Consider the following 144179-nt stretch of genomic DNA (forward strand, 5'->3'; position numbering starts at 1 on the left):
GAAGACCCACCCGCCCACCCAGCACTTTGTATTCCAGTCCAGTTACAGGCTTATTTTATCCCATCAGAGGACAGGCCACCTGTTAAGTAGCCATGTCATATACCAGCTCTGCTGCAATCATTGCACAGCTTTTTATATTGGTTCAACTACAAAAGAATGAAAGAGGTGATAGAAGCCGACCTTGGGGAAAGTCAGTTAAGATTTTGGAGAAATGTAGGAACAAGCAAGGCAATACTGACCCTAGGACCTATATTAGAAGATAGGAAAGCAAACCTACATTTCTAGTATTTGTAGACTTAAAGAAAGCTTTTGACAGTGTTGACTGGAATACTCTCTTTGAAATTCTGAAGATGACAGGGGTAAATACAGGGACACACACACACACACACACACACACACACACACACACACACACACACACGCACACCATACAGTGTGGTTTCAGTTGCCTGTGACTGCATTTGTGTGTGTGTGTGTGTGTGTGTGTGTGTGTAGTGTTGACGAAGGCCTTAAAGGCTGTAAGCTTTAATTGTGAAAGTCTTATCTGCGACTCAGCATTTCCACTGTATGGTGAGTAGCAACTTTCCTTCACATAATAAAATCTAATGAAACATATTTGGTGGCCTGAACGTAACTTATAGGTATGTATTTCAGAAAAATAAAAGAAAAAACTTGCCAAGGATACCACAACTGTGGTGAAACATGTTTGGGTGTGAAAACAATATTTTTTGGACTTGCTAAAATGTGGGCCCATCCATAGCTCGTTATTGATTTTAATCTGTTTCCAAAACTGAAAGAACACCACCTTGGACGACTTCACTTTGATAGTGATGAAGCGGTGCAAGTAGAGGTGAGTTTGCAGCACCGTCAACACAGTCAAACATTTTACAGTGACGATATCAACAAACTGGGTGTCTCATTGCTAGAAATGTGTTTGTCGCTGAGGTGATGAGATGATGTTGAGGAATAAGTGCACAGACATAAAGAATAAAATGTTACTAAAGTTTGTTTTATTTAAAAAGCTGCAAGAATTTTCACATAAAAGTTCGGAGACATTAGTTTTCAGCATGCCCTCGTATCTTGCACATTGAATGGAACAATTTTGTCATGGCTGACTCTCCCAATGATGTCAATAACTGAAAAGGAAAGATGTTTTCGACTTATGATCTTTCAGTGCTGTGTCAAGTTTTTTTTTTTTTTCTGGCGGTATCATGTTTGCCATCTCATCCTCATTTACAATAATGGAAATTCCAGGATGAAGAAACACACAAAAATAAGGGAAAGGCAACTGCATAGTGGACTGATGAATAAAGCAGAGAAACACATAACAGGAAGTAGCATTCATCCTAGCTTTTGAGCTCTTGCTCTTTTTCTAGGAAAAATACACACATTCACCCACGTACCACAGAAAACATTAACTATTTCACTAGTGGTTCCATACATAATCATGGAACACGAGATAGTTTGAATGTTCATTTATCAAGGAAAAAAACAAAAAACCTCAAAACTATTTTCTGTTATTTTACAACAGTCACTTAGCGTAAAGGAACTGAGCACCTTCAAAAGAAAACTGCAGGAACATCTCATCCCTGGATATTGCTATAAAGTGCAGCAGTACTTGCAGGCGAAGCTATAGAACAAATGTAAATGCAAATTTGGAAATGGAGTAAAATGCTCCCTTTTTCATGTAGGAACATATATCATGAAAGAAGGAAACAAAAAAAACAGTGTATTGCTGGAAATACAGATGAGAGCGTAGATGAAATAAAAAAGTTAATTTTCAATTTGTACAATTATATTAGAATTTTCTGCAGTATGGCAAAAAAACAACTGCCTTTTGTAGACTTTGCTTGTGTATGCAAGATTCTTGTGTAAATTAATGCAGGCTGTCAACCTGTGTACTACTATTGATTACTTGTAAACATTATTATTACAAAAATTGTTTTTATGTACCTGTGACAAACTTGTAAGAAATTTGTTTATTCTGTATAAAACTCGCGTGAGTAATGAATACCACACAACTACAGATTACTTAAGACTCAAGAGTAGGAATTACTAACGAAAGGAGACAACAACAACACCTTGTTATACACCAAAGCGTGAAAGAAACTGGTATAGGCATGCATATTGAAATACAGAGATATGTAAACAGAGAGACTGTGGCACTGCAGTCGGCAATGCCTATATAAGACAACAAGTGTCTGGTGCAGTTGTTAGATCAGTTACTGCTGCTACAATGGCAAATTATCAAGATTTAAGTGAGTTTGAAAGTGGTGCTATAGTCGGTGCACGAGCGATGGGACACAGCATCTACGACATAGCGATGAAGTGACAATTTCCCGTAGTACCACCATTTCACAAGTGTACCGTGAATGTCAGGACTTTAGTGAAATATCAAATCTCTATACAGGGGCGATGTTCTTGAGGACAATATTATGGAAATGGAAAAGAAGGTAGACGAAGATGAAATGGGAGATACGATACTGCGTGAAGAGTTTGACAGAGCACTGAAAGACCTAAGTCTAAACAAGGCCTCGGGAATAGACAACATTCCATTAGAACTACTGACAGCCTTGGGAGAGCCAATCCTGACAAAACTCTACCATCTGGTGAGCAAGATGTATGAGACAGCCGAAATTCCCTCAGACTTCAAGAAAAATATAATAATTCCAATCCCAAAGAAAGCAGATGTTGACAGGTGTGAAAATCACTGAACTATCAGTTTAATAAGTCACAGCTGCAAAATACTAACGCGAATTCTTTACAGACGAATGGAAAAACTAGTAGAAGCCGACCTCGGGGAAGATCAGTTTGCATTCCGTAGAAATGTTGGAACACGTGAGGCAATACTGACCCTACGACTTATCTTAGAAGAAAGATTAAGGAAAGGCAAACCTACATTTCTAGCATTTGCAGACTTTGAGAAAGCTTTTGACAATGTTGACTGGAACACTCTCCTTCAAATTCTGAAGGTGGCAGGGGTAAAATATAGGGAGCGAAAGGCTATTTACAATTTGTACAGAAACCAGATGGCAGTTATAAGAGTCGAGGGGCATGAAAGGGAAGCAATGGTTGGGAAGAGAGTGAGACAGGGTTGTAGCTTCTCACTGATGTTATTCAATCTGTATATTGAGCAAGCAGTAAAGGAAACAAAAGAAAAATTCGGAGCAAGTATTAAAATCCAAGGAGAAGAAATAAAACCTTTGAGGTTCGCCAATGACATTGTAATTCTGTCAGAGACATCAAAGGACTTGGAAGAGCAATTGAACAGAATGGACAGTGTCTTGAAAGGAGGGTATAAGATGAACATCAACAAAAGCAAAATGAGGATAATGGAATGTAGTCGAATTAAGCCAGGTGATGCTGAGGGAATTAGAGTAGGAAATGAGACACTTAAAGTAGTAAAGGAGTTTTGCTATTTGGGGAGCAAAATAACTGATGATGGTCGAAGTAGAGAGGATATACAATGTAGATTGGCAATGGCAAGGAAAGCGTTTCTGAAGAAGAGTAACATCGAGTATAGATTTAAGTGTCAGGAAGTCATTTCTGAAAGTATTTGTATGGAGTGTAGCCATGTATGGAAGTGAAACATGGACGATAAATAGTTTAGACAAGAAGAGAATAGAAGCTTTCGAAAATGTGGTGCTACAGAAGAATGCTGAAGATTAGATGGGTAGAGCACATAGCTAATGAGGAGGTATTGAATAGAATTGGGGAGAAGAGGAGTTTGTGGCACAACTTGACCAGAAGAAGGGACCGGTTGGTAGGGCATGTTCTGAGGCATCAAGGGATCACCAATTTAGTACTGGAGGGCAGCCTGGAGGGTAAAAATCGTAGAGGGAGACCAAGAGATGAATACACTAAGCAGATTCAGAAGGATGTAGGTTGCAGTAGGTACTGGGAGATGAAGGAGCTTGGACAAGATAGAGTAGCATGGAGAGCTGCATCAAACCAGTCTCAGGACTGAAGACCACAACAACAACAACAACATCAAATCTCTGGCATCAGTGCGGCCAGAAAAGGATCCTGCAAGAACGGGACCAACAATGACTGAAGAGAATCTTTCAACATGGCAGAAATGCAACCCTCTCGCAAATTGTCGCAGATTTCAATGCTGGGCCATCAATAAGTGTCAGTGTGCGAAACATTCACCAAAACGTCATCGATATGGGTTTTTGGAGCCAAAGACCCACTTATGTATCCTTGATGACTGCACGATACAAAGCTTTACACCTCACTTGGGCCCGTCAGCACCGACATTGGAGTGTTGATGACTGGAAACATGTTGTCTGGTCGGATGAGACTCGTTTCAAATTGTATCGTGTGGAGGATGAATCCATGGACCCTGCATGTCAGCAGGGGACTTTTCAAGCAGGTGGAGACTCTGTAATGGTGTGGGACGTGTGCAGTTGGAGTGACAACTTCCGCTGGCTACCAAACTCTGCATATCTGGAATGCCTTGCGACATGCTGTTCAGAAGAGATCTCCACACCCTTGTACTCTTACAGATTTTTGGATAGACCTGCAGTGTCAATTTCCTCCAGCACTACTTCAGACATTAGCAGAGTCCATGCCACGACATGTTGCGGGACTTCTGCATGCTTGGGGGGACCCTACACAGTATTTGGGAGGTGTACCAGTTTCTTTGGCTTTTGAGGTTATTATGATACATGATCCAAATGTAACACTTTCAAATGAAAACTACGAACCAAAATCTATATTGCCATGATAGTAATGTTTGGTCATCCCTTGACATTCGACATTTCACTCATGGTGGGGAACGCCTGTGTCATAAATAAGAGAGAAGAAAGTCAAATACAAGCATGTGAAATGAAGTTCCTTAGGTCAGCTCTACAAAAAACTAGGAGAGACCTGGAGGTGACATTGACTACAGAGGAGAGAATGATTGCTTTGAGATCGAGTCAGGTGCATTCGCTTCACATGACCGAACCACTTCAAACTCCACGCCATTATTTGGAGATGAAGGTACCAGGAAGAAGACCAATTGAGTGGCCTAGAAAGAGATGGACAGACTAGGTTAAGGAAGATCTCAAGAGGAGAGGAGTAACATAGGATGTGGTGGAGAGGGAAAAGCTATACCAGGATAGAAACCAATGGAGGGATATCGTTCACAAAGTTCCTACCAGGCTCACTGGAAGGAAATCCTAATGATGATGATGATGATGATGATGATGACGGGCAATTCTGACTCAGATTTGCTGGCAGACTGAGGGAATGACATGAAGATGTGTATGGGGCATAGCTATATGACTACGGACCTGAAATCAGTTTTCTGAACGGATTAGAGTTAGTGCAAGAGGCATAGCAGCAAGTTTAGGGCCCAGGAGTCACTAGTGGTTGTGTTCAGTTTGCACAGCAGTTACGAGAAAAACTATGTTTTATGCTGCATGTTGCAAACATACTGTTAGTTCTAACAGCAACCAACACAGTCAGAAAAAAAAGTCTTTGTCTGTAGTCACATTTTTTTAATTTTGAGAAATAAAAAAATTGCAACGACAAACTTAAACTATGCTTTTCCTGTTTCATAAGTTATCTACAGTAAATTCTGTGAAACAAAGAACATTGTACAATAGGGATCAACCAAATAAAGCAATGCAGTGGTTAAAACACTGACTTCTTGCTTGGGAAGGTGTTGTTTTCCTAAACCGTTTCAGTCAAATCCTGGGATGGTTCATTCATCAAGGCCATGGCCAGCGACGTGTTCTGCTCTCATGAAAACATACTTATATACACTACCTGTGCATGTATATTTTGAACTATTAACTTTCATTGTATTGTGAGATGATACCTGGAGGGGGTAAATAAATAATAATTAAATTGCAATTTATTAGATGTTAAACTAAAGATGTGTACTAAGTACTGATTGATTGATATATTTATTCATCCATATAACAATACAAATTGTATGGATGTCATTAATTGTCGGCAAAAGGTTTCTTATTTGACAAACATAAGTGTATTTTTACAATTTTTTTTCAGTTCTTGTAATTACACTTACAATATTTATAATTATGCCATATAGTGTTGGTCAATGTATGGGGTATCAATGATTACTATGCAGCTATTTATAATTATTCTAAATATTCATTTACAATTTGACAGCTTTTACTTAAAAATATGTTTTTAGCTTTTGGCTGAAGGTATGAAGCTCATTTACACCTTTAGTTTCTTGTGACAGTCTGTTGTACAGTTTTAGGCCATTGTATAGCATACACATCTGTGTTTTTGACTTGCTTTTCCTGTCTAGGTGTAAGTCATGAGTGGATCTAGTTTCATTCTCGTGTATTGAGCTTTTTGTAGTATACAGATAAATATAGTTCCTTAAGTAAATTACAGTTTTGAAAGCGTATTCAGTTGGGCCAATTAGAATTTCTAGCTTTTAAAATAAATCTACATAACAGTCCCTATTGCTGCTCTTTGTTATTTTCTGTGCGTACCTTTTTTGCACCTTGAAGACAATCTGAATGTTCGCGACACTTGTTCCCCTAAACATGATTCTGCGACCGAGGATTGAATGTATATATCCAATAGATTACTTTGAGACATGAACTACTACAAACTGGTGCAAGTATTCGTAAAGGATAACATGCTGGGGGCAGTCTCTTTGCCACAGTTTTTATATGTTATGTCCATTTCTACTGACAATCTACATTCAATCCTGACCCCAAGAATTTAGTGTCCATTACACATCCTAATACATAACAATTCGTTTTTTTTTACTGGTAGCATATACAATTAATTGTCATTACGTTAGTTACTAAAGTAATTTTTGTGTTCATTGAATAGTAATTGTGATGTTTTGTGTGTTGTATATTTATAGTAGGTCGGCTGTGTTTTAATTGATGTGATTATGGGATTTGGGATTATGGAATTTGGGTTTTTGAGTTGTTGTGGTTTTGGTTCCACATTTCGGAGTTGTAGGTGCTGGTTTTTTTATATCAATAGCTGCGGTTGAGCTATATAGTTCAAGGGCAATGTCCGTTTCCTGTGGTCTTGTTGGTGCAGCGAAATGTGGTAATTTAAATTTTTTTGTATTGTTTTGGGATGGTGCGGTGTTTTTTTATTGATGAATATTTAGGTTGCCTCCGCCCCAAACCCCTAATTTTCCGCGGTTGTCATAGTTTCATTTTATTTTTGGAGTGGGACATGAATATGTAATTTCTTTGTTGTCATTTCTGCCATATTGATGACGTCCTGGGTAACAGCAGGCGGGTGGAATCTGATACTTCGGCGGCAATGATGCTCGCCTGCCACAAATATCTGGCTGTTTATTTTCTTAATATTTCGCGATTTCCGATGTTTTTGTTAGGCAGGAACCTAACAGAACAACGTAAATTGTTGCGAATAAACGAGCAGCAATCATATTTATAGCCTTCCTTGTAAAAAAAAAATATTTAATTGCAATAGTATCCGTAACAACGCTATCGTAAATTTGTCAATTAAAACAAAGATGTATGTCAATAACTCGTATGTTGTTTTATGTTATACATGTAGATTAAATATTGTAAGGTATTAGGTTAAGTTGACCTTTCCTATATAACAGGTACACTGTCCGTAGCTCGATCAATAGCGACTACATAAACATCAATCAATCGCACCGCAGACAAGAAACGTCACGTGACCCGGCGACCACTTTCCGATTTCAGCCGAGTGACAGACGCACTACCGATTTGTAGCCCCTCGTCGATATGACACACAGTTTCACCAAACATGCAACACCAAAATTCGAAATTACACATCGCATTTCTTACTACTTGAATACATTCTGTAACACATTTCAACTGTACACTTATTAATCCAGTTGTTCTGAATCCAAACACTATCCATCAAGAGCGTTTTACGAATTAGGATAGTTACAATGCTTATGTGTTCTTTTATGTTGGCTGTCTTAGTGCGATACTCACTTGTTTTGTCACTGCGCGGTGACAGCATAAACTCCGCCGGTCAAATAGTGCTGTATGCGTTGAGTGCCGGTACGAGATTTTGTAGGGTTAGTACGCACTAGTCAATTTTGACGTTAGTTGACCAGAAATTTCTATCCCGAGACCAACCTTCCTGATACTGGAGGGTGCTTATCTCATGGCGTAAATATACATTCCATTACTTGGTAGAAAATCTCAGTGGGAGTGGTCACTATGGTTAAGTTCTTGATCTTTCATCTTGGAATTGTACAAAAAATGTAGTTTGGTCAATCGACTTCGCAGAAAAAGTGTGGTTATACTTGAATAAACTGGCACGAATGTCACTATTCGTAAAGTTGCGCAGCCTAGAGTTGTGGGGTAATCGATGAATATAAGGAAAGGCACCTCTACAATCTGTTGATTCCTGCGTTTACCAGCGGCAGTGAGATGGGCGTAACAACATGTAATGTACTAGCATTGTATTTGCACAGTTCCGGCATTACATAGGCATGTAACACTTTCCGTTGATCATTATTATTTTTTTCTGAAGTTACGTTTTACTTAAAAGCCGTTCAGGGACCTACGCTGAAGTGGGTGTAATTGCGGAGGCAACAAGATTGCAGTTCCCTTATGAAACAGCATTTGTATTTGACAAGGAAATAATAATCTGAATGACATTAGAAATTATTTTACCATTTTGTTCTGGTGGTTTGGCTTACAAATATTTTGTGTTAGTGTAGCCGTTGCTACATTATTACCGTTTACTTTATATTATGAGTGTTATGTTAGTTCGGCAAGTGTTTGGGAGTACATAGTCAACGAAATTCAAGTAGCAAGCAGTCTCCTTGCCTATCTGTAGTTAAGAGCTTAATTATTTACTAGCTGAGCGGCCACTGCTTCGCTGGCGTAGACTGTATCGTCAGCACGGATTTTTTTTGCATCTTTCGTTAATCGAATTTTTATGTTTACAAATTGCAGCACATTCTAAACTTTTCACGCTAATTAAAGCCATAGAAGCGTGGTCTTTTTCGAATGTATTTCTGACCAAAAGTCAAAGGTTTTTGTTAACCATGCCTTTTGCTTTTTGTTATATTTCCATACTAATTTTCATCCCTTAGCACATTTACACACATCTCTTTATATCCAACCGAGAAGTGAAATACGAATTTTCGTAGATTTAGCTTCCAATTTTTTAATGTAACGAAATATTTTTTAAAAAAATTTCATCCCCTATTTCATCCACTTTAGAGGTTGAATTTCCAAAAACAGTGAGAGGCATATTTTTTTTTAATTTCTAATCGAGAAGCAAGGTATCACTTTTCTAAGATTTAGCTTTAAAATTTTTTTCACAATGTAATATTTCATAAAACACTTCACCCTCACTTTCCACGGTGAAATTCAAATTTTATGTGTTTGTGTCAGAGATGCCAAATACAAATTTTCATAGATTTAGCTTCAAAAATCCTTGCATAATGAAATATTTCCATAAAAACTTTCGTCTCCTATTTCACCCCCATAGGGCTTGAATTTCCAAAAGCAAAGTCCCATAGTGCTCAGAGCCATTTTCCAAAATCAGTGAAACACACATTTTTTTAAATTTCTAATCAAGAAGACAAATTCAATTTTTCGTGGATGTAGCAGTAACAAGCCTTGCACAATGAAATATTTTCATAAAACATTTCATCCGCTATTCCACCCCTCAGGGGGTTGAATTTCTAAGAACACTGAAACACACCTTTTTTATTTGTTACGGAAATGTTAAATACCAATTTTTATAGATGGCACTTTAAAAATACTTGAGTAGTTCTTTAATAACAATTTATTTTTTAAAAAAATCATTTCATCCACTATTTCACCCCATAGGGGAAAAATTTGGGAAAATACTGGAACGTGTCTGTTTTTATTTCTGATAGAGAAAGCAAATACCAATCTTCGTAGGTCTACACTCAAAATTGCCTTAATAGCAACATATTTTCAAAAAACTTGTCATCCCATGTTTCAGACACTTAGGGCTGCGATTTCAGAAAATCGCTTCATAAACGATGCGTACAATACAAGATCAACACACTGCAAATTTCAAGTTTCCATCTGTAGTGGTTTGGACTGGGCAATGATGAGTTCAGTCAGTCAGTCAGTCAGTCAGTCAGTCAGTGAGTGAGTGAGTGAGTGAGTGAATCAATCAATTGGGACATTACCTTTCATATATATAGAGATTATTTTATTTATTCATCCTTATACAATAAATATTTTAAGGATGTTGTCCAAATGTACATGTAAATTTGTGGAAACCGTTTTAAGGAAATGGAAACATACAAATATGTGCACAAAAAAGTAAGATCAAAACAATATAAGTTCATACAATACATAGTGCAACTTTATATAGCTACATGTGTGCTCATGGTGTTACAAAGACATAGTCTGTTAGTCATCTAGGGCTTTACTTTTACCCTCATTAAACATTTTGTTCCTATATACACTAGGCTACAATAATGCAGTAAAGGTTTTACATCACACAACAGCTGTTCATTAGACATGCAAATATAATAAGAGTTTAGTAGCATAAGAAAGTATTTTCAATTTTGCCCTAATATAAATACTATCTCAAAATGTTAGTTGTACATAGTCATTTCCTGAGTAAAAACATTGTTAGAGTAGAATTTCGAAATTCTGCTCTAAAGTTGTTAAGAAAATGCAGTCAACAGGCTTTCGTTGTAGTCCTTCAGTATTGTACATATTGAAATGCTTGTATCATTCCCTGTGTGCCAAATTCGACATCCTTCTCCAGTGGCAAAGCCAGGTAGTAAATCACTTGTAACCCATAGCTACCTGCTCTGCAGGAATTAGTCTCAGTAAATGTTGCACAATTTTGCATTGTAAGTAGCTACTCAAAGAGACTTGGGCCTCTTTTGGTGCATCTGTACCAATGGCTAAGAGACTGGACTGTTGTGAACGCTGTGTGTCAAATGTTTCACGGTGCATGAAATGTGGAACATAGAAACATCCCAATCACTGTGAAATGTTTGTTGAGCAGATCCAAATGAAGACCTCTATATTTTTCTTCATTACTCAGCTATGAGAAGTGGGCTATTACCCAAGGGTGTGGTAGTGTTTATATTTTGGGGAAAAATCTGTATTTGGTGTAGTAGCCTAAAAGAGTGCAAACTGTAGTGATGTTGGATGAAACAGGTGTTTTGTAGTGAAAATTATTTTTCAGTATTTGGAAAGAGGAGGCAAGGGCAAGGTGTGATACAGTGTGTCATTGTATTGGACAGTTCCTTTGTCCTTCCTCAGATACTTTTGTTATCTTTTGTCACCTGGGGCTAGAACTTAATGTATTGCAAGGTACAATGACGTTTGGTACATTTTCAAGACTGTTGTACTGTGCAAGGTGGTAAATAGGCTGAAATATTTAAGTACATTTGGCTTTGTATGAAAATTTTCAGTGGCATGTTATCTGTGGTGTTTAATTTTATTAGTGTAGTGCATTTTTGTAATGGATAGTATTGCTAACAGAGTTTTGGTGAAAGTTCTGGGAAAATACTGATGCAACATTTTTGTGGTAATCATTTCCCTCTGAAAGTTTCCAAATTGACCAAAAAGTAAATATGTAAAATATTGGTACATCATAATGGACATTCAACAACTGTTAAACATTCTGAATGAACAAAATGCCCAAGCTTTTAGATCAACAGAAACCGCTAACAGGTGCCAGCCATTATTTCCCAAAGCTCCTACAGTTTTTGAGTCCTTCAAAGGTATGTTGTCCTCACCACATTAGCCTCATATTTTCAGTCATTATCTTCCAAAGTTTCGTTGTACTTGGTTGTTTGCACTGACAAAGAAAGAAATTGTGGGTATTCAGTGTATTAGTCTAATATCTTGGTTTGCTCTCAGCAGGAGAGTTTCATTTACTGTAATAGCTGTCAGGATGTTTCAAACTAGTTTAAACATAAAAGGACTGTCAGCTTGCCTTGTGGCACAAGTGTATTGTTATGAATGTCACAACACTGGGAAATTTTGATGTATTTGTACTAGCTAATGAATTGATGTTACACTTTAAAGGCCCTGGCCGTGTCATTATGCACAAGGAATGATGTATCAGAGTGTGAAACTCATTATGGTGTTTTGCTGGGATCAGGAGTAGTGTAACATAAAAGTTGCTGGTTTTGAAGAGTGATTTATCTGAACTCTTTCAGAGCTTGAATTTTTTCTGGAGGAAGGTATATTTTTCTGTATGCTGTAATGCTCTAAGGTGATTTCTTAATAATTCTATATGTAATATTTATACAATAATATGTGCCCATTTTCAAAATATACTTTGAACACTTGGCTTCTTTTTAGGGACTAAAATAACTAATTTTGAGATATTCACTGTTCATCCGGGATGTGGAGGAGGCCCTGTTGGCGGCGATAGAGAGCATTTGACTACAAATTGTTGCTCTCATGTCGGCACCAATGACTCCTGCCGTCTGGGTTCAGAGGTCATCCTCAGCTCATACAGGCAGTTGGTGAAGGCAAAAAGCCTTACTCGTGAGGTGGAATCTGAGCTAACTATTTGTAGTGTCATTCCCAGAACTGATCGTGGTCCTCTGGTTTGAAGCCAAGTGGAAGGCTTAAACCAGAGGCTCAGACGATTCTGCGGAGATATGGGGTGCAAATTTCTCTACCTCCACTATTGGGTGGAGAAATGTAGAGTCCCCCTGAATAGGTCAGACGTGCACTACACACAAGAAGCGGCTACAAGGGTAGTGGAGTACGTGTGGAGTGCACATGTGGGTTTTTTAAGTTAGAGAATTCCCTCCCTAGACCCGACAAGACGCCTCCTGAGATGCGACAAGGTAGCTGTAGGCAAAATGCAACAGGGAATGACAGTATTAATGTGGTAATAATAAACTGCAAGAGCGTCTATAGAAAGGTCCCAGAACTGTTCTCATTAATAAACGGTCACAATGCCCACATAGTACTAGGGATGGAAAGATGTAAACAGTAATGAAATTCTAAACCCAGATTGGAATGTATACTGCAGAGATCCGAAATGTGAAATAATTTGGGTGAAGGTTCTGGTTAAATCAGGCTCAAACATGGTAATTGGATGTCTCTATAGGCCCCCTCAGCCTTGCAGATGAACAAAAATTACATGAAGTGAAATGTAGTGTGAGGAGGGCTATGCGAGAGGAGTTCAATTTATTCAAAAGTAAAGTTCTATGTACTGACTTGGCAGAAAATCCTAAGAAATTTTGGTCTTATGTCAAAGTGGTAGGTGGATCAGAACAAAAAGTCCAGAACTCTGTGACCAAAATGGTACTGAAACAGAGGATGACAGACTAATGGCCGAAATACTAAATGTCTTTTTCCAAAGCTGTTTCACAGAGAAAGACTGCACTTAGTTCCTTCTCTAGTTGTTGCACAGATGACAAAATGGTAGATATCGAAATAGATGACAGAGGGATAGAAAAACAATTAAAATCACTCAGAAGAGGAAAGGCCACTGGACCTGATGGAATACCAGTTCAATTTTACACAGAATATGCGAAGGAACTTGCCTCCTTCTTGCAGCGGTGTACCGTAGGTTTCTAGAAGAGCACAGTGTTCCAAAAGACTGGAAAAGGTCGCAGGTCATCCTCATTTTCAAGAAGGGACATCGAACAGGTGTGCAGAACTGTAGACCTATATCTCTAATGTCGATCAGTTGTAGAATTTTGGAACACGTATTATGTTACTGTATAATGACTTTTCTGGAGACTAGAAATCTACTCTGTAGGAATCAGCATGGGTTTCAAAAAAGATGATCGTGTGAAACCCAGCTCGCGCTAGTCGTCCACGAGACTTGGAGGGCCATAGACACAGGTTTCTAGGTAGATGCTGTGATTCTTGGCTTCCGCAAGGCATTTGATACAACTCCCCATAGTCATTTAATGAACAAAGTGAGAGCATATGGACTATCAGACCAATTGTATGATTGAATTGAAGAGTTCCTAGATAACAGAACGCAGCATGTCATTCTCAATGGAGAGAAATCTTCCAAAGTAAGAGTGATTTTAGGGTGTGCCGCAGGGGAGTATCGTAGGACCGTTGCTATTCACAATGTATATAAATGACCTTGTGGATAACATTGGAAGTTCACTGAGGCTTTTTGCGGATGATGCTGTAGTATATCGAGAGGTTGTAACAGTGGAAAATTGTGCTGAAATGCAGGAGGACCTGCAACGAATTGAAGCATGGTGCAGGACAACTGAATCTCAATGTAGGCAAGTGTAATGTGCTGCGAATACACAGAAAGAAAGATCCTTTATCATTTAGCTACAATATAGGAGGTCAACAACTGGAAGCAGTTAATTCCATAAATTATCTGGGAGTACGCATTAGGAGTGATTTAAAATGGAATGACCATATAAAATTAATCAAGTCGGTAGAGCAGATGCCAGACTGAGATTCATTGGAAGAATCCTAAGGAAATGCAGTCCGAAAACAAAGGAAGTGGGTTACAGTACACTTGTTCGCCCACTGCTTGAATACTGCTCACTGGTGTGGGATCCGTACCAGATAGGGTGATAGAAGAGAGAGAGAAGATCCAATGGAGAGCAGCACGCTTTGTTACAGGATAATTTAGTGATCACAAAAGCATTATGGAGATGACAGATAAACTCCAGTGGAAGACTCTGCAAGAGAGACGCTCAGTAGCTCCGTACGGGCTTTTGTCGAAGTTTCGAGAACATACCTTCACCGAGGAGTCAAGCAGTATATTGCTCCCTCCTACGTATATCTCGCGAAGAGACCATGAGAGTAAAATCAGAGAGATTAGAGCCCATACAGAGGCATACCAACAATCCTTCTTTCCACGAAGAATACGAGACTGGAATAGAAGGGAGAACCCATAGAGGTACTCAAGGTACCCTCCGCCACTCACCATCAGGTGGCTTGCGGAGTGTGGATGTAGATGTAGATGTAGATGTAGATGTGATCATGATACTGATCATTCAAGAATCACTGTGCAAAATAATACTAAATTGTGCTGTGGAATATAACTAATCAAACATTTCTGTGTATTCTGGTGGTCATAAGCTGCTGTGCACTGCCACACTGACTTCGACACTTTAATTGTGTAAGCCCGGCAGTTGGCAGCACTTGTATACGATAAAAAAATTGGTCTTTTGCAAATGAGCACATGTTTCCACTGGAGAAAAATGTTTCTGTTGAAACTAAGAGACATTATATTTTAATGTACCCTGCTGCAGCCAGTGGGTGTGAAAGGGTTAGTGGCTGCTGTGGTATCACATTTTGGTGCATATGATCACAGTTCTGTTGTTAGTTGCTGAAGCTGAGGAAGGACAATGTTTTTTTTGTCTCTTTTTGTAATCTTTATTTAAATGCACCATTTTTATGTGAACAAACTTAATGCAAGGACCCTATAAAAATTGCTATTTCATGCAACTAAACAAGCACAACAAATGAATGGTTGGTGTACTAGAAGAGCTGCACTATTAGTATTTGCTGATATCCTCTGGAAATGGAAACCACGATTTACTCGAATATGTTTGTGGAAAGTTGTGTGCAGGAAGTAAGGAGTTGAACAGTGTTTCACAATTGCCATGTGAATATGAGACAGGAAGGGGACAGATACACACAAAGCTCCTTATTGAATGATGCATAAACGTCAGGTGAAGAACCCAAGCCATCGGTACGTGCTTTGAAATATGTCGTCATACGGACAGATGTGAAAATCACAGCTGCAAAATACTAATGGGAATTCTTTACAGACGAATGGAAAAAGTGGTAGAAGCCGACCTCGGGGAGGATCAGTTTGGATTCCGTAGAAATGTTGGAACATGTGAGGCAATACTGACCCTACGACTTATCTTAGAAGAAAGATAAGGAAAGGCAAACCTACGTTTCTAGCATTTGTAGACTTAGAGAAAGCTTTTGACAATGTTGACTGGAATACTCTCTTTCAAATTCTGAAGGTGGCAGGGGTAAAATACAGGGAGCGAAGGGCCATTTACAATTTGTACAGAAATCAGATGGCAGTTATAAGAGTCGAGGGACATGAAAGGGAAGCAGTGTTTGGGAAGGGAGTGAGACAGGGTTGTAGTCTCTCCCCGATGTTATTCAATCTGTATATTGAGCAAGCAGTAAAGGAAACAAAACAAAAGTTCGGAGTAGCAAAGGACTTGGAAGAGCAGTTGAATGGAATGGAGTGTCTTGAAAGGAGGGTATAAGATGAACATCAACAAAAGCAAAACGAGGATAATGGAATGTAGTCGAATTAAGTCGGGTGATGCTGAGGGAATTAGATTAGGAAATGAGACACTTAAAGTAGTAAAGGAGTTTTATTATTTGGGGAGCAAAATAACTGATGATGGTCGAAGTAGAGAGGATATAAAATGTAGACTGGCAATAGCAAGGAATGCGTTTCTGAAGAAGAGAAATTTGTTAACATCGAGTATGGATTTAAGTGTCAGGAAGTCTTTTCTGAAAGTATTTGTATGGAGTGTAGCCACGTATGGAAGTGAAACATGGACGATAAATGGTTTGGACAAGAAGGGAATAGAAGCTTTCGAAATGTGGTGCTACAGAAGAATGCTGAAAATTAGATGGGTATATCACGTAACTAATTAGGAGGTATTGAATACGATTGGGGAGAAGAGGAGTTTGTGGTACAACTTGACAAGAAGAAGGGATCGCTTGGTAGGACATGTTCTGAGGCATCAAGGGATCACAAATGTAGCTTTGGAGGGCAGCATGGAGGGTAAAAATCGTAGAGGGAGACCAAGAGACGAATACACTAAGCAGATTCGGAAGGATGTAGTTTGCAGTAGGTACTGGGAGATGAAGCAGCTTGTACAGGATAGAGTAGCATGGAGAGCTGGATCAAACCAGTATCAGGACTGAAGACCACAACAACAACACCATTTGTTAATTGAGCTGCCATACAAAAGTAACAATAATTCACAGGGTTTGATGGTTCTCGCCAGATCATGGATAGAGAGCCAATGGAAAATCTTTTACATTTCAACCACGAGTGAAGACTCGAGACACAAGGTATCGACGTACATGAGAAGCCCAGAGCTTGTCCCGGCCCTGATTTCACAGCCAAAATACAGCCATTCGTAATATGCAGCATTATTGGCCACCTTTGCAATTTCAATGTTGCCTGTCTGCAAATGTAGCAAAAATTGTCGACACTGTTTACACATCTTGTGATGTAACAAAATAAAAGTGATGTTGTTATTCAATGGAAAAGTTGGAATTTGAGATTTCACTTACTGTTTTATCAATCACAATTGGCGTAAGAATCGTTGATTGACCATTGTCATAAAATATTGCATTATGAAATGTGAACAGTCTTTAATTGCAGTTTCGCGTGGCTTGAAGCAGTCACAGCTTGCGTGCTATTGATTAAGAAATTGCATTATCGTCTTTCTAATTACTTCATGATCGTAGATACGATCATACCCGGTCGTGAAGTTATTCTTATTACAAAACAATTTCCTAAGGGACCAGAAAGTTCTTAAGGACGTGAAAGCAACTGTAACATCACACAAAAGGGAAATTCAATATTAAAGCTGATGCAAGAAGACGATAAAACAGTTTTCTTTTTGTCAGTGTAACACACACATTGGACTGCTGATCTTGGTGTCTGTAATCTTAGTAAAACGCATAATTAAAATGAAAATAATACTTAGGATATGATAGGAATGAGCACTGCTAAATGATCCAATATTTCCAGAACAAATATTTATTATAACTAAAACATACATCGTACCTTAATCTTAGTACTACAATGACGGTAGATTTTTATGTCCGTTTCATGTCCATTGAGTGCTCTTTTATATAGTCATTGTTCTCTTGAGTCGCTCATGCGTCGTCATGATAAGTTATAACAGTGCTTCTTTTCACACTCCACTCAAACTTAGAGGTAACACGTTTTTATTTATTTAGTAAAAAATTAGATCAGACCGCCACAAATCTGCGTCCGTCTTACTTAAGAAAAACAGGAAAAGTGTTTAGCACTCAAGGCTTCATTTGTTCTCCAGCGAACAAAATAATGAAGGATCACATATCTATCCGTATTCTTCTGTTTATGTTGCCGCCCAAAGATGACGAATTACTTTATTTAGGAAATTCCACCGTCGCTATGCGATGTCTTATTATACATTAATCATTCTTTATAAACAAGTATTTGCCTTCTGGCTGAAAGTATTAACTATTTGCTGTTTTAATGAAGCCAAAAATAGCGAATATCACAATCTGTGAGGGATATTGAATCACATGAATTACGATCACTATATGCACTAACAACACTTCCATAACACATTGTTCCAGCACACACACACAGAACACAGCTTGTAACAGACTGAAACTATGCTTAACTGAAACATGCTCCACTTCTCCCTTTCTCTTTCCTTTCACCTTGTTGCTATGAGCCTGGGTGAAAAATAACAACAAATTAGGCACAGCTATTGTTGCCTGAAACTTCATTGCTCTGCCTGTCATCAGCGGAATTTTGAAACATTTATGGGAAGGTATTGACAATGAATGGTAATAAAATATAATACAGTAGAGCGTCGATTATCCGAAGTAATTGGGGTCATGGGTGTTCAGAAAACTGGTTTGTTCAGATAATCGAACTGTACATGTTTATTTGCCAAAAAGAAGTACTGTACAGTAAATTTATTCATAAAAACAGGCATCTCTGTTAGTATTACAAAGTAACATACAAAGGCAACTTCAGTAGGAATATATAGTATGTGGCACAGTTTATTAAACAAAAATATATACATATTACATACACATTTTGCATGAACAATACACACAGTATATAAAATTAACATTTAAAAAAATCCTTTATTTTGGTCTGTCTAAGCAAGCCTACATGCTTACGAGCAGCTAAGTCACGTACTTCTTTCATTACAGATATCTGAAACTGCTCACTTTCATCTTGGGCTTCAAACCATCGCAAGGCAGTATTTAAACAAGTGAATGCTTCAGAAGCTGTTGGTATACTTTCATCTTTATCAGTGATGACGGTTACAATCTCACTGTCCTGCATGATTTGGTGTCCTGGATCTGCACATCGATATTCATCCATTCATGAACGCCTTCTTCATCACATTCGTGGCAATCTATTTCTTTTAGCATACCGAGAATTTCGGACATATCATTCTGTTCGTCATTTTCAATCATACCTTGTGAATTTTCATCTGTGTCCAAAATTTTATTCCAGGCTTTCTTCAAATTCTCTTCCTTTACACTATTCCATGCTGCGCTGATCATGTAGGACGCGTCTTTCAAGTCAATATTTTTATGATTTCTTAAGAGACGTTCTTCTCCATCCTCTTCTCTTTCTAACAATAACTTACGCAACAATTATTTCCTGTAATATCGTTTGAAAGTCTCTAATACGCCTTGATCCATGGGCTGTAATAATGAAGTTACGTTAGGTGGAAGAAATATTACCTTTATGAACTCGTCTTTTTCGTTTAAAATATCACATGACGGATGAGTTGGTGCATTGTCAAGGAGAAATAGTGTTTTCTCCCTCTTCCCATTCTTTAGATGATGAGCTTTTACAGAGGGTACGAAAACGTCCAGAAACCACTTCATAAAAATCGTACTATCCATCTAGGCACAACAGGCAAGGCTGACATATTAACGCGCCTGAAACAACGCGGTTTTTTACTTTTACCAATGACGAACATAGGCAGTCGGTGACTTCCAGTAGCATTAGCACGAGCCAAAGCTGTAATACAGTCCTTGCTTGTTTTAGGACCAGGTGCTGCTAATTCATGACGTGAAACAAGAGTTTTTCTCGGTAAAGCTTTCCAGTTTTGTCAGCATGGTAAAAGTTTTCGAGAGCATAATCTTCTTCCCTTAGTTTGACTTTGAAAGAATCAGCTGCCCCATTAGAAGCAATGTTCCGCCAGCGGTGGCCCAGTGCGGTGACTACTGTGGGAAACTTGGTTTGGGAGTGAGGGGGATGGTGGACGGTAGGGTGCGAGAGTAACAGGTGCGAGTGAGTACACAGCTCGGTTAAGCGGTCGTTCGGTTGACCGACGTTCGGATGATCGACGCTCTACTGTAATAATTAAATGCAACCTGTTTAACTCGTAAATGAGAGTTAATTCAAGTTTTTCATTGTTGTTTTCATTATAAGTGGTGGTGTTATAGTTAACAAACATTTATTTGATCCCAGGTTTTTTTTAAACTGATGGCTACAGTAATTAATGGAAGAAATGAACACAAATGGAATCTATGTAAAGCATCATAAGTTACATTGTATTGCTAGGTGGGAAACTCAATATTAGCCGTCCCATATAGCAGTTGTAGCAGTCTTCCGGGAAAGGCCACTTCCCCCACCATGGAAACTGCTAGCTTTTTAGTTTACTGACATACTTTAATGACACCAGTTTCTGTTAACATGGTATCACAGTGTTAACAAATGCTTACATATTTTTGCTCATAAGAATTAAGTAGGGTGATGCTGAGGGAATTAGATTAGGAAATGAGACACTTAAAGTAGTAAAGGAGTTTTGCTATTTGGGGAGCAAAATAACTGATGATGGTCGAAGTAGAGAGGATATAAAATGTAGACTGGCAATGGCAAGGAAAGTGTTTCTGAAGAAGAGAAATTTGTTAACATCAAGTATAGATTTAAGTGTCAGGAAGTCATTATTGAAAGTATTTGTATGGAGTGTAGCCATGTTTGGAAGTGAAACGTGGACGGTAAATAGTTTAGACAAGAAGAGAATAGAAGCTTTCGAAATGTGGTGCTACAGAAGAATGCTGAAGATTAGATGGGTAGATCACATAACTAATGAGGAGGTATTGAATAGGGTTGGGGAGAAGAGGAGTTTGTGGCACAACTTGACTAGAAGAAGGGATCGGTTGGTAGGACATCGAGGGATCGCGAATTTAGTATTGGAGGACAGCGTGGAGGGTAAAAATCGTAGAGGGAGACCAAGAGATGAATACACTAAGCAGATTCAGAAGGATGTAGGTTGCAGGAGGTACTGGGAGATGAAGAGGCTTGCACGGGATAGAGTAGCATGGAGAGCTGCATCAAACCAGTCTCAGGACTGGAGACCACAACAAGAACAACAAGAACTTATTTCAAAGATGGTTCTCTAGTCCTGTAATTTGTGTGTGTGTGTGTGTGTGTGTGTGTGTGTGTGTGTGTGTGTGTGTGTTATATTATGTTATGTTAACATTATGGGCATTTGTGAGAAACTCAATCTACATATTTATATAACTGGTAGGTTTATAATACACATTTGGGCATTCATTTTTTTTTCTATGTTTCTTTCAGTTCCTGCAAGTGTACACACAGACATCTGCGTGACAACCCCTTGCTCAGCACCTTCTAACACCCAAAGGTCTGAAGGCACTCTTGGCAGCGAAATGGCTTCGGGATATGATCACAGTATTGGATTCCGCATGGTTGATGAATACCTTGCATTATATTGGAGCGGTGCTTCACCTGCAATTCCTCCATACTTTCTCCCGTCTGCTCAAAAAAATGCCAGCAACACGTATTCCGAGTCAAATGCGTCTGCAAATAATTTGAACTCGCAGCAGTCAAAAGCTGCAGTTTCTGGCGTGGCTGACAGCAAACCACCCTCCACAGGCTCCTGGCAAATGAGCATTGATGACTTTCCTGATGAGATACTGATAAAGATCTTCTCTCACATGTCTTTCAATGAGCTGGTACGTGTGGTACGGAAAGTGTGTCCTCGTTGGAAAAGGCTGTCGCAGGATTCGGAGTTGTGGGCTGACAAAGAATATCATATCGGGTAAGAAATCCACTAGTATATAAAATCTGTGCAGTTTTTCTGCATGAAAGAAATATGATAAGGTGATATCTTTATTTCTTATTTTCATTTTAGATCATTGCAGCATTCTGGTTTTATATTCTAAGGCATTCTACTTTTAAAATTATGTAATGAAACTAATATTTATTTTGAATTCAGTATATTTTGTATTTTTTATGTGTTGTGTAAATGTGACAGTGATACCTGGGTTGCAGATGCTATTAGTGAAAAATTATCTACTGTATCATTAATCTTGTTCTCTGTCACTTCTGAACGAGAGCCTGTAGCAGGCATTTTCCTCCCCCCACCCCTAATCTGTATTTGAGCATTATCCATTTATTTTTCTTGCCCTCTTTTTATGACAACAGAAATCTAGAAAATTGTGAAAAGATCAGGGACTGAGTGTGCAGTTGGAATTTCTTTCTGCCTAGCTCCATTTGCTACACTTTTCTGAATTGGAGCAAAACATACCACTTCAGAAGAAAAAAGAAAAAGAACTGCAAAGTTTCCTATCGGAGTTTTGTTCTAGAGCAACTGAGGAGTGTTATCTTCTAAATATATGTAAAAAATCAGGAAGTGTTGAAGAACATGATACAATCCATCAGTTTTGCCCAATGACACTGCCAACAAGTATGGTAGTTGTGATATATGATCACGCACATTTGTCACAGTGGCAGGATGTTTGCATGCATATGGAGATTTTGAATACTTCTGGACCTATAGTATACATAAAAACAAAGAAGCTGTAACTTACCAAACGAAAGTGTTGGTATGTTGATAGAGACAATAAAAACAATAAAAAACACACACATAAATTTCTAGCTTTCGCAACCCAAGGTTGCTTCGTCGGGAAAGAGGGAAGGAGAGGGAAAGACGAAAGGATGTGGGTTTTAAGGGACAGGGTAAGGAGTCATTCCAATCCCGGGAGTGGAAAGACTTACCTTAGGGGGGAAAAAGGACAGGTATACACTCGCGCGCACACACACACATATCCATCCGCACATACACAGACACAAGCATACATTTGTAAAGGCAAAGAGTTTGGGCAGAGATGTCAGTCGAGGCAGAAGTAAAGAGGCAAAGATGTTGTTGAAAGACAGGTGAGGTATGAGCGGCGGCAACTTGAAATTAGCGGAGGTTGAGGCCTGGCGGATAACGAGAAGAGAGGATATATTGAAGGGCAAGTTCCCATCTCCGGAGTTCTGACAGGTTGGTATGTCAGTGTTTAGATTGATTTTTGAAACTAAAGGAAAATACTAAGTGCATGATCCAGTTATTTCACCAAACGTGTAATGATTTTCTGACTACAAACAAGTGTTGTTTGACAACAGATGTTCCCTCACTTAGGAGCAATGCTGTTTTTCTAAAAAAAGAGTTTGAGGGTACTCCGACATTGGATATAATGCATCGAAAATTACTTATAACTGAAGCATGGGATACCACCCGTCTGCTTTAGCCATGACGTCATCAACATGTCGAACTACAAAAAAAAAAAAAAAAATGGTATCGGACTCTTCACTTGACTTTACGCAAAGAAACCATTTCTTCTTTTCTGGAACCACCTGAAGATGACACAGATACTGTACCCCAACACTGTGCAATGTTCATGCCTTGTTTATTTCTTTCTACACCCAAACTTCCTACTTCTTTGCAAATTCTGCAGCCAAGTTTTTTGTTTGAAACGATCAACCAGTCATTTTTCTCACAAAATGCAATTTCTTGTTCCAAAGTCTAACATTCTGGATGATCATTTAGTTTTCTATCACACACACATTCATTCACTGCATTTTCACACGTAAGTTCAGTGCTCAGGTTTACACTTTCACTTTTGTCATCCACTGATGTTGAACTTCCTGGCTTTTCACTCGCAGACGAGTTATTGACAGTTTTTGGTATTTTAGATGCAGGAGAACAAGTAAAATAGTTTGTTAGTTTTCTGCTCATCTCTCACCTCCAACTTAACTTACAAGTTGCAACGAAACACAGGGCACACTGTAAAACTTTGCACAACCAACAAGAACGGAACAGCAAATGCAAACGAATAAAGAACAACAAAACAAAGATGGCAGTGAATCGCGAAGGATCGTGGTAGCGGGACCGTAGAGACATCTGTCAGTATCTCAGCGTTTGAGCGTACGCATATCCGTTTAGCACTGCCATCGCTCACTATTAGCGGTCGAGGGCACTACACGCTTGCCGAACTGGCTGCCAGCGATTCAGTTGTCGAGAACGGTTGCCGTAGCTTAGAAATGCTTGAAACAGTCAATGACATCGCTTTTCCCACCAAAAACTGCACTGGTAGCGTTCGTATTGCAATTACCAACACTAAAAATGAAGTAAAAAATTTACGTCCGTGAAATAAATCTTTGGCACTCTTCCAAGTTCTCAACATCATAAAAAAATTACTTTGTCAACAAAAAAGTTTAGGGGTACGCATCCCCCAGCGTTCCCCCAGAAAAACAGCACTGCTTAGGAGAACATCTGCATACTGTCTGTCATACACTGCTATAGCTTTGTGATGGTTATGCAACCACCTTCATACACCTCCATAGAATGAGACTTCTTAAAGAAAAAACATAGTGATTTTAAAGTAATTATCCTTTTGTAATTTCAGTTCCAACTTCTATAACGTTTTTCATCACTCTAGTTCATTTTATAGCTCACTTTACATACAGTGGCTTAAGTCTCCTGGCCCTCTCTATAATTACAATATTGTTAAATAGCTGTCGTAGTAAAAGAATAATAAATTCTGTCTGTGCACACAAGACATAAAATGGATTAAAGCAATTGTCAGGGCACAAGCGCTAGATCTATTTCATTAAGACTGCACATAATGAAAATCAGTAGTTGAAAATATCACTATCTTAATTTTGTAGTAGTAGTACCCAGTAGCAGCAGCAGCAGCAGTTATTGCTGCTCCTGTTGTTGTTATTGTTGCTTGTTGTCCTGAAATAAAATGTGCTATGATTTTGCCGAGGGGGTTCCTGCTTCTTGGAAATTTTAAACAACAATATGGTAATCTTCTTACTCTTAATATTTGGTTGTAATTCTTTCATCCAACAGAATCATCAGTAATGCAGTTCTGTTGTGTTCTCAAAATAATGTAATCAAGTAAAAATGAAATCACTTCAAAATGAAACACTCTTTGAAATTACCATAGTATGTATTCTCTCTCTCTCTCTCTCTCTCTCTCTCTCTCTCTCTCTCTCTCTCGAATAAGCACATAATTATTTTCACATTTCTTCATACATTGACAGTATGTTGCACATGGATGCAATGGAGACAAGTTGAAGATTTGCCTCTTTATACATTTTGCTCTGGTATTTGAGCAAATAGAAAAATATGTGAAAATGAAGTTTCAAATGACTTTAAATTCTCTCTTATTGAGCAGTGGAGCAACAGTCATTGTTGATGATGGTGTGCATCCTTCCCACTGCATCTGATACGGATATACAAAGGATGCAGTGATTTCAGAATATAATTGGCTCCTGAAGTTTTTACCATTTACGAGCTGTAGTAATTTAACATCACCATCACTTCTGTACAGATTTTATCTGACAGAAGCAAGAGTAGCAGATTCACAGTTCGGAGACAATGGCCATATCATACATAATTTACACTTGCTGAACATGGTCACAAGTCACAGTTAAATGATCCACAGATAACATCAGAGATGCTCTTTGCTTATAGCAAAATGAAATCAGTGGCAGAACAGGAATTGCGTTTGGCACATTGTCTGTCTGTACCATGATCTGCTGAGCTCATGGTTGCAGTTAGCTTTTCTGAAATAAATATTACAAAAACCATAAGTCACATACAATTTAATAATTGTGGAGAGAACATTTATCTATAAGTGGAAACAAGAATGTAAACCTTTAACATATTTAATTATAAATCAAAGCTATATCTACTATGGAGAGACCTACACAGACTGTCTGCTCAGTTAGACAGAGACAAGAAAAGAAGTGAGTTTAAATTTCCTGAGAGAAGCTTCGCGCTTCAGTTGTTTCAAACTCATATGAAAATACAGTTCCATCAAATCATTTCATCCACAGTGTGATTTTTCTGATTTTGTTGGTGTGAATTTACAGTTTATACATGTTTAATTACACTTTTCTTAGAAAATTTGAAACATTTCTTTAATAAAAGAGTGCACATTCATGCAAGAAAATTATTTTGAAATACTTTTATACTAAAAAGGGTATGACAATCTTCAAGTAATGCTTCGTTTCCCATGTCAGGTCAATAACACAGTTAAAAAAAAAAAACTTGTCCCCTCCACAGCTCACTACCAACCTCTCAGAGAGAGAAACATAAACCAGTGACATAAAAATCTTACTTAGACAGACCGTAGAGTATCATTTGTATCGAAATTTGTCACAGATGAAATATTTGTAGAATAGTTAACATTGAACAAAAAATTACAGTGAGTTTTTAACAACTTTTTATGTTAACATCAAAATTCTCTTCTGATAACTGGCAAATGGAAACATTTAGTTACGTATGATAGTCAGTGTTTCTCCTTGGTAACTCGAAAATGCAAAGACTTCCGCTTTCAGAAATAAAAGGAGACAAACAAACGTGACATAAGAAATATGAGTCCCCAAACATAGAAATAAATTGATAAACTGTCATTGACAAAATTGATTTACCAATGTTACAAAATATTATAAGAGCAAAATATGTATTGGGTTGTACGTTAGTTATAGCCGTACTGCCATGCACTATACTCCAGATACCCTCCCCTCTCCCACAATACCATGCCCAAATTTGCACAAGACTGTAGGATCCTATGAATTATAGTTTCTCCTTTACATTAATTTCTATCTTCAGTTAATTAACCAGATTTTAAATGTGAAAAAATATAACTTGCTTATATCAGATAATTTCATATTCTCTAAGTTGATAACAGCATAGGAACATATTTATAAAAGTAGTACAAAAATATTTTACTGGCGTTCCTAATCTTTATGATATCAAAGTTCCTAAGAATTGAGAAGCTTAAGTAATAATTCTGTTGGGTGGTCTTTTGAAGAAACCATAAAAAAATGTGACACTGGTTTAAATCTCGTTATATTTTCTTTCAGTGTAAATTTCTTATTGACTCACATAGTTGTCGAAGTACAAAGCAAATGGTACTTGGAATTTTATCCAGTCAGTAAGAAAAAATTATTTATGTTCCTCAAGAACAGCGATGATTCTCTAGTAACTTCACACCTGGCAAATTCCTTTGCAATAAATCTGATTTCGTTTTCTGTTGGAAATATGAACAGTAACTACATGTTACTATCTTCAACGTTCATGGCTTTTCTCAATTTTTAACATTTGTACCATGAAATAATTTGAATTACTAATATGAAATCGCTGTATTAACCTATGACATTGACTTACTTCTACATAATTCTTTGCACGATACAGAAGAAAGAATGACAGTAGAAGATATTTTGCAAAAGATAAGTAGATGAGTCAGAGAAAAACATGCAGTATAGAAATCAAAACCACTTAAATTGTACTGCAAGAGCATTCGATCCCTGGATTTCTTAATCCCATGTCACACAAAGTTCATGTGGAACACTGAGGGAATATTTGCGAGTCTGTTCCCAAGACTACTGACAAATGAGGCTTGGGAACACAATAAGACAGACAGAAAAAGTATGTATGCATCACAGGGATCTCTGCTTCTGAAACATTGCTGTAAATTTTTGTTTAATGTTTACATTCCCAAGAATTCTAATAAATGAGACTTGGGTACTCCATATGACAATAACAATAAGAAATATTTGTGATTTGTAGTGACAAATGTGGTTTCTCGCATGGGTGAATAGTACCTAATTGAAATATGGCTTTGTTCAAATGTAAGTTTTATTGAAATGCCACAGCTTAGATGAGAAGTGTGTTTTTAGTTTGAGAGTACATTATGTACCATGCATGCAGCTCAAAATATGAATACTTCTGGAGTGGACAGTATGATTTTCAAATTCTGAGAAAAGTTTTCCTTGTTTTCTGAAAGGTTATAAATTTATAAAAAATCAGAATTTTATCAGATACATGCCTTAGTCAAAATTCTTTATTCTTTCTAAAATTTGTGTATCTTGGATATGTATAACTTCCAGATTTTTTTATTTTCTGTAATTTTCTTTTTGCTATTTCCTTGTTTAAATGGGATCACTGTATTTACTTGCATCAATTAAAATCCTCTCTTCTTGATTTTTTTACTAATTTACTTTGTTTCACAGTAGCCCCTGTAATTTTCACTCCCATGAAGTGCATTTCCAGAAAGACATTCTACGCAGAAGTTTTCTCTTCTTCCTTCTATTCAGTCTTTCCCATTTATGATTGTGTCCCTAAATTTATCTGAAATTCCACAAGTAGTTGTTTTAATTTTTACTTAATTGCATTTGAAGTGGAGCTAAATTATAACGAATGGATAGCATCTGAGGAGGGAGTCATTTCATTGAAATAAAAGCATAAAAAATAAAAGTACCTTCAAGGAACTTCCCTCTTTTTCTTATTTATTTCTATGCCTCTTAAACAAGTGAAGTGTGGAATATCCACATAACTTGGATATGGCATCAGACTTTGCTACACTGACTGCTTGTAGTTTGTCATACATAGCATGTGAAATGTAACCTCAGTTTAGGCAGACAGCATTTCCACTCCTAACAACAGTGGCAGACAATTTATTTTGCTACACAAGATATTGTGGAAATATTAATCTTTAATTTTATCTGTGGGATCCTGAGAAAGCATAAAAATTTCGAATTTTAGTTTTTGAAGCTTGATTGCCACAATTACTGCAGGATGTTCTATTACAACTGCTAAAGAGTGACACAGAAGCTAAAAATTTCATATAGACATATGCCCTATTCCAAATGATTTCTGAGATAGCACACAATGTTAAGTTTGCTTACTTATCTTGGATAACTCTTCCTCTAGTGAAACCATGTCACATTACAAAGTTAAACTACATTAAATACTTTACAAGAAAGGGCCTATTCATTTTATTCATTTCCTCTCTAGAACTACCGTATTTACTCGAATCAAAGCTGCACTTTTTTTTCAGTTTTTGTAATCCAAAAAACTGCATGCGGCTTAGAATCGAGTGCAAAGTAAGCGGAAGTTCTGAAAAATGTTGGTAGGTGCCATCACAACTAACTTCTGCCGTCGAATATATGTAGCGCTACACAGGCGTGCTTTGCAGGCACAAAGATAAATACTGGCACCAAAACCTCTGCGTCGGTAAACAAATTTAAAAAAAAAAAGTGGAAGACGAGCTTTTCTCTCTGCCCCGAATTTCGACCACTGCATTTTCGTACATTATCCAACAAAGTAAATACAAATTCCATATTGTTCATCTTCGAATGTAGCAGCATTTCACTGTACTATAAAAATCCGACTGGCAAGACTGTTTGGGATGTTTGTCAATATGGCCAACTACGTTCTCAATTTTTTCATACCTGTGACGAGAGATGGTTGCTAATAGGAACTTTTATGAATTATGAATCACATGCAGCATTCTCTTCACCATAAGAATAATACGAATATAAACATTTTGCCACGTATTCTTTCGTGTTTGCTGCTACTTCATTTAAATTCTGTCTGTCTAATAAACTACAAAACCAGAGTGAGACTACAGCAAATGTGGAAGAATATATGTATCATGTCATGTTTATATTTGTATTATTCTTATGCCTAATAGTGATACAGTCAGAAATGAAGCACGACAATTGACTAGACTTTTAAATCTAAGATTACTCTAATTTCTCTGCAGAATGTAATACACTAAAGAGGCATCTGCAAAGATTTTCAAACACAGAAAAATTTTCGCTAAACTCTCGTTTAGAACATCTTCTATCATACGCAGTGCTTGTTGATCATTATCAAAGAAAGCAGCTGTGTAAGTAACAACAAATGACAGTCTCTTGCCATTGTTTCGCTAATGAGACGTTTTTCTCTTTTTTTTTTTAATTGTAAACCGCGGCAGCACGCACAAAAGCAAGCTATGCCACAAGCGGCGACAGGCCGTAAAACTCATTATCAGAATGCGACAAACAATGCACGACACAGTACAGTAATGCATTTTGAGCTTAGAGTGACATAAACACCTATAACAAAGACCGGCACTTATCAGATCAAAGTAAAATAAGCAATCAATTCAAACCAGACGAAGCACGTGAAAAAGGAAGGGTACCCATATAAATACGGACGGAGCCCCTGACGCATAGCAGTGGCTACCTGGTAAAGCTTAACTGCTAAGCTTATGAATCGAACTGAACTACTCTGTATCGTCATTCATTCGACCTAAATTGTGTCTCATATTACAATAGACCAACTTTGTTTCGATTTGGAGGTGCGGCGTAAAACTTTTCTCTCCCCTTGAATTTTGAGTCTCAAATTTCAGGTGCGGCTTGGATTCGGGATTTTTTTTTTTTCACCCTTGATTTAGAGTCTCATTTTTCAGGTGCGGCTTAGATTCGAGTGCAGCTTACATTTGAGTAAATACGGTAATAGTTTGTGCACAGAGAGTGAGAGGATACCGAAAATGTCGGTTGGCCACATGCGCTGTACCTTAGGTAGTGTCCCGACTTCATAGATGACAAAGTGTCCTGTATCAAATTGTTTGTATTGCTGTCTTCAGCACTATTGGTGTACATTGTAAACAATAATGATGATCTGTATACTACAGAAAATAAATAACAATATACATGAAATATGTTCTATCTTGGAAACCATTCGGAAGAGTACATATGTCCATATGGTGTTTTGTTGGGACTGTATGGACCACGATAGATGACAGTGAACCCGAGGCGTCGTACTGTTGCAGATGTCACAGTTCTCGTGTGTGGTTACAGTATTTACACGAATCTAAGCCACACTCTAATCTAAGCCGCACCTGAAAAATGAGACTCGAAATCGAGGAAAAAAAATTTTTTCGAATCTAAGCCGCACCTGAAATTTGAGACTCGAAATTCAAGGGGGAGAAACGTTTTAGACCACACCTCTAAACCGAAACAAAGTTGGTCCATTGTAATAGGAGACAATTTAGGTTGAATGAATGACGACACAGCTACAGTAGTTTGGTGCGTGTGGTAAACTTAGCAGTTAAGCATTACCACATAGTCATTACTATGCGTCAGGCGCTCCGTCCGTATTTATACTAGAGAGCCTTTTTCACATGCTTCATCTGGTTTGAATTGATTGCTTATTTTTCTTTGATTTGATAAGTGCCATTCTCTTTGTTATAGGTGTTTACGTCACTCTAAGCTCAAAATGCATTATGGTACTGTGCCATGCATTGTTTGTCGCATTCTGATCATGCGTGTTTATGGCCTGTCACCGCTTGCGGCTTGGCTTGCTTTTGTGCACGCTACCGCCGCTTACAATTAAAAAAGAGAGGAATCGTCTCATTAGCGAAACAATGGCAAGAGACTGCTATTTGTTGTCACTTACACTGCCGCTTTCTTTGATAATGATCAACAAGCACCAAATAATAGACTACATATGATAGATGTTCTGAACGAAAGTTTAGTGAAAATTTTTCTCCGTTTGAAAATTTTTGCAGACGCCTCTTTAGTACATTACATTCTGCACAGAAATAAGTCATCTTAGGTTTAAAAATCTAGTCAGTTGCCGTCCTTTATTTCTGACTGTATCACTATTCAGCATATGAATAATGCGAATATAAACATGACATGATATGTATATTCGCCGGCCGGAGTGGCCGAGCGGTTAAAGGCGCAAGAGTCTGGAACCGCACGACCGCTACGGTCGCAGGTTCGAATCCTGCCTCGGGCATGGATGTGTGTGATGTCCTTAGGTTAGTTAGGTTTAAGTAGTTCCAAGTTCTAGGGACTTATGACCACAGCAGTTGAGTCCCATAGTGCTCAGAGCCATTTGAACCATTTTATGTATATTCTTCCGCGTTTGCTGTTGTCTCACTCTAGTTTCGTAGTTTATTAGGAAGACAGGATTTAAATAAGATAGCAGGAAACATGTAGGAATACATGGCAAAATGTTTACATTCGTGTTATTCTTATGGTGACTACTGCATGTGATTCGCAATTCATAAAAGTTCCTATTAGCAACCATCTCTTGTCACAGGTAGGAAAAAATTCAGAACGTAGAGTTGGCCATATTGACAAACATCCCAAACATTCTTGCCAGTCGGATTTTCGTAGTACATTGAAAGGCTGCTACATTCGAAGATGAACAATACGGAATTTCTATTTACTTCGTTGGTTAATGTATGAAAATGCAGTGGTCGAAACTCGGGGCAGAGAGAAAATCTCGTCTTCCACCTTTTTTTTTTTAAATTTGTTTACTGACGCAGAGGTTTTGGCGCCAGTGTTTATCTTTGTGCCTGCAAAGCATGCCTGTGTAGCGCTACATATTTTCGACGGCAGAAGTTAGTTGTGGTGGCATCTACCAACATTTTTCAGAACTTCCGCTTACTTTGCACTAGATTCTAAGCCGCAGTCGGTTTTTTGGATTACAAAAACCGGAAGAAAGTGCGGCTTAGATTCGAGTAAATACGGTAGACTTTGTCATGCTGAAGATGTGGGTGCTCCACGTGTGGACGAACTCTTCTGCATTTAGAAACTCGATTACAGCGCGCTGTTTCTCACGCACCGACACAGTTACATTACACACTGCTATTTAAACAGTACAGTTCAGATCCTACTTACAGCTCAGGGTTGTAGCTTGTGTCAGCAAAGCGGGAAAGTCAGCAGAGTAATATGCATGGCATTTAATACCTCGACCAATGTTGGGAACAGAATAAAAGATGTGGAGGCATCACTTTTAGCATGCTCTCATAAATACTACAGTCTAAAACACTTTCCATTTGCCAGTACTTTTTCAGGAATAGTTTCTCTACTATGACAGGAAGCAGAGGCCTAGAGCTCAGTGCACATTCCACTCTGTCATGTATGCAAGTGAGATTTTTAAATTGTGTTAGAAGAAAAATATATGTGACTAATTTGAAAACTACTGTAACACTCTCTCATTGGTAATTTTTTGCAGTCAATTGTGCAACTAATAAGGGGTAGAGTTCACAAATTCTAAGAGACAGAGCATTGTTTTGCATGTGTGGAAAATATAAGTCGGTCACTGCACAGCATACCTGCCCCACTGCAACACCAGATGTAGTAGTGAAGTGTGAGTGGTTGGCAGAATTTTTAACATCTCACTCTGTTGCCTCTGCATAGTCATAAAGTACGGTTTTTGTTCAGTGTCAAAACATTGGCCACACTATTCAAACAGTTGAATGTGCCCTACATCACAGGAGGTTAACACTTTCTTCTTGGGCTGCTGCAAGTGAGATATAACTAATTTAAAGATGTATTGTCAAACGGGGTGATTAAGGACACTGGGACGAATTCGGACAGCATGGCTTATTTGCTCTGTGTTACTGCATAGAAACAAAGAGTTACTTATTTTAACATCCAGCTCCAGTTATTTTAAGTTCAAGGTTGCATTTATCGCTTTCAACAACTTTTATTTTGCGTCAGTTGTTTCCCTAGGCGAATAATTGACGAACAGTCTCAGTGTTAAATGTCCACGAATTATCGTAAAATTGAAACTTTTTATTGTTGCGCCGAGTGGGAAGTTATTGTAACCGCAATTGTTGACACGCTCAGTAGCTAACAGCATTGAGACAATTTCTGTACAAGTGTGTCGAGTTTCTCGTGCAAGGTTATAAAATAACGATGGTTTTTGTGAAACTGTGTACTGTGTGCGGTGATTTCGGATAATGCCAAGAACTTATAAGAGCAGGAGTGGTGCTACAGTACGGTGTAATTGTGACCCGGAACTTTTAGATAAAGCTGTTCGTGATATTCAGAGTGGTAAATTATCGTACAGAAAAGCATGTGATTTGTACGGTATACCTAAATCAACCCTACAAAATAAAGTGCAGGAAGCACATATGAAGAAAATGGGAGGACAGCCAGTGCTCAATAAAGAAGAAGAAGAAGAAGAAGAAGAAATGTTAAAGCAAGGTATCTTGAGGGCTGCACATTGGGGATTTCCCTTCACTAAATTGGATATTAGATATTTAGTTAAAGGCTACCTTGATAAATGTAGCCGAAAAGAGAAGACATTTCGTAATAATTTGCAAGGAGAAGAATGGGTGCATTTATTCCTCAAACGACAGTCAGAAGATCTTTCCGTTCACTTAAGTGAAAATATTAAATGAGCTCGTGCAGAAGTGAAGAAAGAGACTGTATATTTAAATTCTTGCGAACTAAAAACTTATCTGTAATATATATAATTCATTATATCACTCCATATCACTTATTCGTAACAAAGGGCTGCCTTAAAATGTGTAAAATGTCACCAAAACCAAATAAACAGCATGTAGAATTAAAAAAAAAAAGGCAGTAACTGCCCGAATTCGCCCTCTATATACTGTAACTTCAGACAGAGATTTAAAAAACAAGTGTCCGAAATCACCCCAATCTGTGGGGTCACTTCGGACACTTTATTTTACTGCCTCATATAAATATACCTACACATACACTTTCTGATTCTGGGATGTTTTATTTGTTACACGTATACCCTACCACTTCCACAACAATCAATTTAACCTAACAATATATATGAAAGCTACAATCAAAATAACAACAAAACTGTCCGAAATCACCCCGGTTAACAGTACCTGTTTTGCAAAAGACTGTGTGTAGGGTGACAGTAATTAACTTTCACAAACAGGAGTTCCTTCCAGTATCAAAAGAGAGGAAATGAGATAACTCATGAATGGAATAGCAGTTTTGCACAGAATGCTGAGATGGTTATCATGTCAGTGGAATATTAAGCCGGCCGCGGTGGCCGTGCGGTTCTGGCGCTGCAGTCCGGAACCGCGGGACTGCTACTGTCGCAGGTTCGAATCCTGCCTCGGGCATGGGTGTGTGTGATGTCCTTAGGTTAGTTAGGTTTAAGTAGTTCTAAGTTCTAGGGGACTTAAGGATCTACAAGTAAATGTGACAGTAGCTCAGAACTCTCTGCTTTAATAGATTCCTGGCACATCACACAGCAGGTATTCGAAAACAAAGTAAAAAGGGTATCTTATTAGCCACTATTCAATTTATCAGAAGGTCTGGACTCTGATGTGAATTCCAGTTAATGTTAATGTTTACACAAAGGCAGCGTCAACTTAACTACTGTGTGCACTGTTTCGGAATTCACCTCAGCACAGAGGTGTAGAGTGAGGAACCGTGGAGGGGATGAGGTTTAGTTGTCACATGGTGACAGGAAGACGGCCAATTCCTTCCGTGTCTTCAAACCTTATTAAATCTCATTGCAGAAAACAGTGAAAAGAATTTCATCGCCAGGTCTGCAGAAGGAAACACTGAGGTGACAAAAGTCACGGGGCACCTCCTAATATTGTGTTGGACTTCCTTTTACTGGGCGTATTGTGAAGCCCATGAAGAAATATTGAGTGTTACTGCCTCTGTAGTCATTCATAATTGTGAAACTGTTACCGGTGTAACATTTTGTGCGCAAATTGACCTCTGGATTATGTCCTATAAATATTTGATGGGATTCATGTCGGGCGATCTGGATGGCCAAATCATTCCCTCGAACTGACCAAAATATTCTTCAAACGAGTCGCAAAAAATTGGGGCCCAGCAGCCTGGCACATTGTCAAAAGCACTCGTATCAATCATCTGCTGCCATGGCCCATTAATGCCCACTTTCACTGCAGTGTCCTTACGGATAAGTTTGTTGTATGCTCCACATTGATTTCTGTGGTTATTTTACACAGTGTTGCTTGTCTGTTAGCACTGAGAATTCTACGCAAATGCTGGTACTCTCAGTTGTTACACGTGAAGGCTATCAGCCGGTCGGTTGTCCCGTGTGAGAGGTAATGCCTGAAATTTGTTATTTTCGGCACACTCTTGCCACCGTGGGTCTCAGAATGCTGAATTCCGTAATGATTTACGAAATTGAATATCCCGTACGTCTCACTGGAACTAAAATTCCACATTCAAACCCTGTTAATTCACAGTGTGCAGTGATAATGATGTCATAAATCATTTTACATTAATCACCTCAGTACAAATGAAATCTCTGTCAATGCCTATATCTTGCGTATGCGATACTACTGCAATTCGTATATGTGCATACCGCTATGCCGTGACTTTTGTCATCTCAGTATATTTATCACAGAACAGCTCTACTCGTGGTAAGATGTCCAAATGAAGACTAAATTTCATGGGCTTTAAGGAGTTAGAAAGGGGAGTGCAGAACGATTTAAAACTCAGTTGCCTTCAGACATGGCCTAGACTACAGTGGTAATGAGGTGATTTAGAAGTAACTCTAATAATTATCCATGTGAATAGATTAGCATTAATATTGTAATTGATTGTTAATATACTGCACAGGAGCAGTTTGCAATAGGAACTTGTGTCAGTTAACATAAAATTTAACTCGATCCAAGTGTAAGAAAGCTCTCCATGGAATTTATTAAACATAATCGGTGAAAGAAAGAGAGAATAATTGTGTGTCTAATATAAGAGAGGCATTCAGTAAATAATGCAAAACTTCTTTTTCCTTGACCAAAATGTCGAATTTGCTGTAAGCGGCACTATACATAGCCTTCAAAATGGCATCTGTAACGGAGGTGCGTTCCAGGTCGAGAGCTATCATTGAGTTTCTTTTGGCAGAAAACCAGAGCAGGTATTCGTTGGTGCTTGCAGGCTATCAATGGAGACTGGCAGTGAGCCAAACCACAGTAAGTACTTGGTTGAGCATCTGTCATCATTGCAACAATGTCACAGAAAGCTGTCCGATTTTCTGTGCACCAGTTATCCATATACAGCTGTGTCTCCTGGAATGTGTTTGTCATCACAAAAATGCCACCGAACTTCTCCTTCTCCGTGACAACCCGAGGCCTCACACAAGTCTGCGCACCTGAGAGGACCTCACAAAACTTCATTGAAGTGTTCCTCTTCATCCACCCAATAGCCCAGATCTCACAGCCTATCATTTCTGCCTGCCTGTTTCAATGAAGGAAGCTCTCTCTGGGAAGCAGTACATGGATGGTGGTGAGGTTATTGATGCATCAAGATGTTGGTTCCGACATCGATCAGTAGAGTGGTACCCTGTGGTCCCTACCAGTAAGGCAGTGTAAGCCTGTCACACTGAACGGAGATTATGTTGAAAAATACGGTTTTGTCGCCAGAAGAGTGGGGAAGAACATGATACGAGGGTAATCCCAAAAGTAAGGTCTCCTATTTTTTTATAAGTACATAGACCTGTTTATTTCTGAAATGGTTTAAATTAGTCTACAGTTTGAACATTTAGCTATTTTTCGACATTATCACCATTTCTGTCGATGCATTTTTCTGGATTCTGTGGCAGCTTTTGTATGCCCATGTCATACCAGCTCGTCGCCATGCTGTTCAGAAAGTTATGAACCTCTCCTTTCACCTCGTCGTCGGAGCTGAATCGCTTGCTGGCCAAATGTTCTTTTAACCTAGGGAACAGGTGATAGTCGCTGGGCGCCAAGTCAGGACTATAGTGTGGGTGGGTGATTATGTTCCACTGAAACTGTTGCAGAAAAGCAATGTGTGGGCAAGCGTTGTCACGTGAAACGTGTACGCCCTTGCTCAACAGTCCTCTTCTCCGATTCTAAATTGCCCGTTTGAGTTTTTTCAGAGCCTCACAGTATCTGTCAGCATTAATAGTGGTCCCAGCAATTCAGCTCCGACGACGAGGTGAATGAAGAGGTTCGTAATTTTCTAAACAGCATGACGGCAAGCTGGTATGACGTGGGCATACAATAACTGCCACAGTGTCTACAAAAATACATCGACAGAAATGATGATTATGTCGAAAAATAGCTAAATCTTCAAGCTGTAAACTGATGTAAACCATTGTAGAAATAAACAGGTCTATGTACTTATAAAAAAATAGGAGACCTTACTTTTGGGATTACCCTCGTATATTGGAACGCTGAATAAAATGAACATGCTTTCAGAAAGAAAAAAAAATGTTGCATTACTTATTGAATGCCCCTCATAATAGGAGGATGGACAAAAACAGACAGGGAAAAAAGTAATTGGAAAAGGGACTTACGTTGGAAGAGCAACACTGCATTGGAATGTCGTAAAATAAAGCACCGATGTACGTTTTTCTTACGTGGTACTTGGTGTTGGTAGTGTGTTCTCTGTTGCTGCTATGAAGGCCTGAGCAAACTATAACAACACTGGATGCTGGTGTAACCAGTACTGGAATTATGCATAGGCGTGGTAAGATCGGGCCTAGGTGCCGGTATACCTTGACCGGTACTTACTTTTTTGGTAACCAGCGCTTAATTTTTTGGTAATCATGGTGAGAAACATAAATGTATTTTGAAAATGTGGAAAGCGAGACAGCAGCACTTTTGCTGCAATAGTGTTTGGTTCGTTCTTTGTGCTAAGTTGGAGGGTGATTGTCAGCTGTAGTATAAAATATCACTTTGGTGAAGGGATGTGTTCCCCAAAACAAACAAAAAAGCACAAGCATTTTTCGAACCAATGATGATGACCACTACAAAAATTTTATTTTAGTAATGAATATACTGTTTGGGTATAAGTTTTATTTACTCGCATGTATCGGGAGATGAATGGATACAGCAGATCTGCAAACTCGCATTACAATAAACATCTTAACAAGTCCACAGTACCTGCTGGTCAAGAAGTTTATTCAGTGATGTTAGTTCCTGCCTCAGAGATATTGTGTGTGCCACACAGGAACAGTGGCTATCACAATTGCTGTGAGGTCACAGGGACAAGAAAAACTTGTTACACACGGACTCAATTGAAATCTGTTAAATTAAGACAGACCATTTTTGGAGTGGTGGTCCATATCAATGTATTGTGATTTTCCGTACAGTAAAGTACTTTTGTATTGCACAATCATTGCAAACAAGAGTAGAATATACGAAACATTGTTTATCAGAAGCATCATATTTATTTCAAGAACTGGATGTTGGATTTGTACGGTAACTGCAGGACTTTGAGAAAAGAAGTTCGATCAGAAGAGGTTGGTGAGTGTGCTGGAATAAAAGGTGAGCAAGATTAAATAACTGGAAGTCTTAGCCTCCTAATTGGTATTTACTTGCCTCCTGATACAGTGGTAACAAGCCGGTGGAACATCACACAGCATTGTTGGTCTGTAAACCTGGCTCTGGCTTTGAGTGCAATACCCTGGATGTACCAGAGTTCAAAGGATATGTTGAACTGTATACTGCAATGAGTGATGAAGATTACAGACATAGTGTACAGGTTGGCTCAGTAGCTCCACCTTATTTTGCAACTGGAGAGGTTGGTGTTATGCCAAGACTGCTGTGCAAGGGAGGACTCATAGCAATAGTTACTGGTGCTCTGCTGTGCTTCTCAGAATTCTTGATTCGGCAGTATAATGCCCAGACACATGTGGTGAGGGATCTGTAACGCTTCATTAGACAGAGGAATAATACACCTACCCTGACCTGGCATGTTACCCCCCACTCATGTCTCAGATATGGTGGATTGGCAGCTAGTTTGTTGGTCCCCCAGCAAATGTCTTTGAAGTGTTACGTGCTCAAACTGTCTAGCGGCGATATATATATATATATATATATATATATATATATATATATATATATATAGAGGGAAACATTCCATGTGGGAAAAATATATATATAAAAAACAAAGATGCTGTAACTTACCAAATGAGAAAGCTCCGGTATGTTGATAGACATAATAAAACACACACACACAAATTTGAAGCTTTTGCAACCCAAGGTTGCTTCATCAGGAGTGAGGGAAGGAGAGGGAAAGACGAAAGGATGTGGATTTTAAGGGAGAGAGTAAGGAGTCATTCCAATCCCGGGAGCGGAAAGACTTACCTTAGGGGGAAAAAAGGACAGGTATAGCCTCGCGCGCGCGCGCCCACACACACACACACACACACACACACACACACACACACACACACACACACACACACACATATCCATCCGCACATACACAGATACAGGCAGACATATGTAAAGGCAAAGAGTTTGGGCAGAGATGTCAGTCGAGACGGAAGTACAGAGGCAAAGATGTTGTTGAATGACAGGTGAGATATGAGCGGCGGCAACTTGAAATTGGCGGAGGTTGAGGCCTGGTGGGTAACGGGAAGAGAGGATATATTGAAGAGCACGTTCCCATCTCCGGAGTTCTGATAGGTTGGTGTCAGTGGGAAGTATCCTGACAGAACTCCGGAGATGGGAACTTGCTCTTCAATATATCCTCTCTTCCCATTACCCACCAGGCCTCAGCCTCCGCTAATTTCAAGTTGCCACCCCTCATACATCACCTGTCATTCAACAACATCTTTGCCTCTGTGTGTGTGTGTGTGTGTGTGTGTGTGTGTGTGTGTGTGTGTGTGGGCGTGTGTGTGTGGGCGCACACGCGCTAGTGTGTACCTGTCTTTTTTCCTCCTAAGGTAAGTCTTTCCGCTCCTGGGATTGGAATGACTCCTTACTCTCTCCCTTAAAACCCACATCCTTTCGTCTTTCCCTGTCCTTCTCTCTTTCCTGATGAAGCAACCTTGGGTTGCGAAAGCTTTAAAATTGGTGTGTTTTTTATTCTATCAACATACCAGCGCTTTCTCGTTTGGTAAGTTAAAGCATCTTTTTTTTGAGGGGGTGGGGGGGGAGGGGGGTGGTGTCACCACCTCTGATCCCACATGTCGTGTACATGTACTGATGTCAATAAATATTTGAAGACTGTAGTCTTAAAAGTCTTTAGTAGGCTAAATATACGCTTGTGAGAGATGGGTTTTACTATGCATTCAGTAAAAAATTCAACACTTACTTTTTGAAAGCGGGTGAATTTTAATCAGGATTCAAATACACAATATTATTCCCCATTCTTTTGGCTACAAAACACTGTTTTTTCAACGTAATCTGAATTCAGTGCAATGGTGTTACACCACTTTACGGGGAGGGCCTGTGTGCCCGCATGGTACCACTCTACAAGTTGACGTCGGACTCAACATCTTGCTGCATCGATAACTTCCTTATCATCCACTTACTGCTTCCTGTCAAGTGCATCCTTCATTGGGCCAAGCAGATGGAAGTCTGGAGGTTCCAACATTGCAGGAGTCACAGCTATGTGTGACTGACTGACACCGGGGAGATCGGACAGGTTCCTGAAATCTTGTTGCAGTGATGAAAGGCGCCTCATCTGATGACTCGCCGTACTTTTGTTCGTTGCCAGGTCTCTGTGGGTATTCGTAAATCATTCCTTGGTAATCCACAAACTAGAAAAATATGGGATTAAGAGTGCAGTACTTCAATGGCTTACTTCTTACTTATTTAATAGAAAACAAAGAACAATCACCTCTTTGAATGGTGTAAACTACCATTGAGACTGGAAAACAACAACACAAGGTGTCCCACAAGGTTCTATCCTTGGTCCAATTCTCTTTCTATTGTATGTCAACGACTTACCATTAAACATAAATTCACCATCCGTTCCGTTTGCTGATGACAAGTCTGTCTCGATAGAAAGCGAAGAAACAGAAACGATTCCTGATAGTCACTGGTACATTAGACAGGCTAGAATCATGGTTCCTGTTAAATGGTCTGAAGCCCAACATATCAAAAACAAACTTGATTGAATTCAGAACCAAACAGTCAAGAGACCAGGAAATTAGTATAAATCGTAAAAGTCTAGAATTAACAGAAGTGCATTCTGCCAAATTTCTAGGTCTACACCTCGATAAGAGTTTAAACTGGAACACACACATTGAGTACCTGTGCAGCAAACTGGGTAGCTTTGCATATGCCATGCATATATTATCAAGTGCTGCAAACATGTCCAATTGCAAAGTAGCATATCTAAGTTACTTTGAGTCAGTGATAAGATATGGGATTATTTTCTGGGGGAGCTCCAATAATATATCTCGTGTACTGAAGCTCCAGAAGAAAAATATCAGAAATATGTGCACTGCACAGCAAAGAGAATCATGTTGTCCATTATTACAGAAACTAAAAATTTTGACTGTCCCCTCCCTATACTTATACGAGCTAATGATATTTTTACACAACAAACCGGAATTGTTCATTATACAACAAACTTAAAGGCAAAAACATTCTAAACATGGAACTAGGGATACTAAAAAAGAAGTTACACGAAATTCTTGTACACAAATGTTATTACTCATTATAAGAGTTCATGGAAGATGAACTGATAATTTGAGCAGAATCTAACCACAAATTAGCATTATATTGTGTGTGTGTGTGTGTGTGTGTGTGTGTGTGTGTGTGTGTGTGTGTGTGGGGGGGGGGGGGGGGGGGTAGTCTATTATCAAGATAGATATTTACCTATGCTGGAAAATAAGAAAATATAGATACTGCTACATAGACTAAATATAGTTTTAAAAATTAGTATTAGATTCTAGTTCGTAATTTTTGACGTGTCTCCTACACCTTAATCACATGTTATGAGACTAATAAATCACAATCACAAAGGTGCCTGTGGCTACATGTAGCGCTGCCGCCTGTCGGAACTTCATGAAACTACAGAGGCTGAAATGGGAATATTCCACGATGTCCGAAAACAAATTCCACATTTTTTCAACCAAACTGGCTGAGAAAAAGATGTGTTGCATAACATATTGTATCTCTACGGAACATGCATAACAAACTACCTGGCAGTTGTCCCACGATCACAGAAATGATGTTTACTCCTGAAAAACTGCACTAGTATGGTGGGAGTGTGTTCTTTACCAGATTAGTGATGTAAGTTCCAGTTGTGCTGATTTACATGTTAAACTCATCACAATGATGACTGAAATAGTCTCCTCTATGTATAAACAACTTAACACTTCTTTGTGCCTCATTGCTCCCAAATAACTCTCTTGTGCCAACATAATTAGGATATGTTGAGACTGATGAGAATACAGAAGTGTGAAAGGAATTAAACTCATATAGAATTGCGGGGGTAAACTTCCACCTTCCAGTGCAGGGTGGAAATGCAGTTATACTCACCAGACTTAGTTTCTCCTCTGAAAACATCTACCGACAGATTATTAAACTAGACAGTGAACTCTTCACTAAAACAAAAATTACATATATTGTGTTGCCCCAAAAACAAGATCATATTTCGAGAAACCAGATAGGGTTTAGTTTTCAGAAGACGGTGATGCAGATGTAACAAAGGTGAAACCACATTACAACCATAGTCTGTTCATGAAAGCAGTTTAGTAATCAACACAGCACTGTATCCTGAGAGGTTGTATCTACAGTATGGTTGCATTATTGTGGAACCAATAAATTGCTACAGAAATGTGCTGCACCACACACAGGATATCTTCAGCACGAGATTACCATCAAGCTCGGAAAAAATATTACTGGTAAGTGACAGTAATCAAGAAAACAGTGGAAAGTACTTTTTTCCAAAGAACAGTCATTACGGTTGAATGTTGTTTAAGAACATGAAAAAGAAAAATCTAGGAATATTTCAGACATCATCACAGATAATAGTGCTCAGTTTCATCTCTTGAATGAAAAGGGTGAAACAGAAAGCTCAGTAAAAAACGTATAGATGTCGTCCAAGGCAGTGAAATGTTAAATCTCAGTCGTATGGGATTAAGGCAAAAAAGAAGTGTTTATGGCTCTGGTTATGGGTTGCAACTGAACCAACTACTTCACTAATGACCTGTCATCTTGATATTTTCTACCCCATTGAAGATTTACTGTTCCCTTCTTGTGTTTTCTTGATGCAGTGGGCCTGCTATGCAATGCCAGTAATAGTGCTGTTGGATACTTTGTTATTTGCAGAGGGTTGAATGCTGTAAGAGAGCTCATTTATACACTAACTCGCTACAAAATGATGTAACTGCCATTTTAGAGAACTCTTCTGTATATGGTTGTTCGGGTACTTAACATTTCCAAATTAGGTGGCAGATCTCTTTATTACTCAGAACAACATATGCATCTGAAATGAATCTGTTTCTGTTAGTGTTTTGCATTGTCCACAGAGGTGTTTGCTGTGTCGTCAAAGACACCTGCAAGCTGTGATGCCAAAGTATAAATACCATCCCCACAGCAGGTGGAGACTTTGACCGCATTGTGTCTTGCCAATGTCCTGTGCGCTCTCCTTTTTTATCGTTTGTAAACAAATCAAAGTGCACAGTGGAAATTCTCTGTGTGCTAACTCCTTAAACAATGGTTTTACATGACCATCTTTCCTCTGATTCTGAGGAAGAGCTGGAACAATCTGTTACATCAAAGCAGGAGAGGTGGATGACTTTTAAATAACAAACTGGGGGAAGTAATTAGGAAACCTAAATATTCTAAAGTTGCTGAACAACTAGATAAAATATGTTCCCTTAATATTATTTGGTTAACCGATTACTCAGTAAAGGTTTGAGATAATATCACATTTGCAAAGAAAAGTAATCTCGCTGTTAAAACATGGAAGAGATTCTAAGAACTATGGGCCAATATTGCTCCCAAGTCATCTGTGTAAAACCTTTGAACATACACTGCTGGCCACCGTAAATGCAACACCAAGAAAGACAAGAGGTAGCACAACAAAATTTTTTTTGTAGATAACATGTTGACCAAGTATCAACTGATTACGTTTACAGACATCTGTGACATGTGGTTCCTGCCAGAATCAGTAGCCAGAGTAGCCGCCATTGTTGGAGATCATCGCTGCCACACGTCTCGGCATTGAGTCAAAGAGACGTTGGATGTGTTCCTGGGGTACAGCAGCCCAAGCAGCTTCCACACGTTGCCAAAGATCATCTGGTGTGGCAGCTGGGGATGTAATCTGGGTCACTCGTTGAGCAACCATGGACCACATGTTTTCTATCGGCGAAAGATCCGGAGACCGAGCCGGCCAGGGAAGCAATTCAATCTGGTTATTGACGAAGAACCTTTGGACAATGCGTGCCACGTGTGGTCGCGCATTATTCTGTTGAAATATGGCTGTGGCCGAGCCCTGAAGGTAAGGAAGGACAACTGGCTCCAGCACCTCGGATATGTAGCGCCGGCTATTTAAAGTACCGGCAATGCGTACTAGAGGCGTGCGAGAGTAATATCCAATACCGCCCCATACCATAATACCCGGTGCAAGACCAGTGTGGCGGTGCATAGTGCAGCTGTCCAGCATCCTCTCTCCACGGTGTCTCCACACTCGAATCCGACCATCGTGGTGCTGCAGACAGAAGCGTGCCTCATCAGTAAAGACGTCATCATTCCATTCTGCCGTCCACATCCGTCTGTCATCACACCATTGGCGACGGAGACGTCTGTGGTTCTGCGTCAATGGTAGACGAAGCAATGGACGTCTTGCTGACAGACCACTCTGCTGTAAACGGCGTCGAATGGTAAGCGCAGACACTGGATGATGCGTTACAGACGCAATGTGCTGTGCTGTGCTATGGTTCGGGATGTCACTGAGCGATCCGTCACTGCCATGCGCACAATTTGCCTATCAGCACGTGCAGTGGTGCACCGAGGTGAATGCGATCGACCACGTCGGTCCGTCGTACCCTCCTGCATCCAACGGTCACATATCCGCATTACAGTTGTTTGGTTTCGTCCAAAACGACTAGCGATTTCTCTGTATGATAATCCACAATCTCGGTAAGCCACTATCCTTCCTCTGTCGAACTCGGATACTTGATCAAACGATGTTCGCTGTTGTCTACGAGACATAACTGATCGTCTTGTGAAACAACCACAAGGTAAACCCACGTGCCGAACGTACACTCGTCGAAATCGAAGCCTTAAATGGCGCTATGAGGTGGCGCCACAGGCGCGCGTGATATGCGTCTGCACTGAAATTCTAATCAGTTGCATATCTCATCGCTGCAAACCCATGGTGTAAATTTCACTTGATTCTGATGCTTCCTTCAGGGTGTTGCATTTACGGTGGCCAGCAGTGTATAATCTTGACTCATTTCGATACATTCGTAGAACCAGAACTAATATCATCTGAACAAGCTGGTTTCAAGAGGTATAATATTCTACAGCATGTGTAATTAATCATATCCAAAAAACACACACACACACACACACACACACACACACACACACACACACACACACACACACACACAATTGGGCCTGTTATCTGTTGATCACACAGCCACATAGGATGTTACCACAACGTGGAATATTTGTAAGAATGCTTTTCAAAACAACAAAGAATGGTAGTGTTGCCAGATTAATATTGATATTAAAAGACCATGGAAAATTTTGCATTGATTTTTCAGAGCAGTCACAGCAGTTGGAAAGACCAGAGGAACTGTTTACTTTAGAGAAGTGCACTGTTTCACATGTTGTTCAATGTGTGTACCAGTGACCATCATCCTCAAAACACAAAGTATTTTCTGTATTTTGACAGTCTTGCTCTGGAATTCCTAGGAATACTAAGAATACAACCAGCTGACCCTTAGTCCATCAAAGACACGAGTGGCAGAATTGTGCCCGTTAAATACAAATAACTGGAGTGCAACTAAGCATCACCTCAGATGGGTGAGGCCGAATACAGACTCAGCAGTCTAGCTATGTATCATCACTGACTGGTCAGACATCTTCAAAAACTTCACTGTGAGACGTGAATACAGAGGATTGAGATGAGAAGAAATCAGTTTGTGACCTTGTCAGTTCTCGTGGAAAGCTAGCCTCTCAGTGACGTGGACTCCAGCGGTTGGGGTTTGCTAATCTACAGCTGAATTTGCTTCCCCCATGTGGACTTATTCAGCATGTGCTGAGACAGTTAACATTGCACCAAATAATACTTCCAGCTGTCTTAAATCCATCTGACTTGAAAATTTTGCCTAGCAGTGGGAATTTTTCTACCAAAGACAGAGATAAATGCCTATGGTGATGTAGAATTTATAAGCATAAGCGATAGTAAGCATCTCCTGCATGATTACATTTACTATAGGTTACGCCCCCCCCCCCCCCTCCACCCCTATCTCTCTCTCTCTCTCTCTCTCTCTCTCTCTCTCTCTCTCTCATCACTAGTGTGGTTTCACTGTTGGATGACAGCAATATTCTCAAGTATCTGAATCCCTTGAATCCCTCACATCCTTTGATTTATGTTAGTTCATTGTCCTTTCTTGTACTGCATAATATTGTATTTTTTGAATGTTAAGATCTAAGGTTAGAGTCCCAGACAGCCACACAGTTTTAACCTGCCAAGAAGTTTAAAATCAGTACACACACTGTTGCAGAGTGAAAATTCATTCTTGGTGTTAGTCATTCAGTATTTCTCATATTTGCCCATCAGCATTTGCAGTATATAGCTTGCCATTTTCCGTATCTTCAACTGCAGTAACCTGAGTGGTAAGCTGGAGGTACGGATGGAATAATAAGGTGGAGATATGGATGAAATAAATAAATAAAGTCACAGTATAACATTCCAGTATTCTGTCAGTCAGACAGTGAATAAGGTGGTCATCAAAAGTAGCTACAAAATGTGGTGACTGAAAGTGAAAATGATGACGATGATGGGGTATAGACCCAGGGAAGAAGTGGATGACAATAGGACTGGTTAGCATAATTTGAGCTCATTGCTTTGTTTGACATTTCATCTTTGTTGTTGTCCATTATCTGTGTTCTTCAGAGTGTCACTTGCTGCCCGCTGTAAATATCTGGAGTTTGCAAATAATGACCTTTTGCTACCATTTTATTTGTAACTTAAATATTGATGTATCCTTTTATTTCATCTGTGTTGATAGTATTGAATGTGTTTCCTACACCTTTCCTAATAGTTCGTACTTCTTGTTTTCTTACTTCTCGTTTTCATTTGAAGTAACCACACATTCTGAAAGTTAATGTTGGTGTCAATTCCCTCATTTTTGCGCCTGCGGTATTGTTCTTGTAGAATTAATAAACAGCCAATCAGTGCTAAATGGAAGCTTTATTTAAACCTTTTTGTGTGTGTGTGTGTGTGTGGGGGGGGGGGGGGGGGGGGGGCTAAGGAGAGCTTCCGACAAGAGACGGCACTAGTAGTATGTAGGAAGACCGTGCACAATAGTGAATGAACATTATTATGCCAGCAAGTTTAGCATAATAATGTTCATTCACTGTCACGCACCCTCATCGCACATTCTACTAGTGCCCTCTCTTGCCAGAATTTTTCCTGGGCCCAAGTATTGTATTGCGCACACGACACTAGTGCACTAGCTGTACAGCGGTGAGGTAACACTAAATGACAACCTCCATATTCTGCATGCTTTAATTGTTGTTGTTGTTGTTGTTGTGGTATTCAGTCCTGAGACTGGTTTGATGCAGCTCTCCATGCTACTCTATCCTGTGCAAGGTTCTTCATCTCCCAGTACTTACTGCAACCTACATCCTTCTGAATCTGCTTAGTGTATTCATCTCTTGGTCTCCCCCTTCAATTTTTACCCTCCACGCTGCTCTCCAGTACTTAATTGGTGATCCCTTGATGCCTCAGTACATGTCCTACCAACCGATCCCTTCTTCTAGTCAAGTTGTGCCACAAATTTCTCTTCTCCCCAATCCTATTCAGTACCTCCTCATTAGTTATGTGGTCTAGCCATCTAATCATCAGCATTCTTCTGTAGCACCACATTTTGAAAGCTTCTATTCTCTTCTTGTCGAAACTATTTATTGTCCACATTTCACTTCCATACATGGCTACACTCCATACGAATACTTTCAGAAACGACTTCCTGAGACTTAAATCTATACTCGATATTAACAAATTTCTCTTCTTCAGAGACACTTTCCTTGCCATTGCCAGTCTACATTTTATATCCTCTCTACTTCGACCATCGTCAGTTATTTTGCTCCCCAAATAGCAAAACTCCTTTACTACTTTAAGCGTCTCATTTCCTAATCTAATTCCCACAGCATCGCCCAATTTACTTCGACTACATTCCATTATCCTCGCTTTGCTTTTGTTGATGTTCATCTTATATTCTCCTTTCAAGACACTATCCATTCCGTTCAAGTGCTCTTCCAAGTCCTTTGCAGTCTCTGACTTAATTATTATTGAGGTGAAATTTTATATCTGACCGATGCCTTTTGGCTATATTTTTAATGTACCACTGTTAACCTGTTTAGGTTGTCATTATTTGCTTCCGAAAAACCGTTGTAAACGGGTTTTAATAATCCTTCCATTTTACAGCTGCTTGGCTGTTTATTGATTGTACAAGGTGATTTCATCCTACGGTTGTTGCTTCAGCCGTTTACAGATTTTCTTTATAGAAGCTATGTTATTGTGTAGTTCTGATACAACTGACAAGGAGGCGATACAGACGTTCAGCGACGTCCCGAACCTGCGTCACGTGAGCATGCAGCGCAGTGCTACGTCCCGCGTCTTTCGTGCTCTCTACAACGGATGCCCCAAACTCTTGGAGCTGCACCTGCATGTCACCCAGGAGCTCAGCTACTCAGTAAGTGTTACATCCTTTAGATTAAAATCTCACCTCTTGATACTGGATGTCCTCTTTTGCTAACAATTTTTACTATTAAATACCTGTAGGTTAGTAATAAGGACTAACTAAGCATTCCAAAGCTTGTGTAATACAACCATTCCTGGCCTGTACAACCTTGTTAGACAGTATAAATTTTTTTTTACCAGATATTTGTTAGCATCATAATTTTCAGTCTAAAATTAAGTCAGCTGCAGAGAGAGGCTGTGGGTATACCCCTGCCTTGGTCTCTGTCTGAGATTAATTGTCCACGGCTCATTACTTTGATTGACTGTGCATGTATGGTTAGGTAAAATAACCAAATTATTTCACTCAGTGATTCCTCTGGAAGAGATTTGTGCACATTATTCAAAATGATGATGCTCTAGAACAGGGGCGGGCAAACGTTGCACGTGGCTCATGAGCGCACAGCGGTGCACGTGTGCAGCTCGCGTGCAATCGTCGACCGGGGCAGTGGCGACAGCCGGCAGGTTGCGGCAGTGTAGTGCCAGGCTAAGCTACGGACGTTCATGCGAAGCGAGCACTACGTAGTGAACGTTTTATTTCGAGAACCGGAAAATGCAGAGTGAAACAAGGAAATGGAGAAGTGGAGATTTGCTATCTTTTAAAAAAGTAATGGGAGCATAATTTTTTCTTTGTGCTAAAACGTGAAAATTCGAAATGTTTAATGTGCGGCAGTATTCTCGCTGGTCAGCGGAAGTTTCGTATTGAATGCCGTTATAATAAATTTCACAAGTACGAGTACAATTTATTGTCGGATTCTGAGCGGATGGGGAAACTGACCGAGCTTAAGAAGAGCGATCTGACAATACTAGATGAATCTGTCGTAGTTGCTGTGGTCACGAGAGATCTGCGACTTCCTTTTGTCATGTCTCTCAACCAACTGATTTAACATTTTATGGAGCACTGTTTTCAATTTTTCAGGACGACAACAATAATAGCCCAGCGGTATGTGCAAGTTATAAGATCGCGCTTAATATAGCGTGAGCTGGAAAACCATTTGCTGAATTAATAAGTCTCAGTTAAGACCAAACATCACTGATGAAAATTTACGTAACTGTTTGCGTTCGTCTGTATGTAGAAATTTTGTTCCAGATATTAAACATATTATAAACTCCACCTGTGATAATTAAATAAAACATATCGTAGGTAATAGGTACTCTTTCAAACCATGATTTCTTTCAAGCACTTCTACTAACCTTATTCCTTCATTCAATAAAGCAAGCTAGGAAACAAAATGCATTACAGAGGAAGGAGCAGAGAGACGGTATGGTGGGGAGGGGAGAGAAGTGGGTGGCCAGCTTGCCCCTGTGTGCACTCAGAACATCTGTTAACTGCACATGTGCAAGTGCACCGCACACGTGCAGGATTCCTGCTCGCTCCTGCTCTAGAACAAAAATCTTAGATTTGACCGTACTTGAAGGGCTTTTTCTTTATTGTTTGCTTTCAGGACATGCCCATTCAGTCAGTCCTGGTGAAATGTCACTTACGTTGACACAACTGCATCAACAGCGTAACACCCAGTCCCCTAGCGGAGAAAATTCCCAACCCAGCAAATTTGCTTAAGAATCTTCTGTGCAGCTACCGAAGCAGAATACTTACAGGGCGTAACAGCAATATTGCGGCTGGAGATAAAATTCGAGCTGCAAGATGGCTGAGGGGACAGCGGAGTTAGCAACACTGTCTAATATTTTGGCTCGGCATACAAAAGAAATTACACAGTCCAGTGACATTAATGTGACCTCCACCTGTGTTCAACATCAGTGTGCAATAACCTCTCACAGACAACACGTGGCAGCATTAGCAGTGGAGGGTCTATAAAGCGTGTCGGGAGGAAATGAAAACAGTTCAGTTTTTGTCATGATGTGGAAAAGACAGATATATTGTCAGTCACATGCCTCATACAAAATTGAACTTCACAGAAACATTGCAAGAATTTGTTTCTGTTAGGGGAGCCTACCTATGGTACCAATTGGGTTAGCAACCTGGAAGGAGCTAGTGCAGCTAGTGTGGGGCATTTATGTGATGTCCCAAAGGGCATGGTCATTAACTTTTGGACCAAGGACGGAAGCTTGCCAAAATGGCACTATTGGAAACCAGTGCAGAGGCATCTGTGGTGCACCACAGGTCTTGGATGGCAGGGGTGAATGACGGCTGTGGAGATGTGTGTATGCGAATAGATGCGTAACTGTTGAGCAACTGACCCCCAGATGAATCAAGGGCGGGCTACCCACAATGTCTCCTCAATGACCATTCAGTGAAAGTTTCTGTGTATGGGCTTTTGCTGCAGGTGCCTTGTTGATGCACGCATCCTGACTGCCGTTCGTCAGCAGTGAGGGGTGGAATCTGCATGTCGATACCGCAACTGGAAGTCACTGAGTGGCAATAGGTGGACTTACCAGATGAATGATGTTTCATGCTCTGTCGGACAGATCACCATCGTTGTACGGTCTTGCGGCAATCGAAAGGGGCCCAATGTGGAGGAGGGAGGGTAACGGTCTGGGGAACTTTTTTGTGACATTCTCTGGGTGACATCATTCTGGAAGACACAGTGGATCACACAAGTATGGATATACCGTCACAGACTATGTTCACCCCTACATGTAGTTTGTTTCTCCTCAGCTGGCAGGACAATGCAATGTCTCACACAGCTCGCTGTGTATGTGTGTGGTTTGATGATCACCATGATCGGTCTGCTGTACTCCACAGATCACCAAACTGCTGGGTTTAGACCGATTCGAGAAATTGTGGGACCACCTCAGTCGGGCTGTTTAAAATGGATCCTTGAGCGAGAAAGTGAACACGGCTGGCAACAATACTGGAATCGCTACGGTTCCACATCCTTGTTGGTACCTTCCAGAACCTCAGTGATGCTCTTCCTGCATGTCTTGCAGTGGCCCATGCTGCAAAAGCTGGCTATGCAGGGTTTACACAGGTGGTCACATTAATGTGACTGATTGTTACAGTACTGGCCATTAAAATTGCTACACCACGAAGATGTCGTGCTACAGACGCGAAATTTAACCGACAGGAAGAAGATGCTGTCATATGCAAATGATTAGCTTTTCAGACATTCACACAAGGTTGGCGACACCTACAATGTGCTGACATGAGGAACGTTTACAACCGATTTCTCATACACAAACAGCAGTTGACCAGTGTTGCCTGGTGAAACATTGTTGTGATGCCATGTGTAAGGAGGAGAAATGCGTACTATCACGTTTACGATTTTGATAAACGTCGGATTGTAGCCTATCGCGATTGCAGTTTATTGTATTATCGTATCGCGAAATTGCTACTCGCGATGGTCGAGAACCAATGACTCTTACCAGAATATGGAATTGGTGGGTTCGGGAGGGTAATATGGAACACCATGCTGGATCCCAATGGCCTCGTATCACTAGCAGTTGAGATGACAGGCATCTTATCCGCATGGCTGTAGCAGATCGTGCAGCCATGTTTGATCCCTGGGTCAACAGATGGGGACGTTTGCAAGACAACAACCAACTGCACGAACAGTTCGACGACGTGTGCAGCAGCACGGACTATCAGCTCGGAGACTGCGGCTGCGGTTGCCCTTGACGCTGCATCACAGACAGGAGCGCCTGCGATGGTGTACTCGACGACGAACCTGGGTGCACAAATGGCAAAACGTCATTTTTTTGGATGAATCCAGGTTCTGTTTACAGCATCATGATGGTCGTATCCGTGTTTGGTGACAATGCGGTGAACGCACATTGGAAGCGTGTATTCGTCATCGCCATACTGGCATATCACCCAGCATGATGGTATGGGGTGCCATTGGCTACTCGTCTCAGTCACCTCTTGTTCGCAGTGACGCCACTTTGAACAGTGGACGTTACATTTCAGATGTGTTACGACCCATGGCTCTACCCTTCATTCGATCCCTGCGAAACCCTACTTTTCAGCAGGATAATGCACGACCGCATGTTGCAGGTCCAGTACGGACCTTTCTGGATACAGAAAATGTTCGACTGCTGCCCTGGCCAGCACATTCTCCAGATCTCTCACCAATTGAAAACGTCTGGTCAATGGTGGCTGAGTAACTGGCTCGCACAATACGCCAGTCACAACTCTTGATGAACTGTGGTATCGTGTTGAAGCTGCGTGGGCAGCTGTACCTGTACACGCCATCCAAGTTGTGTTTGACTCAATGCCCAGGCATATCAAGGCCCTTATTACAGCCAGAGGTGGTTGTTCTGGGCACTGATTTCTCAGGATCTATGCAGCCAAATTGCGTGAAAATGTAATCACATGTCAGTTCTAGTATAATATATTTGTCCAATGAATACCTTGTTTATCATCTGCATTTCTTCTTGGTGTAGCAATTTTAATGGTCAGTGGTGTATATTGGCTCAGTTGGGAAACAATTTATAAATCCAGGAGTCCTGGTAAAATCTGCATATATCCTTAATCCCCATTAATGCACAAGGTATAACGAGTAACACACACAAAGATCTAATGAGTGAGAGAGAAATCAGAGCAACGATTGCACCATTGTTTCACTCCACATGGAGAGTTTCCCTGTAATACTGCAATATTGTTTGCTACAGCAACAGTCACCTCAGTGGTGTGCCAATTTACTGGAAGAAATGAGAAACTCATCTTTCATAGTGATAGTTGCATGGCACAACTCATCTTCAACACTGTCCATCTAAAAGTGATCTCATCTTCTAACTGACAGCCTTCCTTTGCTCTTCGGCTTCCGTAAATCTGCTGCACTAGCTCCTTCCAGGTTGCCAACCCAATTGCTGCTGTAGGAAGGCTCTTTTCACAGGAACAACACAAGAATTTGTTTCTGTTAAGTTCAATTTTGTACGAGGCATGAGACTGGCACTCTGTCTGTCTTTTCCACCAAGTTTGGCTGTAACGGCCTCGCTCTCACTTCCAGCCATTGTACAAAATTCTTCATGGTGTGCAACTGAAAGCTATGTATAGCCAGATACGCACTGTCTGTCAGTCATTCTTTCTCCATCTCTCTTCCTCACTCCACTGACAGTTTTTAAAAAATCCATCCATCCTTACATATTATAAAAATTGGCATATGTATGTGTGTATGTTCCACATCTCCTAAGTCATTGAACTGATTTCAACCAATGTTGAAACGCGTATTTCTTACTGTCGGCCAACAATCGCTGTGGGGATAAGAACCACCAACCTGTCACAGTTAAGGAGATATGATGTCATAAATAATGAGATGTGTGAAAAACTGCCACATCATGCATAATGTTTAAATTTCTTACTTCTGTCCTACTAACTCTGTTCGCAATGAATTTCGCAGGCAGTATCCACGTATGCCACTGAATGTACCTACACAAATACATCATTGTCAACACACTGTTCGAGAGATGTGAGGTCATAAACATTGGTATGTGTGAAAAAATACATATTTAATTTTTAATACTATTTTTCTTTATTACTAAGACGCTCCTTAAGTCAAGTCAGCCTAAGGAAATCCCTGACATCAGGCAGTGCTGTTTGAGAGCTTTCAACTGTGAAGTGCAAATGGATGTAGGTGAATACAATAGCTGTCTCTGGAACCCTGAAGAGGTGGTGCCATAGAGATTAATATTAACTAACTTTCTTTTGTTGGAGTGTGGTCCATCTGTTATGCTGCTGTGCAACTAGTGCTGAAATTTGATTATGTGCTTCAGAACTGACAAAAAACAATTGTTTAAACACCTTGTAATGATGCTTCTTTCCTCTCAAGGTTTCCCAGTCCTTTGTTTGAAGGTGTGTATGTGTATACTAGGGAAATTGCTGTTTGGTTGCAGGTGTTGAAGAACTTGGTTGAGAAGTGCTCCAAAATACAAAAGCTGAGGATATCCAATGAATTGCTGAAGTCTGAGAAATTTTCGGAGGCGGTGTCACAACTGCAGCATCTCCGTGTGCTGAATCTGGAAGTACACTTTGCTGAAAGCACGCCCGTGTTGCGACCTTTGGGTGATGGATGCCCACAACTAAGCGAGGTTGACTTCGGATTCTCAGTTCTCGATATGGATGATTTGAGGTACTTCCTGAATGCCAAGAGGAACACCCTGAAGGCCATATGCATAAAGTGTGCTGTGGTTGGAAGAAAGTAAGTGCTATTATCCCTGCTCGTATGATTATCTAGGATATCATAGAGTGACTAAACTTCACATGCATTCAGTCTTTTCATATTACGCAATATCTTATTGGTTCTGGTTGTTTGTAATTGTAAATTCTGCATATTTTATCCTCATCTGTGTAAAGATACCCATTACATACAAAATGTGAGGAAGACTACTATCCTAGAACCCAGTACCAGTTGCCGGAGTAGGGGCAACAAAAATTAGATTTTCAACATTTCGCATTATTATTGACCAAATTTAAAATCTTAAAATTCTGTCATAATCTAGTTGTTTAGAGACATAATCTTAAGATAAAAGACTAACGCAATAAGACAAGTATTAGTGTTACAGACTGTGTGTTTGGCTTTAGGCAGTGTAATGGATGGCATGTAAATACACGGACTTCCCTTATTCAGTATTTGGAAGTGAGGGCACTTAGCAACTTCGAACAAAGTTTACACTTAATTTTAAACCTGTACGAAACTTTTTCTCGCTGATGACCTCCCGTGCCCCTTCATGCCTTCCCACCGCCCCCCCTCCCCCTCCCATATACATTTAAAATGATGAAAGGAAACAACTTTATCACTTACTACGTTTCTGATGTTCGTACAGTCAAATTTTAGTGTCAAGCATGTAGTTTCAATTTATTATTTCTTTGCTATTAACTCTGTTTGCAACACTCTTTGCGTAAAGTAACTACATGCGTCAGGTAATGTGCTGCAAAATTATATCACTGTATGAGATGTAGTTCTGAAGATATGATAACATAAACATTGAGATGTCAGAAAAAAATAGCTTTTGCTTAAAATTAAGTGCAAATTACCCAGTTTAATTTCATCCAGTGTTTCATAATGTGAGCTCTTAGCGACTTCCAATAAACTTTAAGCATAGTTTTGAGCCTTTCCTAAACTTTTTCTCAGTTACATGTTCAAAGGCAAATATTTAACAAAAGAATCGGGTCTTTACTCGTTATTGCTGTTGTACCATTAACCCTTAACTGCTTGCACTACGTCAGTACAAGCCTAGAGTTATTCCTTCTGTTGTTGATCTTTGACATGATGAGGAGCAAAGGGATCTGACTCCCGTAAATTCCTCTTTGTGCGTCTGTCTCCTGTTCTCTATTTAAAACCCTTGCTGCTCTCATTGTTTCTTCATACGTGTCTTTACCCCTACGCAACTATCCGTGACTATATGCATTTCAGCGAAGCGGGACAGCATGACCAATTGTTCAGTATGACAGTGAAATGAGACAATTTGAATGCTGATGCTCAGTCACCATAAAGTTAATCGCATACGAAGTTATGCAAGAGTTCCTAGCAACTGATGATGAACAGTCTCTGTCTGAAGACAGTTCAGGGGGGGGGGGGGGGGGGGGAGGGGCTATTATGAAGTAACACCAATGATGTAGAGCTCATGCAAATATATGGGATGAGCACAAAGTCTTGCCCTGATTATAAAAATCTATAACAGAATAACCGTTTGACATAATAAGTTACATTTGATGCCGTTACATAGGTTTATTGTTACTAGTTTTTTGTAAGACCACTTACATCAGTAAACCTCAACATGTGCTCCCTTGGCAGCTTAGAGAATGTTGAGGCAGTATTCCAGTTCCTGCCAGGTGTTTCGTAACGTGTTCTGTCACAGTACCCACAGCAGCTTGTATCCTAGCCTTTAGTCCGTCGACGTCAGCAACTGGTGTGACGAAGACTCTGTCCATGATTTAGCCCCAGAAAAAAAAAAGTCAAGGTGGCGTAATGTCTGGAGAGGGGAGTAATGTCCAGATTGGTGAATTGGAAGGAACGGTCCAACACCCTGGCCACCCTGCTCTCCAGAATGTAAATTATTATGTCAAACGGTTATTCTATAATAAATTGTTATAATCAGGGTAAGACTTTGTGCTCACCCTGTACTTCGTTTTTAACAGTATCAGCTTTCCAATCAAAATAAAGTAACCTATAATGGCAATATTAATAATTAAATAGTCATATGCTGCTGTTTAACAAGTCACTCATTCCTTTCATTAAATTAAGCTACATTTCTAAAACATAACATTAAAGTATTAAATGTGCAGAGTGATCTGTGGCATCAGCTACAGTTTAGAAACCTTACAAGTTGATGCAGTGAACAAAGCACTACCACTTGTTCGTTAACCAATGTTATGAACACAAATCTTTTACCCACTCCACTGTACAGTACTTCCAGCTCCAGGCTTTGGATGGCTGCAGTGGGGCTGAGCAAATGCCTACTGGTGTAAGGTGTCTGCGTACTAAATGAATACTACTTATGACCTTAACTGCAACCACCTTCAACAGTGAATAAACACATAAATGTTATCTATCCTTAAAAAATTAATAAATCCCAAATAAACAAAATATAATCTGACTGTTTGAGTTATAGTTTTACAGATGCCCCTATTTATATAGTACAATGTAACATTTTGTGTAATATCTGTAATACTTTAGTGTTGCCTATTGATCAACCTCCCCCAACGGTGTTTAGTATTTGCCTAGTAAGCAAGACAGAAACTCATATTTATGCTTTCACATATGAAGATGTTATACGGGGTGTATTAAAAAGAGTCATCCAGTTTGGCACATCTATATTTCTGAAACTAATAAACATATACAATAAATTCTGTTTTTTGATGAATGGGAAACTCAATTTTTTTTCTCATACCTTTTCATAGGTGTTCAATACGCCCCCCTTGAGGTGCATGGCATAAGTCAATGCAGTATTCAAATTTTTCCCACTCTGCAGTGAGCATGTCTTGAGGTACAGCTTTCTCAGCTCCTGTTATGTGATGTCTCTATTGATTTATTGTTGTTGGTAATGGTGTCACATAAACAGAGTCGCTTGTAAATCTCTACAAGAAATAATCACATACAATCAGGTCTGGTGACCTTGGAGGCCAGTAATGCAAGGCTGAATCATATGGTGCAGTGTGACTGATCCATCATTCAGTAATGCTTTGATTTAAAAATTCCCGCACTTCCAGGTGCCAGTGTGGCGGTGCCCCATCTGTTGGTAAATTAAGTCGTTTGCATCAGTCTCCAACTGTGGGAAATGAAAGTTCTCAAGCATATTGGGAAATGTGCTTCCTGTAACAGTGTTCACTGCAAAGAAAAATGGACCGTATACCTTTTCCCACAAAACACATTAAATTTTGAAGAGTCCCTCTCACGTTGTACAACTTCATGTGGTTGTTCCGTACCCCATATTCTTATATTATTACGGTCTATCTTTCCATTTACATGGCAGATGCATTCACCGTCTGTGCCCGACACACTGGGGCGGTTCAGCGAGTTGTCTTTACATAAACAACTTGTTTCTCGGAATTGTTCATGCCGTTGTCTAAATGTTCTGCGCTGTAGGAGGATCCATACCATGCCTAGTACAAAAGTCACGCTGAGCAGTTATTACTGACCCGTACTGCACAAAATGTAGAACACAAAATGCTTTCTGTTATCCCGACACCATTTTTACAAGAGCTGAAGTGGGCGCATACTGCTGCTACCTAGCGGAAACCATATAAAACTCAAGAGTTTGCTCTTTCCAACAGTACATTGTTCACACACATATCTCAAATAACGGAATAGTTATGATTTCTTTTTAAAATTGGATGATTCTTTTTGATACATTCTGTATACACTGGAGGAACAGTGACAATATTATGAAAAGCTTGTTACTCACCATATAGAGGAAATGTTGAGTCGCAGACAGGCACAACAAAAAGACTGCTAAACAAGTAAGCATTCAGCCAGAAAGCCTTCCTCTGAATTAGACGACACACACGCGCGCCCCCACACACACACACACACACACACACACACACACACACACACACACACACACACAGCTGCTGTCCAGAGACAGTTGTCAGAGACATGGTCATGTGTATGAGAGTTGCATTTGCATGAATGTGTGTTATCTAATTATTCCAGCCTGGAATTTTCATTGTTTGATACAACAAAGAAAGCTGTCCATAGTGAGACAGGATCATAGCGTGGTATGAAGTATTCATTGTTAAAATGCGATATGTGGAAAATTGTTGAAATTTGTCCAAGTCATCTTGTGTACTCCTACAGCCACTCAACGATGACACATTCCTGTACACCATACCAACATCAGGAAACAGCCGCTGGTTGCTGCTCACTCTGCCTGCTGGATCATTTACATCTATAGAAGGATCCAAGTATTTCGTCTAAGCCTTGTCCTTTAGCATCATTGTTCCTCTGCTGCTTTCAGTTGTTGCCAGCTGCTCTCTTTGAAACACTCAACAACCTGTATCTCTTTAAATATATCCAGGCCACATCTCCTTACTCTTCTAGATTTCTGCAGTTTCTTCAGTTTTAATCGGCGGTTCACAACCAATAAATTATGTTTACAGTTCACATTTGCCCATGGAAATATTTGCAGTTAAAAATCTAGTCCTCCTTCCGGTGTTTCCATATGTCTATTACATCTACAACGTCCTCTCATGATTATAAAACCAACTTCTTGCAATGATTAAATTATGCTCTGTGCAAGATTCTATCAGATGGCTTCCCCCTGCCTTACTTTATCTCAATCCTTCACAATAAAGGATGGCAGCCAATCCATTTCTGCTACTATCAAATTTGTTCCCCGTTACAAATAAATTTTCATCTCCCTTAACTATCAAAATTATTTCTTTTATCTCATTGTACAGTGTTTCAGTCTCTTCATCTGCGGAGTTAGTAAGCATATAAACTTGTATTACTGTGGCATATTTTGGCTGTGTGTGCATCTTGGATGCGATGATTCACTGGTTGTGCTGTTGATAGTAACTTCCCTGCATTCCTATTTTCTTATTTATCATTTGACGTATTCCTCTCGATTTTTGATTTATAACCCTCTATTCCCCTGCTCCTGTACTAATACCCACTTTATCCAACTTCACCCTAACCATTTCCTTTTCATTGTCTAACCTACTTACTCAATTAAAGGTTGTTACAGTCCACTCTCCGACTCATCGAACGCCAATTTGGTTTTTCCTGCTGACGACATCCTACTGAGTAATTCACATCTGGAGACTGGAGTGAAGACTTATTTCACCTCCAGAATATTTTACCCAAGAGGATGACATCATTATTTAATTGTATGGTACAGCCACATACCCTTGGAAAAAAATAATGGTTGTAGTTTCCCATGCTTTGTCATTTGCAGTACCAGCATGGCAAGGTCATGTTTGGCTAAAGTTACAATCCCAGGCCAGTCAATCATCCAGACTTTTGTCCCTGCAACTATGGGAAAGACTGCTGTCCCTCTTGAGCAACTACACGTTTGTCTGGTCTATACACAGATACCCTTACAATGTCATTGCACTGATGGTATGCCCACCCGTATTGTTGAGTCACGCATGCCACCCCATTTGGCAACCTCCAAAAAACATAGGGGACATCTAACAGCTGCTGCTATCGAGTGTTTGCATAGACAAAGTCTGTCGTCAGGAAGTTTTCAAAATCTCTTCCACAGGGCTTCATTCTGGGCACATTATTTTTTTCCATTTATGTCAGTAATATTATACCTTCAGCCCCATGCCCTTCTACCTACTACTGCTCAAATTATTGGCATCAAAAGAGCAACAACAGTATGAGGAACTTAGCAACTCATGTGTGAAGAGTACGTTGTGACACACTTCATTTAGTAATTTAAATGTACTGTATAATTTTAGTATGAAACTTTCGCAGAAAAGGGCTTTCACCTGCATTTCACATAATGAGGGACTGGCTACGATAATATCATGCTTTTCTGCCTCAGACAAAAATATCATGAGTTGTTTCCACCACTTCTGTGTCAGCATACTATGATGCCGTGATATTTTTTATTCATTTTTCCCTCTTATAAGTTAACTGTTGTTCCCTGTTAACTGTTATCAGGAATTGTGGCCTGGACTATCATTGTTACATTGTTATGCATCATACTGGCAGACACAGAAATTGCATACAATTAGCCCCTCCGAAATATGTACGCAAAACATAAATCTATATAAATAAAAATCAGTTGTCACATATATGAAAGGTAATCACTTGGGAATGGCCTGACTGATTTGGCTGATTTTTGTTGTTGTGTTTGTAATTGTGAGGACAAGGTTAATATGAAAGAAAATTTTTGGAAAATTTCACCAGAAAAATTGGAAATTTGGATGGCATTTTTGTATGAAAATCTCAATAAGAGAAATGTGATGTGACAGTTTGTTTGACAGTTCTGCTGTCACATGTTTTCATAACAGAAGGAATACGAGATTCAGTTTGACAGTTCTGCTGGCACTTGTTTTCATAACAACAAATTCTGCATTGAATATTGATATTCTGCAAAAAATAATACAAATGAAAGCGATATTTCAGTGCATTATCGGTTGTGATCATATCTTTGGTGTGTTGCAAAGATTGAATTGATATTAGTTTACGGTAAATTTCTATGTTGCAAACATTCAGTTGATTTCAGTTTGTGATTTATTACTTTGGAAGAAAAATGTCACCAGTGAGGCATCAAAATATTGGTTGGTCTAAGCACAACACAGGCCAGTTACACAATTGTCTTGAGTCGGCGAGACTGAGGAAGAGCGTAGATAGTGTTTACAGGCAAATCAAATAAGTATTTCTGAAGCACGATCCATTATGACTCCCGAACAGTGGTTAAGTTTGACTCACTCAGTTGGAGCTTACACACAAAATAATTCAGAATGTCGACAAAACAGACAGCTAAACGTGTGTTAACCGGTGCGATGATTACTCCACTAATCAGTACATAGCAATGTTGGTAACCATGTTTCAACTTGATTACTAACAAAAGTTCATTACTCACTTACAGGTCAAGAAACAAACAAAAAGATCAGCTGTATGAATTTTTATACATACCATTTGATGATTCATTGAAACGAGTACTATCACAATTGTTTCATCAGTTGTCCGTTGATGTTGTTGTTGTGGTCTTCAGTCCTGAGATTGGTTTGATGCAGCTCTCCATGCTACTCTATCCTGTGCAAGCTTCTTCATTTCCCAGTACCTACTGCAACCTACATCTTTCTGAATCTGCTTAGTGTATTCATCTCTTGGTCTCCCTCTACGATTTTTACCCTCCACGCTGCCCTCCAGTACTAAATTGGCGATCCCTCGATGCCTCAGAACATGTCCTACCAACCGATCCCTTCTTCTAGTCAAGTTTGTCCGTTGATATGTATGTCAAAATTGAAATGGAATGTCTACAATTAATAAATTGCAAGGCCAGTCATAGGAGGTCTGTGGAATAAATGTCGAATTGCTGCATTTTTCCCACGGGTATCCTACAGTGTTGGAAACAGTCTGTGCTACTTGCTTCCTCTCCAAGTGAAAAGACAAAAAATATCGTTCATCACTGAGAGTTGCGATGAACACACTAAAACCACAAACAAATTATTGTCAAAATAGTGAATTCTGATTTTTTTCATGTCCGTAAATTCATGATCTTACTGAAATTCTTTTGTTTTAGTTCACACAAATTCAAGGAAAGATTTTCTTGGCTGAATCCTTTCTTGACCTATTAACTGATTGACAGTGCACTCTAAATCATTGGAAATATAGACATGTCATATATGAACACTTTCTGTTAAACCAGTTGCGAGAAAGAACATGCTAAGCTGTGCTGTGAAAATGTGCGGTTTCATTTTCCTTTTCACTGTAGATTTTAACAGAAAACAGGATAGTTGAGTTTATGACTAACTTTATAAGGATGTTCTTATTCCAAGAATACAACTGATTACAACCGACTTGCCACTCCAATTTGAGAATGTCCAGTTTCTGGTTAGCCTTGCATTCACAATGACAATTAATAACTCACAAGGCCAGTAGTTGGAAGTGTGTAGAATAAACCTTGAATTGTTGGAAGTGTGTAGAATAAACCTTGAATTGCTGTATTTCTCCCACGAGTGTGCTTCAGAGTCCATTTGTAGATTAAAACCATGTAAAATACTGTCATTAAAGCCACTATCCCTACAGATCCAGTAGCTGGTAAGGTCTCTCTCATACCCCATGCACTAATGATTCCAGCCAATTTACCAATTCATTTTGACTTCTATTCCCAGTCAAGGTTCCCTTTAGAATATCAATAAATAAAGTCAGAGGAGGAGGGGGGGGGGGGGGTGGAGGAAGGGATGGACAGAGAAGGAAGGAGGAGATGGATATAGAAAACGGGAAGGAGGATAGACAGAGAAATGATGGAGGAGGAGGGGGTGTGATCAGAGTTGTACGCACTTGTCAGCATAAATGCATGTCAGCCACACCCTCATAATCCCACAACATAGAACACACAAAAGATAAAAAATTATTTTAATATATACTTTAAATGCTATAATAATAATAGTAATAATAATACCACCAGTCACAATTAAATTCACACTAAAAATGAAAATCCAAAAGAAAACACCACTAATTCCCAAATTTGATTTGAAATCCAAGAATCAAAAATTACAGAAGTATAGACAAATCAACCTACAAACAGCTGGAGAGATTTCCAAGTGAAAATTATATGGAGAGTAAGAGAATGATCCCATTAAAGAAAAAATTCAAATACCAATGGTGGAATTCAAATTCCAGAATGAGATTTTCACTCTGCAGTGGAGTGTGCGCTGATATTAAACTTCCGGGCAGATTAAAACTGTGTTGCCGACCGAGACTCGAACTCGGGACCTTTGCCTTTCGTGGGCAAGTGCTCTACCATCCCTCTGCAAGGTTCGCGGGAGAGCTTCTGTAAAGTTTGGAAGGTAGGGGACGAGATACTGGCAGAAGTAAAGCTGTGAGGACGGGGCATGAGTCGTGCTTCGGTAGCTCAGATGGTAGAGCACATGCCCGCGAAAGGCAAAGGTCCCGAGTTCGAGTCTCGGTCGGGCACACAGTTTTAATCTGCCAGGAAGTTTCGGAATTCAAATTGTGATAACACATTAGAAGAGAGACAATGAACCTTCTTAAACTACAATTGTGCGAAATCAGAAACCACACAACAGAATTTTTTTGAAGTCAGAAAACAAATAGTTAAAATACATAGACTAAAAGAAAATATGTTAATGAACAGCTAAACTCAACTGAAGAAGATTTTAGGAACCACAGAACACATGACTTTTCCAAAATGTTTGCAAATCAAATCAGAGAATACACTCCACGAAACCTCGCTTTGGAAGCAAATTGGAAAATTTACATTAACTAACAAATAAAGTTGTCAAGAAGTAGCCAAATGTTTCTCTCAACTTCTAAATTTCTCACAACCAAGTAGGAGATTCCCCATATTACAACCACAACACACAAAAAAACTTCACTGCAGCCAACTCAAGAAAAAATATATAGGTACATTGAGAAGTTCAAAAAGTCGCTGGGAGAAGATGGAGTTCATAGTATGAAGGCTTTCACGACCGGATGACATATCACGTGTAACTCTGGTCACGCCCACTTTCTACGATATATAAGTCGCTCTCAAAATCCGACCCGTCAGTCGGCAGGACTCACCAGAGGAGAAACACCCCTCTGAAGATGTCCAGCGCAGCTCTGGACGAAACGTTAGGAGCTGAAAAGTTTCATGGACCACGACCTTACATCCCGGAAGGTTTACCAGAAGAAGATGGAGTTGTTGCTGAGCTATTGAAGAACCTTGCTCCAGTTCCTTAAAAGAGAGCACTCAAATCAGCCAAGAAATTAGGCAGACAGAAAATATTCCAGAGGAATGGAAATGTGCACTAATTCATCCATTGCACAAAAAGGGAGAGGGGTTGGATATAAACAACTACGGAGGCATTTCACTTCTGCTGGTCACTTACAAAATTTTATACACGTGTCTCCTAAAGAGGGCATAAGAACAACTAGAACATACAATTTCAGTTTACCTAGTAGGCTTTTGACTTACTAAATTGTGCCCAGAACAGATCTCTACCCTAAAATTATTTTAAAAATTAAAGCATTCGTGTCAAAACCAGTAGTCTCCTCATTCATTCATTTCAAAAAAGCATAAGATTCTATTGATAGACAATGTCTATGGCATATTCTAAAAGAATGCGGATTGGACACAAAAACTACAAATCTGATCAAACAAACAGCGACAGAAAATGACTCAAAAATTAAATTCATAGATGAAATTTCAGAACCATTCATAGTTAAAACAGGAGTATGACAAGGAGATGGGATCTCACTGCTATTATTCAAAATAGTTTTAGACAAAGTAATGAAAGAATGGGAAATGGAACTAAAAAACAAAACTTTTTGAAGCCATTGCAGATGACTTTGTGATTCTCACCGACAAAAAAAAAAAAAAAAAATCATGATCCTCAAAGAATGTGGAAAGCTGCTTCTAAAGCTGAGTCAGGCCTCAAACCCAATCTTTCCAGCTTCCTGGCATGAGAACTAGTAATATTATCCTTCAGACAATCAATGAGATACATAATATGCGCGTATGCATTGTCAAAAGTGAAATGGGTCAGTTCCTTCGAAAATTTAATCTGTGTTACATAGGCTTTCTTATTTAAGACATCTTTTATTTTAATTTAAACGCCTAATTTCTTTAATAATAGCAGTTTTCATGAGCTGCTGAATGTAACATGGTGAACTAGCAATAATTCTATTCCAGAATGAGATTTTCACTCTGCAGCGGAGTGTGCGCTGATATGAAACTTCCTGGCAGATTAAAACTGTGTGCCCAACCGAGACTCGAACTCTATTGAAGTCTTCTGATAAAATTGGGGATCACATTATATGCTAGACACATTTTATTAAAATTAATAGCGGCTGATGTCAGACAGAGTCTCTTGCGTAAATTCAGAAATTGGTAATATGTTCCAGTTGCCCTGTATGGCATTGTGCTACAAACAATACTGTTGGAGAAACATCTGCAACTGTGCATTATACCGGAGGTTGAAAATACTGCCACAGTTGTAAAGTTCTTTTTGTTATTACATGACCGGTTGCAGGCTCTTACACGCCCATCTTGAGGTGTCATACTGAATTAGTAAGAGACGGGAGATGACGTTTACATGCAGCAATACATATAAAAAACAAAAAATTTCAGAAAAAATGTTTTAAAATTTTAACTGTTATGTAACAGTTCTAGAAAATGTTCAAGGCAACTGTGTGAGTGTGGTGAGTGGTCAACAGAACATAGTAATACTCTGAAATATATGTATTCACTTACTGATGAAACTGGAGGCATACGCGGCATTTCCTGCATTACAACAATATGTCAGTGTGCCGCTATAGTTAAGTTAGGGCCAGCCCAGCTTATAAACTACATACATACTCGATATCAGAATACAGTGACACCAGTGAACTTTGTGTGTTTCAGTGAGAATTATTTTGCTCCAGGCTGAAATCCAGTCCTTTGTCCTGCATAATAGTAAACAGCAAAAGCCATTATTATTATTGTTGTTGTTGTTATTGTTGTTAGCGAGTGTCCCCATTGGAGAATGATAAGCAGGTGATTTTCAATCTTTCTTAGAGGTTCTTCTTATTTTCCCAATATTTCTGCATTTTCTTCCTGAAGACCTCATTTCTTTCTTAGGCCCACTTTGGTTTGTATGGTTTTGGTTCTTTCTCTGGAGTAAACTTCCATTTGTCAGTTTTGTTTCTGAATGCATCCTTGTCTGATGTGTCAGTTTTTGCTTTTGTCAAATCCTTCTTGACTTCAGTTATCTAGGGTATTGGTGCTTTAGGGTATTGGTGCTTTAAGTCATGCCATGTAGTCCAACAGACATTTAGTTAGTCTGTTTCCAGGTAATCTGTCTAGGTGTCCATAGAATTTCATTCATCTCTTTCTGATGTCAGTTTTGATGTTTGATACTTTTTCTGCTGTGTCAGAGGGGTGCAGTCTGTATCCATATTGTGTCCCAAGATTCTTCTAATAATCTTGTCATCTACTTTCTTGTAAATCTAGTTCTCGTAAATCTAGTTTTTGATTCAGCATATGTCTTCCACTTCCATATGTGACTGTTGGTTTGATTACGATGTTGTAGTGTCTGATTTTAGTGCCTTTTGACAGGCATTTTTTGTTACACAAATTTTGAACAACTCTGGATGCTTTCTTGATTTTGAGCAACCTGTTTTTTGTGCTATTTTTTTTCAAGTTCTGTTGGTTCAATAATTTAAAATGTTTGACTCTGTTGATTTCACTACAATTTGTTTTAAGTTTCGGAATATCTAACTTGGAACAGATGAATTCAGTCTTCTCAAAGGAGATTTGCAGGCCACCCTTCTTGGCACATTGTTTGAGGGTCTCGATTTGTTTTACTGCTGGTTCTTTTCTTTTCTTTTTTTTCTCTCTCTCTTTGTTTGTTAGAATCACTAAGTCGTCTGCAAATGCTAAATATGGAACGTTCCTTGACATCTTCCTAGTTCGATTAGCTTCCAAAAGTTTTGTTTTCTTAGTTCCATTTCCACTGCCTATATATGCATTGGCTACTTACTGGTTAATCTCTTGACACTGCCCATTAAAGAATGCCCAACACTCGGTCACATGTCTATGCTACTTAAAAGTTCGTGTGGAAGATCTCTTATACTGCGGGGTAATCGTATCACGTAACAAACAGTATTTCAAAGTGTTACAATGCGCTATTGAATGCTTTTTGAGATATGTCTTGTTCACAAAGATTTTCATTTTGACATTATTTTCTCATTTCCAGTAAAGTGTCTGTATACGTCAGAAACAGTTTAAATACGGGAAGGTACAAAATAATAATTTTACATACTATACCTAGCGAAATGAGCTATTTACAGGCTGCACCACAGATTGGTCAGGCATTGCATATACACAGTAAGTATTGAATGCACACTTCACAAAAGCAAGAAAATATTATTTATAAGGAGATACCCAAAAGAAACCAAACACTATTATGTTTTAATGTATTTATTCATATTTTAAGCTCAAGCCTTCAATCCCTTTCAAAGTGGTCCCCACAGACACACTGGTCTAATCTTTTATTCCATTTTTCAGAACATTGTTTAAATTTATCGTTTGCAATGGTTGGCAGCTCCACCAGAAAAAGACTTCTCTTTCATGTCTTTCTTCATTCTAAGGAACAAAAAAAAAAGTCATGGGGGCAAGGTGGGATGAGTGTGGAGAGTGAGGAATGGGTCATACCATTTTTGGCCACGAATTGTACAGAGCAGGGGCGTTATCATGATGGAAAAACTTGTCACTAGACTGCAACAAATTGGGTCATGCTGCACATCTCTTAAAAACTACCAAGTGGAAATCTTGGTTAACTGTCTGACCCTGCAAAACAAACTCTGAATGGACGACTCTTCTCACACTGAAAAGAGAAATTGGCATTGTGTTAATATTTGATTTCATCTAACTAGCTTTCTTGGGGTGATCCAAACTTGAAGTTTTCCACTGGTTTGATTGTTGCTTTGATGCAGGATCCAAAGCACAGCACAAAGTTTTGTCACCTGTGATAATTTTTTTTTTTTTTTGGGGGGGGGGGGGGGGGGGGAAGTTTGGATCATTGCAGGACTCTTGTTTCAAAGCACAGCATGCTTCCACTCAACTTGAGCAGTCAGTGGTTGTGGCACAAATATGACAGTGACCCTTTTCATTCTCAAATCTTCTGTCACAGTTTCCAACACTGATACTTCAAGACACTCCTGACAGATTGTCAGTTTCTTCAGTGGTTCGTTGTCGATCGTCATTGATGACTGCACGAATGTTTTCAACATTTTCGTGCAATTGGGCCGTGGAAGGACGAGCACAACAAGGTTTGTCATCAATTGAAGTTTTCCATTTTTGAAATGGAAAAACCACTCAGACACTTGAGTTTCCCCCATAGCATTGTCCTTGTATGCTGTTTTTAACATGTCAAGAGTTTCTTCTGTTCAACTTTTTCTGGAGGGGGCGTGGTTGGGGGGGGGGGGGGGGGCAGAATTTTACAATTGCACACTGTGCACAAAAATCAGCCACTGCAAAAATGACAATCACACAAAACAGTTGCCACTACAAACCCGGTCAAAACTAGTCCAGACTTTCTTCAGTGACAGCATTTTGGTTACCGATTCTGTCTGGAATATTCTCTCCGCGCACTCCTAATGGCAAAATGTGGTACTACAAAAGCTCTGCCCCCCCCCCTCCCCCCAAAAATTTGTTCAGTTTCTTTTGAGTACCCACTTGTATGTCTGAAGCATTAGTATTACGAGCTGGTCAATGCAAACACTAAATCGTCACCAACTGATTTTGCTCAAAGCTGGAGCATGGACTCGCACCATTACTGATGTCTAACATATAGTAGCATAATTTTGTGGTTAGGGATGGTAATAAGGTATTAATGTGTTGGCCTAGAAAGTGAAAGGTCGCAGCATCAAATCCCAGTTGAAGTGTGGAAAATTTCTGTTAAGATTCACCAGGAACAACAAACACAGGTTTCAGATTCCGCATTAAACTGTGGCTCTATTTTTCCACTGTAGAATTGCTCGGTAGGTTAGGGAGCTACGTCACTGACATGGCGTACAGTTAAAAGACTTACACCAACCTGTTGACCTACACAAAATTATCATTATTATTGTTGTTGTTGTTAATAGGCTGGTCCATAAGTTTATAGCATTTTTGTTTTGCATGTTCTACATCTACATCCATACTCCGCAAGCCACCTGACGGTGTGTGGCGGAGGGTACCTTGAGTACCTCTATTGGTTCTCCCTCCTATTCCAGCCTTGTATTGTTCGTGGAAAGAAGGATTGGCGGTATGCCTCTGTATGGGCTCTAATCTCTCTGATTTTATCCTCATGGTCTCTTCGCGAGGTATACGTAGGAGGGAGCAAATACTGCTTGACTCCTCGGTGAAGGTGTGTTCTCGAAACTTCAACAAAAGCCCGTACCGAGCTACTGAGCATCTCTCCTGCATAGTCTTCCACTGGAGTTTATCTATCATCTCCGTAAAGCTTTCGTGATTACTAATTGATCCTGTAATGACTGCTCTTCATTGGATCTTCTCTCTCTCTCTCTCTCTCTCTCTCTCTCTCTCTCTCTCTCCCTCCTATCAACCTTATCTGGTACGGATCCCACACTGCTGAGCAGTATTCAAGCAGTGGGCGAACAAGCGTACTGTAACCTACTTCCTTTGTTTTCGGATTGCATTTCCTTTGGATTCTTCCAATGAATCTCAGTCTGGCATCTGCTTTACCGACGATCAACTTTATATGATCATTCCATTTTAAATCACTCCTAATGTGTACTCCCAGATAATTTATAGAATTAACTGCTTCCAGTTGCTGACCTTCTATATTGTAGCTAAATGATTAGGGATCTTTCTTTCTATGTATTCGCAGCACATTTCACTTGTCTGCATTGAGATTCAATTGCCATTCCCTGCACCGTGCGTCAATTCGCTGCAGATCCTCCTGCATTTCAGTACAATTTTCCATTGTTACAGCCTCTCGATATACCACAGCATCATCCGCAAAAAGCCTCAGTGAACTTCCGATGTCATCCACCAGGTCATTTATGTATATTGTGAATAGCAACGGTCCTATGACACTCCCCTGCGGCACACCTGAAATCACTCTTACTTCGGAAGACTGCTCTCCATTGAGAATGACTTGCTGCGTTCTGTTATCTAGGAACTCTTCAATCCAATCACCCTATTGGTCTGGTAGTCCAGATGCTCTTACTTTGTTCATTAAACGACTGTGGGGAACTGTATCGAACGTCTTGCGGCAGTCAAGAAACACGGCACCTACCTGGGAACCCGTGTCTATGGCCCTCTGAGTCTCGTGGACGAATAGCACGAGCTGGGTTTCACACGATCGTCTTTTTCGAAACCAATGCTGATTCCTACAGAGTAAATTTCTAGTCTCCAGAAAAGTCATTATACTGGAACATAATACGTATTCCAAAATTCTACAACTGATAGACGTTAGAGATATAGGTCTACAGCTCTGCACACCTGTTAGACGTCCCTTCTTGAAAACAGGGATGACCTGTGCCCTTTTCCAATCTTTTGGAACTCTACACTCTTCTAGAGATCTACGGTACACCGCTGCAAGAAGGGGGACAAGTTCCTTCGCATATTCTGTGTAAAATTGAACTGGTATTCCATCAGGTCCAGCGGCCTTTCCTCTTTTGAGCGATTTTAATTGTTTCTCTATCCTTCTGTCGTCTATTTCGATATCTACCATTTTGTCATCTGTGTGACAATCTAGAGAGGGAACTACAGTGCAGTCTTCCTCTGTGAAACAGCTTTGGAAAAAGACATTTAGTATTTCGGCCTTTAGTCTGTCATCGTCTGTTGGTATTCCGGTCACTGCCGATTTATTTGTCGATTGTCATTTTTTATTTGTGGTTCATTATTGCTATTTGAATTTACGTATTGTCATTTGGAGATAATGAGTGGAGCTGTAGATGCTAGAAAATGGAGTGCCGAGAGGAGAAATTGGAACATTTCCGACATATTCTTCTGTTTGAGTACAGTAGAAGAGTGACAGTAGCGGAGGCAGCCAGAATCATCTTATGCTGTGTATGAGGATAATGCCATTGGACAGAGCACAGCAAGAAAATGTTTTCTCTTTTTAAGGAGATTGTTTTGACATTGGTAACTCTCCACATTAAGGAAGACCTTTAGGGTTCGATGAAGATCTTTTAAACACATTAATCCACAGTTATCCACATCAGTGTACTTGAGAACTGCAGATGTGATGCTCTGTGATCATTCCACCATCGTGTGACATTTGCATGCAATGGGAAAGTTTCGAAAATTGAGTGTACGGGTACTGCATATTCTAACCCAAAAAATCACAAAAATCACCAGGTGGTCAGATGTGCATCTTTGCTTGCTGGTCATCAGTCAGCTCGTGAACACTGACCATTCCTATCCTGTATTGTTACTGGTGACGAGAAATGTTGACTCTATGGTAACACGAGGAAAACAAAGAAATGGTTGTGCCCAAACAAAGCAGCAACTCCACGTACAAAGACCTGTGTACATTCACAAAGGAAAAAGTTTTGGATCTGGTGGAACAGTGATGACGTGGTGTACTACAAATTGCTTCCGTGAGCTGTACAAGGGGGCACCCAAAAAAAACCGGATTGTTGTCATAAAACATTTATTGATGAACCTTTTTACAAAACTAGTTCAGTCACCTTCAAAATACTCTCCATTACATGCGATGCACTTGTCAAGTCTCTTTTCCCACTGTTGGAAGGATGTTTGGAACTCTTCAAGTTTGATATTGTCCAGTGGCCTTTGCGAAGCTGTTTTTACCGCCTCCACGTCATCATAACGCTCCCCTATTAGCGTTTTTCTCATTCGTGGAAATAGGAAAAAGTCACACGGGGATAGGTCCGGCGAATACGGAGCGTGGGCAACGACAGACCACCTCTGAGATGCCAAATAGCGGATCACTCGTAAGGCCGTGTGTGCTGGAGCGTTGTCGTGATGCAGAAACCAGTCACCTGATCGCCAAAGTTCCGGGTGTTTCCTCCTCACTTCCTCTCGCAGACGCCTTAAAGCATCCAAGTAAAAGTGCTGGTTAACAGTCTGGCCAGGGGGTACGAATTCCCGATGCACAATTCCACGAACATAAAAAAAGACAATGATCACCGTCTTCACATTTGACCTCACTTGCCTTGCTTTTTTTAGTCTGGGAGAGTTGGAGTCCTTCACTGGCTTGACGCTTGCTTGATTTCTGGGTCATACCCGTAACACCAACTCTCATCCCCTGTAATGACTTTGTTCGAGAAGTTTGGATCACGTGCAATCTCTGTTTTCAAGTCCTGACACACATTCATGCGGATGGTTTTTTGCTCCCGTGTGAGAAGGCGCGGAACAAATTTAGCAGCAACATGTCTCACGTGCAAATCCTCACTCAAAATCCGCTGGCACAAGCTCCAACTGATTCCTGTCTCTGCTGAAATTTGGTCGATCGTTTGGCGACGATCCTCGTCGATCTTTTGGAGGACCTTTTCAATGTTCTCCTCATTTCGCGATGTTGAAGGGTGTCCAGAATGAGCTCGCTCTTCAACACACATCTCACCACGTTTAAATCGCCCAAACCACTCGAAAACCTGTGTGCGGCTCATAGCGCCCTCCTAGAAAGCTTCCTGAAGCATTTGGTGTGTCTCCGTTGCAGTTTTTTTAAGCAAGAAACAAAATTTCACACACACACTCTTTGTTCTTTTAAAGTTGCCATAACGGCTTCGCAGAGGTAACCCGCCAACCGTCAGAGAAACCCAATACCACACTTGCACGTTCAGCTCTACACTGACGCCGTCTGCACAGCTGTTTCATGAAGGTCTCTACTAACACCATCTAGTGTGAGAACCCTGCACTACGTCTACGAGTGGCAGCGCCCTCAGAGTACGGTTTCCTCTGGGTCCCCCCTCGTAACCATCACTGCTGAAATTTATTACCAACAACTGTCTTGCAGATGCAGTCCGAGAACAATGACCAGGAAGACTGTGTGAAGTGATGCTACTCCACGACAATGCTCGCCCATTCTACTAGACTGACAAAAAACGCTATCCAATAGTTTGGTTTGGAAGTCATTCTGCACCCCCCTTACTCACTAAGTGCCCTCACATTTTCACTTTTTCCAAACATCCTTCAAGGAACTTCCTTTCCAGATGAAAATGACTTTGAACATCAGTCAACGAGTTCTTTGTCTCAAAGCTATGCGATTTCTACAGTTGCGGAATTGAAACTTAGGCCAGCATTGAGCGACTTGTAAATAGTGAAGAAGAATAAGCATCGATAATATAAAGTCTCTGTTATGCATATTTAGTGTGTTTATTAAATTTATGGAAGGACACTATGAACTTACGCGCCAATCCAATACTATTGTATACTTTGTTAATAATTTGTACTTTCGGTAAAAATTAATTATAATAATCCCATATTTCTCCAGCATGTGATGTAAGAATCACATTTGAACATGATAAAATTACGATTGAAGGATAATCACCATTAATTAAAGTTACAATAAGTGGTGCATTATTTCTGTGGACACTTGAAATGTGACATGAGGAAAATATTTTCACAAGCCCCTTTCTGTTGTTACACAGATCTGTCCTGCCATTATTGACTGTCTGTGCTGACAGCTTGGAACGTCTGCAGCTTTTCTATTTCTACATAGTCCACGATGGAGCGAGGCAGGCATTTACTGCTGTGGGGCAGCTGAAGAACTTGAAGGAACTTAAGATGCCGATGCTTGAACCGTTACCACCTGGCGTAGCTTCTCTGGCATTTACGTAAGTTATGTGATGAATTAAGGTGACCATATTTCCTAGGCCCAAATCCGGGACACGTTAAAAATTTTGCAAAATAGGCTATATTTATTTATTTATTTATTATATGAGAAGAAGGTTTCAATTAAATGTAACAAGTACAAAATATCAGCTAAATTTGTTAAGAAAAGCACATTTACATTTTATTAATACCTTCTAAGATGAATGAGTGTGATCAGGGCAACTGTATTTATCAGTGCTGTGAATTTTCTTTATCAAGTCTGTATTTTTCAACAACATATGAAAAAACTCTACACAAGTTTCATCATATTTATTCTACTTACTAACATTCCTTTCATGGTTTCTACAGCCAACTGTGTTTTGTCACTTGTCCATATATTGTTCATGTGGGAAAATACACTTTCAGTAGCAGCATTAGTGCCAGGAAAACAGGAAAGAAACTCCACTAGCTTGAGTACATTTGAGAATGGCACATGATTCTGGCTGAAATGAGAAATCATCTCAACCCATCTTTGACTTGGAACAGTGTTGTTAGCAGTCCATTCAATGATTTTCTCAGTGGTTACAAACTGTTTGACACTGACATACTCATCATACATTACATTTTCTGCAAACTGAACATATGGCACAGTTTCGCTAACTAGAGAAGACATTCTATCAGTGTCATCCCATACAGTTATTTGATTCAAGGCCGAATTGTAGCAGTCCAAGTTCTGGAAACTTTTTTCAGTCCACTTTTTTAAGTAGGATAGAGCAGTTTCATAGAAAAATAATACAGCACCATGAAAACTCTTTACCTCTGCTGGAAGCAGACCTGCCTCTGTTTCAAGAATTGTTTTAACTCTTGAGGGAAGGAACTGGTTTTCAATTTTGGACTGCAATGTAGTTTTCAACCTACTAATACAATCAGCCACTTCAAATATAGTGACTGTCTGTCCTTCAACTTGTTTAACTGCTTCATGAAATGATGAAGCCTGACTGTGAACAAAGTATAGCCATACTTCAGACAAAGGGTTTTGAAAGAAGTTTTGAAGTAACAGTGGACACTTTTTTTCAGATTGGAAGTATGATTTTAGTGGTTTAAACATTTTGATGACTCGCTCAACAGCAGGCAACAGTGCTAACCATCTTGTTTGAGCATAACCCAAAATCATTGCAAAATCTGTTTCAACAAAGCTGCAAAAGTCCTTCAGAGTTTCAACTCTCACAGTGTATGATTTGAAATACAGAAATATTTTGGAAACTACCATTTCTATATCTACAGGCAAAATATCAGTAGCTGCTCGAACAGTATTATGCAGTATATGAGCAGCACAACCAACCCCTATCAGTCGATGACCGAGTTCCACTTGTAGTTTAGTAAAAACATTATTCTGACCTTTTCTTTCAGCATCTCCAAAATTGCAATTAGTGTTATCAGCACACAGTCCAATAACTTTTTCTTCTAGGCTGCTTTTTCTGAGGCAGTCTGCTAAATAGCCACTCAGAATAGTAGATGTTTCCACAGGCAACAGTTTTAATTGTAATAATCTTACTTTTACACCAGTTTTGTAATCAAAATATCTGACGAGGATAGGAAAGACCTTAATCTCTTTGTGGTTAGATGCATCAGTCAGAAGTGAAATAAATGTCACTTTTTCTAAATCAGGTTGCAACATATCTAATATGCAAGGAGTTAACACATTCACAATTATTGCCTCTGTTTTTGTACATGCATTAGCAAATTTAGGCTCTAATGTCACTTGAAGAAGCTTCAATGTACAGTCCGTAGATCTGAAACTATGATTGTGCTGAATTGTATGATACGCAAAAACACCCTCGGTTGCAACGAACCTCTCCTGCTGTTTCTCTGATGTAAAAAATGACTTTAATGTTGCACTAGACGCTGCTGCAGAGACTGCACTCTTATGTTTTTCACTTTTTAAATGTAGTTGTATATCACAACGTCCACTGTGACTTGGTGAGAAACTGGAAGCACATGTGTTGTACCCCACTTTTCCTTTTGAGCCCGAAGAACTAATGTCACTGATGAATGGAAATTCTTTCTGCAATTGTTCATTGAAGGAGCACTTGCGTGTCTGTGAACTCATTCTTGCGAAGAAGTATTGTTATTGTTATTGACGAGGAAAAACAACTAAACTTATAAAACGTAATATACCATAACACGACGTAACACAAAATTCAATCTGATATAATATGGCGCACACAGATGACAAATGGTAGTATTCTAGAGACCAGCATACACTGCGTTGGCAACGCCAAAGTCAACGAGAGCATATATTACTGTTCGTCTGCCTCTTCTGTGGCTACCAGAAAATATGCAGATTTCTTCCTTCTTCTGTTCGAGTTACGGTTAGAACCATTATGACCGCGCGAATGCGTTCGAGTGCGACTTTTTCCCAGTTGCCATGGTCTCTGACTGCCCATTAGCTGTTCGAGCTGCGGCCAACCTGTGTTTGCACAGTAGAAACAGTTTCGACAATTTGACGTACCCTCTTGTCAAACAATTTCCCACCATAACTAAAACTAATAATAAAATATACCGATACAGGTGAAATGAATGTCTAATTCGGGACAAATTGGGTCATGATTGTTAATTTCGGGACTAACAGATGTACCGAATTACCTTTGAAAAAATTTGGGACATACACACAAAAATCGGGACTGTCCCGAAAAAAACGGGATGGATGGTCAATTTTTATGACTTTATAATCTATTGGGAATGCAGTATATTAAAATTTCTGGGCTTCCATTTGGTGGGAGTGGTTCAAATGCAATGAACTTTCAGCTAATAGTACACCAGCCGGACTCCTACATCGACGCTCCTATATAACTGTGCTTTTGCCTTGGCAGTCTCTTCTCTATACCTGCTTTGCTGGCTGGGTCGCATGCTGTACTGGACTGATGGCCACCATAGGCATTATGTTATTTTCATTTATGAAGCCTTTGGTACAACAAGATTCCAGCAGACATGCCAACTCTCCTGATTTAAGCGGGAGACTCCCAATTTTTCCTTCTTCCTCCCAATTTTTCCTTCTTCCTCCCAATTTTTCCTTCTTCCTCCCAATTTTTCCTTCTTCCTCCCAATTTTTCCTTCTTCCTCCCAATTTTTCCTTCTTCCTCCTGATTTCCAAACCATGAAGACCGATCTCCCAATTTTCAGAGCAGTTTCAGTACTTTCCTTACTATTTGAAAATCGTGCACCTTTGATATATTGGTGGATGACAAGGTGTGGCTGCTACTTGTCTACGTTAAATTGGAAGATTCATGCGGTGGCTGTCAGCAGCGGCAGTAGGCGTAGCTCCCACTTCATATTCACAAGGAAGTAAGGAACTTATCGTTGGCAGCGTTCGGAGACAAATGAATATCTTTCAACTAGTGTCAATTTCCTCCGCTTCTGGTAGCACCAGCGCAATCGTAAAGTTATCGTGGACTGGGAGTAGTCAATTGTCGTTCTGACCGAAGTGATTAGCATTGTTGTGTCTACAAGGCAGTGTTGCCAAGTTGGGGGACTTCCCCCCTAAATTTAGGGGGAATTAAGCTGCCTAGGGGGAAGTTAGAGTGTAGAGCGATAAATGTTTCAGGGGAAAAAATATTTAGGATTACTACCCACCCCTCCGCTCGACAATTTCATTCTTGACTCCCTTTCACCTGTCCCCCCCCCCCCCCCCCCCCCCCCCCCCCCCCCCCCCCATCCTTCCATTCACTCGTTCAGTTACTTGACAGTGTGATAAATTATTTAGGGGAATTTTAAGTGCAATATGGGGGGAAACGGTGTGCCAGGATTGGCATCACTGCTGCAAGACCCTTGTCTAGAACATAGGACCATTGTGTACTCGGATCTGCTGCACGATTTGTGTACTCTGTAGTAGATGTTGGCTGTGTATCATGGAAGTGTTGATTATTTTTCGTGCAGAATGGCAAAGAAATACAATGCAGTGTTCAGAAACGTGTATAAGGAAGAGTTTCCGTGTTTAAGTGAATCGAGGAAGGGACAAACAACACGTTTTTTAGTGTATGTAAATGTGACTTTCTAGTGGCTCAGGGCAGGAAATGCAGGTGCAAACTAGACAACACAAGGAGAGTGTCCGTAGTGTAGAATGGAACCAAAAACTTAACTTCTTGTGTAAACCTCAAAATGTAGATTCTGTGACAAATACCGAGGCTTTATTTACCTCATTTATTGTAGAGCACAACTTGACTGTAAACTGTGCAGACGGCTAAAATTCTCCTGATTTTTCACTTTTGAAAGTTGGCATGTCTGTTCCAGTAACCACTCAGTACCCTAGCAATAGGTTATTGAATATTATGAACACCTGCTTAATAACCTGTTGGCCACCTTTGGAATGCAATACATCACTGATTCTGCATATCGTGGACCGATGATTTGTGTATGAGGTAGTGGTTCCTGATAGCAACCCAAATGGGTTCCACTGGATTCACATCAACCAAATTTTGTGGCCAAGACATAAAGTGACTACACTATCCTGCTCCTCAAACAACTGTAGCACAGTTCTGGCTATGAGACATGGTGGAAGATAACATCACTGGCAGGGAAGACATCAAGCATGAATGGGTGTTGTTGGTCCACAGCTATCAGCAAGTCTTTGAGTACTACTGCAGGTCCCACGCAAGCAAAGCAGCCAGTGCCCCATAGCATAATGCTGCTCCCACCAGCTTGTGTCCTCGATGTGGTGCACATTTCGAGCCACCGTTTACGAGGAAGCTCCTCGATTGGCTTCAAAAGGGCTGAGTGCACCTCGCTTGCCAACAGCACGACAGACCCAGACAGTGACCCATCTAAGAGCTAGGCCCAGCCTGTGCTTAACTTCAGTGATCTAACGGGAACCAGTAAAGCTGTCGGCACACGGACCATGCTGTCGAACGTTAACGTTGAGCGTGCCAAGTTCAACGTGCTGCTGAACGCTCGGGAACGATGTGACTTGTGCATACGGTACATGGGCCCCAACGTGGTATATGCGATTACAACTCACTCCAGCAGCAGTTGAGGGATGTTTCTAGTTCGTAAATCACACTGTTTACTCAACGGGCGCGCATAAAATTCCCACGTTAGCTCTATTAAAACGCACGTTTCCTACATCGTCCACGAAAGGGAAACTACCATGTCCAATCAATAAGGACACAGGCGTATAAAAGTTCCATTACAAACAGTGCATTACAATCGATTAAATTTCAGGCATGCAGCCGCGCAAATAAAATTCCTCCACTGATATTTCGGCCGCGTATCGTACGGCCATCCTCAGAGTGACTCACAAGCTTGTGACACACTATGAAGATGGCCGGACGATACGGCCCAAAATATCAGTGGAGGTAATTTTATTTGCGCGGCTGTATGCCTGAAATTTAATTTGGAATACTTCTGCGCATAAGATAAACATTATTTCATCATTCCCACATTTTAGTAAAACCCAAAGGTCAGTCTTACTCGATCACTGTTCCTACCCAGTAGCGGAATCTTTGCAACATGTGAATTATGAAGCGTAAAAGAAAAAGGAGCAAAATATCTTTATACAAGTAGCGCAAGCTGTCCTGTAGGTTTAGCCAATCGAACAAAGTCACCCCTCAAAAATAGGTGAACTTATATTTACATAACATCATACATTATAGTATATATTTATATTAAACTAATAATAAAGTATCAGAACCTAATAAAAACGCATATGTTAGGAAAAAAATTTGGAAGTGTTAAGACACGAACCACCGCCCCAACAAACAGCTCATTCCAGGAAAGTGACGCTACTCATTACGCTAAACCAACATCAGACCTTGCGTATCTAATCATATTATGTTACCAGCTGCTGAAAACGTTAATCGTAGATATGTTACTAATTGAAATTCAATTATAACAAATTGTACAAAGAATAATGGGTTTTGGTTGGATCTTCTGTGTGTCGCTGCCTTCAAATAGCCTACTTTCATAATATGCAAGTTACAATAATTCTTTTGCCACGAATATGATGTTTCTCATTATTTTATTGGAACGAATCACACAGTTAAAAATGGGTTTTCCAGTGATTCTCAATTTGCTGGTGCTCTGAAATAGCATATATACTTATAGGCTTCAAATGAATGTCAATATGGCGCCTCACAACTCTGTACTGAAGGAGACGGTGTGCGTGTGACGTAGGTGGCGATGTGCCATCTCATTGGTCAACGCTCAGACGCACGCTCAGAATATCTGACGTGCCAGATATTGCTCTGCACGTTCGGAAAGAGTCCTGAACGTGCTGCTCCACACTATGACGTCAGAAACTCGGCACACTCAACGCTCAACGTTCGAATGCACGGTCCGTGTGCCGACAGCTTAAGGCTGTTGGCCCCAGTCACTTACTGCTCAGTGATGTCGTTCTATCACTTTCCATAGATGCTCACTACAGTAGCACATGAACATTCAACTAGCGACGCTGTTTTCAAGACATTCATTCATAGTCTCTGGGCCATAATAATATTATGTTTGTTAAAGTCACTTATGTCAGTAGATTTCCCCATTTGCGGTCTGTGTCATCATTAGAATGATTCACCACCTACCATTGATCCACCAATATACCTTCCTTATCGTGTCACGTTCCCACAATGCCAGTAGGCAACATCCAACCTTTTGGTAGACAGTGGTCATAATGTTTTGGCTTATCAGTGTAATTCAGTGCCTGTTTGCAAGAACATGGTATCTCTCACAAACATTTGAAAATCTCATTATATTTGGTACATGAGAGATGACAATGGAGTACCCCTTGTCAGTATGTAAAATGATGATATCTTTGTCTTTCGTCAAGTCTGCTGAGGTGGTGTCAAGCTTCGTGGATTGAGACAGAATCAAAATGTTGGGGGTTGGGTTGTTTGGGGGAAGAGACCAAACTGCGAGGTCATCGGTCTCATCGGATTAGGGAAGGAAGCTGGTCACGCCCTTTCAAAGGAACCATCCCGGCATTTGCCTGGAGCGATTTAGGGAAATCACGGAAAACCTAAATCATGATGGCCGAATGCGGGATTGAACCGTCGTCCTCCCGAATGCGAGTCCAGTGTGCTAACCACTGTGCCACCTCGCTTGGTAATCAAAATGTGCCATCTGTTGTGTACAGTTTGTTCATCAACATCGCAGTATGTATTACAGTTCATAATTAGTTGTAACTGTTTCCAAAATGTACAAAAACAATTACTGTAATGTTATTTGCCATAATAAGAAATTTGGAAAAGGGTGATATTTTCACCATGAAAAGTGCATTTTTGAATAATAGAAATCATGAATTAAAAAATATGAAATAAAATGTTGTTGTGAAAGAAGACAATTACTAGTACATCCAGGTTCAGATGAAGTCTTAATTTACAGAAAATATTACCTCTCTTGATGAACTTTTGATTGACGAAATATAAAAGCAGTGTGTTAAAAAAAAAAATTATCATCAAATTATACAAAGTAAAATGTTATCTTAGCACAATTGAGAAGTGTTTTTTAAAACTCAATAAATGCCAAAATAAATAAATAAACTTTAGGAAATGTGTTTTTTAATTATCACACTGAAATATTATTTACATAAATGAGATAATTTAACATGTACACAGCTTCTGTAGCCACGATTCTGCTTTCATGTTTGGCTTTTCCAAAATTATTCATTCTTTATTTCAGAAAGTGGGACAAAATTACTATATAGTATCTTCATTTTCATCATCATTGACACGAAAGTCACCGAAGTGGCATCAACTAAAAAGACTTGCAATACGGCGACTGAACCCCGAAGTCTTTTTAGTTGACGCCACTTCGGCGACTTTCGTGTCAGTGATAATGAAAATGAAGGATACACAACACCCAGTCCCCTGCAGGAATCAAACCCGGACCCCTTGCACGGTAGGCGGTAATGCTACTGCTGCGCTACGGAGGCAGACATAAAGTCAGTGAATGCAAAGACAAAAGTCAAAAGTTTAGTTAACTACACATTCAAATTGAATTTTTTCCATTTCTTTCTTATCCTTAAGATTAACTACAAAGAAAGCTACTTTATTGTTCATTTTGCATAGAAATACTACAGTATATCATTTTAGTGCCATACTTTTCCAAAAATATGTGATAAACAGAAGTGCAAAATAGCAACAAACATTATAGAAATAAAACACAAAATACGAGCAACAACAGTACTAAATGGAAAATCCATTGATCATGTTCAACAATATCCTTACAAAACTGTTGTGCTCCTCTTGGTATGTTAAAATGTTTCACAAGTTTTAAGGTGCACTATTTCTTTTCCTTTCTAACCATGTTGGTCTTTTCTAAGGTGGCTGTGTTCCTCACTTCTTGGCTGCAGTTTCTGGATTTCTGTTCCTCGACCTCTACCAGGACTGCATTATAAGCATCCAGTACTGAAAACAATACAGTCTTCTTAAGACTTTTCATAAGTCATCACTTGCTGAGCAGTTATTTTGGAAGGCATCTGTTAGTGCAGTGGACTTGAGACCTTTTGCTTTCTAAACTTTATGGAGTGTCTTGACAATGCTATGTTGTTCCAACACTTTAAATATTCAGTCGGTGAAAAAATATTTTCCTTTGTCCCATAGTCTTTACCCACACTACCAAACGCTCTGCCAGGATAATAGCTGTGATCACGAATGTGTTTTCTTCCCTGAAGACTGTTAGTGTGCACATTGTTACTATATTTTTATTTTGACTAGTGCAAATTTTATTTGGACCATTTTCTGGCTGGAATGCTTCAAGGTTTCTGAGAAAATCCTATAGAGCAGAGGCTCCATGGTTGCATCCTTTCAGTCCTGTTCTAAACTAGGTATGAAAAGCAATCCTTCCCTTAGTCTGTGCTTGAGAATCACTCATAATGCATGAATTGTATACCCAAATTTATCTTGAATAGGATGTTTCACCTTCAGAGATCTTTGGCATTGGCTGAGTCTGTTGTACAGGGTACACAAAAGTCACTGGACAGTTGGTTAAAAGAAAACAAAAGTAAGCACTACTGCAGTTATTAATGAATGGGGAAGACACTTTAGAGCAAAACCACCATCTAGATAAACAAGGCATGACATATGAGATAGATTTGAAGAACATGGATTTGTTATGAGTGCACCAAGATCTGGCTGCCCAACAACAGTCACAACTGAGGAAAATGAATTTTGGGTATGTTTAGCTGTGACCCAAAGTCCGAAAAAATCGACCAGAGGATTAGCAAGTGCGCTGGATTTATCATGGAGGTCAGTGCAAAGAATGTTACAAAAACAGAAATTTAAAGTTTGCATTCCACGTTTACAACATGGGTTGCCTGAAGGTGATCCAGATCGACATCTTCAGTTTTGTGAATGGATACTTGACCAATAGAAATATGATCCTAATCTATTCAGTATAATTTTATAGACTGACTAGACCAATTTTAAGTTAAGCGGACAAGTTAACAGACATAATTGATCTTGCTAGTATACTGACAATCACAATCTTTAGTTAGAACAACCACTAAATCAACCTGGTGTGAGTGTTTGGATGGATTATCGTTATTTGGTGTACGTTTTTGAAGAAGGAACAGTGATAAGAGATAACTATTTGAATTTTCTTCAGAATTATGCAGTACTAGGACCTAGGACCTATGCTGAAAACTTTTAAGAAATTTGTTTTCAACACGATGGTGCTCCACCACATTATGGCACTGTCCTCTGCGATTATTTAAACGAAACTTTCCAAAGAAAAGTGATTGGTCGAAGGGCAGATACTGACATGACTCCACATTCACCAGATGTTACGCCCATTGATTTTTTCCTATGGGGAAAGGACTCTGTTTATTCTCAAAATTCTCAGACCATTGCTGAACAGAAAAGACTATGTACACGACACATTTCATGATTTGGACAGTGATACCATACTATGCCATAAAGTATGTAACTGTTCCATAAAGACTTCAAAGATGTATTGAGGAGGACGGAAAACAGTTTGAAGATTAAAAATAATTGTAAGTGTTGTTTGTATTTGTAATGAAACATAAATTTTATCTTTTGTTTAAATCTGTGTCCAGTGACTTTAATGCCACCCTTTGTATCAAAACATACTTTAAACACATTTGGATTTTCCTCCTTCCTTATTGCATAGAACTTTTTGCAAGAAATTTGTGCAACCTGTAGTTTATTATTAATTGTTTCTTTTTCTCTAGTTCTTGTTCTGTTTGAAAGTCTGTCTTTGGACATTCCTGATGTTGCATGAAATATTACCGTACATGCAAGTACTGTGTGCCCATCATTTTTTCCTGATCAAAACAGTACACTTCCTTTTTGCTTCTTTCTTGATGTTTCTTCTTCCTGTCAAGCTGGCCTGAACTGAGCAATAATCGAGAGTTATTTTTGTTGTGTATTCCGCCAATTTATTTCTATTGTTGGTTCGGGTGGCAGGTACTTGCTTACAGTTTACGCTTCTTCTTCTTCTTTTTCAGAAAACTCTTTCATATTATTATTGACAGTGATTTCCTGCATTATTGTTCTGCCGTGGGCTCTTAGAAGCAAACCACAGTTTATATTTATCTACTTCTGCTTTATATGGCTGAGTTTTGCAAAAACTTGTTTTCAACACGTGGTAACAACAGTAAATAACGTCTTCTGGCAAAACCATTTCAACAGATTGTACATGGCAACCAACTTGATTTGTAACAAGAAAAATCTAAATTTTGAAAAACTGAGCATGTTATCTTTGAAAAGACGCTCTTCAATCTTCATGTTAGATGAATAATGTGTGTGAATAACAACTGGAATGGAATGGAGTGTGTAAATAAAGAGTGTCACAGCACTCAGAGACTGCAGACATACAATTTGAGTCGGTATATATGTTGTGAGGGAAGAAAAGTTTGTGCATGAACTGAGGATTTTCTGTGGTGTTTTCTGGTTAATCCTTGACTATTAGATCAACTGTGCTAGTAGCACTGGAATGTCATTAATCTACTATGATGATAGTTTGTACTGGAGAAATAAAATGGCACTAAGATAGTGGACATGTGATACTTTAAATACAATGTCAATAATGAAATCTGAAGGCCACATGCTGTAGTTTTTACTAATGTACAGAGAGACCAAATTAACTTCTTTTGTAACAAGTGCAGTAACAGATTTTTTGTACAAAACCAAACTACTAGACAAATGTTCTCTTACTGGACAATTTTCAGCAACCTCATTGGTGATTGGCTGTCATTTTATGGCCGTAGTTCTGCAATGGTGCATATCTGACCTGTGTTGCCTACCCTTTTATGACCTATCTTCACTTATTTGTCTTCCACCTTGTATAATGATCTCCTCATATCTAAGTGTTCACAATTGGTAATCACACAAGTATATCTAAAATCAATTGAATTAAATCTTTGATATCTTTGAGACTATTATAGTTACAAATACAGGATGTTCCATTTATCTGATGACTGCACACATGGCACATTAGATGGTTGGCAGCAAGCACTCTGTTGACCAACAAATCAGACACAGTATCACCCATCTACTACAGCAGTATTAAATTTAAAGTACCTGGAAATAAGAGCAAGGAGATGCTGGAACTGCTCGCCATTGTTTTTCGCACATTTATGTCTACACAAGAAATCGTCCATCACATAATATAATTCTCTTTGAGAAATTGAATTAACTGATTTGCAGATGTTATCCTTGAGTTACAGTAAAGTGCGGATTTATTATGTAAACTTTATCCTTCATTGCTCTCCACAAATATAAATCGTGCAGGGTTAAATCAGGACTTTGAGTGAGCCAGGTATTGTTGCTAATGACTCTGCCGTGGAACACATGCAAACAAACATTGGCTGTAAGAGCCCTTGCTGAAGATTGTTGAAAAAAATGTGAAACTTCAATCTCTTTCATTCAGCTCATTAAAAATGGTTATAAAATGTTTTGAACATATCTTCCATAATTAACTGTGACATTAAAAAATATTGGGCGTATTATTTGGTCATCACTAACTGTGCACCATACTCATATTTTCTGACCGTGAAGGTGTTCCTCTTGAAGCAGAATAGGTCTGTCAGTGCTCATTGTTGACAGTTTTGGGAATCACCAAACCCTTGTAAATGAAATCGCACCTTGTCTGGAAACATAATGAAGTAAGGATCCATTTCACTTTTATACATTTGTTTGAAAATGCATTTGCAAAACCTAACCCTGTGCCCAGGATCACTAGGTTTAAGTTCTTGCACTACTGTTACTTTAGAGGACCTTTGCTCAAGTAACTTAGCAGCTGTTCATAGAGAGATGCAAGAAATTTGCATTTGCTGTGAAAGGCATCCAAGAGACTTTTTAGGGGAATTTTCCAGACACTATACAGTGTCATCTTGAGCTTCTGTGAGCACTGTACGTCGTCTATTATGCTTCTTGTCATGAATACTTACCATTTCACAAAGTATTCACTCATTTGTGAATTGCATCACGACTGATTTTGAACACCTGGAACAAACGACCTCTCACCAGTTGAGTGGGCTCTGTACCCATATGAATCATAAATAAACACTCATTGTGGGATGGAATAATTCAGTCTTGGCATTGTTGCATTCACAGACTTCACTGTCACACTCATGATGTTTGTTTCAATGTTCAAAAGATACTGTCTGAAAAGGCCATTCAACTGGCCTTCGCTGCTCCAGTGGCCAGAAAAAGAACAACCCCATGTGTGGTCATCAGATAAATGGAACATCCTGTACAACTGCCTGAGTTTTAAGCGATCTAACAATTCTACGTGGCCCAAACTGGGTAGTACATTGTGAAATGTGACATATCTCCAAACACCATAGTAGTGCTGCAACTTAATTCCTTTCACACATATTACTACAGAGTGGCATGTGAGTAACGTGTCGAGGTTGTAAAATTTGGCAGGTAGGGTGTGTTATCACTTTGTTAGCAGATAATATTAAATTGCTCTTTCTAATATTTTCGATTATGTACACAAAATAATATGCTACAACATAAATTATGTACTTCATTGTGTTTTTTAGCACTGGTGGGCTACCAAAACTGAGAGTGCTGGATCTACGAGAAGGGTTTGGCCTGGACGATGAGACGTTAATTGCCATAAGTCGCGGCTGCCCTGCTTTGCGGAAACTCATTGTCAGAAACGGTCGGCTGTTAACTGATGTTGCTTTCTCCGAGATCTACCGTCTGGAATATCTTGAAACGTAAGCAGTGTTGTTGACTTTGCAATGTAGTGCAGACAGAGGAACAGTCTGAGTAATCGAATTGTAACTGGTAAAGCTAGTGATACTTGCTTCAATTACTTGCACATGTGGTGACTGAAATAGTGTTAAGAATTATTAAGTCGTTGCATTAAATGGAAATACTCTGCTAGCGATGTCACGAATACCATGCAAGAAACATCTTAAGCTACTTGTAGTGTGCTATTTGTTTGGATATGTAAGTGATTATACAGGGTGTATACAACCCGGGAGATCCGGGAAAAACCCGGGAATTTTTTCATCCGGGAGGAAACTGGGAAAAACCCAGGAATTTTTTCGAATTCCGGGAATTTTCCATTGTTTTAGTTTACAGTTAAATTTTTGTAATTTTGACTGGTAAGAACTGATACTCTAAGAAAGGATATTACTATATCGTGTTACTGCAAAATACTGTAGCAATAAAAGATGAATGAGAGGAAAAAACAAAAACAAAAATAAAACTTAAATTGCAAAGGAAATACGCCATATACAACAACAAAACACAGTACTCATACATACGAGCGTCTGCCAGCAGCAAAATGTGTCAAACGCCTTAGGAAGACTATGCAATGCTTCATAACAACAAATTGCCTCCAATGAACGTGACGTCAACTGTTTATATTAGAGTCGTTATAGCAGTTACGAGCAGGCTCATGCGCATGCGCAGTTGAGTATCAAGTATTGTCCCGGTTCGGAACTATCATAGATCCTGGGCAGAAGTGGATAGTCTCCATGTGACCTGTGTTTACATTATATTGTGATCTTGCTGCTTCCTCTTCATTAATGCTCTCATGTCAAATGAAAACAAAACGGATTTCTGTGGCCGGAAGCTATCAAGTGAATTAAAGCGCATTCACATTATTACGGAAGGCAAAAATTTGTTATTAGTTTCAGATTTTATTTTATTTCCACCTTTCTAACAGTAAAGCATGAATCCCCTTGCAGAACAATGAAGTTGTTTTTGTCGGTTTGCTAAAGAAATTTGGCTTTTATTAATCTTTTCTGCTGAGGTAGACAATGTATTGGAAATTAAGTGTTTAATTCCACAGTACTGGCTTGTTTCAACTGTTCGCTGCATTTCAGGTGCACGTTTTCATCTTCTAGCACGTATGGCATGAAGCCATAATAAAGAACCAAACATGAGATAATACAGTAGTGGTACTCCAAGAAAATTTACATCCCGAAAACCACACTGAAAAGTTTATAATATCATATCGAGGACTACTTCATTGGGAATGTTGACATATGAATGTGCACTTTAAGTATGTACATTAAACGTGCACATTCCGATGCTTTTGGGACATCCTCTGATGTCTTATTTCTTTCATGGCATAATGTAAGTTCTTTTAATTTTTTACAATTATGAACACACGGCCCTCCTACGTCATCGTAGCTGCGCCTGTCGTCTGGCACTCTCTGGCAACTGCTGAAATGAGCCTATTTCTAACAGGTCCCGGGAAAATATTGCGAATGGTGGCTTGAAAAGCGTTACTTTCAAAGTAAATTTCCTTTTACGCAAGTTGATGTGCGAGAATGTACGATGAATTTCGTAAATCAAACAGCATTTGACTCTCATTTAAAAATCAACTCTTTGATGATGAGCCATTCAGAAGAATTTTGAGCCCAGCAGATCAGACATTTATGTCGTTATTAAAAATTTTACTGGCATATTTGTGTGATGTATCTTAAAGTGTAACTCACCCAAAAAGATCAACATTATATGTGGAAGTTTAGCTTCTCTCGCAGCTTATTAACCTTAGAGACCAATATTATATGTGAAAACTTTTCTTTTCTTATAGTAACACTATATATACCAATTTAAATAATTATATCTAAAAACAAAGATGATGTGACTTACCAAACGAAAGTGCTGGCTGTCGATAGACACACAAACAAACACAAACATACACACAAAATTCAAGCTTTCGCAACAAACTGTTGCCTCATCAGGAAAGAGGGAAGGAGAGGGAATTAACTGTTTTTGTTTCTGTGTTTGCACTACTTAACAGTGATTTGACTAATTGGCTGACTACATCACGTGTCCTATGCTCTGAATATCCGTTGTCATCAGCTGGTGAGATCACGTGACATGAGCTATGACTGGCTTACCAAAGCGCATCGCAATTTCGATTTAAATGCGTGGGAAAGTAACATGAGGGTTTTGATGGAATTAGAATTTATACTTTCTCATCAAAGATCTTTCCAAAACGTGTATTTTTCCCTGAGTTTCGTTTTGTAAAGTGCTGGGAATTTCTACGCCCGTGTATAAAACCATAACCATTCAAAAGATTGATAAGTTTTACAGTTCCGAGGGAAAATATACTGTCACTTAACACAGAAAAAGTGTGTTTTGACCCGGAAGAGGTTGTACTTTTAGTCGGAAAATCTGGGAAAAATCCGGGAATTTTTTTTTCCTTATCCGCGTATACACCCTGTTAGACTTAAATGCAACTACACAAAAATTAGGTAGAAGTAACTCTAGCCACATTATGTACATCATCATCATCATCATCATCATCAGTGTTCCGCCCAGAAGCAAGATTTCCTGTGGTAACTCTCCACGCTCTTCTGTCTTTGCCATCCTCTTCAGGTCCACACAATTTTCCCTTCCCTTTTGTCTTTTGTCATCTTGTTTTTCCTTCTTCCTCTCAAACTCCTCCCATGAACCAGACCTTTCAAAGCTTCTGTTAACAAGCACTCCCATCTCATGGAATTTCCCTTCTCTTATAACCTGCAGCGGACTTCACCTCTCATCTGAGTGTCCATGTGTCTGCCGCATAGAGTGCCATACTCCAGACAAAACACTTATCAAGCCTTTTCCTGAGATCTGTATCTAGTTTGCCACATAGTAATCTCCTCTTTCTATTGAACGCCTTCTTCGCTATAGCAGTGTGAGTTTTCACTTCTAGGTGGCTTCAGAGTCTTCAGTAATCGTGCTTCCAAGAGATTTAATGTCCTTATTTGACTAGGAACACCTTTTCCTCTCTTAATACATGTCAGTCTCCTTCCTTTGCCAATCAACATTCTCTTTGTTTTTGTTGTACTGATTCTCATCCCATATTCCACACAAGCATCATTCAGATTATTTAGCATTTTATTTACAGTTTGTTCACTTTCTGTCACTAATACTACGTCATCAGCAAATTGTATGTATCCTATTCTCTTTCCACCAATACGCACTCTTCTTTTTCCATCTAAGCTTTTCACAATAATCTCTTCCAGGTATAAGTTGAGCAATAAAAGGGAGTCTAATGCCCCTTCTAATGCTGCTTCCTTGAGACATTCCCAATCTTTATTCTTACTTTCTGTAAATATACACTACTGGCCATTCAAATTGCTACACCAAGAAGAAATGCAGATGATAAATGGGTATTCATTGGACAAATATACACTCCTGGAAATGGAAAAAAGAACACATTGACACCGGTGTGTCAGACCCACCATACTTGCTCCGGACACTGCGAGAGGGCTGTACAAGCAATGATCACACGCACGGCACAGCGGACACACCAGGAACCGCGGTGTTGGCCGTCGAATGGCGCTAGCTGCGCAGCATTTGTGCACCGCCGCCGTCAGTGTCAGCCAGTTTGCCGTGGCATACGGAGCTCCATCGCAGTCTTTAACACTGGTAGCATGCCGCGACAGCGTGGACGTGAACCGTATGTGCAGTTGACGGACTTTGAGCGAGGGCGTATAGTGGGCATGCGGGAGGCCGGGTGGACGTACCGCCGAATTGCTCAACACGTGGGGCGTGAGGTCTCCACAGTACATCGATGTTGTCGCCAGTGGTCGGCGGAAGGTGCACGTGCCCGTCGACCTGGGACCGGACCGCAGCGACGCACGGATGCACGCCAAGACCGTAGGATCCTACGCAGTGCCGTAGGGGACCGCACCGCCACTTCCCAGCAAATTAGGGACACTGTTGCTCCTGGGGTATCGGCGAGGACCATTCGCAACCGTCTCCATGAAGCTGGGCTACGGTCCTGCACACCGTTAGGCCGTCTTCCGCTCACGCCCCAACATCGTGCAGCCCGCCTCCAGTGGTGTCGTGACAGGCGTGAATGGAGGGACGAATGGAGACGTGTCGTCTTCAGCGATGAGAGTCGCTTCTGCCTTGGTGCCAATGATGGTCGTATGCGTGTTTGGCGCTGTGCAGGTGAGCGCCACAATCAGGACTGCATACGACCGAGGCACACAGGGCCAACACCCGGCATCATGGTGTGGGGAGCGATCTCCTACACTGGCTGTACACCACTGGTGATCGTCGAGGGGACACTGAATAGTGCACGGTACATCCAAACCGTCATCGAACCCGTCGTTCTACCATTCCTAGACCGGCAAGGGAACTTGCTGTTCCAACAGGACAATGCACGTCCGCATGTATCCCGTGCCACCCAACGTGCTCTAGAAGGTGTAAGTCAACTACCCTGGCCAGCAAGATCTCCGGATCTGTCCCCCATTGAGCATGTTTGGGACTGGATGAAGCGTCGTCTCACGCGGTCTGCACGTCCAGCACGAACGCCGGTCCAACTGAGGCGCCAGGTGGAAACGGCATGGCAAGCCGTTCCACAGGACTACATCCAGCATCTCTACGATCGTCTCCATGGGAGAATAGCAGCCTGCGTTACTGCGAAAGGTGGATATACACTGTACTAGTGCCGACATTGTGCATGCTCTGTTGCCTGTGTCTATGTGCCTGCGGTTCTGTCAGTGTGATCATGTGATGTATCTGACCCCAGGAATGTGTCAATAAAGTTTCCACTTCCTGGGACAATGAATTCACGGTGTTCTTATTTCAATTTCCAGGAGTGTATTATACTAGAACTGACATGTGATTACATTTTCACGTAATTTGGTTGCATAGATCCTGAGAAGTCAGTATCCAGAACAACCACCTCTGGCCATAATAACAGCCTTGATACACCTCGGCATTGAGTCAAACAGAGCTTGGATGGCGTGTACAGATACAGCTCCCCAGGCAGCTTCGACATGATAACAGTTCATCAAGAGTAGTGACTGCCGTATTGTGACTAGCCAGTTGCTCGGCCAGACGTTTTCAATTGGGGACAGATCTGGAGAATGTGCTGGCCAGGGCAGCAGTTGAACATTTTCTGTATCCAGAAAGGCCCGGGCAGGACCTGCAACATGCGGTCATGCATTATCCTACTGAAATGTAGGGTTTCGCAGGTATCGAATGAAGGGTAGAACCACGGGTCGCAACACATCTGAAATGTAACGTCCACTGTTCAAAGTGCCGTCAATGCGAACAAGAGGTGAGCAAGACATGTAACCAATGGCACCCCATACCATCACGCCGGGTGATACGCCAGTATGGGGATGACGAATACGCGCTTGCAATGTGCGTTCACCACGATGTCGCCAAACACGGATGCGACCATCATGATGCTGTAAACAGAACCTGGATTCATCCGAAAAAATGTCGTTTTGCCATTTGTGCACCCACGTTCGTCGTTGAGTACACCATCGCAGGCGCTCCTCTCTGTGATGCAGCGTCAAGGGTAACCGGAGCCGTGGTCTCCAAGCTGATAGTCCATGCTGCTGCAAACATCGTCGAACTGTTCGTGCAGATGGTTGTCGTCTTGCAAACGTCCCCATCTGTTGACTCAGGGATCAAGACGTGGCTGCACGATCCATTACAGCCATGCGGATAAGATGCCTGTCATCTCAACTGCTAGTGATACGAGGCCGTTGGGATCCAGCACAGCATTCCGTATTACCCTCCTGAACCCACCGATTCCATATTCTGCTATCAGTCATTGGATCTCGTAACAGTCATTGGATCTCGACCAACGCGAGCAGCAATGTCGTGATACGATAAATCGCCATCACGATAGGCTACAATCCGACCTTTGTCAAAGTTGGAAATGTGATGGTACACATTTCTTCTCTTTACACGAGGCATCACAACGATGTTTCACCAGGCAACACCGGTCAACTGCTGTTTGTGTACAAGAAATCGGTTGGGAACTTTCCTCATGTCAGCACGTTGTAGGTGTTGTCACCGGCGCCAACCTTGTGTGAATGCTCTGAATAGCTAATCATTTGCATATCACAGCGTCTTCTTCCTGTCGGTTAAATTTCGCATCTGTAGCACGTCATCTTTGTGGTGTAGCAATTTTAATGGCCAGTAGTGTATGCAGTATACAAATTTTCTGTCGTTCCAATCTACTGCTTTCCTCTTCAAAACGTCCATCAGCTTTTTCCATTGTACTCTGTTGAAAGCTGTTTACCAAATCAGTGAAAACTGTTGTGACTTAGCAAGACAGCCAAGTCACAATGAGAGGAAGCCGAAAGGCACGCGTTAAGCTCACGCAGACTGTCGTGAGGTCTGGAACAGGACAATGTCTTGAGAATTGCAAATAAAGTACGTAGATTATTTAATACTTAATTTTAATCCATAATCGGTGTACATCGCTCTTGTACAGATATAATCTCCATTTCAATATACACTGGTAATGGCGCCTTGCTAGGTCGTAGCAAATGACGTAGCTGAAGGCTATGCTAACTATCGTCTCGGCAAATGAGAGCGTAATTGTCAGTGATCCATCTCTGGCTAAGTCGGCTGTACAACTGGGGCGAGTGCCAGGACGTCTATCTAGACCTGCCGTGTGGTGGCGCTCGGTCTGCAATTACTGACAGTGGCGACACGCGGGTCTGACGTATACTAATGGACCGCGGCCGATTTAAAAGCTACCACCTAGCAAGTGTGGTGTCTGGCGGTGACACCACAATATGGTGATGGGGGAGCCCAATATAAATGGACAAAAGAATTCAATAGTAATGAATGGGAAAATATGAAAGAGTGAAAACATTTAAATATTTAGGTTCTGTAATAACGCAGGACAATAAAGTAGCAGTAGAAATTCAAGAAAGGATAGCGAGTGGAAATCGTTGCTATTTTGCCTTGCAGAATGTATTTAATTCCAGGAATGTTAGTAGGAATACAGAAATCAAAATATAAACGACCATATTAAGACCAATAGTAATGTATGGATCAGAAGATTGGGTATTGACGTTAAAGGAGGAGAACTGGTTATTGAGATGGGAAAGAAAGATAATGAGTGGAGCAGTGAGAGAGGAAGATGGCTGGAGAGTAAGGACAAATGTAGAACTACAAACATGTTTTGGACAGATGGATATTGTTGTTAAAATTAAGCAGGGAAGAATAAGATGGGCAGGACATGTACAGAGAATGCCAGAAACTCGGGAGTGTCAAGAAAGTTTTCATGGGAAAACCTGATGGGATAAGGAGACCCAGGAATAGGTGGATGGATGATATGGAAGAAGATCTAAAGGTGATGGGAATAAGAAATTGGAGAAGGAAGGCTATGGACAGGGAAGAATGGAGGCAGGTCATACAGGAGGCCAAGGTTCTTCAAGGACTGTAGAGCCAACCATGAAGAAGATATGTAGTGCCAACAGTTAAATTTGGTGGCGGTCGTTTTATGTTGTGGTCATGTTTTTCATGGAGGGGCTTGCACCCCCTGTTGTTTTGCATGGCACTATCACAGCACAGGTCTACATTGATGGTTTAAGCATCTTCCACTGTTGAAGAGCAATTTGGGGATGGGGATTGCATCTTTCAACACGATCGAGCACCTGTTCCGACTTCGTGCCAGGCCTCACGGACCGACATCGATACCTGTCCTAATGCAGCACTCCGTGAACAATGGGATGCAATTCCAGCACCTGATTGAACGGATGCCTGCGAGAGTGGAAGCTGTCGTAAAGGCTAAGGATAGGCCAACACCGTATTGAATTCCAGCATTACCGATGGAGGGCGCCATGAACATGTAAGTCATTTTCAGCCAGGTGTCCACATACTTCTGTTCACATAGTGTATCTCATTAAAGAGGTAGACTATTTCCTTCTTTACCCTGTTTCCCAAATTCTTCAACACTTATGCTGACAAGTTATCGATTCCACATGCCTTCCATTCTTCATCTTCTTTAGTATCTTTCTGCTTCTGCTCCCAAGATGCTGTGCCCCTTTCCATCTTCTGGCACACATTCCTCCTCTTCAAGCTTGATTTCACTTGGTATTTGATCGATTTTATACAAACATTCCGTACACTCTTGCCATTTGCTCAGAACCTCCTGTTGTCCTTCAACTAATGTGCTACCATCCACTCTTTCTATTTCCATGTTAGTTTTCCTTCATTTACTTAAAAAAATTATTTCCCTAGCTAATCTATACATCATTTCATACTTTCCCTCTCTCTTCATTTTCTTTATTTCCTCTCTTTTGCCTTTCTTTCATCTTTCTCTTGCTTCTTCAGTTTCTCCCCTTAAGAAGGGAAAATAAAGCTTTGTATCTAAGGAAAGATTACTCTGTGGCTTTCTTTTCCAGAAAACTCAGTCAAGTGCTGGTTGCATATGTAAAGATCTTGTTATGCCTCATGTGGAAGGAGAAATGTCTATCAGTACATGTCAGAATTAGGCAGTGGCAGGCTCATGACCCATCCAATCTGCAGTTTCTCATTCTGCAATGTCGGTATTTGCATTGTTCGGGATATTATGACTTTTAATTGATTATGGAATCGGTGGGGTTGGGAGGGCCGTATTTGACACTGTAGGGGGTCTCAACTGTCCTTAGTGACAAGCAATCGAGAGGACAGATACATTGATCACTCGGCATAGCAGGACCGTACAACCACGTGATTTACATTGAGTCGGGAAATGGGTCATTCGCAACAAGACAAGTATCCGTACTGACAGTGAGACTTCTGTAGTACCGCGGACTGTCATTGTTATGGCCTGCCTTGACACGGCAACAACGAGGCAGTGGTGTGCCCTACTACATCACTGGACGTGTGAGTGGCACATTGTCTTTTCAGATGAGTAGTGGTTCTCCCTACAGCACACAACAGACGTACATGGATGCTCTGACAACGAGAGGCCTCTCGGTAGTGGGATTGACTTTTCGGTGTAGGGTAAGGTCCAAGGTATCGTACCTCTCAGCTGTCCACCCTCGTGGCCCACGTTTGTGAGTGATTGACAGAAAAAAAATTCTGAATTTTGAATGATGCTGTACAACTTGAAATATACTAATGTTAATCAGTGCAGAAGATTGTGGGTTTTAATCTTGTCTGATGCTTTGAAATTTTTTAGTTTGTATTGAAATGACTTTGATCATTAGTTTTACTGTATTAACTGGTTTAAATGTATTTTTTTTTTTTAATTTCTATTCCTTTGTCATGTCATTTTAATCAGTGTATTAACTGTTTCAGTTCCTCTCGTTTTTTCTTCCTGTCATTCTTTTTCCATTTGGAATCTTTGTGCTTGTTAATTTAGTTATGGTTATTTCTTCCCTTTTATCATATTATATTTTTGTCCACCAGAATTTCGTTTTACTTATAATCCCTTCATTCATCTAAATCTTCATCTGTGTTATTTTGTGCATAGTGCAATAAGAATTTTTGTTTTAAATGTTGATATGATGATTGCAATCCAAAGAAATGTACATTTTTTAATGAAATTACATTTTTGACCCTGTTGCACAGTCGTCTTGAATAGATTATTTCATCTTTTGTTTTTTAACCGCTAAATCGGCATTTTCAAATGTTAAATATTATGATAAATAAATGAAAGTAATGAAATTCTCATGCATAAAGATCCCATGTGGAAAAAGAATTATAGGAAGAAGAAATGTGAGCGGTTGAAACAGTTAATATGCTGATTAAAATGTGACAAAGGAATAGAAATAAAAAGTACATTTACACTAATGATCAAACTCATTTTGGTACATATTTAAAAATAAATTTAGAAATAAAAATATTACGATCACTTGACAAGGTTCAAACCCACAACCTTTTGTATGTTATGAGCACACAATGACCATTACAGTGACAATCTGATTAACATTTCTATTTTTAAAGCTAAATACCAAAATATTTTTTTGTCAATTACTTGCAAATGACAGTCCATCAGGGCAAATTGCTGCAGGGTGTGATACCTTGGACTTTAACCTACATCACATTGTATTCGGTTTCAGAAAGTTGATCCCACCATTAGAAACCTCTCCTTGTGAGAACAACAAAGATTGCCAAATTTCAGTTGTTATTGACATGCAGGCCCAGAATATCATGTGATGTTATGGAGCTCCATTGAGTACACAGCATGGTCACCTCTGCTTAGCGTAGCCTGTAATTTACGACAGCGGGTAATACATTTGTGACACGGTAGGGCCAGTGGCTGTGACCTTTCTGTGAGGTCTGCTCAACAGTATCTTTAAACGGGATAATGTGAGACCTGACTGACCTTGATATAGAGGATGTTAAATGTTGGTCTCGCTCGAACATTCTCCAGATCTGTCACCCATTTAACTTTCAAGTGGGTGTGCCAATTTTCATAACACAAGTGGGCACACAACATACTTCATAGACATGTAAAGGATGGCTATATATCTATTACCAAGGTCAGCATATATGAGCAAAACCACAGTTTAATCTTAGTTTAATTAAACAACAATAGAATAAACTTACATTAGCTACCGTATTTACTCGAATCTGAGCCACAATCGATTCTAAGCCGCACCTGAAAAATGAGACTCGAAATCAAGGAAAAAAAAAATTTCCCGAATCTAAGCCGCACCTGAAATTTGAGACTCGAAATTCAAGGGGAGAGGAAAGTTTTTGGCCGCACCTCCAAATCGAAACAAAGTTGGTCCATTGTAATATGAGACACAATTTAGGTCGAATGAATGACTATACAGCTACAGTAGTTCAGTACGAGTCGTAAGCTTAGCAGTTACCAGGTAACCATTGCTGTGTGTCAGGCACTCCTTCCGTATTTATACGGGTACCCTTCGTTTTCCACATGCTTCGTCTGGTTTGCAGTGATTGCTTAATTTTCTTTGATCTTAGCAACCATCTCTTCTCAGAGGTAGGAAAAAATTCAGAATGTAGAGTTGGCCATATTGATAAACATCCTTAACAGTCTTGCCAGTCACATTTTCCTAGTGCAGTGAAACGCTGCAACATTCGAAGATGAACAATATGGAATTTGTATTTACTTCGATGGATAATGTATGAAAATGCAGTGGTCGAAATCGGGGTGGAGGAAAAAAAGCTCTTCTTCCACTTTTTTTTTAAATTTATTTACTGACGGAGAGGTTTTGGCGCCAGTATTTATCTTTGTCCCTGCAAAGCATGCCTATGTAGCGCTACATATATTCGACGGCAGAAGTTAATTGTAGCGGCACCTACCAACATTTTTCAGAACTTCTGCTTACTTTGCACTCGATTCTAAGCCGCAGGCGGTTTTTTGTATTACAAAAACCGGAAAAAAAGTGCGGCTTAGATTTGAGTAAATACGGTACATCACTGTTTAATTAAGCAATAATAAAATAAACTTTCATTGTATCACTCTGTTGTTGCAGTGTGGTGACCAGCTAAGAGCATTAAACATTCCATTTGCACCATATCCCCGACGAAGACTTATTCCATTACTAATTATCTCATATGGAACTGCCTCATTAGTGGGTTGTGCTGCTAGCTTGCAATCTGGATCATTTTCTTGCTTGGTTCTTATATTTTTTCTCATGTGGCTGGCTATTTATTTTATGTTACTGCTTCTCACTTGGACATCTAACAACACAGCTTATAACTGTGTTAGCTTAAGCAACAATGAAGGAAAAGAAGTGCACTCGCAAATGTAAAACAACAGTGGAATGTTGTTGGCGAACTTTATACATACACTCAAGGGTTAAAACATTTCGTCGTGGGATCTCCGAGAGACCACCACTCTACCACTACAATTGATACTCTGGAATGGCATACCTGCATTTGTCATCTGAAGTTGGCATACCTACATTTGTCATCTGAAATGAGTTCGACTTGATGCTCAGCTGGGTTGTTACTCCCAGAGAAGGCAACTCTGTGTACTAAAATTTGCTCCCCATATACCCTCAAATCTCTCCCACAAGACATAGCCCTATCGAAGACAACTTGAGTGCCTGGCAGTAGGGTTTGCATTATTCAGCAAAATCATGAGCTTTGCTGCGGTAGCATAGAGGCTGGTAGAGTGACCCGAGCCAGACAAGTCGACAGAGGAGCCAGATGAATCATATTTCACATAGTGCGGGGAAGGGGGGGGGGTCAGTTTAGGCGAAGAGAAGCAAACATCCCTAGGGCAGGAAACTCCCAAGGAAAATCCTGGTCCTCCAGGGCGGGAGTTGGGCATGGGGCCAACAACCCCACCTCGTAAAATGGAATTGTTGTGGATACCACATGTTGGCCTCAGAAGGATACAGATTACAGCATGAAGACAAGACAAGGCAAAGAGAAAGGTTAATGAGAAAGAAAATCGATAGCGTGATAGCCACCTGGAATGTGAGGACACTTAAGAGACGTGGAAAATTACAAGAAATTACAGAGGAAATGGGTAAGTATAGAAAGAAAATAGCAACCCAAAAAAAAAAAAAAAAAAAAAAGTAGTGGAAAATACAGGGGATGATTGCATTGGACAAAACACATACTGATGTATAGCAGAGGACATGCAGACCATCCAGGTACTGGCTTTATTGTACATAGCTCAGTGAAGGCAAGTATAATTAGCTTCAAAGAAATTAGTGATAGGTTTTGGTCTTCGAGAGTTAAGGCAAAACTTTTCAATGTTATGATGATGCGTGTGGCTATGCCCTAGGAATCAGATGGAGATGAAAAGGGTGCATATTACTCCAGAGGAAATCAGCAAAGTACAAAGGCATGATGCACAAATGATCATTGTGTATCTGAATGCAAAACTAGAGGAAGAAGAAGTGTATAGAAACATAATAGGAAAAGAGAGCCTGCATGAAGTCAATAATGATGATGAACTAAAGCTGATAGACTTTGACAATGGTAAGGAGGTGATGATAAAAAGCACATGGTATGCAAGGAAAAATATTAACAAGTGTACATGGCCACAGTACCAGATGGAGTTACAAGAAACCAAATAGACAATGTAATTATAAACACCACGCAGCAGACGTTATGAAAGTTAGTAGATGTAGAGGGGCAGACAGGGACACAGATGAGAATCAGATATAGCCAGAAGATCGATATGGGAAGAAACGAAAAGAGTAGGGGAAAAGTGAAACACGGTATAGAAACTCTCCAAAGTAAAGAAAAACAGGAAGAAATTATAAGAGATCATCGAGACAAGAAATAGTACATAAAAAAGGGAATGTGGAAACTAAATGGGGATACTTAAAAAAGCTTTCAGTGCAGGCATGGAAGGAGCATTATGGAGGAATACCAAAAAACAGTGAAATGTTTTGAATGCTCCCTGGAAGTACACGAGAGAAATGAAGCGAGACAAAGAATTCTGCTACGGAAAACAAGACTGGTGGTGTAAGAGAGAGAGAAGAGGAAAGAACTGGAAAAGTTACATAGGATAACGAAAAGGCAGTGTGAAAGGAGGAAGATAGTTCAGTTGGATGAAATGAGAGATGATGATGAAACACGAAAGTTTTGTGAAAGGTCTGGAGGTATGAAGAGACGATTCCAACTGAGAGCTGTCTCCTGTAAGGGCAAAGATGGAAACCTAATTGGAGGTAAAAGCAAAGCTTTGGGAAGATGGCAAGAGTATTTTGCCGAGTTACTTGATGGAAAGGGGGGAGGGAGCAGAGAAGGAAATCTTGAATGAGGAAGAGGAGGAATTGGATTTGGAACTGGAATTAGAATCGGAAGTGGAGGAGCAGGAAGTTGAACTACCGGATTAACAGGAAGTGAAAATGCAGTTAAAAACTTAAAGAATAGTAAAGCAGCAGGATGGCATAGAGCCGGAATTATTAAAATTTGGGGGAAAGAAGATGGGGACTACTGTTAATTACCTAATAAAGAAAATATGTGGGGGAAAGGATTGGAGCATGGGAGTAATTTGTCCCTTACATAAGAAAGGCGATAAGTCAGAGTGCAGTAGTTACCGTGGAGATGCTCCTAGATGCAACATGAAAGGTGTTGACTGAGAGTTTAGCCTCTCGTCTAGAATACCAGGTGGAAATGGTACTTGGGGATTATCAAGCTGGATTTAGAAGAAATAGTTCCACAATGACCCTCATATTTTTATTGAGGCAAGTGCTAGAGAAATTTTATGGAGATGACAACAACTGCATCAGATGTACATTGATTTTAAACAAGTATACACTTTCCAGAATGATATTTTCACTCTGCAGTGGAGTGTGCGCTGATATGAAACTTCCTGACAGATTAAAACTGTGTGCCGGACCGAGACTCGAACTCGGGACTTTTGCCTTTCGCGGGCAAGTGCTCTACCGACTGAGCTACCCGAGCATGACTCACGCCCCGTCCTCACAGCTTTACTTCTGCCAGTCTCTGTGTGGCACACAGTTTTAATCTTCCAGGAAGTTTCATATCAGCGCACATTCTGCTGCAGAGTGAAAATCTCATTCTGGAAACATTCCCAAGGCTTTGGCTAAGCCATGTCTCCACAATATCCTTTCTTTCAGGAGTGCTAGTTCTGCAAGGTTCGCAGGAGAGCTTCTGTAAAGTTTGGAAGGTAGGAGATGAGGTACTGGCAGAAGTGAAGCTTTGAGGACAGGACGTGAGTCGTGCTTGGGTAGCTCAGTCGGTAGAGCACTTGCCCGCAATAGGCAAAGGTCCCGAGTTCGAGTCTCGGTCCGGCACACGGTTTTAATCTGTCAGGAAGTTTCAAGTATACACTTATTATGGACGTAACCACTGTATTACAACAGAAAGAAACTGTGATTTGTCAATGTTAGAGGAGCATGTGACCTTGTACATATACCCCTTCTTTTAGATAAATTGGAAAAACTTGGTGTACTGTCTAGAGTGATGTTGTTATCAGTACCCTGATCTCTCAAAGAAAAATTTACATTAATTCAGAGGTATTATGCATGGTCCCTTTCTAGGTTTGCCCAAAGGAGCAATTATAAGTGTTTACCCTTTATGCGCATGAATTAGGAAACTCAATCTCTGCCTTCCAGAATGTTACACACACACACACACACACACACACACACACACACACACAGAGAGAGAGAGAGAGAGAGAGAGAGAGAGAGAGAGAGAGAGAGTGGGGGAGCTTTGGCACACACAATAGTGTTGAAGAAGACACAGTGGGTCTGTCTTTGGAATTCTTTTCTTCTTCTTCTTCTTCTTCTCCCCCACTGTCTTTTAACAAGGATGCACAAATAAATAGTCCTTATTTTTAGGCAGTTTATGGCAGTAGCATAATAACTTCAGTACTTTGCTTTGGGGGCTCTGTGGTTGTGTTAAAATGTTGTTTTAGTCTTAATAAATAAATAAATAAATAAATGTCTTTCTTTCTGCAGCTCTTTCTTTTTGTAAGTATACCTGTTATCCCTGCCCCCCCCCCCCCCCCACACCCCCCACCCCCTGCCCACCCACGCCACCAAAAAAATCTATGGTAGGCTGGAGTTTAACTTCATGACACTTTGTCTACTAATTGTTCGTAATTATTTGATTTACTTTAAAGATGCTTTGTTTCACAGTTGATCACCAGCAGTAAAATTCATTACATTTTTCTCTACCCTCCTGTTCACAGATAAAAGGAAGAACTCTTGGGTTTTGTTTCAGACTGGACGTGTCGGGCTGTACAGGTCTTGTTGGAGCCCTAATCCCCTACCTCACTGGACTACACCGACTTCAGACTTTAATAATGGAAGACATGGAGTTTCAAGAGTTGCAACCAGGTCTGAGCAGTATTGTCGAACTAACAAGTTTGCGCTGCCTGACACTCTGCTATTCTTTTGTTACTGGAGTGCCATTTGACAAGTTTCCAGGAAAACTTGTCAATCTCAGGTGAGAAAAGAACTCCATTTACATGATTACTCTGCAGTTCACTGTCAAGTGTTTGACCGAAGGTTTATACAACAGCTTTCACACTTTCCCTATCGTTCCACTCTCAGACAGCATGTGTGAAAAATGAACACCTTAATCTTTCCCTTTGAGCCCCAAGTTCTCTCTTACTTTATTACGATGATCATTTCTCACTATGCATGTCAAACGTCAACAAAATAGTTTGCCATTCAGAGGAAAAAGTTGACGATTATAATTTTGTCAAGAGAGATTTCTGCTGCAGAAAATGTCTCTTGTATTAATGATTGTCACACCAACTCAATTATCGTACCCATAACAGGTGTGATTGGTGATATGAATGTCTTTATATAAGGATAGTTACGTGTCCTCTTTGTCTTTAACAGCAGAATAACTAAATAAAATAATCTCAGATTCCAAGCTCCGTTTTTTGAAATCTCAAATGATAGTTGACACAGCTCAACAAGCAAGAAAATTTTGCAGGAATATGAGAATAGTTACGTTCTGTCAGTGTACCTAGATGGGTAATCAGCATGTGTGATTGTAATACGGAGGACTCGAGTTTGATTCCTAATGATGCTGGTGATTTTTCCCTGGAGGGTGGACTGGAACAGAAAAAAAACGTTGCGTTGAGAGACCAATTGAGGAGCTATTTGATGCGTTCTAGTGGCTCCTGTCAGAGACAGCAAAGGACTTGGAAGAGCAGTTGAACGGAATGGACAGTGTCTTGAAAGGAGGGTATAAGATGAACATCAACAAAAGCAAAACGAGGATAATGGAATGTAGTCGAATTAAGTCGGGTGGTGCTGAGGGATTTAGATTAGGAAATGAGACACTTAAAGTAGTAAAGGAGTTTTGCTATTTGGGGAGCAAAATAACTGATGATGGGTGAAGTAGAGAGGATATAAAATGTAGACTGGCAATGGCAAGGAAAGCGTTTCTGAAGCAGAGAAATTTGTTAACATCCAGTATTGATTTAAGTGTCAGGAAGTCGTTTCTGAAAGTATTTGTATGGAGTGTAGCCATGTATGGAAGTGAAACATGGACGATAAATAGTTTGGACAAGAAGAGAATAGAAGCTTTCAAAATGTGGTGCTACAGAAGAATGCTGAAGATTAGATGGGTAGATCACATAACTAATGAGGAGGTATTGAATAGAATTGGGGAGAAGAGGAGTTTGTGGCACAACTTGACTAGAAGAAGGGATTGGTTGGTAGGAAATGTTCTGAGGCATCGAGGGATCACCAATTTAGTATTGGAGGGCAGCGTGGAGGGTAAAAATTATAGAGGGGACCAAGAGATGAATACACTAAGCAGATTCAGAAGGATGTAGGCTGCAGTAGGTACTGGGAGATGAAGAAGCTTGGACAGGATAGAGTAGCATGGAGAGCTGCATCAAACCAGTCTCAGGACTGAAGACAACAACAACAACAACAACAACAACAACATAGTGGCTCAAGGGCCTAAAAGCAGACAGTGACCATAAATTATTCTGGTCAAGGTTAGAGTTAAACATGGCTTGTAATTTCTGTAAGGCCTTGCCATTTTTGAGACACAAATTCCGTGAAAGTTGGCTGAGAAATTCTGAAATGGCTGTATGTAAACAGCGTAAACAGTTTTAGTAAAATGTTGTTTAGGAGGGTACGATCCCATGATGACACCTTCCCCCCTCTCATCCGTGCATGGTGTATACTTTTTGTCCCCCCCCCCCCCCCCTTCCGAGCACATAAATAGTGTTGGAAGATGCCTGCGAAGTCTCTTAATGACAGGCTATATCTAGTAATCCTACTGGTCTCAATCCATACTGTGAGCAACATAGGCATTATAATAAACTGCACAGTACTGGACTTTATCAAGATCTGTATTTAAATTGTACTTGCGTATTCCTTCCTTTCCTTCTTTACCCTCTATCTCTTTTTCCTTCTCCTTGTCTGTGTATTGTCACCTTATTTCAGGTTATTGCCTGATCCCTGTTTTGTGTGTATGAGGGTGAATCAAAAAGTAAGTTATACTTCCAAGTTACAGCCATGTATTAAACGACATACACGTAGTAACACGGCTATGACAACATACAATGTTAAGTTCACTTTTCCACATAGTCCCCAAGAGACCGTAAACATTTATCGGAATGAGTAACCAGCTTTTCGATTCGAGATGCGTAGAGATCTCCTCCAGCGATATGTAACCACTTGGATACAGCAGCTTTCACCACCTCCTCATTTCGGACGTGTAGTGTACCATGGTCCTCCTTCATCTTGCCAAACACATTATAACTGCATGGTCTGGACCATATGGAGGATGTTGCTGTACCTCCCACTTGTATCGTTACAGCAGTTATGAGCTTTTGTGGGCCCGAGCGCAGTGTCGCGTTATCACACAGCAAAATCACACCCGTGCTCAATTTTTCAATGCCAATTTTCTTTATTGCCTTGTGCAAACAATGCAGCATTTGACAATACAAAACATAGTCGATTGTCATGCCTTCTGGGATAAATTCCACATGCACCACACCCTCCGTGTCAAAGAACAATGTTGCCATCACCTTCTCTGCTGAAGGTTGGACCTTTGCATTCTTTTGTCGTGGTGATGCGTGCACCTGTTTCATGATGTTCTCTTTGTTTTGGGGTTGAAATGGTGGACACATGTTTCATTCCCTATGATGGTTCGCTGCAGAAACTTGTTGCCCTACAAAAAATACTGTTCCAAAATTGTCAGTGACAATTGGAAATGCCCCATGTGAGCATCAGTGAGCGGCTGTGGGACCTATCAGGTACACAGTTTATGATATCTGAAGTGCTGGTGAACAGTGGAGAGTACACTGTTGTACGAAATAATCATTATGCTGGAAATTTCCTGCAGTGTTATGCGCCGATCTTTTCTAATGATCTTATCCACACGGTCGACATTTGCAACGGTACTGGACATCGTGGGCTTGCCTTCGCGATATTGTCAGTGACATCCGTGCATCTGGCATCAAATTATTTACGCCACTTTACAATAGCTGGGTGAGACATTGAATGCTCACCATATACAGCAATGATTTCACAATGAATTTCTATGCACCTGAGCTGTTCAGCCCACAGAAATGTGATCATTGCAAGCACATCCAATTAGGAGTGAACATCCAGTTGATGCGCCATTGAGCCTAGCCCATTTGCACATGCAACACGGCGGGATACCACACCATCTACCGTATCGGATGTGTCAGCAGTTACTGTTGTGTGCTACACGTAGGCCACAGTCACAACACACAGCGTGCTCTTGCGGCGAGCTGAAGTTCAATTCTTTTATCTTGGCGGTTCGCGGATGCCCGCCCAAACGTGGGAGATTGCTGCGTTGCCAGTTGCAAACGATGCACGTGTCAAGAGAAGCAGCGCCATAGTATAGTATAGTTCGCAAACTTACGTTTAGGGGGGAGCGCGCAGTTTATGAAGTAAAGCCACCATGGCTGCATTAACCCTTTCACTGCTACAGAGACGTGCTCCCCGCATTCCACGCTGTGCGCGATTTTGTCATCACTGCACTGCTCGCCTGTGCTGACACATGGCGTTCTGACTGCTTTGACACACTTGTCATTCGATTTCACAAAAACATAGATCAGTCGACGAAAACATTGAATATGACATTGCCAAAGCAGCGAAGCAAAGAATTGCGTCAGACAATCAAGTAGCTCGGCAATGTTCGAGCCGAAACTGTGCTCTAAATAATACTTTTAATACTGTCGCAAAAGAATATATCTCGATATGAATAGTAAAACAGCGACTGCGGAAGAGAAGATATATATACAAAAAAGATAACACAAATATTGTATGTGTGCCTTTTCATTGTTTGTAATTTCTGTGAAAAGAAATATTGGAGGACAAAATTAGAAAAACCAAAAACTTATTATGATTATAATGAAGAGACAAAGCACTAGAAATTTCAAAAATTACATTCAGACACATAAAATTCATGAAGTAAGACACTTCGATATTGTTTTGAAATAAAGAAAATACTAAGCACCAAACAAGCTTTGAACTCAGAATGTTCCGCTTAGCAGCCAAACACCTTACCCATTATACAGCGCAGCTCTTCGTTCAAGAAACGTCCTGGAGTACTCTAAAATGTCAAGCAAAATACCGACACACACTGTTGATATGACTATGAATTACTCACATTTCCTCAAAGTACAATAGGAAATAAACAATTACCACTGTTCTTTATTACGAAAAAGCGGTTCGTGAGAATAATACAAACACCTTTCCTTGCTATCGCCTGACTTAGGAGGCTTACTACTTGTTTGGTTTAATTAATTAATAGAATATGAAGCAGTTGGTATAAAGAATGCTTTTTCCAAACTTTCTATAAAAGAAAGTCTGCTATCAGGAGATTGCTTTTGTTCAATTACTTTATTTATGACTGAAGCGTTTCTAAAACTGAAGACACTCGTCCGTGCTCCTGCACTGCAGTCAATCTCTGGCAACGTCGTTCTCTGTTCATTGGCTGACTGTGTTTTGTGAAGTCAGATGCGCAGAATGAACCTAAACTCGGCCACCGTCGTAAATGACGTGCACTATTGTGTAAGTTACTTTTTGATTCACCCTTGTAAATGTGAGCATACATTTACACAGTTGACATGTCTGATCAGTACTGTTGTACAAACCTTCGCTTTATAGAGCTACCTTAGTTGCATCTTCACATTGTCACAGCTACAGCAGTGTTTCCAATTCTCATCGTAGGCAGCTGAGAATCCGAGGGTGTCAGGGTGACCCTAGATCCATTGACGGGCTGGAAGAGCAGATGCCCAATCTTAAAATCTACGGCAACTTTGAAGCGGACGAACCGTCTTATCTCATGGAAGATCATAAGCATGATGCGGATCTTGCAGAAAATGAAGAGAATGTGGAGCCTAATGCTGCAGACAAAGCGCAGGATGGAACTTCGGAGAATGACAGAGACAGTGACGCTGATAGTATCAGCAGCAGTGATAGTGAGAGTTACAATAATATTTGGGATGAAAGCAGCATATCTGTCCTTTTCTCAGAGGATATGTAAAAGTGATATGCTATTTATATGGGAATATGAATCTCAGTACCGAATCAAACACCTGAAACTCCAGGTTGGAATTTCAACAGTATTAGGAAAAGATAGATTGCTACTCACCGTAAAGATGAACCATTGAGATCCAGACAGGCACAATGAAAAAACTGTTGCACATTATAGCGCTCAGCCAAAGCCTTCGTCACACACACACACACACACACACACACACACACACACACACACACCTAACCTCATACAGACATTGAACACTACCACTGGTAGTGCTGGCCAGAATCTACATCTACATCATTACTGGCCAGAATCTACATCTACATCATTACTCTGCAATTCACAATTAAGTGCTTGGCAGAGGGTTCATCAAACTACTTGTAAGCTACTTCTCTACTATTCCATTCCCAGAGAGCGCACAGGAAAACCGAACACACAACTCATTCTGTGTGAGGTCAGATTTCTCTTGTTGTATTATGATCATCATTTCTCCCGATGTAGGTGGGTACCAAAAAGATATTTTCACTCTCTGTGGAGAAAGTTGGTGCTTGAAATTTCCTGAGAAGGTCCTATCACAGTGAAAAATACCTTTATATATACTAAGATGGTATCTGTTCTTTCGGACATGTCCGAAAGAACAGATGCCATCGGTGACCATGCAGCTCGTTAGAATGAAATTACAGTGAAATGAACACCCTTAGCTGCTTACAGGCGTTGATGTACGTCAATGGGGACAGACGAAAATGTGTGCCCCGACCGGGACTCGAACCCGGGATCTCCTGCTTACACGCACAAACAGAGCCCGAACTCTTATGGGAATCAGCAACGCGCTGCGAGTAATGAGTATAATGGGCGGGCGCACTACGAATGTAGTGCGGGACAATACGTTGAGAATGTGGGTTTCGCGGGAGGTGTGTCAGAGATAAATCCTCGCAGTCACACTATCCTCTGTGTCTCAGATGGATAGAGCGTCTGCCATTTAAGCAGGAGATCCCGGGTTTGAGTCCCGGTCGGGGCACACATTTTCATCTGTCCTCGTTGATGTACGTCAACGCCTATAAGCAGCTACAGGTGTTCATTTCATTGTAATTTCAAAAATACCTTTGTTTTAATTACTGCCACCTTCATTCGTGTATCATATCTGTGGCACTCTATCCCTTATTTCGCAATAATACAAAATGAGGTGCCCTTCTTTGAATGTTTTTAATGTCCTCATCAATCCTGTCTGATGTGGATCCCGCACCGCACTGTGGTACTCCAAAAGAGGGTGAACAAGAGTAGTGTGACCAGTCTCCTTAGTAGATCAGCTACATTTTCTAAGTATATTGTCAATAAATCACAGTCTTTGGTTCATTTTCCCCACAACATTATATTCGTGATCATTCCAAATTAAGCTATCCATAATTTTAATCAACCAAAAATATAGCGGATTCCTTTTAGTACTCTTGTGGATGACTTCACAGTTTTCATTATTTAGAATCAGTTTCTGCGGACTACATAGATATCTTGTTTAAATCATTTTGCAATTTGTTTTGATCATCTGAAGATTCTACAAGATGGTGAATAACAGCATCATCTGCAAACGGTCTTAAGAGGGCTGTTCAGAATGTCTCCTAAAATCAAGAATGAAGAAGTCTTTGGCTGAAAGCTATAAATTGTAACAGTCTTTCCTTTGTGCATCTGCAACTCAACGGATCATCTTTACGATGAACAGCAATCTACCCTTCTCCTAATATAGTTAATCTCGTTATTGATTGCATCTCAGTTGGATTGGTGTAACTGGATCAAAATTTAATACTCCACAAATGCAGTTACTGGGTGCAGTGGACTGCTAAAATGCTGTCAAACAAAAAAATAGTTGTTTGTTTGTATAAAATTTGTTATTGAAGTGGCATTCCTGTAATGTAATGTTAAGAATGACGGAAACTGTTTTGAAGGAAGATAATAACAGATCATTTTAGAAATTTATTGGTGGAAGGAAAGATATGAACAGAATGCAGGCCCTGGCAATAGTTAGGAGAATGATGGTGATATAGCAGTGACTGTGAAAGTAATACCAATATTTGGGGTGAAAGTATATCTGTCCTCTTTTTAGAGGATATGTAAAAGTGATATGATATTTATGCTGAAATAAGAATCTCAGTATTCACTGCATCTAAGCTGGAATGGTTTAGCTGGATCAAAATTTAATACTCCAAAACTGTGGTTACTGGATTTGTGTGTTGTTGTGGACTGCTAAAATACTGTTAAACAAAAACTAGTTTTTTGTTTGTAACATTGTTAGTAACTTGTATTTCCTGTAATGTAATGTTTACGATGGCAAAAACTGTATTGAATGTAAGTAATTAGAAATCATTTTAGAAATATCTAGGTGGAATTTAGATCATCTACAATAAGATTATTTGAATATGTGTTGTAATTATAGTGGTTTTGCAGTATCTGTTTTTCAAATGATAAAATGACGACATTGTTGAGCTAGCAGTTTCAAAATATCACTCACAAAATTAGCATGTCCTATGTAGTAAACTGTCAATTATCTGTGTTACTTGTCATCAGAGAAATGTTGCCCTAGTACTAGTTATCATTGTCAGCCTTGCCACGTTTCATTGTATGTTGTTTATGGTCCCTCAGTTTTATTTTTATGTACAGCGCCAGTGCCAAAGAGGAAAATTCTAGTGAAACATAGATGCAGATGCTACACCTCTGGTGTGAGCATGAAATGGATGAGGAAATCCTACCATAGGTGATGTTTTAACTCACTGAAATGAAAGTTGTATTTGTGACAAAAAAAATACGCTTCAGCAGTTGTATACACAGTACCACATCCGCGCGCGCGCCCACACACACACACACACACACACACACACACACACGCACACACACACACACTATTAAGGAAATATCATTACAGTGAAGAGGTGAGACAGTTTCTCAACGATTTTACTCAAATCTCATAAATTCAGTGTAACAGTTCTAATGTTGATGAAATGGCATTCATGAACATCTTTTTAGAATAGTGCATACTGTAATGTTGTAGAGCATGTTGCAGTGCACACACAACTTCTGCACATTTTTACAAGCAGCAGACACTACTTGATGATGTGCTATGTGCAGTAAAGAATGCATCTGAAAATGGTACTAGACAATTACAATGGATTTTTTTGGGTATCCAAACTCTTAAAGCCATTGTTTGTAACTTTTTATTTTGGTTTTATTTATTTTTCAAAGATTTTTCATTTTTGTATTTTTATTTTCTTTTTATATTGGTTGCTTTTGCACAGTGAATATATAATTGTTACTTGTTTCTTTTGTGAAGTGATGTGTTCATAATATTGATTTTCTTCTTAGTTTGAGTTTATGCTGCAAGCTATAAAGGAAAGGAGAAATATTAATGAGTACAAAATAGTCAGTGTAATTTACTTTTTTTGTGTAAAATGTTGCAGCCCAAAGATCTGGAAACTGTTATACAATGTCATTATTTATGCTATAGATTTTTATAGCACTAATGGGACTTCAGTATGCAGATAACATTGTGATGGAGCTAATTTATGTGGAACTGAGGTTATTTATATTCGCATAACCCTGTTGCCATAGTATTCGTGCTTGGGCCAAGCTGTTTGGCCATCCAGCAAAAACCTAGACAGTTGTTATCTGTGAAGGGTCTCACTTCCTTGTCAGTAATATGTGGCCCTTAAGAATAAGAGAACAACATCACTAAATGTTTTTAATCAACTTTGAACGGCCTAGGTACATCCAACTGACAGCATGCACAGATTTTTGGACATTCACGTACATTTTATTTACTTACTTGTTCATTCCAAAATATTTGCGTTCACTTGTTACCTGTTGCTACTGCACCAGTTTTAAATAGTTTATGGAGGCTGCAAAGTCTTATGCTGTTTCCCATTATTATTCTTTCTAGGTTATATCATGTAACTGTCACCAATTGACGCTTTTTATTGGTTGTGATTATTGTTATAACGTTAATGTGTATTTTTGTAGAGCCAGAGAATGGAACTGTTTACTCACTGCTGGAAAATATTTAGTTCTTAAACTGAATGATATTGATGTGTCTTAAGTGCCATCCAGAAAATGGCAACCCTCTGACCTTGACTAGAAACTAATCTCTGGGGAAGTCTCCTCTTCCATCTCTCCAATCTGCTAATACCTAAATTGATTACTCTGCCAGGGCTGCAATTTCAGGTTAAGCCCAAAAAATGAGATCATCTTTTCAGTTATGTTTCCTGGGACACACACATACTCAAACATACTAAAGTCAGAGCAACATCTGAAGTTACTCGTGCCATTTGTTGCTGGCACGACCTGGCCAAGTGCTTGAATAATTGCAGAGGAAATACCTGCTTTGGGTCCTAACGTACCGAGTATGATCGTCGGTTTGACTCGGTAGACTTCATTGTCTGCTACGCAATGTGTATTATTTGTACCTGCCCACCTGGCTCTGAACTCTGGAGACATGATCATTCTCTCCAACATATCATTCCAGACTTAAACTCTATTAATTCAACATCTAGATCCCCTGCCCTACATGGTATGCCAGAAATTTTATTTTATTTTTATACTTATTCCCTCCCCCTCGCCACTACCACTATTCCACATGTCACTCTTTCCATCTATTCTGCCTTTTATATATTTGCCTTATTGGTTCCACTTTCTTTTTCTCAGCTTTATCTAATCCTTCCTTTCTCAGTATCTCCTGTCTGCCAACTTTTTAATTGAATCTGACATAGTGCTGATGAATTATCTTTGAACTACTACTCCCTTGCACCTCATAATAAGGGGAGTCCCTTTCATCCTGGTTTTTGAGTCACCTGTTATACCATCCTCCTCCACCACGATCCCAAGCCCGTCTGCACCTTCCCACTCTACCAACTGCTCTGTCCCGTCGCATCACAAAAATACACACATGAAACACATTTGGACTGCCAAATAAAACTCAAATTAAGTTAGGCCTATGTCATGAAACAAAATACATAAAGGTGTCTTTTGTGCATGTGTGAACAAATTCTCTTCCCAGCTGAAATGAAAGTGAGCTCATAAACGAGACGAGAAATGTAATTAGAGCAGCTAAAATGTATTATCCCAGATCCAAGATAGTGATAAATGTAATTGTGCACTGAAAACCAGTGCTTTGGGGGGGTGGGGGGAGGCGGCATTATTTTTTAGATCATAATAAATTCATTACCAGTGAGTGCTTAGCACAAAGTGGATTGCATTTGAATAGGCTATGCTCAAAAATGTGCAGTAAGGTATTGGTGGGTGTATATGCAGTTATAACACGAGAGATTGGTTTCTAGTAAAGTGTGTGATAATTTAAATAAGAATACAAAAAATATTAAATCTCCATCCTCAGTAAAATAAATCATCCCCTAGAAAAATGTAATGAGTTGGAATGAGAAAGCAAAATGCAGATAAAGTGCCCAACCAAGCAATCCAGAAAAAATTGTCCAAAATTTTATGCTGTTCCATCAGAATGTTCAGTCTGTGTGCAATAAGTTGATAAAATTGAACTTTTTTCAACTCATAGCAGGGATGGTACAGCAACCAGTAACATATGATGAAAAGAGTCCCAGTTGCAGGGTCGTAATTATTTAATTACCAGTGACACATTTCACCTGATTTTGGCATCTTCAGACTGGCCTACAAAAAATATACGTTTTGATAGAAGTGGCATTTGCAAAACGTTTTTGTTAAGTGTATAGAATTATAAAATATTGTATGTGTTACCTATTGCTAAACATTTATGTGTAAACAATTTCAAAATATGTGTGTAGTTATTAAGAAATAGTCCAATATCTTTTGTACTCTGTTCTGACCTATATCTACAAGGCCAATAAATAAATGAATAAATGTTGCCTATTTATGGTGGCCTCATTTACACTAAACCTTGTTTCCTCAAACTTTTTTGATTACCATATGATGCTTATTTTGTGCAAGTGCCAATCTGCACTGAAAATCATATGTGACTGTTTTAAATGCATTGTAAGTCTGAGAATTTTAGGGTGGTTTGTTTTTAATTGTGCCATTGCTAATTGCTGGTGTGATAATTAAGTTTGATAGATTTCTGTATGAGTGATCTGTATTTTTTGATGGCTATGTTTTGGGGGTCACCTAACTGTGAAGGGAGGGGGCTCTTGATATCGATTTGCCATCACAGATTTTATGTTAATAGTTAATAAGGATGTTTGTTACATGTTGTTACACACCTTTTGACCTACCTGCCTCTGTGGCCGAGGTCGCTAATGCATGCTTGTGTGGTGACTCTCGACCCAGTATTATGCCGGTTCAAATCCTGGTGGTGGAAAAAATTTTCACTTCCAGTATTGGCAGGCAAGGCAAGGAGAGATGGTGACAAAGTTCCTGATCACCAGACATTGCGCCAACATCCTGGTTTAAGTACCAAATGTGTCCACAGTGTCTCATGAAGAGTGAAGGCATGTGTGACACTGTTAATGGGGATCCATCCATCGGTTGGATGGGGTTGTCAAGCTTGGTGGCCACCTTGGTGCTATTTGTGAGGTGTAGGCAATGTGCCAGCATCAGGTTTCACCCTCTCCCTTCTCTCATCATCATCCAACAAAAACATTACACTACACACAAAATACATACATGTAATATTATAAAAAGCATCTGTCGAACTCGGTCCAAGCTACAGAAATTTGTGTGAGGTCGGGGGTGGAGAGAGATAGAGAGAGAGAGAGAGAGAGAGAGAGAGAGAGAGAGAGAGGGGGGGGGGGGGGGAGGGAGGTGGCTCACATTTTACTCCAGCCAGGACGACACTTTCAGATCTGTTGTTTGTATTTTTTCCAGTTTGGGGTCTGTACGATTCAGCCGATATATGCTAAGTTGAAGCGATGTAGCCTTTTATATTGGTTAAAATAAATGAAGAAATGATGGACTAATTTATTTAGTGTTACAGAAACAACACATGCCTATGTGATCACTCATAAAAAGTATTTTTGGACAAATATTTAAAAATTGCTTGCTAATAGTGTTTGAGGATATTAACAAACTAAATTTCAAACACACTAATGATCTGCCTATGGCCAAAAATCACTGTTACTCCCAACTGCTTGTCAACTGGGCTTTCCTGTGTTATTCCCATTTTTATTTTTCTATTATTTCTTGTATTAACATTAGTAAATAATCTTTGTTCACTGTGGAAATTTTAGGTCATTTGTGATTAGCTGCAACCAAATGCTTTTATAGGTGTTTATTTTCGCACGATCACATTTCAAGAAGCCTGGCATCCCACCTTCAGACATTTCCATTTATTTGTCATGAACACTGTTCTTTATTAACAGCACTGCAGAATCTTGCAACAGAAGTTTTCGATACAGGTCATAAGAACAGAATCAATGCCCACAACAGGTAAATAAGTGTAAATATCTAAGGGAGGTGTGGACATAAGATGAATGTATGCCTGAAAATGTGTTTTCTGAGGCATAATTTGTGGGTGTGGTATGTCAGGGAAGGGGGTGCCATTCATTTCGGTGCGTTACCACGTGAACACGTACATTACAGACAATATTGTTTCGACTACGTGCTATGGGCACGGCCTTCGCATTGAGTGATATGACGAGGCGACAACATTTGATGTGACGAGGTGACATTTGATGTGACGAGGCGACATCTCCTGAGGATTCTTACAATGAATCTCAGTCTGGCATCTGCTGCCTTACTTGACTAATTTTATGTGGTTGTTACATTTCAGATCACTCTGTAAGCATGCTCCTAGATATTTTATGGAAATGACTGCTTCCAGTTATTGTTCTGCAGTTTTGTAATCATACAGTAAAGGATCTTTCAGTCTATGTATTCACAATTTGTTACACTCTTTAATGTTGAGGTCAATTCCCACTCCCTGCACCAAGCATTGATCCTCTGCAGGTCTGCCTTCAATTAGCTACAATTTTCCAGCATTTTGATTTCTCTGTCTACAACAGCATCATCCCCTAAAATCCTCATGGACCTTCCAGTGTTACCTACTAAGTCATTTATATGTATTATGAAAAGTAACAGTCCTATAACACCCCACTGGGGAACGCCCACAGGTACTTTTAACCAGAAGACCTCCCTGTTCAGAGTGACATGCTGTGTTCTATTTGCTATAAAATCTTCAATCCAGTCACACATTTCTGATATTCCATACATATCGAATGCCTTTCAGAAATCGAGGAACACGGTATATATCGGGTGCCTCTATGTATTGCTTTTTGTGTCTCATGGACGAACAGAATGAGCTGGGTTTCACGCGATTGTTCTTTGCAGAACCCATACTGGTTCCTACAGAGGAGATTTTTGGTCTGCAGAAAATATATTTCAAAACTACCGTATTTACTCGAATCTAAGCCGCACCTGAAAAATGAGACTCGAAATCAAGGGAGAAAATTTTTCCTGAATCTAAGGCGCACCTGAAATTTGAGACTCGAAATTCAAGGGAAGAGAAAAGTTATAGGCCGCACCTCCAAATCGAAACAAAGTTGGTCCATTGCAATACGAGACCCAATTTAGGTCGAATGAATGACAATACAGCTACAGTAGTTTGGTTCGAGTCGTAAGCTTAGCAGTTAAGCTTTACCAGGTAGCCATTGCTATGCGTCAGGCGCTCCGTCCGTATTTATACGGGTACCCTTCCTTGTTCACGTGCTTCGTCTGGTTTGAATTGATTGCTTATTTTTCTTTGATCTGATGAGCACCGTTCTCTTTGTTATGGGTGTTTACGTCACTCTAGCTGAAAATGCACTACTGTACTGTGTTGTGCATTGTTTGTCGCATTCTGATGATGTGTATGTACGACCTGTTGCCACTTGCGAAATGGCTAGCTTTTATGCGCGCTACCACCGCTTATAATTTATATAAAAAAAAAGAGGGATCGTCTCATTAGCGAAACAATGGCAAGAGACTGCAATTTGTTGTTATTTACACTGCTGCTTTCTTTGATAATGTTCAACAAGAACCAAATAATAGACTGCGTATGATAGAAGATGTTCTGAACGAGAGTTTAGCTAAAATTTTTCTCCGTTTTAAAATCTTTGCAGACGTCACTTTTGAACATTACATTCTGCACAGAAATTAGAGTAATCTTAGATTTAAAAATCTAGTCAATTGCCATGCTTCATTTCTGACTGTATCACTATCAGGCATGAGAATAATACGGATATAAACATGACATGATATGTATATTCTTCCGCGTTCAGCAGCAAACACGAAAGAATACATGGCAAAATGTCTATAGTCGTATTATTCTTATGGTGAAGAGAATACTGCATGTGATTCACAATTCATAAAAGTTCCTATTAGCAACCATCTCTTCTCACAGGGAGGAAAAAATTCAGAACGTAGAGTTGGCCATATTGACAAACATCCCAAACAGTCTTGTCAGTCAGATCTTCATAGTACCTTGAAATGCTGCTACATTCGAAGATGAACAATGTGGAATCTGTATTTACTTTGTTGGATAATGTATGAAAATGAAAATGCAGTGGTCGAAACTAGGGGCGGAGAAAAAAGCTCGTCATCCACCTTTTTTGTAATTTTTTTACTGACAGAGAGGTTTTGGCACCAGTATTTATCTCTATGCCTGCAAAGCATGCCTGTGTAGCGCTACATATTTTTGACGGCAGAAGTTAGTTGTGGCGGCACCTACCAACATTTTTCAGAACTTCCGCTTACTTTGCACTCGATTCTAAGCCGCAGGCAGTTTTATGGATTACAAAAACCGGAAAAAAAGTGCGGCTTAGATTCGAGTAAATACGGTAATCACAGCAGCAGTTTAGATGGACAAAACTGCACTGCTACACACATCTAAACACATTTTCCCCCCAGATAAACTCCTGTACTCTTGTCACTATCTGGCTGCTTCAAAGTACACACGATACTTACTGCTCATTAATGCAACGATTATGAAGAATGTTCAACACCTTAGCCATCCGGTGGAAACTCTTCATGGTGCGACGGGTGTGTCAATTCCTTGCCTGTCCTACCTCCCCTGCGTACCCTACCGTTGCCCGACCGCCTATGGAACGTCTCTTTTCCAGTCATCCCAAGCCAACGAGACCATTTGGGATTTGTGCCAAGCATTTGCTCGAGTCCCTTGGTGTGGAGCATGTGGCACCCCAACTCCAGGGTTTTACCCGCCTGCCTCCCTGGTTGCTCCAGAGGCCCAGCGTCCTTTTAGACTTGTCAGAGTACCAGAGGAGCTGCACTCCTGCGTTTGTTTTTACCTCCTTATTTTACGATATTTTAAACCAGCATCCTGACCAAGTACCAGTATTTACGGACGGCTCTAAACAGGGGGACTCTGTTGGTTGTGCTGTTGTTTTCCCTGATCGAGTTGTCAAGTTACGGCTTCCTGCGGCATTCACCATCTTTGATGCCAAATTGTTTGCGATCTTGCGGGGATTGGAGCGGATTAGATGTGTTCCCAGTCTTAAGTTTCTCATCTGTTCTGACTCCCTGAGTGCCCTTCAGACCGTGCAACACTTGTACCCAGCGGATACGGTCGTCCAGAACACCCACGATGCCCTACTCCACCTGCAACGGCTGGGGAAGGTGGTTTCCTTCTGCTGGGTGCCGGGGCACGTGGGTATTAGGGGAAACGAACTGGCGGATGTGGCTGCCAAAGATGCATGTTCCCTCCCTCACGTTGTTGAATGTGCCGTCCCCCTCCGTGCTGTTACCTCCCTCCTGCGTTTTCGTGTTATGTGTCAATGGGAAGAGAGTGGCTGGCAGTAGGTGAAAATAAGCTGTGTCTTGTCAAGGCCACCACGCGGCCATGGCGTACGTCCTACCAGTCGTGCAGGTGGGATGACGTTCTCCTCACTCGCCTCCGCATCGGGCACAGTCCCTCAATGCACGGTTTTTTACTCCGGCGGGAGGACCCCCCAATCTGCAGTGCTTGTGGTGTCCAGATTACTGTCCGCCACATTTTACTTGACTGTCTTTTATTCTCTGACCAGATGGCGGTGGTTTCCTTGCCACCGGATTTGCCCTCTATTTTGCAAGACGATGAAATGACTATGGTTAAAGTCTTAAGGTTTTGTGTCCTGTCCAATTTGTTGCCTCGGATTTTAGGGAGAGGATTTTAATGTGCTGCTGGGTGACTGGCTCACTCAGGTTTTAGGTAAGAGATCTGCCAGTCACGATTACCTACTTGTTTCACTTCGATTGCTGTTCTCTTTTCCTTGTGTTTCCTTTCCTTTTTAGTGTGTCTCTTCTCCTCTTGTTTTGCCTCTGTATGTGAGGATTTGGAACTGCGTCAGGTCTGTGTCTTTTAACCGTTCTCCTTGTTCGCTGTCCGTCTTCGTCCCTTCACCGCATGTGTTCGTGTTTCTATGCATTTGGGCGCTGATGACCGTGCTGTTTAGTGCCTGAAAACTTCAAACCACACACACACACACACACACACACACACACACACACACGCGCGCGCGTTAGCAAGCTAAGGCGAAAGGGTGCTGGGCACTGTGATGCCGAAACATGTCGGAGTGGGGGCTGGATGTTGTGAGTTGGTTAAGAAGTGAGTGCTGCAATGGCATTGTCCTGGATGTGTTGTGGTGCTTGTAGAGGTGTGGTGCAGTAGGAACCGGAAATGGGAACAAGACTCTGGGAGGGGTCGTTCGTGAGGCAGCTTGTCTGTTAGCAGAATGATCTGGGATGGTGGATTGTGGCAGTGCCTAAATCGGCAGTGTGTTTCATTGACAGAGAGGTGTGATGTAAGTCCTGCAGTGTCCATGTAACAAGGAAGAGGTAGTATTGCAGAAAATTGGTGTGTGACAGTGCCATTAGTGGATTGTCGTTCATAGTTCTGAGCATCGATTACTAGGTTATCATTGATGAACTTGACAGTACATCTACATCCATACTCCGCAAGCCACCTGACGGTGTGTGGCGGACGGTACCTTGAGTACCTCTATCGGTTCTCCTATTCCAGTCTTGTATTTTTCATGGAAAGAAGGATTGTCAGTATGCCTCTGTGTGGGCTCTAATCCCTCTGATTTTATCCTCGTGGTATCTTCGCGAGATATACGTAGGAGGGAGCAATATACTGCTTGACTCCTCGGTGAAGGTATGTTCTCGAAACTTCAACAAAAGCTCGTACCGAGCTACTGAGCGTCTCTCCTGCAGAGTCTTCCACTGGAGTTTATCTATCATCTCTGTAATGCTTTCGCAATTACTAAATGATCCTGTAACGAAGCGCGCTGCTCTCCATTGGATCTTCTCTATCTCTTCTATCAACCCTATCTGGTACGGATCCCACACTGCTGAGCGGTATTCAAGCAGTGGGCGAACAAGCGTACTGTAACCTACTTCCTTTGTTTTCGGATTGCATTTCCTTAGGATTCTTCCAATGAATCGCAGTCTGGTATCTGCTCTACCAACGATCAACTTTATATGATCATTCCATTTTAAATCAGTCCTAATGCGTACTCCGAGATAATTTATGGAGTTAACTGCTTCCAGTTGCTGACCTGCTATATTGTAGCTAAATGATAGGGGATCTTTCTTTCTATGTATTTGCAGCACATAACACTTGTCTACATTGAGATTCAATTGCCATTCCCTGCACCATGTGCCAATTCGCTGCAAATCCTCCTGTATTTCAGTACAATTTTCCATTGTTACAACCTCTCGATGTACCACAGCATCATCTGCAAAAAGCCTCAGTGAACTTCCGATGTCATCTACAAGGTCATATATGTATATTGTGAATAGCAACGGTCCTATGACACTCTCCTGCAGCACACCTGAAATCACTCTTACTTCAGAAGACTTCTCTCCATTGAGAATGACATGCTGCGTTCTTTTATCTAGGAACTCCTCAATCCAATCACACGATTGGTCTGATAGTCCATATGCTCTTACTTTGTTCATTAAACGGCTGTGGGGAACTGTATTGAACGCCTTGCGGCAGTCAAGAAACACTGCATCTGTCTGTGGCCCTCTGAGTCTCGTGGACGAATAGCGCGAGCTGGGTTTCACACGATCGTCTTTTTCGAAACCTGTGCTGATTCCTACAGAGTAGATTTCTAGTCTCCAGAAAAGTCATTATACTTGAACACAATATGTGTTCCAAAATTCTACAACTGATAGACGTTAGAGGTATAGGTCTATAGTTCTGCACATCTGTTTGACGTCCCTTCTTGAAAACGGGGATGACCTGTACGCTTTTCCAATCCTTTGGAACTCTACGCTCTTCTAGAGACTCACGGTACAGCGCTGCAAGAAGGGGGGCAAGTTCCTTCGCGTACTCTGTATAAAATCGAACTGGTATCCCATCAGGTCCAGCGGCCTTTCCTCTTTTGAGCGATTTTAATTGTTTCTCTATCCCTCTGTCGTCTATTTTGGTATCTGCCATTTTGTAATCTGTGCGACAATCTAGAGAAGGAACTACAGTGCAATCTTCCTCTGTGAAACAGCTTTGGAAAAAGACATTTAGTATTTCGGCCTTTAGTCTGTCATCCTCTGTTTCAGTACCTTTTGGTCACAGAGTGTCTGGCCATTTTGTTTTGATCCACCTACCGCTTTGACATAAGACCAAAATTTCTTAGGATTTTCTGCTAAGTCAGTACATAGAACTTCACTTTCTGGAAGAAAATCACTGGGGTTGAAGCTGAACTTGAGTCAGGCGCACTGGGGGAAGAAGTGTCGGAATCAGAAGGCACGTGTTCTGTGTCAGAGTGCCCAAGTAATTTAAGGTGAGTGATGGAAGTGGTAGATTGTTTACCATTAAGCAGTATATCAAATGTGTTTGTCCCACAAGGATCCATCTTAGGGCCATTGCTTTTTCTTGTGTACATTAGTGATCTCTCATCAGTTACACTGCCAGAAGCAGAGTTTGTTTTGTTTGCAGATGACACAAGTATTGCAATAAATAGTATGTCAAGTGTAGTTCTAGAAAGATCTGCTAATGACATTTTCATGGATATTAATAAATGGTTTAAAGCCAACTCACTGACATTAAACTTTGGTAAGACTCACTATATGCAATTCAGAACCTGTAAGAGGTTTCCATCCAGCATATGCTTAAATACGAAGAAGAGCAGATAGAAGAGGTTGACAGTCTTAAATTCCTGGGATTACAACTTGATAATAAATTCAGTTGGGAAGAGCACACCACAGAACTGCAGAAACGCCTTAACAAATCTGTATTTGCAATTCGAGTGTTAGCAGACATAGGCGACATAAAAATGAAAAAGCTTGCATACTTTGCCTACTTTCATTCCATAATGTCATATGGTATAATATTTTGGGGTAAGTCTTCAAGTCAAACAAAAGTTTCCAGAGTACAAAAGCATGTAATACGTATTATTTGTGGAGTAAATTCACGGACGCCCTGTAGAAACCTCTTCAAAGAACTGGGTATACTAACTACTGCCTCTCAGTATATTTACTCATTAATGAAATTTGTCCTAAATAATATATCTCTCTTTCCAACAAACAGCTCAGTTCATACATACAATACCAGGAACAAAAATGATCTGCACAAGGACTTAAAAGCACTTACTTTAGTTCAAAAAGGGGTCCACTACTCAGGAACACTCATCTTCAATAATTTGCCAGAAAACATGAAAAATTTAGTTACAAATAAAGATCAGTTTAAAAGGAGCCTGAAAGACTTACTAGTGGCCAACTCCTTCTACTCCATTGACGAATTTTTTAATAGAAACAAATGATGTATTGTATATATTCATACTATTAGTATTGTTATTTCAGCTTTAAAAAAAATGACATGTTCCACATCCACGAGGATCTCCTCAGCACGGATCTATGGAACGAAAAACTAATCTAATCTAATCCACAGCTGATTATTCTGTATGGGCCTGCCTATAGGTGGGTGTGATTGCGAGAGACTTGGGTACAAAAACTATAGTGGTGGAATGGGGGAGGGATGCGGAGATGGAGGTGGGGATGTAGCAAAGCACACACGAGACGAGGGCCGGCAGTTGTGCAAGAGAATGGTCGGAGGCACAAAGTCTGCAGGCAGTGAGAGGGTCTCACTGCGTTTAGGTCTTCTTTGTAGGCGATACGGATTCCCAAAGAAAGCAGGTGTTGACAGATGTGAAAATTACCGAACTATCAGCTTAATAAGCCACTGCTGCAAAATACTAACACGAATTCTTTACAGACGAATGGAAAAACTAGTAGAAGCCAACCTCGGGGAAGATCAGTTTGGATTCTGTAGAAATATTGGAACACGTGAGGCAATACTGACCTTACGACTTATCTTAGAAGAAAGATTAAGGAAAGGCGAACCTACATTTCTAGCATTTGTAGACTTAGAGAAAGCTTTTGACAATGTTGACTGGAATACTCTCTTTCAAATTCTGAAGGTGGCAGGGGTAAAATACAGGAAGCGAAAGGCTATTTACAATTTGTACAGAAACCAGATGGCAGTTATAAGAGTTGAGGGACATGAAAGGGAAGCAGTTGTTGGGAAGGGAGTAAGACAGGGTTGTAGCCTCTCCCCGATGCTATTCAATCTGTATATTGAGCAAGCAGTAAAGGAAACGAAAGAAAAGTTCGGAGTAGGAAATAAAATCCATGGAGAAGAAATAAAAACTTTGAGGTTCGCCGATGACATTGTAATTCTGTCAGAGACAGAAAAGGCCTTGGAAGAGAAGTTGAACGGAATGGACAGTGTCTTGAAAGGTGGATAGAAGATGAACATCAACAAAGGCAAAACGAGGATAATGGAATGTAATCGAATTAAGTCGGGCGATGGTGAAGGAATTAGATTAGGAAATGAGACACTTACAGTAGCAGATGTGTTTTGCTATTTGGAGAACAAAATAACTGATGATGGTCGAAGTAGAGAGGATATAAAATGTAAACTGGGAATGACAAGGAAAGCGTTTCTGAAGAAGAGAAATTTGTTAACATCGAGTATAGATTTAATTGTCAGGAAGTTGTTTCTGAAAGTATTCGTATGGAGTGTAGCCACTTATGGAAGTGAAACGTGGACGATAAATAGTTTAGACAAGAAGAGAATAGAAGCTTTCGAAATGTGGTGCTACAGAAGAATGCTGAAGATTAGATGGGTAGATCACATAACTAATGAGGAGGTATTGAACAGAATTGGGGAGAAGAGGAGGTTGTGGTACAACTTGACCACAAGAAGGGATCGGTTGGTAGGACATGTTCTGAGGCATCAAGGGATCACCAGTTTAGTACTGGAGGGCAGTGTGGAAGGTAAAAATCATAGAGGGAGACCAGGAGACGAATACACTAAGCAGATTCAGAAGGATGTAGGTTGCGGTAGGTACTGGGAGATGAAGAAGCTTGCACAGGATAGAGTAACATGGAGAGCTGCATCAAACCCGTCTCAGGACTGAAGACGACAACAACAACATCATGGATTCCTAATAGTGCCCATGGGAGAGCCTCAGTCTGTGCGGCTTTTAAGGTCCTGTGTCACCGTTCTACAAGCAATGGTACGATATGGATAAAACCCACAGAGGTTACAAGGCTCTTCGAGCAGTGGGAGTTCAAACTGCCTGTTGCTTGTTATGGACACAGGGCAGCAAAAGCTGTCTGGGTCACCAATTTGGCCGTTGTATCATTCAGTGGGCGTAGACTCAACCCAATGAGTGACCCTATTTATGGTGGACAGGATGTAGCAGCAGCACATGTGGTGAGGCGGCTTTGAGTCCGTATAAATAATGCATCACTGATAGTGTGGATCTTACTAGCGAGCAACTGTTAAGAGTGGAATGAGGGCTGAGCACAAGAGTCGGACTGGTTGTCGGAAGCCTTTGTTTGTAAGTAGAAATGATACAGTTCACTGGCCGGCCGGAGTGGCCGTGCGGTTCTGGGCGCTACAGTCTGGAGCCGAGCGACCACTATGGTCGCAGGTTCGAATCCTGCCTCGGGCATGGATGTGTGTGATGTCCTTAGGTTAGTGAGGTTTAAGTAGTTGTAAGTTCTAGGCGACACTGATGACCTCAGCAGTTAAGTCACATAGTGCATAGTGCTCAGAGCCATTTGATACAGTTCACTGTGTGCGAATCACTCAGTGAGATAACATCTCCACTCATTTGCACAGTTCACTGGTTTGTGGGTGTCAGAACAGACGAAGATGAGGGAGTTTGATAAACCGTGGGCTTACGTAAAACCTGGGACATTGTGTTGGAGGAGTGTCATTGTTCATTGTATATGTCAGCATTATTGCCAGTGAGAACACTGGTCTGACAAGTCGTTGCTTCAGTTTTAATCTCTGGGGGTTGCTTGGCACACAAATATTCAGTATCATAATGTGGCACTAAATGTGATGATGCTGTGGTGCCTTTATCGTCTGTCAAAAATTACACTGGATGCTAAGTACACACAATGCTTTATTACTCATTAACGCATGGTTTACAAAGAACGTCCGACCTGTTAACAAGCTACACACTGACTGCCACAACCAGAGTTCACATACAATTCGGGTCTGCGGGCAGCGATATAGTTCACTGAATCCCCTAAGGGCATTCATCTCCATGTAGTTTCTATCTTGTGTGTACAAGATCTGTCAAACAGTCTAAAAATGTCCATGCATATTGGTGTACAAAACAGCGCCATCCACCAATTTATAATAGAAAAAAAGGAAACATTTCCATTGAAGTCTCTGCTGCTGTAATCAGCGCTAAAGTACCTAGCTTACAAGAAACAATGTTATGATTTTGGGTCTCACCCGTGACTAACTGGTCACATATGCCATTTGGGAGGTTCATCTTTACTTGTACAGCAATTTTCAATAACAAATTAAGTCAAAGATCTGTCACTTTAAGAATAGCCATGCCTGAATCTAAATTGTGCTCACTTATTTCAGTGTTGTGCTCTCACCCTCCAGGACTGTTATTGGGCAGACTGCTCATCATCAGTTTGTAGCAGCTCTGACACAATTTCCTCACTGAGTATTCTTGACAGCAATCGTGGGTAAATGCTCCCATTAGATCACTCCACTGACATAATGAACAACACAGGCAGTCACTTTGGTAAAATACAGATCACGAAACTAAAACACTCGGGATCAATAATGATGATGGTGACAATGATTTAAACACAGCCCAAGAGACTGTCACTTTGAGATGGAACTACTTGTTCCACCTCATTACTTTATCACGAAGTACCCTGCTTCTTGAGTTGTGTGATATATTAGTCATTTTTATATGTTTGATCTGGAGCTGTGAACCTCTAGGGAAAGGGTGTGCAGTTATTTGATTACATATGCACAGTCTTTCCTTATTTCCCTTATGTTGGTACGAAATATTGAATGAATGCAAATTTGACTGCTGAGCTGACATAGGACGGAGATGCATGCTTTGCTTAGTTTACCTTTCAGTGCCAACTTAAATTCTTGTGAGAGAACAGTCAAAGATGCACCAGTAGAGGTAAAATCTTCAAGGGTTGGTAGGAAGTCTCCTCCCTTTGGGGAAGAACAGAGTCATCATAACAGCACTCCACCATTTTCAGACTATCATTTCCTGGGTATCTTAGAGGATGGATAGAAGATGTGGAGGTTTTAGTCTTATACTTGGTAAAATGCTAAGAGGATGAGGTATACCTTCATTAATATCATTAAACCATTCTTTCTTGGGTGTATGTTAATCACGGTTATGTTACAACCATTTGCAGTAATTTTGCTAATAAATTCAATGATAGGCCTTTGATTTATAGTGAGAGCATGGAGCTCATCTTCATCCATTAATATAAAATAAATCTTTTGGTGCCTTAAGCACATGGTGGTGTTAAGAGTTCTCATTTCAGGTAACTTGCGTAATATCATTAATATTAGATATTTTGCATAATATTTAATAATGTTTCTTTGTAGTATGGTCTTCATCCTTTGCGCAAGCCTTGCCGTGTGTTCATAACCATTGCAACAAATGAATCGAGTTTATCGGGTGATGATAATTCAAGCTTATGGAAGTGAATAGTTTGAGATGTTTAAGGAAGAAAATGTTTGAAATTATTTGCTTTTACGTAATTTCTGAACGGTGAGTCACTGTCCCATCACAGTCACAAGAGCAGTACTGCAAGAAAACGAGACCACCATCATCCTAACTTAGCTTAAAATTGGCTTCAATAAATAGAAGAACTATCCATATGGGTGAGTAATTATTTGAACCATTGATTTTGACCACCCACGTGGTGTCAACTGCACAGTCAGTAAACAAGGAGGACATTCTTCATGAAATTCAGTTTAGGATTTGCGAGTGATATGATGCTTTTGTTCTAATCCAGGAGCGTGCAACTATGGTGAGTAAATGAGGTAGCAGTGGCTTCAATGTGCACAACTGGAGACTGTAATGTTATGTGTGCCTCACGGCTTTTCTTTCTTTAACTAATTTGTGCCTGATTTTATTCTGAGAAGCTCAGTAATGTATGCAAATACCATAAATGTGATTCAAAAGGTACTTGAAGTGAAGCGCAGCTGGACAGCAAGAAACTCTTTAGCATGCAATCCCCGCAATGATAGTATTAGATAATCTTTAAGTGTGGACTCAAAAAGCAATTGATTTATTTAAAAAAAAGAGAGATCTGTTAATCTGTATCTTGTGGAAAGAGGACATGTTGCTAGGCCGTCGCTCTGAATGTATTGTTACATTTAACGCAAATTGATATTTTAGTGATAAAACCAAGTGACATATGTGTAAGAGTTGCCAAACATTTATGTACACAAATTATTTAGAAGTGAAGAATAGAAATATCTTGTTTTTGGAGAAGGAGGTGAACTTCATTGTCATCGCCGTTTATCAATCGACAGAATTGTAAGTGTACAAAGTTCACTAAAATACAGGAAAAGAAATGCATTCTCTATAGTTTTCATTCTATAAGTAACAACCTCTCATAATTTCTTAATTACAGTAATTGGATTATGTTCTTGTACAATAGTATGGTGTTGAACTCCACTGACCAATTTTGATGTAGCCGGACGTGTAGTTTGAACCAAGTTTGTGTGCCAAGCAGTCTCCTTTTGATCTTTCTTACTTACAACAGTGGTCCCTTAAGCCGTCGGCAAACGGACCGTGCATCCGAACGTTGAGCGTGCCGAGTTTCTGACGTCATAGCGTGGAATAGCACGTTCGGGAGTCTTTCCGAACGTGCAGAGCAATATCTAGCACGTCAAATATTCTGAGCGTACGTCTGAGCGTTGACCAATGAGATGACACAACGCCACCTACGTCACACGCACGCCGTCTCCCTTCAGTACAGAGTTGTGAGGCGCCATATTGCATTCATTTCAAGCCTGTATTTATATATGCTGCTTTCTGAGCACCAGCAAATTGAGAATCACTGGAAAACCCATTGTTAACTGTATGATTCGTTCCAATAATGAGAAACATCATATTCATGGCAAACGAATTATTGTAACTTGCGTGTTATGAGAGTAGGCTATTTGAAGGCAGCGACACACTGAAGATCCACTCAAAACGCATTGTTCTTGGTACAATTTGCTATAATTAAATTTCAGTTAGTAACATAATTAACTACGATTAACGTTTCCAGCAATGGGTAAGATGCTACGATTTTTTGTAAGCTCTGTGTTGTTGGTTTAGCGTGATCAATAGCGTCTCTGTCTAGTAATGACCTTTTGTTGCGGCGGTGGTTCGCGTCTTAAAACTCCAATTTTTTCCCTAACATTCGCGTTTTTATTGGGTTCTGATACTTTATTATTAGTTTAATATAAGTATATGCTATAATATTTGATGATATGTAAATATAAGTTCACCGTTTATTGAGGGGTGACTGTTCGATTGGTTTATCTACAGAACAGCTTGCGCTACTTGAATAAAGATATTTTGCACCTTTTTCCTTTACGCTAAAGTAATTCACATGTTGCAAGGACTCTGCTACTGGGTAGGAACAGTGATCAAGTAAGTCTGACCTTGGGGTTTTTCTAAAATGTGGGAATCTACATCTACATCCATACTCGGCAAGTCACCTGACGGTGTGTGGCGGAGGGTACCTTGAGTACCTCTATCGGTTCTCCCTTCTATTCCAGTCTCGTATTGTTCGTGGAAAGAAGGATTGTCGGTATGCCTCGGTGTGGGCTCTAATCTCTCTGATTTTATCCTCATGGTCTCTTCGCGAGATATACGTAGGAGGGAGCAATATACTGCTTGACTCTTCGGTGAAGGTACGTTCTCGAAACTTCAACAAAAGCCCGTACCGAGCTACTGAGCGTCTCTCCCGCAGTCTTCCACTGGAGTTTATCTATCATCTCCGTAACGCTTTCGCGATTACTAAATGATCCTCTAACGAAGCGCGCTGCTCTCCGTTGGATCTTCTCTATCTCTTCTATCAACCCTATCTGGTACGGATCCCACACTGAAATGATGAAATAACGTTTATCTTATGCGGAGAAGTATTCCAAATTTGTAACACACTGTTTGTAATGGAACTTTTATAAGCCTGTGTCCTTATCGATTGGACATGGTACTTTCCTTTTCGTGGACGATGGAGGAAATGTGCGTTTTAATACAGCTAACGTGGGAATTTTACGCGCGCCCTTTGAGTAAACAGTGTGATTTACGAACTAGAAACATCCGTCAACTGCCGCTGGAGTGCGTTGCGATCGCGTATATCATGTTGGGGCCCACGTACCGTATGCACAAGTCGCATCGTTCCTGAGCGTTCAGCAGCACGTTGAACTTGCCACGCTCAACGTTAACGTTCGAGAGCACGGTCCGTGTGCCGACGGCTTTAGGTATGAAAAGCTACGAAAACTTGGGCTCAAAGCTATCAGCAATACGGCCAAGTAACTAACAGAAGAGAGTCGTATTTTAAACCTTAAAGAACAATAACTTCCTCCAAATTATAATAGGTCACTAACTGGTGCAGAAGCTGATCGTTTAAGGAGGCAGCAACCAAAATTCAGGTACCAGTTACGACTCAAAGTAAAAATCTCAATCAAAAATCTCTCTCTCTCTCTCTCCAAACACATATATAAATATATTATTAATAAAAAAGGTCACAATCTTTGCAAAAATGCCTGTGTTTGAAGATATTCACTGTAGTAATTACATATGTGCATGTGACAGAACTATCTAGGATGTATCTGTGTTTTATATACATTGGTAGGAGAAAAATCTCAACACCAAGAAGGGGTTGTGTAACAAACGAAGATGCCACTATTGACACCTCACTGAGTTTCAATGAGGTCATGTAATAGGGCTATGAGAAGCTGGATATTACTTCTGCAGTACTGCAGAAAGGCTTGGCAGGAATGTAGCCACTGTACACAATGGCTGGCAGCGGTGGTCATAAGAATGCACAGTCGTAGGAAGACTGGTCTCCAGATAGCCACATTGCACTGCTGGGAGGGAACACCATTGTGCTCAGCGTATGGCCTCGGGTGCATTGTGGTGCATCTGCAGCAGCAAGTGGCATGGCACAGTGAACTTTTACAAAAACGTTACTTTAAAGGACAGCTCTGAGCCATGCACCCCTCCCACGGATTCCACTGACCCCAAACTACTGCTATTTGTATTTTCGGTGGTGTCAAGCAAGAGATCATTGGAGGGCAAAATGGAGGTCTATTGTGTTTTCTGATGAAACCTGTTTCTGCCTTGGTGCCATTGATGGGCGTGTGCTGGTTAGGCCAATTGAGGACCTGCAACCAACCTGTCTTGAGTGCTAGACCAACACCGACTCCAAGGAAGGCCTCGGCGCTTGTTGGTGACGTCACATCAGCTAGGCACGGCGAACGCCAGGTCTGTTGCAGGCATACTCATAATGGTGGTTTCTCCCTCTCTGACACAGGAAAATGAGAAACTATTTGCGGTAGTTGACCAACACACATTGTTCTGAGAGATTTCTGCAATGAATTAATTGTGCAATTCATTACACTTCTTAACAAATTGTGTACTCTTGAACTTAAATTTCCACCTGTTTTAAGGGTTGACATACAAAATCAACTTCATGGTCCAGCAGCAACAGAATTAGTGCTTTTTTACCTTAGTTGTAAATCTGAGGGTTACGTTTGTACTGGGTTGCTTTTACAAGAAACTGTGAACATATTGGTGCTCTTCTTTAGGTATCTTGGTTGACTATGGGGTGAGGAGCAGTGAATGTTAATGAAATATCTAGCGATTGTACACGTTGGGGAAGCGGATGGGGGACAGAAGAAGAGGCAAAAGAGAGATACTTGTTTTATCAAATAAAATTTTTTTATCTTATACAGTTTCTCCTTTCAGTTGCAAGAGGGGAATATTTATCTTTTCCAATGTGCATGTTTAAAAAAGTTTAAGCTCAGCAGTATTTTCGATGCATGAAGCTATTTTGTTTCCTGTTTAGAATTCCTTTCATTGAAGAAGACTGTAATCTAATGACTGGCAACAGTTGGAGATTTACACATGTAAATTAGTTCACATTTCCAGTGACAATGTCAAGCGAAAATAAATAAAAGAAATGAGTTCATTGTAAGGGGGTTGGGGTAAGTTTCGATAGCAAAATGGATCAAGTAAATATAGTTACTTGAATGTAAAATTTTCGAAGCTTGCAATGGGGCAAAGCATCTTCTCATATCGATTTACGTTTGTTTCGACAGGGTTCAGAAATACAGAACTACGATCTTCATTTGTAGCTTTACAATAGTAAGAAAATCTTTAATCTAAATAAAACTGCAGAGACCAAAACAATACCAAACATTTTGTCCAAAAATAAGAGATTTATAGTGATAAGCACACCCAGGTATTTCTGCCTGCAACAGACCTGGCGTTCGGCGTGCCTAGCTGACGTGACGTCACCAACAAGCGCCGAGGCCTTCCTTTGAGTCGGTGTTGGCTAGACACACTGGACATGCACCTAGAGTAATGGCCTGGGGTGCAATTTTGTATGACTGCTGGAGCACCCTAGTGGTTATCCCATGCCCCCCGACTGCATATTTGTATGTCAGTCTGGTGATTCGAGCTACTGAGCTGACATTCATGAACAGCATTCCATGGGGCATTTTTCAACAAGATAATGCTTGTCCACATACCGGTGTTGTAATCCAACATGCTCCACAGAGTGCCAGCGTATTGTCTTGGCCTGTTCAATAACCATACCTGCCTCCAATGAAGCACGTATTGGACATCGTCTGACGGCAACTTCAGCGTCATCTACAAACAGCATTAACCGTCCCTGTATTGAATGCCGTATTTACTCGAATCTAAGCCGCACCTGAAATTGGAGACTCGAAATCAAGGGAGAAAAATTTTCACGAATCTAAGGCGCACCTGAAATTTGAGACTCGAAATTCAAGGGAAGAGAAAAGTTATAGACCGCACCTCCAAATCGAAACAAAGTTGGTCCATTGCAATGTTGTTGTTGTTGTGGTCTTCAGTCCTGAGACTGGTTTGATGCAGCTCTCCATGCTACTCTATCCTGTGCAAGCTTCATCATCTCCCAGTACGTACTGCAACCTACATCCTTCTGAATCTGCTCAGTGTATTCATCTCTTGGTCTCCCTCTACGATTTTTACCCTCCACGCTGCCCTCCAAAGCTAAATTTGTGATCCCTTGATGCCTCAGAACATGTCCTACCAACCGGTCCCTTCTTCTAGTCAAGTTGTGCCACAAACTTCTCTTCCCCCCAATCCTATTCAATACTTCCTCATTAGTTACGTGATCTACCCACCTTATCTTCAGCATTCTTCTGTAGCACCACATTTCGAAAGCTTCTATTCTCTTCTTGTCCAAACTAGTTATCGTCCATGTTTCACTTCCATACATGGCTACACTCCATACAAATACTTTCAGAAACGACTTCCTGACACTTAAATCTATACTCGATGTTAACAAATTTCTCTTCTTCAGAAACGATTTCCTTTCCATTGCCAGTCTACATTTTATATCCTCTCTATTTCGACCATCATCAATTATTTTACTCCCTAAATAGCAAAACTCCTTTACTACTTTAAGTGTCTCATTTCCTAATCTAATACCCTCAGCATCACCCGATTTAATTTGACTACATTCCATTATCCTCGTTTTGCTTTTGTTGGTGTTCATCTTATATCCTCCTTTCAAGACACTGTCCATTCCGTTCAACTGCTCTTCCAAGTCCTTTGCTGTCTCTGACGGAATTACAGTGTCATCGGCGAACCTCAAAGTTTTTATTTCTTTTCCATGGATTTTAATACCTACTCCGAATTTTTCTTTCGTTTCCTTTACTGCTTGCTTAATATACAGATTGAATAACATCGGGGAGAGGCTACAACCCTGCCTCACTCCTTTCCCAACCACTGCTTCCCTTTCATACCACTCGACTCTTATAACTGCCACCTGGTTTCTGTACAAATTGTAAATAGCCTTTCGCTCCCTGTATTTTACCCCTGCCACCTTCAGAATTTGAAAGAGAGTATTCCAGTCAACGTTGTCAAAAGCTTTCTCTAAGTCTACAAATGCTAGAAACGTAGGCTTCCCTTTTCTTAATCTTTCTTCTAAGATAAATCGTAAGGTTAGTATTGCCTTACGTGTTCCAACATTTCTACTGAATCCAAACTCATCTTCCCCGAGGTCCGCTTCTACCAGTTTTTCCATTCGTCTGTAAAGAATTCGCGTTAGTATTTTGCAGCTGTGACATATTAAACTGATAATTCGGTAATTTTCACATCTGTCAACACCTGCTTTCTTTGGGATTGGAATTATTATATTCTTCTTGAAGTCTGTGGGTATTTCGCCTGTCTCATACATCTTGCTCACCAGATGGTAGAGTTTTGTCCTGACTGGCTCTCCCAAGGCCATCAGTAGTTCTAATGGAATATTGTCTACTCCCGGGGCCTTGTTTCGACTCAGATCTTTCAGTGCTTTGTCAAACTCTTCACGCAGTATCTTATCTCCCATTTCATCTTCATCTACATCCTCTTCCATTTCCATAATATTGTCCTCAAGTACATCGTCATTGTATAAACCCTCTATATACTCCATCCACCTTTCTGCCTTCCCTTCTTTGCTTAGAACTGGGTTGCCTTCTGAGCTCTTCTCTCCAAAGGCCTCTTTAATTTTCCTGTAGGCAGTATCTATCTTACCCCTAGTGAGACAAGCCTCTACATCCTTACATTTGTCCTCTAGCCATCCCTGCTTAGCCATTTTGCACTACCTGTCGATCTCATTTTTGAGACATTTGTATTCCTTTTTGCCTGCTTCATTTACTGCATTTTTATATTTTCTCCTTTCATCAATTAAATTCAATATTTCTTCTATTACCCAAGGATTTCTATTAGCCCTTGTCTTTTTACCTACTTGATCGTCTGCTGCCTTCACTACTTCATCCCTCAGAGCTACCCATTCTTCTTCTACTGTATTTCTTTCCCCCATTCCTGTCAATTGTTCCCTTATGCTCTCCCTGAAACTCTCTACAACCTCTGGTTCTCTCAGTTTATCCAGGTCCCATCTCCTTAAATTCCCGCCTTTTTGCAGTTTCTTCAGTTTCAATCTGCAGTTCATAACCAATAGATTGTGGTCAGAATCCACATCTGCCCCTGGAAATGTCTTACAATTTAAAACCTGGTTCCTAAATCTCTATCTTACCATTATGTAATCTATCTGATACCTTTTAGTATCTCCAGGATTCTTCCAGGTATACAACCTTCTTTCATGATTCTTGAACTAAGTGTTAGCTATGATTGAGTTATGCTCTGTGCAAAATTCTACAAGGCGGCTTCCTCTTTCATTTCTTCCCCCCAATCCATATTCACCTACTATGTTTCCTTCTCTCCCTTTTCCTACTGACGAATTCCAGTCACCCATGACTATTAAATTTTCGTCTCCCTTCACTACCTGAATAATTTCTTTTATCTCGTCATACATTTCCTCAATTTCTTCATCATCTGCAGAGCTAGTTGGCATATAAACTTGTGCTACTGTAGTAGGCATGGGCTTTGTGTCTATCTTGGCCACTATAATACGTTCACTATGCTGTTTGTAGTAGCTTACTCGCACTCCTATTTTTTTATTCATTATTAAACCTACTCCTGCATTACCCCTTTTTGTTTTTGTATTTATAACCCTGTATTCACCTGACCAGGAGTGTTGTTCCTCCTGCCACCGAACTTCACTAATTCCCACTATATCTAACTTTAACCTATCCATTTCCCTTTTTAAATTTTCTAACCTACCTGCCCGATTAAGTAATCTGACATTCCACGCTCCGATCTGTAGAATGCCAGTTTTCTTTCTCCTAATAACGACGTCCTCTTGAGTAGTCCCCGCCCGGAGATCTGAATGGGGGACTATTTTACCTCCGGAATATTTTACCCAAGAGGATGCCATCATCATTTAACCATACAGTAAAGCTGCACGTCCTCGGGAAAAATTACGGCTGTAGGTTCCCCTTGCTTTCAGCCGTTCGCAGTACCAGCACAGCAAGGCCGTTTTGGTTAATGTTACAAGGCCAGATCAGTCAATCATCTAGACTGTTGCCCCTGCAACTACTGAAAAGGCTGCTGCCCCTCTTCAGGAACCACATGTTTGTCTGCCCTCTCAACAGATACTCCTCCGTTGTGGTTGCACCTACGGTACGGCCATCTGTATCGCTGAGGCACGCAAGCCTCCCCACCAACAGCAAGGTCCATGGTTCATGGGGGGATATGCAATATGAGACCCAATTTAGGTCGAATGAATGACGATACAGCTACAGTAGTTTGGTTCGAGTCGTAAGCTTAGCAGTTAAGCTTTACCAGGTAGCCATTGCTATGCGTCAGGCGCTCCGTCCGTATTTATACGGGTACCCTTCCTTTTTCACGTGCTTCGTCTGGTTTGAATCGATTGCTTATTTTTCTTTGATCTGATAAGTGCCGTTCTCTTTGTTATAGGTGTATACGCCACTGTAAGCTGTGTCGTGCATTGTTTGTCGCATTCTGATAATGATTGTTTACGGCCTGTCGCCGCTCGCGGCATGGCTTGCTTTTGTGCACGCTACTGCCGCTTGCAATTAAAAAAGAGAGGAATCGTCTCATTAGCGAAACAATGGCAAGAAGCTGCCATTTGTTGTTACACTGCTGCTTTCTTTGATAATGATCAACAAGAACCACATAATAGACTGTGTATGATAGAAGATGTTCTGAACGAGAGTTTAGCGAAAATTTTTCTCCGTTTGAAAATCTTTGCAGACGCCTCTTTAGTGCATTACATTCTGCAGAGAAATTAGAGTAATCATAGATTTAAAAATCTAGTCAATTGCCGTGCTTCATTTCTGACTGTATCACTATTAGGCATAATAATAATACGAATATAAACATGACATGATATGTATATTCTTCCGCGTTTGCTGTTGTCTCACTCTAGTTTCGTAGTTTATTAGGCAGACAGGATTTAAATGAGATAGCAGCAAACACGAAAGAATGCATGGCAAAACGTTTATATTCGTATTATTCTTATGGTGAAGAGAATACTGCATGTGATTCACAATTCATAAAAGTTCCTATTAGCAACCATCTCTTCTCACAGGTAGGAAAAAATTCAGCACGTAGAGTTAGCCATATTGATAAACATACCAGTCTTGCCAGTCGGATTTTCGTAGTACAATGAAATGCTGCTACATTCGAAGATGAACAATACGGAATTTGTATTTACTTCGTTGGATAATGTATGAAAATGCAGTGGTCGAAACTCGGGGCAGAGAAAAAAACCTTGTCTTCCACTTTTTTTTTTTAAATTTGTTAACTGACGCAGAGGTTTTGGCGCCAGTATTTATCTTTGTGCCTGCAAAGCATGCCTGTGTAGCGCTACATATATTCGATGGCAGAAGTTAGTTGTGGCGGCACCTACCAACATTTTTCAGAACTTCCGCTCACTTTGCACTCGATTCTAAGCCGCAGGCGGTTTTTTTTAATTACAAAAACCGGACGAAAAGTGCGGCTTAGATTCGAGTAAATACGGTGATCCATTGGCACAGACACGCATGGGACTCCACCCCACAAACTGATATCTCACTTGTACAACACAATGTATTCTTGCATTCAACATTCTGGTGGTTACACCAATTATTAATGTACCAACATTTCACATTTGCAATGGCATGTCTCGCACTAACATTAACCTGTGATCTTGCAGTGTTACACACTTAAATATGTACCTAGACAAATGTGTTCCCTAAACTTCACAACTCTACATTAATTATTTTTTTGGTGCTGCTGTTTTTTTTCCATCTGTGTGTGTAACCACATTTTTGTCTGCTTGGCTGCCTTCCCTCCAATTTTTGGTTCAAGTGGTTCTGAGCACTATGGGACTTAACATCTATGGTCATCAGTCCCCTAGAACTTAGAACTACTTAAACCTAACTACCCTAAGGACATCACACACATCCATGCCCGAGGCAGGATTCGAACCTGCGACCGTAGCAGTCGCGCGGTTCCAGACTGAAGCGTCTAGAACCGCTCGGCCACTGTGGCCGGCCCAATTTTTGGTGTCATATTGTACCTGTAATATTTGATTCCCCCACAAATCCAATTGAATTCCATGAATCTAAAAATGATGAGTTGCATAGTTAAATGTTTTTGTTGTTGTTGTGGTCTTCAGTCCTGAGACTGGTTTGCTGCAGCTCTCCATACTACTCTACCCTGTGCAAGCTTCTTCATCTCCCAGTACTTACTGCAACCTAAATCCTTCTGAATCTGCTTAGTGTATTCATCTCTTGGTCTCTCTCTACGATTTTTACCCTCCACGCTGCCCTCCAATGCTAAATTTGTGATCCCTTGATGCCTCAGAATATGTCCTACCAACCGGTCCCTTCTTCTAGTCAAGTTGTGCCACAAACTGCTCTTCTCCCCAATTCTATTCAATACCTCCTCATTAGTTATGTAATCTACCCATCTAATCTTCAGCATTCTTCTGTAGCACCACATTTCGAAACCTTCTATTCTCTTTTTGTCCAAACTATTTATCGTCCACGTTTCACTTCCATACTTGGCTACACTCCATAGAAACACTTTCAGAAACGACTTGCTGACACTTAAATCCATACTTTATGTTAACAAATTCCTCTTCTTCAGAAACGCCTTCCTTGCCATTGCCAGTCTACAGTTTATATCCTCTCTACTTCGACCATCATCAGTTCTTTTGCTCCCCAAATAGCAAACCTCCTTTACTACTTTAAGTGTCTCATTTCCTAATCTAATTCCCTCAGCACCACCCGACTTAATTCGATTAGATTCCATAATCCTCGTTTTGCTGTTGTTGATGTTCATCTCATATCCTCCTTTCAAGACACTGTCCATTCCGTTCAACTGCTCTTCCAAGTCCTTTGCTGTCTCTGACAGAATTACAATGTCATCGGCGAACCTCAAAGTTTTTATTTATTCTCCATGGATTTTAATACCTACTCTGAATTTTTCTTTTGTTTTATAGTTAAATATATGGCTATTAATGTGTGAACGAGATGCACGAGAATGATGACTGCATGCGGTTAATAGCATTCATAACAGCAGCAGTACTTTCTTCCCTTAATCCCAGTGCATATTAAAATTTGAGACCACTATGCAAGGGAGTACGTGCCATCAGCACGTGAAAATCAATAAAAATCTTTTGCTCTCGCTTGAGTTTTGGCTTGTAGGCCATAAATTGTACAGTCAGTCATGAGTCTATGGTTTTCTGACTACAAATTTCTGACCTCAAAACGCCCACTGGTTATTGTTCACAATGTGAACAATGCAGTATAATGATCTTCAAACAGTCATTAAATGGAATAGATGTCACAAAACTCTAGATTGTGCTGACTGTGAGGCAAATATAAAATTAGCTTCCTGTGTTTCTTGAACACTCCTAGTGTTATTTATTGTGCAAACGTTAGCAGTATATGCTACATTCAATAAATAAACAAATAATTATTTCAGGCTTCCCCTTTATCATAAACCAAGCATCGAATCAAAAAGGGTAGTGAAAGCATAGGATCAATTTGGAATGAGAATAACACATACAGTCTGGCAATGATGTGTCAAAGGGTTCCACACACTGATCACGAGCAAGTCAAATTAAATTTAAAGAAAGCTACAAGGCTACTAGGAAAATAAGTGGTGTGTTTGTTCAACACAACCTACTGGTTAATGCTATTTGTGGATGACACGGCAGTTATCTGATAAGTGTCCCATTATGTGCTCGACTGGAGAAAGATTTGGTGATCGAGCAGGGCAAGGCGATATGTCGACAAACTGTTGGGTTACAGTGGTATGCGGATGAATGTTAACCTGTTGGAAAACACCTCCTGGGATGCTGTTCAAAAATGGCAGCACAACAAGTTGAATCATCAGACTGACGTACAAATTTGCAGTCAGGATTCATGGGATAACCCCAAGAGTGCCCCTGCTGTCACACGAAAAGATCATAATTCCAGGTGTAGGTCCAATGTGTCTAACACACACACACACACACACACAGATGCAGTTAACAAGTTTATCGACGAGATCAGCACATCATTAGACAACCATAATAAAGTTGCAGTGATCTCACAAAAGACTTTGACTCTGTAAATCATGCACTGCTCATCTATAAGCTTGACCCAGTATGGGATCAAGGGTAATGATCTAAATTGGCTAACTTCATACTTATCAAATAGGAAACAAAGAGTGATTGTCTCATAAAATGCAGCAAGTTACTATTCAAAATGGAAAACAGTACCCCAAGGTGTCCCTCAAGGCTCGATTCTAGGACCTATTTTGTTTTTGTTCTATGTTAATGATTTACCGAACAATATAAAAGCTCAATCGATTTTATTTGCAGATGGCACACACCTGTATTAATTGAAAACCAGGAGCCAGAAAACATCCCTCTCTACGTAATAAACACAATGAACAAACTAGAAACATGGTTCCAACTGAATGGATTAAGATTGAACATCCCACATGATCCGGTTCAGAACAAAACAGTCAAAGCCACAAGAAATTAAAATAACTCATAAAAATCAGTATATAGAAGAAGTGGATTCTTTGAAGTTTTCAGGGTTAAACCTAGATAAAAATTTAAATTGGAATAAACATGTTGACTACCTGTTAAACAAATTATGTAGCTTTGCATTTGCTATGCAAATATTAGCTGGTGCAAGAGACATGAATACAAGGAAAATTGCATACCACAACTACTTTCAATCAGTTGTAAGGTATGTTATTATTTTTTGGGGAAATTCAAGCAATATATTGCGCATACTAAAGTTACAGAAAAGAATAATAAAGAACATGTGTACTGCCCATCCAAGGACATCATGTCGCCCACTATTTGAAAAACAACGGTTATTAACAGTTCCTTCCTTATACATTTATGATATTATCATCTTTCTACATAGCAATTGAGAGTTATTCGAGAAAAACTGTTTCAGTCACACGTATAACACATGAAACAAAGACAATTTTATGCTTCCCACTCATTGCTTAAACCTATATGCGCAGTCTCCTCATTATATGGCAATGAAAATTCATAACAAGCCAAAAGGAAAGAATGTTCTGAGTATGAACCTAGAGACACTGAAAACAAAGCTATATGATATACTTGTCAAATGCTGCTGTTACACTGCTGAGGAGTTCATGAAGGATGAACTGAACATTTGAGCAGGATAAATTTACATATAGTCTTGTGTGTAAATGTAGCTGTCCTTCACAGAAGGGAGGAAAGAAAAGTTTATATTAATGCTAAAATTCTTTGTACCAATTAGGCCTAAGTTGTGTTATCCATTTTTTTGACGTGTCTCCTGTACGCTAATCATATGATTAGAAATTGTATGTTATGAAATGAATAAAATACTATTCACTATACTATTCAGGTTGATGGCAGGCCCAGCCCCCTCCTGACCAACACACAGCCATCCCTCGCACCAAGCCAGAATCAGAAAACACAACAGACCTCTGTACTGCCCTCCAATGAGCTCTCACTTGACACCACTAAAGTCGAAAATGGTGGCAGTTTGGGGTCTGTGGAGTGCGTACTGCAGGGTGTCTGGTTCACTGCTGTACCTTGAAGTAACTGATTTGTAACAGTTCTGCTTGTTCCATTGTAGATAGCCAGCAGGTTAATATTTTCCAGTGTTAAATGCCTGAGGGCGGCTGCTGTTGGTGTCATGCAGGCACTGGGGCATGTTGCGCCCATCTGTAAGAAAAGAAATACATGAGTTTGAAATTTAACTCTTACAAACATGTGAATGTGGACTGATTATTAATTGTATTATAACTTTGTAATAAAGAGTGTAATTTGTTAAACTCACGGTCTCTGCATTGTGGTCCTGGAAACTCTTTGATTTTTTATTTATTTATTTTATTATCCATCTTTAGGCATTAAAAATGCAATTGATGTCGTCATTTGTGTACATATACAGTTTACATAACTAACAGAAATGGTGTAATATATTGTATGGCTCTGAGCACTATGGGACTTAACATCTATGGTCATCAGTCCCCTAGAACTTAGAACTACTTAAACCTAAGTAACCAAAGGATAGCACACAACACCCAGTCATCACGAGGCAGAGAAAATCTCTGACCCCGCCGGGAATTGAACCCGGGCATGGGAAGCGAGAACGCTACCGCACGACCACGAGCTGCGGACTAATATACTGTAGATCATTATTGTCTAATAAGATACAAAAATTTGTCCTTGATGCTGCACAAGGTATTTATATTATATTTACATGTATAAGTTTAATCTAAGTGAAACTTTATTAGTACCGGTACTTAAGATCATTTTTAGTGCACATTATCAACTCTTCTATTGTATAAAAAGCTTTTTCTCTAAGCTATTTCTTTGTGACACTTTTAAATTCATTCAGTGCCTCTATTGGCAACATGTTACATAGTTTTACTCCCATGTACCTGTAACTATCTTGAGTTTTCTTTAGTCTAGTAATTGGGATGTCAATTTGCTGTTTTATATGTGTGTCATGGTGATGGATAGATTGTTGTAGTTTGTGACTGTGTTGGTTTTCTTTTGTGTGTATCAGACAACTTAGTATAAAGAGGGCTGCAACTATTAGTATTTTTAGATTTTTGAAATATGGTCGACAAGACTCGTTATTTCTGACTCCATGGATGCATCTGACTGCCTTTATTTTGCCAAATGAAAACTTGTTTCGCTCTGGGTGAGTTTCCCCACAACAAAGTGGCATATGTTAAATGGGTGTGGAAAAAGGCATAGTATGCATTGAGTAATAACTTACCACTAGCACATGACCTTAGTTTACCTAACAAATGTGTCACATGGGCTAACTTTGTACAAATATAATTGGTATGACTCTTCTACGTTAATTTTGAGCCAAGATGGATCACAAGTTGTTTAGCTGAGACACAATCAATCTTATCACACACAAGCTAAAGAGAATATTTACAGTTTTATCATGATTTATGTGCAAGTCATTGAGTTGGTACCACTTGATGGCTGCTCTGAAATGAGCCTCACTTTCCTTGTTTAATTTTCCTAAATCTTTTCCTGCTGTAACAAAAGTTGTATCCTCTGCATAGAGTATGGATTTACATAACATGGTGCTGGGCAAGTCATTTACGTATATCATAAAAAGTAAAGGTCCAAACGCAGAGCCTTGTGGTACACCCTGCATGATATCCAGGACATTTGACCTCATATTGTTAAAATTGAACGATTTGTATTTATATTTTTTATTTTTTTATAATGATTTACACAAGTGCCTTTAGAATAAATATTGAGCAGCTGTTAATTAATTTTAACTACACTCCTGGAAATTGAAATAAGAACACCGTGAATTCATTGTCCCAGGAAGGGGAAACTTTATTGACACATTCCTGGGGTCAGATACATCACATGATCACACTGACAGAACCACAGGCACATAGACACAGGCAACAGAGCATGCACAATGTCGGCACTAGTACAGTGTATATCCACCTTTCGCAGCAATGCAGGCTGCTATTCTCCCATGGAGACGATCGTAGAGATGCTGGATGTAGTCCTGTGGAACGGCTTGCCATGCCATTTCCACCTGGCGCCTCAGTTGGACCAGCGTTCGTGCTGGACGTGCAGACCGCGTGAGACGACGCTTCATCCAGTCCCAAACATGCTCAATGGGGGACAGATCCGGAGATCTTGCTGGCCAGGGTAGTTGACTTACACCTTCTAGAGCACGTTGGGTGGCACGCGATACATGCGGACGTGCATTGTCCTGTTGGAACAGCAAGTTCCCTTGCCGGTCTAGGAATGGTAGAACGATGGGTTCGATGACGGTTTGGATGTACCGTGCACTATTCAGTGTCCCCTCGACGATCACCAGTGGTGTACGGCCAGTGTAGGAGATCGCTCCCCACACCATGATGCCGGGTGTTGGCCCTGTGTGCCTCGGTCGTATGCAGTCCTGATTGTGGCGCTCACCTGCACGGCGCCAAACACGCATACGACCATCATTGGCACCAAGGCAGAAGCGACTCTCATCGCTGAAGACGACACGTCTCCATTCGTCCCTCCATTCACGCCTGTCGCGACACCACTGGAGGCGGGCTGCACGATGTTGGGGCGTGAGCGGAAGACGGCCTAACGGTGTGCGGGACCGTAGCCCAGCTTCATGGAGACGGTTGCGAATGGTCCTCGCCGATACCCCAGGAGCAACAGTGTCCCTCATTTGCTGGGAAGTGGCGGTGCGGTCCCCTACGGCACTGCGTAGGATCCTACGGTCTTGGCGTGCATCCGTGCGTCGCTGCGGTCCGGTCC

At 40.2% G+C, this 144179-nt stretch overlaps 1 protein-coding gene across 1 annotated transcript; it reads left to right on the top strand.

Annotated features, from left to right (window-relative positions):
- Positions 1 to 7950: 7950 nt before the first annotated feature.
- LOC124552666 (F-box/LRR-repeat protein 7-like) lies at positions 7951 to 109112 on the top strand. Its single transcript, XM_047126990.1, has 8 exons — positions 7951 to 8011; positions 21229 to 21712; positions 48970 to 49138; positions 54973 to 55277; positions 74310 to 74495; positions 87470 to 87649; positions 103269 to 103493; positions 108227 to 109112. Exons 2-8 carry the CDS (start codon positions 21321 to 21323, stop codon positions 108540 to 108542), a joined length of 1773 nt encoding a protein of 590 aa, XP_046982946.1. The 5' UTR covers positions 7951 to 8011; positions 21229 to 21320; the 3' UTR covers positions 108543 to 109112.
- The last annotated feature ends 35067 nt before the right edge of the window (positions 109113 to 144179 follow it).

Source organism: Schistocerca americana, chromosome 10 (assembly GCF_021461395.2).
Source record: "Schistocerca americana isolate TAMUIC-IGC-003095 chromosome 10, iqSchAmer2.1, whole genome shotgun sequence".
In the NCBI taxonomy this organism is placed as follows: domain Eukaryota; kingdom Metazoa; phylum Arthropoda; class Insecta; order Orthoptera; family Acrididae; genus Schistocerca; species Schistocerca americana.

Excerpts from the sequence above, each read along its gene's own strand:
- LOC124552666 (XM_047126990.1), top strand. The coding sequence starts at position 21,321 with ATGGCTTCGGGATATGATCACAGTATTGGATTCCGCATGGTTGATGAA. Across the intron at positions 49,139-54,972 it reads CCCAGGAGCTCAGCTACTCA|GTGTTGAAGAACTTGGTTGA; the intron begins GTAAGTGTTACA and ends GTTTGGTTGCAG. Across the intron at positions 55,278-74,309 it reads TGTGCTGTGGTTGGAAGAAA|ATCTGTCCTGCCATTATTGA; the intron begins GTAAGTGCTATT and ends GTTGTTACACAG.